At 41.1% G+C, this 121,896-nt stretch overlaps 3 protein-coding genes across 4 annotated transcripts; 1 reads left to right on the forward strand and 2 right to left on the reverse strand.

Annotated features, from left to right (window-relative positions):
• Positions 1 to 9,426: 9,426 nt before the first annotated feature.
• On the reverse strand, positions 9,427 to 27,504 carry BHMT (betaine--homocysteine S-methyltransferase). The gene is made up of 8 exons (XM_059694246.1): positions 27,305 to 27,504; positions 22,492 to 22,624; positions 18,202 to 18,320; positions 17,086 to 17,277; positions 16,541 to 16,688; positions 13,663 to 13,845; positions 11,928 to 12,156; positions 9,427 to 10,130 (listed from the first exon to the last, which is right to left on the reverse strand). The coding sequence occupies exons 1-8, from the start codon at positions 27,335 to 27,337 to the stop codon at positions 9,947 to 9,949; spliced, it is 1,221 nt and encodes a 406-aa protein (XP_059550229.1). The 5' UTR covers positions 27,338 to 27,504; the 3' UTR covers positions 9,427 to 9,946.
• A 15,808-nt stretch (positions 27,505 to 43,312) lies between these two features.
• BHMT2 (betaine--homocysteine S-methyltransferase 2) lies at positions 43,313 to 58,519 on the reverse strand. The gene is made up of 8 exons (XM_059694247.1): positions 58,387 to 58,519; positions 53,560 to 53,692; positions 52,585 to 52,676; positions 51,448 to 51,639; positions 49,751 to 49,898; positions 49,114 to 49,296; positions 48,616 to 48,844; positions 43,313 to 44,623 (listed from the first exon to the last, which is right to left on the reverse strand). The coding sequence occupies exons 1-8, from the start codon at positions 58,408 to 58,410 to the stop codon at positions 44,542 to 44,544; spliced, it is 1,083 nt and encodes a 360-aa protein (XP_059550230.1). The 5' UTR covers positions 58,411 to 58,519; the 3' UTR covers positions 43,313 to 44,541.
• Positions 58,450 to 113,199, forward strand: DMGDH (dimethylglycine dehydrogenase). Of its 2 annotated transcripts, XM_059694244.1 has the most exons (16): positions 58,450 to 58,642; positions 59,937 to 60,111; positions 66,698 to 66,796; positions 68,249 to 68,413; positions 71,034 to 71,238; positions 74,328 to 74,576; positions 76,585 to 76,783; positions 81,281 to 81,450; positions 81,839 to 81,992; positions 83,606 to 83,771; positions 84,245 to 84,375; positions 85,598 to 85,815; positions 87,112 to 87,269; positions 92,241 to 92,300; positions 106,185 to 106,319; positions 112,591 to 113,199. In XM_059694244.1, exons 1-16 carry the CDS (start codon positions 58,542 to 58,544, stop codon positions 112,804 to 112,806), a joined length of 2,601 nt encoding a protein of 866 aa, XP_059550227.1. In that variant the 5' UTR covers positions 58,450 to 58,541; the 3' UTR covers positions 112,807 to 113,199. The 2 variants fall into 2 exon arrangements, with proteins under 2 accessions (XP_059550227.1, XP_059550228.1); XM_059694245.1 differs by lacking the exons at positions 58,450 to 58,642; positions 59,937 to 60,111; positions 66,698 to 66,796 and adding an exon at positions 67,364 to 67,816.
• The last annotated feature ends 8,697 nt before the right edge of the window (positions 113,200 to 121,896 follow it).

Consider the following 121,896-nt stretch of genomic DNA (forward strand, 5'->3'; position numbering starts at 1 on the left):
GTCCCCAGCACAGGTGCTTCTGTGCCCATGGAGTTGAGGTGCATCACCCTCCCAGTGTGGATGTGTTCCCTAACCTGGAAGTTCTCTGAACCCCATACTAATGGGATTTTATGGAGGCTTCCTTATGTAGGCACAAATAGTTATTAACTTCATTTTTAGCCCCTCTCCCCTCTCTGGAGGATGACAAATGGGAATGAAAATTCTAAGCTTCTAATCATGCCTTAGTTTTTCTGGTGACTAGCCCGGACTTGATAGCCATACAGGAGCCCACCTAGGATAGCCTCAACAGAACAAAAGATGCTCCTGGTGCTCTTATCACTTAGGAATTCACAAGGGTTTCAGGAGCTCTGTGCCGGGAACTGTTACCTCACAGTAGGGAAATGAGCCATCAGTGTGAGACGGAGCTGTAGCAGAGTTAGGGCCCAGAGAAGAGCTTGATTCTTCAATATTATTGAGGCTTGGTCTCCAGATGGTTGAGTAAAATTTTTCAGAATTGAGTGAATAGTTTGTTTAGGTTCCATGGCTTAGCCTATGCTGAGCAGGGTCACAAATTAGCTAAACTCAGGCTGATTTTGTTTATATGACACCAGAGTTTGGGGGGAAGAGTTGAATTTGAATGTTTTTGTGCAGAGTATGCTGTCTCCAGTTTACCCTAGGTCCCACCTTTGGACTTAAAACAGAGATGCTTTATACATTTTTAAAGTATTTATTTATTTTTAAAATGTTCAGTTAAAGTTGACATTCAACAAATTCGTGCACCATTGGGGTCCCTTGGCCTGGCCTGCACCCTCTCACAATCTGGGACCCTTTGGGGGATGTCAGACTGCCAGTTTTGGCCCAATCCCCGCAGGCCAGGCCGAGGGACCCCAGTGCACGAATCCATGCACCAGGCCTCTAGTATGCATATGAGATTTTTGGTTAATCTCTTCCTGCCCTCCCCCTTCCCCTCTTCCCTCTGAGATTCATCAGTCTGTTCCATGTCTGTTTCAATGCTTTTGCATTGAGCGTCTGCCCCCTGGTGGTCAGTGTGCATCCTATGTACCAGTTGAACAGTCCAATGGTCCAATGGTCAGCTGGTTGCTTAGACTAGTGGCCCGGTGCATGAAATTCGTGCATGGGAGGGAGGGTGTCCCTCAGCCCGACCTGCACCCTCTCCAATCTGGGACCCCTCGGGGGATGTCCGACTGCTGGTTTAGGCCAGATCCCTATGGCATCGGGCCTAAACCGTCAGTCAGACATCCCTCTTGCAATCTGGGACTGCTGGCTCCTAACCGCTCACCTGCCTGCCTGCCTAATCGCCCCTAACCACTCTGCCTGCTGGCCCGATCGCCCCCAACTACACCCTGCCCACCGGCCTGATTGCTCCCAGCGGCCTCTCCCTGCTGGCCTGATAGCCCCCAACTTCCCCCCCTGCCGGCCTGCTTGCCCCCAACTGCCCCCCCCCCCCGCCAGCCAGCTTGCCCCCTATTGCCCCAACCTGCTGGCCTGCTCACCCCCAACTACCCCCCTAGCCGGCCTGCTTGCCCCCAGTCCCCCCCCCCCCGCCAGCCAGCTTGCCCCCTATTGCCCCAACCTGCTGGCCTGATCGCCCCTAACTGCCCCTCCTACGGCCTTCTTGTCCCCAACTGCCCCCTTCCCCTGCCAGCCTGCTCTCCCCCAACTTCCCCCCCAGCCAGCCTGCTTGCCCCCAAGTGCCCCCCCTGCTGGCCTGATTGTCCCCAACAGCCCCGCCACCAGCTAGTTCGCCTCCAATGTCCCCCCCTGTCAGCCTGATTGCCCCCAACTGCCCCCCCGCCCCCGCTGGCCTGATTGCCCCCCCTGCTCTCCCCTGCCAGCCTGCTTGCCTCCAACTGCCCCCCCGCCAGCCTACTCACCCCCAACTGCCCCCCCCCATGCTGGCCTGCTTATCCCCAACTGCCCCCCACCCCGGCATGGTTGCCCCCGGAGGGTCTCCCGGTCTAATTATCATATTACCCTTTTATTAATATAGATCCGTGATGGCAAACCTAGGACACCTTTGAACCTATGAACTCATTTTTTTTGGTTGATTTTTCTTTGTTAAATGGCATTTAAATATATAAAATAAATATCAAAAATATAAATCTTTGTTTTACTATGGTTGCAAATATCAAAAAATTTCTATATGTGACACGGCACCAGAGTTAAGTTAGAGTTTTTCAAAATGCTGACATGCCAGTGGTTCGCCATCACTGGTATAGATTATTAGTATAGATTAGTTTCAGGTGTACATCATAGTGGTTAGAAATTTATATAATTTATGAAGTGATGCCCCTTCATAAGTCTAGGACCCATCTGACACCATACGTAGTTATTACAATATTTTTTACTATATTCCCTATGCTGTACTTTATATCTCCATGGCTATTTTGTAACTACTAATTTGTATTTCTTAATTCCTTCACCCTTTCACCCAGTTCTCACCTCCCCCTCTCATCTGGCAACCATCAGTTTGTTCTTTATACCCATGAGTCTGTTTCTGTTTTGTTTGTTCATTTATTTTGTCCTTTAGATGCAAGTATAAGTGAAATCATATGGCATTTGTCTTTTTCTGTCTGACTTATTTCAATTAGCATAATACCCTCTAGGTCCATCCATGATGCTTCATACATTTATATTACTTGCTTGGCCTCAAGACTTGTTTCCTTAATTTTTTTACTATGAAAAATTCCAGAATACAAAAGTAAGGAGAATGGTATAATGAATGTCTATATCCCCATATAACATCACCCAGATCTGAAGATTTCTGATCTTGGTATCCTTGGGGAGATAAAAAAGACAGCACAATCCATTCCTTTACAAAAGTGTTTTCCCTAGAGTGGCACACTCCACTCTCACCCCGACCCTGACTTGCTAGTTGTTCTCTGTGTCTCTATAGAAGCATTGTCTTTTTATACACTTTTCCTCATAATCATTCAATGCGTGTTTGTTAAGCCCTTTAAGTGTGCCAGGCCCCCTGTAGGCACGGGAGCTAGAGCAGAGATCCAAACAAACAAGGCCCCTGTCCTCAGAGGACTTACAGCACAGGATGGAGGAGTCAGACAGGATACAATACATAGATAAATAAACAGGTCACGTGGAGTGCTATGAAACACAAAAGCAAAGCTGTCTGGCAGTGTCTGGTCGAAGTGTAGGGGATGGGAAGATTGGGTGGGTGGGGCACTTTAGGAATTCAGAAGGGCCTCCCTGAAAGGGTGACATTTGATCTGAGACATGAATGACAAGAAGGTACCACATGTGAAAATCTAGAGGGTACCATACTCCAGGCAGAGGGAATCGCCGGGGCAAAGACCCTGAGGTAGGAATGAGCTTAGGGGCTATGTGAAGAACAGAAAGAGGTGAGCAGGATGGAGATATTTCTCAGGGAATCGTTAGGGCACCTTTGCCCTCCCTAACAAGGCTTTTCTCTGTGTCTTCACAGCACTATCTGTAACATCTGTTGTAGCACTTAACTCCTTTAGTGAGGACTTGTTTGTCTCCCTCATGGTCCAGGGGCTGACCAAAGGCTGGGGGTTGTCATTGTTATCTTCATACCTCCCAGCCCTTGGCCCATAGAAGATGCTCAATAAATATTTGAGGCATAAATGTGTACATATAGAAAAAAAGAAGACGATGGGAATCCGGGAACATGGGTATTAGACTCAAATATGAAGGTAACAGGGAAATCACAAAAATTTTCAGCTCCTAAAGTTTTCTTTACATGTCTGAGAGAAGAAGACAGTGATGTATTTTTGTAGCACTTTATGACACATTTCTGATAAAGTTACTATTGGGAGTTTTACAGTGTAAATGTGGAGGAGTACGTCTTCTAACCATGTTGGTAGACCATAAACAGTGCTTTCCTAAGTGTGGTCTTTCAGTGTTGATTGTGCTCCTGCCTTCCACGTGCCTCCCTCAGGAGGCAGTGCTGGGCACTAGATTCCATTCACTCTAGGAATGTCCATCCATTGTCTGGCACGACTTGATACCAACCTGGGAGACCAGATAGCACCAGGTCCATAAAAGGCCAGAGGACATTGACAGGAATAGTCTGCCGATATTGTGGGGCAACGTCTGGAAAACCCTTAGCGGATCAGGCACGGCCACCCCTGGAGGAGGCCTGATTGTGTGGCAGAGCCTGTGGAGGGGTGCGGTGACCATCAGGTGGTGGTGGTGGTGGTGGGGGGGAGGTAGGGAGTGGTGGTGTCTGGACAGGGACCCACAGGGTAAAGAACATTGCTACCCCTGCTGTCCTCAAGTGCTGTGGACCATGGGCAGCACTGAGGTGAGAGCCCCCACAAGTGAGAGCAAATGCAGGGCCCCTATTGGCCACTCAAGGGAAGGGCTGGCAGTGGGCCTTCAGTGGCCCAGAGACCTGAAGGTGTCTTGTGTCTGGCATGAGCCATACAAAAGCAGAGTGTCAGCTCCACCGTGGGCAGCCAGTCTCACCTGATTCTGGGACAGAAACAATGCACCTGCCAGTGGGAGCCATCCTGTCACCAGGTGGCCCTTCTGGAATTGGGGCTGACAAGAATGCCAAGGCTTTGGGGGGCATTTGGTCAACACCAGGAGCAAGGTGGAAGTGGGGACATGGTAAGGGGATCTAGAGGGTCATTGAGCACCCAGAAGGGAAGAAACCAGGACCAGGTCTCATACTGACCTGTCCAGGCTAGAGACACCTCTCCCAGATGGTACAGCTGGCCCTGGTGGGTCCTAGCCATTAGAGAGGGACTTAGAAAATGTTGAGGCAGGCTACTTTGTTGAGGCAGAAAATGTTGTGTGGGTTCTGGTGACCAGAACCTTTAGATCAGAGCCCACGCAGGACCAAGACCAGAGTAGGGGCACTCTGCCTGGAGAACCACAGGAAGGGGCTCAGGGCCCTGGGCAGGGACGGCCTTGGGTCTACAGGTCAGGTGCTATCAAGGGCACATTTTTGGGAATGGTCTAGGCTGGAGATGTAAATCTGGGAGTCATCAAGCTTCTGAGAATGGCTTTACAGAGGGGAAAAATTCTGAGATTTCTAGCTTCCAAAACTCCACCACCTTATTATCAAATGGGAGAAGACAGTTCTCTCCCTTCCTCGCTGAAGAACTCTAAATAAGAATTACTCATGTGATGTTTCTAGAACTTCCATAGCTTGTGCAAACCTACAAAGAACTCTGAGTCCTGAAAATAGAAACAGTTCATAATATGAAAAACCACAGACCCAAACGTCCTTAGAAAGCAGCCCCTGTGGGGAGAATGACATTTTCATTCCTGATGCCAGGCCGAGTGGAGGCTAATAACATTTCCCTTGCCCTCTGCACAGTGCTATTTGTTTTAGTGTGCCATCTATTTAACCGAGGGAACAATTAATTAACAATTAAGTCTGCTGGAAACATATCACCACGTGGCACTCAGTAAATATTTGTTGACAATGATGAGGCTATTGCTTATTATACCATTAAATTAGAAACTTAAACTGGAGGTTTCTGCAAGGTGTTAGAGGTCGCAGTGTGAGAGAGGGGCAAAGCTAGAATTTACACCCTGAATTCCTGATTCTAAAGGTGTTCATTGCAAAAAATAATAAATTTATTCATTACCTTTTCTACTACATTGCACTAGTGTTTTGGGGAAATGGCTGAATTCCACTAAGCCAAATCATATGGTGAGACATTAACCTTTCCAAAGAACAGTAAGATCTCATTAAGTCAAAATAATTGGAAGAATGGCCAGACTGAACTGGGAGGGTGGGGGGTGGGTAGTTTGAAATATTTCTAAGATATTCAACTTTTTCCTTTCAAGGCTATGTAGTAAATTGGAACAAATAACCACAACATGGGGCCAAGCAGAGGTCTCGCTGAACCTGCTTGAAGGAACAAACAGGAGTAATTTATAAATGGTACATTAATGATTTGCATATAAGTGAGGACCGCAAAAATATTTTAGGTATTTGGGGAAATACACTTTTTATTCATGCCAAAACATTTTATTAAGCTAAATGTTCCCCTTGAAAACTGACTTTATGTAGGAATTTACATAGGGAACTTTCACAAATATGTCAGTCAAACCATGTGTTAAAATTATTGTGCATTTGGTTTAGTGGCATATAAATGAACCTGTTTTGCTGTACTCAAATTGTTTGGCATTATTTCTATGCTCACAGCAGCACAAATACTGACATCCATCTCTCTCACTTTTCATTCCTTCAGTTTTCATCTATCCCAGGCTAACAGAATGCCTCCAGCTGCTTGGGAACTAGAAGCATTTTCTAGCTCTTCCTTTTCCCTCACCACACTCCCACCAATTTTCGCTAAATGACCCTGTTCTTCCTACCACCATCTGTGAGAAGTCTTTGCAGCATTTGGCTGCCTTTCATTCGTTTTCTGTTCAAATACTAAACATTCATTTGTTCCTGGAGATGTTTAGAAACATTGGGTCTTGTTATCTCTTACCCATGTTCTTTAACACACTCACTTTCAGACATTCTACTCCTGAAGCAGTTTATGGGGCTCCTCTGTTTTTCTCTCTTTGAATTAACTTCTCCACCCTTTATTGTGTAAGAATCAGAGTTGTCTACCTGTTAGGTAACACATGGAAGGTTCCAGACTGGCCAAAGTTATGTTATTGACTAACAGAGAAGCAATTTGGGAAAATAGTCTGTTTAATGCTCACAGCTAACCAATGTGGTCAAAGCTGGGAAGAATGAAGCAAGCTGGGGAAAATGGGAATCTGGTTGGAGACATACAAGGTTTTTCTTGAGGGGTGAATTGCCAAGGGTATGATTCAAAGGTCCACATGTCGTAGGAAAAAGACTGACCAGAACAAAAAGAGAGGACTACAGATATTTTTGCCATTTTATGTTACAGTTCATTCTGATGAAATAGCTTAGGTTCAAAGCAAAATAAATCTCCACAGGAATTCCCTGCTGGTGACTTGCTGCCCCCCTCTGGAGAAGTTGGGAACTGAAGCTTTTAATCCCTTCCTGTGTGGATCTGTCTCACTGTAGGTCGGCATTGGCATTATTCTCTTACCAGAAGGCGCTTTGCTACAATGTAATGAAGTGTCAGGTCATAAATTGCAAACAGTTTATTCAGTGAGCTTGCACTGAGGCTGAGTAATGCAAGGATCTTTATTTCCTGGCTGGAGGATGAACTCAGTGTTTTGATCCATCTGTCCTTGGTTCCACTCCTCTTCTACCTAGAATCCAAGCTAAAGCAGCCTTGGACTAGGAGTTCTTCCTGACTTGGTACCCTGCCTCACTTAGTAATCTTACCCTTAAAAGAGAGAGTTTAGACTCATGATCTCTAAGGTACCTTTGGCTCTGATTCCATAAAAATATATTTACCAGTGAGAAATGTTTATTTAACATAAGTAAACTATGAGTTATTAAATGAACCTTCCCTTTTAATGAACAATATTTTTGGAAATAAAATTAATGCAGTTGGTGGATAGGCTGAATTTCAAAAAATTTTCAAAATATGAAATAGGCCACTAGGAGGCAGTGTTGACATATAGTTTATTCAAGCACCTCTTGAATAGAATTAATTCCTTTTGAGGGAATGTTTTTCAAATCAAAGGATATAAGAATGATTAGAGCCCTAACTGGTTTGGCTCAGTGGATGGAGCGTCAGCCTGAGGACTGAAGGGTCCCGGGTTCGATTCCGGTCAAGGGCATGTACCTTGGTTGCAGGCACATCCCCATTGGGGGGTGTGCAGGAGGCAGCTGATTGATGTTTCTCTCTCATCGATGTTTCTAACTGTCTATCCCTCTCCCTTCCTCTCTTTTAAAGAATCAATAAAATATATATTTTTTTAAAAAGAATGATTAGAGGTTACAATGTTTTGTGTGGCAATAAAGTTTTGAAAAGCATATCAAAGGGGCAAGCATCTTACACAGTACTAGTACAATAAATCAAAGTTTCTGTCATCTGTGAATTAAAGCATTACATATTGAACCTGATTTGAGAGTAAGAAATGGTAGATAGCAACTTTGTAAAAAAAAAAAAAAAAGTGACATTTTGCCCTAGTTGGTTTAGCTCAGTGGGCAGAGCATCAGCCCGTGGACTGAAGAGTCCTGGGTTCGATTCTGGTCAAGGGCATGTACCTCGATTGCAGGCTCAGTCCCTGGCTCCAGTCAGGGCTGTGCAGGAGGCAACCAATTGATGTGTCTCTCTCACATCTATGTTTCTCTCTCTGTGTCTCTTCCCTACCCTTCCATTGTCTCTAAAAACCAAGGGAAAGCCTGGCTGGTGTGGCTCAGTGGTTAAACATCGACCTATGAACCAGGAGGTCATGATTTGATTCCCGGTCAAGGCACATAACTGAGTTGTGGGCTCAGTCCCAAGTAGAGGGTGTATGGGAGGCAGCCGATCAATGATTCTCACTCATCATTGGTGTTTCTACCTCTCTCCCTCTCCTTCTCTGAAATCAATCATAATATATATTTTAAAAATCAATGAAAAAAATATCCTCTGGTATTAACAAAAAAAAAGTGGCATTTTATATTCTAATTTTACCTCAGTCATATGCAGCCTCTGAGAGTTATACTGCTTTGGTTCCATTTCTGTGCATTTGGGGGTGAGGGATGAATTGCTAATTATCTTTGTAAGAACATTCTAGAAACTTTTTTTCTTTTTAATACTGCTGCCTTCTCTTTTAAAGCTCCAGCACACGTGTGAAGAAGGGAAGTATTATTTCTTTTTAAATTGATGGATAAATTGAGGTATAGAGATTTCACATAGGACTTAGCAAATTATAAAATGAAAATAAGAACCTAATGTCACCAAGATAGTCTCATTGCATTTATATTTTTAATAGTTGAAGAAATTATAATTTTTAAACAGCTATCCAATCCAAGGATGTTTATAAAGCAGCATGGACTCTTTCCTAATACATGAAGGGTAGCCCTGGTTATTCTAATGGTCTTGCATCTCCCGGCTTGGGCTCTCATAAGAGCATAGATATTATCAGGTAAACACATATTTATCCATCTAGGAAACCTGGATAGAGTTTGGAGAATTTCTTTTTTGTTTTTCTCTAAATTACCCCTTTTTTAAGCTACCAAAGTAACACATGCTTGTTGCTCTTCAGGCTTGACTATTGGAGGCATCCAGGTGGATTCAGTTTGGGGTAGAATGGAGAGGGCCTAGACACCAATCCCTTCTCACCCCCTCCCTTTTGGCTGGTACGTTTCTTAGCGGTACAAATGGATCAGCAAAAAGAAAACAACTCTGGAGCTCTGAGAGCAGGACTCTGGGCTTTGGGTACTTATTGACCAGTGATCTAAGAGTAAACTTAAATAGCAAAGTCCCCATAGCTGAAGTGTCCCATAGCAGTGGTTTTCAAACTATGGGCCAAAACCTGTAAATGGATCATGAAATCAATTTGAAGGATCTTGACCAGCATGTTTTATTAATAAAATAAGATGGAAAGAAATAGGACACAAAATACCAGAATAGACCACACATTTTATTTCAGTGGTTGTATGGTATGTGCCTTACTGGGTCATTATATGAAACTGTATTTCTTGCTAAGGGTCATGTTCGCAGGAGCTTGGAAGTCACTTCCCTATATCACTTTATCTGTCCCAATCTGGTCACGGAGCCATTTATGACAGTTCATGTCTAATCCTCCTCACTAGCCTGCAAGCTTCTTGAAGTGGGGACTGAGGTCAGAATTACTCTTCCTTGGCCACAGCGATTTCCTTAATGCCTACTACACAGTGGGTTCTTAGTAAACCTGCTTAAGATTTGCTTCGTTCGTACTTATTTTGCTTCTAAGGAAACTTCTAAAACATACTTTTAAAATTGTCAAGTGCTGTCTGTAATTCTATTTTGTTCAGCTCATACCAATTTTATGTATAGGCTGGCGTTAATAGGAGCATTGTATTTTAACCATCTTTTCCTTATTTCTAAGAACTGTGGCCCAAACATAGAAGAATTCACAAAATTGGGTTCCACTGAGGCGACTACGCAGATTTGTATTTCTGTTTTTCAAAGAGCTCTCTCAGCTGCTGCTCAGTCGTGGCTTCTTTCTGCTGCATCAGCATGGAGGTTCCTTTGGTTACTCCCCAGGCATCCGGCTTTGACATGGAAGGGTTGTACGGCCTGCCTGAGGCTATCCGAAGGTTCTCCCAGTATTCCTTCCTGGCCCTGGGTGAACAAAACACATATTAGACTCCTCCCTGAAGTAGAATACCTCCACGGCACCCTCTTTGCACTCTTGAGACTCTATATCCATTAAAACACACATATTAATTTGCACTCAAACTTTTCTCCCCTCAGAATCTATATGCCTAAAATTATTTTGAATTTCCTTTTTTAACATATGCACAGGGATCAAAAGCTAAGAATCAAAATAGGGACATTTTCTCTCCGACTTACCCTACCTCCCCAATCATTTCCTCATGACCAGCTGAGCCCACATTTGCTGCTCTTCTCACACCGGCATCGCTTCTACATTCTCACTCCGTGGACCTGCCTCCTTCTTCTTTCTCCATTGTCTCCTCTAGCTCAGACCTCATCACGTCTGGTATTCTAGCAAAGGCTTCCTCACAGGTTTCCGTTTTAAGGCTATTAAAACTTGCTAACTTGCAAATCTTGTCCTGGACCACTTGCCACCCTCCAGGCTCCTCACTGCCATTGGGATGAGGTCATACTTACCTTATGAGCATGAGTAAAAGGCTGCCCCCTCTTCCTGCCTTGTATCTCCTACCAAATTCTGTCTCTGATACTCTCAAACTTATAGTTTTTCAATATGCCATTCTTTTTCCACCTGAGTGCATTTCTGTAGGCTGTTTCCCTAACCCAGTGGTCCGGCAAACTGCGGCTCGTGAGCCACATGCGGTTCTTTGGCCCCTTGAGTGTGGCTCTTCCTAAGCCTTAGGAGTACCCTAATTAAGTTAATAACAATGTACCTACCTATATAGTTTAAGTTTAAAAAATTTGGCTCTCAAAAGAAATTTCAATCGTTGTACTGTTGATATTTGGCTCTGTTGACTAATGAGTTTGCCGACCACGGCCCTAACCCTTCAAAATTTAGCTTGGGCAGCAGCTCTCTTAAAAATCCTTCATTAGCCCTTCTCTGCCTTTTGCCCCCAAGGGCCTTTAGTGCATAGCTGTGCTCAATTAATGTCAGCTGAACAGAGCAGACCTGCTCCCTCTGCTTGGGGTGCTCACCCTCCACCCCCTTCTCTAGCTCATCCCTTCTGCTAAAATATCTTTCTTTTAAGGCAAACATAGTACTTCTCTTCATTGTTATTTTTTTCCATGCTTCTATTATTAAAGCGGTTACCACAGTATAATATATTGGTTTTCTTATCCATTCCACAGTCTTTCATTCTCCCTTCCCCTTCCCCTTCCCTTCCTTCCCTTCCCTTCCCTTCCCTTCCCTTCCCTTCCCTTCCCTTCCCTTCCCTTCCCTTCCCTTCCCTTCCTTTCCCTTCTCTTCCCTTCCCTTTCTACCACAGCTGTTCATTTCTCTACTCCTAGTGCTCTGCACACTGCCTGACATAAAATCTGTTTATTATTCATCTTCTCCACTGGACTGTAAGCTTTGAGGGCAAATACTTTTTCTACCTTATTCATCACTCAACTCCAAGCTCTGAGAATTGTGCTTGGCATAGAGCAGGCACTTAATAAGTATTTGTTATACTTAAGTCTTAAAGAATCCATGTTAGGGCCCACCACATGGATGGTGCTTTCCTAGAGCATGAAATCATACTTCACTGCAACTGACACTACTCACATTCTGTATTCCTAAAGCCTTCTCTAGAAATTGCTCCATCAAGATGTTTTATAGACATCTCTGTGAGGTAATTTACAGAGAATAACTGACTCTCTATCATTACACATCAAATTAGTTATACTCTTTATGATGACCTCACTTGGACATATTCATAATTAATCTACATGAGTTTGGTTTGGCAGATATAGTTTAAAGGTTCTTACCTGGCTCTAATCCAGGGTTTGGTGTGCATGTCCAAACCACTTCCCCAGCTGCCATGTTTTTCTGAAGCTGGTGGCAAAAAGCCCCTTTCTGGGGCCAGCTCCTCTGCAATCGCCCTGATGTGGTAGGGCTCGAATCCACAGCACCCGCCGATGAACCTGACCCCCAGGTTGTAGGCCTCTCTGGCGTATTTTTGAATGTCCCACCTGGTTGCGACTCTGGGCTCCAGTCCTGCAATAAATGACATTATGACCAAATTCTTTCTTAAAAAATAGTTTAAATGAACAACGATAATAAGTATGTAATCTTCAATAAATGAGTTAAATAAATGGTCAATATTTAATTCTTAACTTTTCAAAACTGTTAGCTACTTTGTGTCTATATATATATATATCCAGTTTTAAATGCTGTGGTAGTCAGCTTTCAAGATGAACCCTGTCCTCTGATATTCTCATCCTTGCATAGTCTCTGCCTTGTGCTCTTGGAACCCTTACCCTAGGGAAAGCCAGATGCCATGTTGTGAGAACACGCAAACATCACCGTGGAAAGACCCAGGCGCTGAGGAACTCAGGCCTCCAGTAAAGACAGTAAGAAACTGACACAGGCTCCTAAGAGTCAACTAGAGTGCTTAGAAGTAGATCCCCCAGCTCCCATCAGGCCTTTAGATGACTATAGCTCTGGCCACTGTCTGGACCCCAAACTCTTAAAAGACTCTGAGCAAAAACCACCCAACTAAGCTGTTCCTGAATTCATAATGCACAGGAACTATGAGATTGTAGATACAAAGTTTTACAGTAATTTGTTATACAGCAATAAGTAACACAAATGTCTTGCCATTCTTCTTCCATGGTTGTCCTAGAGTGATTATTTTATAATATCTTACTTCTCTGAGGGTCCCTATAGGATACAGAATATGGTATAAAGACCTTAGAATGGAACAGGAGGTTGGCCATGCTCAGGCCCTGCTGATATCTCTGGGGTTGATTTTCAAGGTAGACTCACCCCCACTCCCAAAACACACTAAAAGACTTTATCCTTCTGCCTGGACTGCAAGAGTGCCCTCAATTCACTGCTGGGTCTCTTCATTCAAATTTTTCATAGAGTAACCCAGTGATATCTTTCCTCCATCCCCAAACCCTGGAGTAGGAGTATCTGAGCAACATTCAAAATAGGAGGAAAGGATCTTGGAGGTTACCTGGTTCTAACCGTCTTATTTTTCTGATGAGAAAATTAAGAGCTAGAGCAGTGGTTCTCAACCTTCCAGTTCCTCATGTTGTGGTGACCCCCCATTTCACTGTTACAAATTGAACATAATTAAAGCATAGTGATTAATCACAAAACAATATGTAATTATATATGTGTTTTCCGATGGTCTTAGGCGACCCCTGTGAAAGGGTCGCTTGACCCCCAAAGGGGTCTCAACCCACAGGTTGAGAACCGCTGATCTAGCGGAACTAAGGAATTTTGCTAAGGTTACACAACTTAGCAACAGAGCTGGAACCAGAATGAAAATCTTTGCTGATCCCACCTATCATCTTTGTCTGCTGATACCTTCTTTTTCTTTTATGACTATCTAATATCAAGGGATTTGTGGCTGCAGGAAGAAAAGCTGGGAGCTAGAGTTGAGGAGATAGGCATACATTCCTTTACTATGATACAGCTCTATGAGCTATAGATTTATTTGGAATGTGTTAAACATAAAGACATCAGAAACAGTGTATAGAATGTCTGTCTTACCAAAGGGGAATTCTGGAAGATCAATAAATCCCTGTTTGCCACAGTCAGGAGTGTGGTAGGCCAAGGGCTGACTCATCAGGTGGGCTTTCAACCCGGCAGCCTGCAGGCCTTCTTTCATGAGCTTCACTGTTTGCAAACTAATTGTGGGGTCAAAATGGCAGTTCACACCAACGATGGAAGCTCCTGCAAGTGGGAAGAACATTTTAGCTTTAGGGATTCACCAGAATACCAGGAGGCCCAACTCTCCTCTCTTAATCAGGTGAATTTGGAAGTATAGCATTTGATCCCTGCTCTCTGCAAATCTATCTTACCTTTGTGCAAGAATGATTGCTAACAGGCAGCAAGCTCTTTCTGTGAAAAGTGCTTTGAAGAGTCTGGTATAATTGAAGTGTCATTTATGCACACTTGGCTGTCCATCTTTTTTTTTTTTAATCATTATTAGAGTTTTTCTTAACTTTAAATTTTAGTAGTCAAGTTTTCAATTTTTGACATTAATATTGCAAGCACAATAATTTTTTTAGCACTCCCAGCTGCTAGATTGCACCCGTGGTTACCATACCACTATCTGAGGAATAAATCAATGTTCCCTTTCATCAGGCCAATGTAGTGATATCACTAATCCAGAGTCCAGGAGCAGCAGAGCTGATGCCACAAGCTGTGGGATCCAGTGTTCAGTGGCAGGTACCTCAGGGGTCCCCACTGGCCTGGGTCTGCAGTTTGCTCTTTATTCTTATTCTATCGGCCGCCCTCATGGCCATTCCTTTGAATCAGCTTTTGAAGGGGCACCTTTGGCCTCAATCTTACCAAATCCAGTAATCACTTCTCTGTTCTCATTCACTCTACCTCTCAGCAGCATTCAGTCTATTGGATCCCCGCCTCTTTCATCAACACTCCCCTTCTCTTAACATAATGTTCAATAATAGTTCTCCCCTTCTGAGAACTTCCCACACTCCCTAAGTGTTGCACCTATTGCCCTGGCTGCTTTTTGGGGGTGTTTCGTGCCCACTCCTCCCCAAGGCTGGACTGTTCAACCCTGAGTGACCCATGATGCCATCTTCTGCTCTTCACCTACACCTTCTTTTCAGCACCAGGGCCTTCGATACCATCTATATCTAGAACTCCCCTAAATTTCTCTCTCTAACCTGACCTTTCCATCAGGTTCTAGATTTGTATATTCAAAATCTTACTTAATATCTTCACTTGGATCTTGACTACCTATCTTCCTCTCTTTTTTTTTCCTTTTGGATGATGTGCTGCCAGAATTTTTCTTTCCTTGCCTGACTTTATTATGCTAATTAATTAATCATATGTTGGCTATTTATTGTATGTCTATTAGGTAAAAGGGTCCTTGTAAGGGATTCTAGAGAAATATAAACATAGGACATAGTCCCTGACACCAAGAATTTTATAACTTAGCACAGGGCTTTCAGGTTTGCTCCATGAAAATAAGTTCTGTGATCCATTAAGTTAGATAGTAGCTGTTCACTATATCCCCTTCTTGGACATTGCCAATATGCCTGAACATATAAAAGGCTCTGAGAAGTTCTGTAGTAAAGAGACCTGCTTAACTTGGTTTAACACAGCATTTTCTAAATGTATTTGACTACATGACCCTATAACACCCCATAGATTAGAAAATGTTGACTGAGGATATTCCAAATGAGGGGTATAAATAGAAATGTTATAGTTCCCAAGAAGACGGAGTGATACATGGGGTAGGGATGATTATTTTAGGGTACATGGAGGTAGAATTTGAACTAACATTGGAAGATAGACTTATTAGGTGGATATCAGATAGATTTATTAGGCAGATATTTATTCAGGACCTATTGTGTAATAGGCACTATGCTAGGCAGAGAGACAATGCTGAGACAAGAGAGTGTCTGCCCTCTTAAATTTTGCAGTCTAGTGAGAGAGTCAGACATTAAAGCAATAAACAAATGAGACAAGTGGGAAGTGCTACAAAGGATATAAATAGGGTACAGTGATTTCAAACACTGTGACCACCTACTCTGAACAGAATGATGAGACTCAAGCCAGGAATCCTTGCTAGTTAACAAGGGTGATGATTAAGGCCTCCTCTGATCTTTCTGAAATAAGTTAATTCCCCCCACCCCATTTTTATACCTATAAAAAATTAGTATTATAAAACTTTATTCCTAAATAATTGTTATTGTCAATGACAAGTATGAAGTGACTTCCATGAAATATCAGGAGCTGGATAAAAATCAGAAATTAAAGAAATAGCCAAAGTCTTTTTGCAGAGTGAGTTGGCTCTTCCACTGACACTGAGCTATTCCTTGGGTTTAAAATGAGGCAGATTTTAAAACAATCGGCATTTTCCTGAATTGAAATGAAATCTGATATTAGGAATGAAAATTATGTAAGATAAATGAGGTGGTCAATATTTCATATCAAAGGATTTTTAAAATTTATTATGTCAGTTACAAAAAAAAAAGCAAAGCATAATTTACAAGAGTGGAAAAACTGGCAAAGAGGGCAGCTGCTCTAACAGTTATTAATGTTTAAAGACCTCAACTGGAGATAAGTTTAAAATAAAACACAAATTTTCTGAATGCTCCTTTTGAGTTGCCTAAATTCTTTCCCGTTCCTAGTTGTTAAACCTTCAGCATAGGCCTACTTGCTCCTTCTTTCAAAAGACTGGTGTGTGTGTGTGTGTGTGTGTGTGTGTGTATCTTTTTTTTTTTTTTTACATTTTTCTCTTTAAGACTCAACAATATATCAATAGTCCTAAAAAAAGTAAATTAATGGTTTTTCCTGTTAATACTTTAGTATATAGTGATCCATAGATGGCCCTGCATTTGTATGTTATTTTAAAAGTCTCACTAATTACAAACTGATCACAATCCATCCTCACCTGCTTTGACCAGGCGCACTGCACACTCGCCGGGGGTCACGCCGTGCAGGTCTCCCTCGGGGCCGATGCACATGGTCGCTGCCACTGGCTTTCCAGAGGCCTTCAAGGCTTCAACCGCCCACACGGCCTCTTCAACGTGTTCGAAATACTGAAACACAACAAGTACTTGTCATCTTGTTTCTCCAGAACAATTTGAAAATGCATTCTATTGCTCAATAACTAAATTAGATGAGTGATTTTCAAACTCCGAGTTTGAAATGTTTTGAATACTGAGAATTTGAAATTGAGAACTATTAGCATTTTTAAAAACAGAATAGAATGGTGATTTCTCACTGTGAATTGCAGGGAAAAGGTTTGAAAAACACTACATGAGATTAACTGAATCAAATTTAGTAAAAGCCCTAAATTGGAAAAAGATTTCAAAACTAAATATTACTATTACTAGTCATGATTAGCACCTAATCTCACCTGGTCCTCATGAAAGCAGAAGGCAGAGAAAATGGACTAAGTGCACTTGTCTCATCTTTGATCATGTCTTTCTTTACCTCTGCAATCAAGAAGTCCACATTCTTCTTCATGAAGACCTCTAACTGCTGCTGAAATACTTTTTTAACTTCGGTTTCACTCTTGCAGCTGAGGTACGAAGGTGTCTGACTCACGCCTCCTGCCACCAAAGCGTCTCCCTCATCAGCCACTTGCCGGGCGATGTCACAAGCTGCTTCATTGACTTTCTGCCCCTAAAATGGTGAGTATATGATACATCTACATTTTTATGTGAAACTGAAACAAAATTATTATTCAGATGTCCCCATCTCAGTTGTATGTTATAACAGTGATTTGATTCCGGAGAATGACAGTGATGGAATGGTTCAATGCATTACCAAGCTGAGCAATTTGCAATGACAATAACATCAAAAATAGTGTTGAAAACAAAATAAATCTAATGGTGGTATCTAGGACATCACATTATCTATGAGAGGGTAAAAGTCTTTACATAAAAAGATCTGGTATCTTCCAGTGCCAAAGTTGCACTTAGAAGAATAGTGGTGATAATGATGATCGTTTGCCTTTAAGAAAAATAAAAATAAAATTCAATTAAAGTGACTACAGAATTCATGTCTTTTTTTATGTTTTCAATTAACAGATAAATGTAACACAAGTAAGGTCTTTTCTAATTACTTAGACATTAAAAATGAACACATCCTCAAGAAACCCCAGTGCTGTAGGTCACAGAGACCCATGGAAGTTTGAAAATGTCTTTTCATTGTAGAGATGAAGAAATTGCCCCCTTGATAGGGTAGGTAGAGGCCTTACCCAGCATCACACAGTTCACTGTAGCTGAGTCAGGAAGATTCTAGGTTCACTGACCTCTTGTACCTATGACTTTCCCCCTACTATACCACATTAAAAAAACCCGACAGTGAAAGAATTTATAAGGATACCCACATAGGAGCCTGAAAGAATCATTAATCATTAAATATCTTTCTGCCACTTTGGGAGACTCCAGATCAAACCCAAGTATTATTCACATATATCTCATTATTGTATTATTTAAAATAAGACAACACTCTGCAGAGGCTCAGCGTTTTTCTCTGTCAGAACTTTGCTGATGACGTGTGTCGTCTGCACTCTTTTGAGAATGCCGTGTATGGTTTACTCACGGATATTTTCTCTGCCACATAGTTCCCCCTGTTCTCCAGCTTGTCTTCACTCGCATAAAAGGTGAAGGTCTGCATGACATTGGATCCAGCTCTGAGGAATTCTCGGTGAAGCTGGCGAACTGGGAGATTCAATAAGAAAGGCACCAATTGCTATCAGTTTATTAACCCAAGTTCTAGGATAAATATGAAAACATCCCCTGAAATTCCTGGTTGCTTGGCATTCATGCCTCCCGTGGGATAATTGAGAGGTGGATCTGGGGTCTCTTGCCAGGAAGAAGAGATTTCTACCATGGAGTGGGGAGAAGAAAAGAGGGAGGTCCCAGAGAGGGGGAATCATTTCAGCATTTTTGCCAGGTGAGGAGGTAGGGAAGGGCATGCTCTACAGAGGGTACAGCCTGAGCAAAGACAAGGATATGGAAACAAGCGTGGCCTGTGGGGGAACAGCAGGTATTCTGAGCCGCTGGAGTTGAGGATGTGTTGGAGAAGTGGCGGTAGATGCAGTTGGAAAGGTAGCCTGGCAGACAGTATGAATGGCATAGCACATCATCCCAAGGAGTCTAGGCTCCAGACCACAAGTGTTGCCCACAGTTTGTAAGCAATGGAGTGATGTGATTACCTCAGCGTTTCTGAAAAATGAGTGGGATAAGAATTGGAGCAAGGTTCAAACATGTCCGTAATGAATGCCAGAAAGCAAAGCTTTCCCAGGTTAGAGGAAACATGATAGAAATTGTTTCCATGTAACAAAGTGTATTCAAGTTAAGGGATTATATATCCTTTGCTCTAAAATAGTGATCCTAACCCCTGGTAGCCCACTAGATACCCTGTAAGCTTTTAAAAAGTTATGAATATGAGGGTAATCCCACAGATACTCTGATTTAATTGGTTTGGGACCAGGCACAGACTTTTTTTTTTTTTTAAAGGTTTCCCAACTAATTCTTATTTTTAGCCTTGTTGAGAACCACCATTCCTAGAGAGTGGGGAAAATGCTCATTTTATAAAATGGTAGACTTAGCTGGTATTTGCATTGTCAGGGGACTTAACTGGGCAAAGTAAGAAATCAGCAATCCAGTACCAGCCCCTGACATTTATTTTGAAATTCCAGAGGCCTATAAAATCCAAAGGTCTGGAAGCGACTATCCTGGAAGCCAGGAAGTTAGTAGGACACTGGAGTTCTTAGCCCTCAGGGGCTAAGACCAGAGATGAGTCTGGCATCTTTGCATCCCAGGTGCCTACTAGACCAGAGAACATAGGAAGCTCAGTGTTTTTTTTTAAAAAAATGAACAAATAAGTGAGGCAAAAAAAAGCTTTTGAATTTCAGAAAATGGGTTTCTAAGCTTGAAGCCAAATCTTTGTTTTTAAATCATGGAAACTTTAGTTCTCAGTGGGAATTTAAAAGGATGCCTAAATTAAGGGGTTTGTACTTATTTTAATTAGCAACAGAACCAAGTCCCCATGTATGAATCAGATGAGCTGTTGCGGCTGGAGCAGGGGCACAGAGCCTGTGGACCAGGTGCCTATACACTAGAGCCACACGGCTTATAAGCAGGAAGCCCACCCAGCTTGTCCTTGGGTGTATTCCAGAGGCTCTGCAAAAAAATCCTGGGATGGTATGCAAATTGTTTGTGTAGCTGTACATTCACAGTGCAGAGGGTCCACACACTTTTATCAGATTTTTCCAGAGGGCAGTGACCCAACTCCTTATTCTTAGTTGATCTGATTGTCCCACCATGCTTCTTAAAATTGAAGTGCTTTTCAAAACGTACCCACACAGAGACTCACTGGGGGTCAATTTTTATGAATCGAGATGCCCCAAGCCCCTCCAGACCCAGCAAACCCCAATTCCTTGCTGAATCCAATGCTGATTCCACTGGGTACAAGAACTACAACTTCTGACATGAACTTCAATAGGAGAATTAGTCTGGTAATTTTGGGGTATCCTTTCAATTTCTATTTTCTATTTTCTGTTTTCTTTCATCATAAGACTCCCGAGTCTTCCTTCTCTAACAAATAATAGGGTGTGACTGGTCTCTAGGACAAGCACACAGCCTGTACTAATTAATTATATTCATGCTATGGTTTTAAACTCTTTGTTACATTAGTTTTATCTTAGCATCATAGAAGCTAAATGTTACCCAGTCTCTTGACTAAGTTGCTGAGTGGGTATCCTTACAAATTCTTACATCCTCACTATTTTTTAATGTGGCACTGTGTGTAGGGGGAAAGAGCATAGGCACAAGAGGTCAGTGAACCTGGAATCTTCCTGACACAGCTACAGTGAACTGTGTGATGTTGGGCAAGCTCTTTACCTACCCCATCAAGGCAGTAATTTCTTTATCTCTGCAAGGCAAAGGGAGTTTCAAAATTCCATGAGTCTGTGTGCCCTACAGGACTGGGGTTTCCTGAGGACAAATGTCCATTTTTAATGTCTAAATAATTAGAAAAGACCTTTCTTGTGATACATTTATCTGTTAATTGAGAAAATACAGAAAGACATGAATTCTGTAGTCACTTTAATTAAATTGTATTCTTTTTAACCATAAAGGCAAATCATCATCACTATTTGCTAGGTAGTCTTCTATGCGCCTCACAGGACATCAGATGTATTTAGCGTTTGGGGGAAATTAAAGGTGTTTAAAGAATTCATGCTCTGAAAGAGAGCGGTGGTCAGTTTTCATGCTATTTTATGTAAATGAATGTGTGTACCTGCAGGTGCTTTTCTAAATTAAGCTGGGTGAAAGCTAGAATTGAGGTAGATCCTGGAAAACTTCCCAGAAAATTGGACTACACCGGAAATATTTTTGTAGGACTGGTACCTGGGCTTCACTTTTTAGTGCTGGAAACGGCAAGGAAGGGAAAGTTATGCTATAGGCCTATAATCCCTTATCCAAGGCATTCTGGGACTAAATACACCTTGGAATTCAGAATTTGGGGCAATTTAGAAAGCCATTACAGTATATATGCTATATATTATCTAACACTCTCATTAGCTCCCCCCCATCAAACACATTAATACTTATTTTACACCAAAATATATGAGTAACCACACTAAAGGTAATACTGTTATAAATATCCTCACATTAGTTTAGGTCACATTTTGCCCCCAAATGATTTTGCTGCAAATTTATTATCCCACTGAAGAAATACTGCAAAATTTTATTTGACCTTTTAGAGTTTGCTGTGGAATCCCAAAGACTTGCATTCCTCAAGTAAATTTACAAGGGTAATATCTAACTATGCTCTATGCATATATAACTGGGAGATATTACCTATGTACATATAAACTCCCTCAGGTTCCATCCCACCTCCCTCCTAGCCATAAAAGAATTGTGGTCAAAAAAGTAAGTGAGAATAGGTGTATAGGTACAGGTGCAGGATAGATAGATAGTCAAATTTAAATAGGGTGAGCTAGTATAAAATGCAGTTAACTAGCTGGCATCAATACAGTGGAGGAGGGCCTATCTGCAAGGCCATGATTGATATTGTACCATGTACCATTTAACTTAAAGTGGTTAAGGAGAGAAGGTGGACATATGCAGGAGAATGGGTAAGAAGCACTAAAGTGGGAGGGAAGAAAGACTGAGGGTTTTGATGAGATTGGGGAGTGGCAGTGTTAGAGTGAGCAGAAAAGATAGGAGGTGGTGGTCAAAGAGTGAGTGCTGGTAATTGAGATTTCAGAGATGAACGGACAGCTATTGATGATGGCAAGGTCTAGGAGTGGGCTGCTGTGGGGGTGGGTGGAGGAAGAGTTCAGTTGGAGATGAGGAGGAGACCAAGTCACTAGCGGAAAGAGTGCTGCACTGAAGTCACCTAGAGAGGTGAGGCAGAGAGGGGCAGAGGAAGGAAGAGAGCCAGGTACTAGACTTATCTACAGTGAGGGTCAGGACCAAGTGGTAAACACAGGTGACAGTAACAAAGAGGACTGTTTTGCTTATCCAACACGTGGATCCATACTTACATATGTAGCACAGTGCCCAGCAGGCATTAATAAATATTTGGAAAATGTGGCATGAGTGTATCTGTTTGATGGTATGCACCTAGACTTGAGTCAATATAGTGCTCTTTTATGAAAAGTTCGAATAGAGCAAGGGTGGGAACCTTTTTTTCTGACAAGGGCCATTTGGATATTTATAGCATACAAAATTATCAACTTAAAAATTAGCCTGCTATATTTGGTCAAACACTTAATTAACTCACCCCTAATGCCTTGGAAGGGCCAGACCAAATGATTTTGCAGGCCTTATATGGCCCGCGGGCTGCACGTTCCCACCCGAAATAGAGCAAGGCACCAACCTGCTTCTGGGTGCTCCACAGCAGCTTCCGGGGTCCAGGGGCCTGCCTTCACATAGCCCCTCTTCTCCAGTGCAAAGACAAACCCTCCATCTCCAATCACAACCTCTCCAGAGTTTAAACGTTCGAGGATGCCCTGAAATTGCAGATGAGGGGGGAGAAAGGAGCTACTTGAGCTTTTTAGACAATTTTCTGTCTTTAACTTATAGACAATTTATCTTTAACTTTTGCTATCATATTCTTGAGAAATGTTATTTCTATAGAATTCTAAGAAAGTACAATGTATAGTTTACAAATTCATGGTACTATCTATAAGGCAAACAGCCAACATGCTCATATAATGAACATTTGTGTATGCATGTGTCGGGGGTGGTGGTCTTTCAGGACACGTTAAAGAGTTTTGAAGAATGTGGGAAGATGTTATGTTTGAAGAAATACCTGAAGAAGGATTAAATGAACAGGTTTTGTTCTAAATCCTCAAATGAAAACTTAAGCACACATTCTTAAAATGGTGAAGGCTAGTCTTTCTTCTTCTATAGATAAACTAAGGAGATGATTAAAATTGACAAAGTTGAAGTGGCATATAATACTAGTAAGGCATTTTGAAGACTGAAAAGTCAGAAGACACTTGATAAAGACAGAAGGAAAGGATACAACCTCAAAGGAGGTCAAATCCCTTAAAGCCTTCTATCTTTGGTGTTAATACTCAGTTTCTGCAACAGCAGCTATGTTATGCTGGCCAAGAGGTTATGAGTATGCATGCTGAACTCTACAAGTGTGACATGACAAGGACAGGAGAAAGACAAGTAAATAAAGTATTTGTAAACTGATTTCCAGCCCAATCTCCATACTATTCCAATCATTTACAGTACTGTGCAATAATTACCCAGACATTATTGTTTAATAGATATATTTTGAACTGAATACTTTTTAAAATATATTTTTATTCATTTCAGAAAAGGGAGGAGGAGAAAGTGATAGAAACATCAATGATGAGAGAGAATCATCTATCGGCTGCCTCCTGAACACCTTCTATTGAGGATTGAGCCCACAACCTGGGCATGTGCTCTGACCGAAATTGAACTGTGCCCTCTTGGTTCATAGGTCAACACTCAACCACTGAGCTACACCAGCTGGGCTGACCTGAATATTTTTAAAGGGCTTTGTAAATTAGAAAGTAATTTTCTAGTGTAACCATTTCTTTTTAATTTAAAGGAATCATAGACTTTAACAATAAAAAATACCTGCATTCAATTTGGTCATTTTCCCTGATTTTATAAATGAAGCATTAAGGCCCAGAATCTAAAAATTTACACAAAGTCTGCCAGGTGGGGAGTATAGGGCCTCCTGATTCTTATTCATAGGTGGTATCTAGATTCGATTTTAAAAGGGAGTGACAGCCTGAAAAGACTATGAAAGGAATAACTTGGAATGTACCTACCTATTGTGTTCCATTTATTACCAATAACAGTGGGTAAAATAAATGCTGATGTAATAACAAGGGTTACATAAATTTGGTGGAGCCGTTCATAAGATTTTGCATCCAACTTCTTGGAGTCTCCCTCATTTTAATCCTCTTTCCCTCCACTGCCCTTTCCAGTGCCATCTGGTCAGCTAGTGCTCAGAGAGAAGACACAACTAACATTTTCACTTTAAAGCAATAAAATAGAAGGGTCATGCTATATGTTCCCTAATATCCCTTCCAGCTAGAAAAATTTTCAAGCATAAAAATCCATGAGATAACAAAACCACTACAACAATACAGAATTGATCACATGTAATTTTGAAATCCAAATAAGTCATGAGTTCAATGTACCTAAATGCCACATCTTAACACAATTAACAAGAAATACACACACACACACACACACACACACACACACACATTGCTAGTCAGTGCAGTTATATAAAAACACAAACAAAAATCAAATAAATGAGATATGACTTGCTACTAACTTTCATTTGATTGAAATAACTCATGATATTTCTGTTCAGTCACGTAGCAACTCTCATTGAACATGCGTGTGTTTTCAAACTCTAGTACCACAAACATTTAAATACAAAGCATAGCTAAGAATTTAATATTTGCTGGTGGAGTGGTTAGTGGTGATTCCATTACCATATTGTTCATAAATTGGTTGAACAATTACATCTGGAAAAACAATGTCTTAGATTCTAATGCATTTGTAAATTACCTGAACTTCAGATATTTATTCCAAAGCTAAACAGCTTTTTAAAAAAAGTGGAATGTGCTATGAAAAAAATTCTCAAGATATGGACATTTTAATGACATTGATTCTACCAATCCATGAACATAGTATATTCTTCTATATAGTTTATATCTTCTTTTATCTCTTTTTTCAACATCCTGGAGTTTTTCAAGTACAGGTCTTTTACCTCCTTGGTTAAGTTTATTCCTAAGTATCTTAAATTTTTTGTTGCAATGGTAAATGGGATTGTTCTTTTCATTTCTCTTTCTGAGAGTTCATTATTGGTGTATAAAAATGCCATCAATTTCTGGGTGTTAATTTTGTATGCTGCTACATTGCCGAATTCATTTATTAAATTGAGTAGTTTTTTGGTGGAGTGTTCAGGGTTTTCTATGTACAATATCATGTCATTTGTGAAATATGACAGTTTTATTTCCTCCTTTCCAATTTGGATGCCTTTTATTTCTTCTTCTTGTCTGACCGCTGTGGCTAGGACTTCCAGTACTATGTTGAATAGGAGTGGTGAAAGTGGACAACTCTGTCTTGTTCTTATTCTTAGGGGAAATGTTTTTAGTTTTTGCCCATTGAGTATGATGTTGGCTGTAGGTTTGTCATATATGATTCTTACCATTTGCAACAGCATGGATGGACCTAGAGAGTATTATGCTAAGCAAAATAAGCCAATCAGAGAAGATAAGTGTTACATGATCTCACTCCTATGTGGAATCTAATGAACAAAATAAAGTGATGAACAAAATAGATCCAGAGACATAGAAGCATAGAACAGACTGAGGAACTTCAGAGGGAAGGTAGGGGTGGGGGAGGAGAGATTAACCAGGGAAATTATATGCATAGTCATGGACACAGACAAAAGAGTGGTGAAGGCCTGGGAGGGGCGGGTGCAGGGAGGAGGGGGTCAATGGGAAATAAAACAAAGGGAACATTTGTAATACTTTCAACAATAAAGATACATTTTAAAAATTTATAAAAATTCTCAAGATACTGTTTTGTGAAAAAGTCTTACAAAACAGTATCTGTAATATCAGACCATTTTTGTATAAAAGTATATATTTGCCTAGACAACAAACTAGCAGAATATACACTAAAATGTAGCAGATGGTGTTCATAAGTCTTTTCCAAGCTGTGTACAATGAACATATGTTAGCTTTGTAACTTATATTATAATTTTAAACTCAAAAGTATAGACATATTATTGTCTATGTTTTAACACTGGCATATGCATGGAAATAAGGTCACCAAAGAAACTTTTTTTCCATTTTATGTCTATCTTTTGCTTATGTAATCCTTTAAAATGTTTCATTTTCTGAGTTTGTAGTTGGTCAGAATCTATGGCTATGAGAATGGAGCCAAACCAAAAAAACATTTTTTAAATCTCGGTAGGAATCATTCTTTCCAGTGTACATCAACTATTCATTTAGTAGATTTATGGATTGGCAAAGATTCTCAACCCAATTGAACTGGTGATAGCCTCTAATCATTTGCCTCTCAACATCTTCTTCAGCATCTATTAATGCTGCATGGCATTTAAAAATTTTAAGTGAGTTAGCCTTTTTCTTTTGTGGAGGTCTTTTTAATTTGGGGGGATAGCTGGCAATGAGAGGATAAGAGGTAGACCTGCCCTCATGGTCCTCACAGCTAAGCAGGTACAGTTGGCCTGGCGGGGTCTGCCTACTCACCGTCCCCTGGGGCCCTCTGCCACCCCCCCCCCCCCCCCCGCCCTCTCCCCAAGCCTCCAGCCTCTGGCTGAGTGCTTTGACAACTAAAGGTCAAATATATTCCCTCTCCCTGTATCCTTTTCTTCCCATACACCCAGCCATAGTCTTGAGGTCAGTCTCCATCCATCTTCCACCAAACTAGAGGACGGCCGACAGCCTGAACCAGAACACTGGTCCAACAAGGGAAGATATGTGCTTGTTATTAATCAGGTGCTGGAGATGCTGTTTTAAAAATCTTAATAACAGCCCTTCTACAGTATCTTACGGCCTCTGTGCCCATTTTTGAGGCCCCCTCGTGGTGCACTTTGTCTTCATCGCTGAAACCAAACTGTGAGAGAAAACGTACCATGGTCCAACCAAGCTGCAAATACGACCCTGAAGGAGGGAGGTACCAGGAGACCCCACAGTGGGGAGGCGCGTGCTGGAAACTGTCAGAGCCCGAGCCCGCGCCAGCCTGTGGGGCTGGTCCAGGGTGCAGAGGGGCGCACGTGCAGCGTTGGTGGCAGCGGCTGTGGCTGCGGCTGCGGGAGCGCAGACACATTGGAACCCCGGGAGAGAAGTCCCGCCTGTGAGTCTGGAGCTGCCCTTCTGGGAGAGTGCATGCAGGACTCGGGAAATGTTGGGAGTCTCAGAGCTCTGGGGGCGCCCTCGAGTGGGGAGTCAAGAGATCTAGGGAGTGCCGTGGACGTGGGCAGGAATGAGGGGCTCAGAGGCTCCTTGGGTCTTGCAGGAGACGTTCTGGGAGCGCCTTCTCACAGCCGGGCTCGAGGACGCCTCTGCACTCCCCAGGGCTGGTGATTCGGCTTTGGGTGGAGCGCCACCCGGACTCTTGGCTGGGACGGAGAGCGCCCTGGGTCCCCCAAGACTCACCTTTTTGGCCTTTTTGCCCCCAATGGGTGCCATCTTCGTGGTGTCCGGACTGAAACTCGGCTTGGATGTGGACCTACGAGGCCTGTGTGTCCCCCTGCGAAGCCAGAGCTGCCCCGAGGCTGCAGCCAGGCTCTTTATACTCGCTGCTCCAGTGTGGGATGGTTTCCCCAGCCTCCTCGCGGTCCAACTACCGGCCTCGGGCGGGGAACACGCCCACCAGCCTTTTATTGAGGCCTGCCTGCTGCTTGGGAAGCTGCCTTTTGCTGAGATGACGGGAGGAGGTGATCGAGGTGGTTCTCCCAAATGGGTGAAAACAACGAGAAGTAAAATAAGAAAAAATAAACAATAATAATGAGGTCACCACTCAGGCTTCAAATGACCTGCTCACAGTCAGTCCCTCTTTGCCCTTCGTGGGTCCCTGATTCTGATTCACTTCTCCCTTGCCTGGGATCATGCACCATTATTTACGTAAGCCACCTGTCAAGGACCCTACAAATTCCATTGATGCCCAAATATTTGTCCAAGGCCAGGGTACAAGATTACTGGGTGAGGAGGCTTTGCCCTGGAAGTCAGCCTGTGTCATGTGTGATATACGTCCAGCGGTTACGTAACGGAACACAGATACAGCATTTGCCGAAAGTACCCATACAACCCTGAATTAGTGGGTATGTTTAAAACTTCCTTCTCCCCTTATATCCAAAACATGCCTTGCAGTTTCTAATACAGGCGTTTTTAATAAAAATACCTTTTCAATGTTTAGCCACGGCAGACTTTTAACATTTACCCATGATAGTGGAAATGTACTTTAGAGACTTCAAAATTCAGAGAAAATACTATGTATAAAAACGTATAGATTGGTAACAGTAGTTATCTGCTCATGTGGAATTAAGGCTTGCTTTTATTTTATTCATTATGTTTTACTGTACTTTCCAAAATGTCTTTATAATAAGAACACATTGTTTTAAAAGTAATTAGAACATTACTTTTTAAAATGTACTACAGGACAGTAAATAGCCTAGAGAACAACTAAAAAGCCTGAAGCCAAGTTCACACTCTTACCCAAAATAAAAGCACAGGAGTAAGTTTTGTATCTGGGACAATAGTCTCCATTTCAACATATGCAAAGAAGAACATTACTGTAGCAAATGATGAATCAATACACATTTAATTGTTTAAATAATGTGTACTTGATATATAACTGAGAAAGTAGAAAAGGCCTTTTGTTTCTGATAATGGTCAAGTTTAAAATGGAAAAAAAAAGGAAGGATGATGGACAAGTATATGTAATATAAATAATCTAATATTTCACCTGCCCAGCAAGAGTGAGGAATGAGGTAATGGCATCCTTCATAGTAACTAGATTTTTGACCATTAAAGCATTGGAGTATCCCAGTAGTTACTAGTTTAGTTGGTTAATGCATTAATTACATATAGAAGTAACCTGGTGAATATGGGTGAGATGAACAGTGAGCCCAGCTCAGGCTGCAGGAAGCAGCTACAGTGGTGGGTATCAGGTGCTAGGGGGCAGTATCAGGGCTCTGACAAGGAAAGCTGAAAGCAGACATTCTCGATTTCACAATTCATCCAAACTCAGCAAAACTTAGAAGAGATTTCAGATGAACAGCATTTAATTTAAAAATAAATTGTGAATTTTTAATAGATAATGTAGACCAGGGGCCTTCAAACTTTTTAAACAGGGGCCAGTTCACTGTCCCTCAGACCGTTGGAGGGCTGGACTATAGTTGGAAAAAAAAACTATGAACAAATTCCTATGCACACTGCACATATCTTATTTTGAAGTAAAAAACCAAATACAATATTTGTATTTGCATGTGGCCCACGGGCTGTAGTTTGAGGACCCCTGATGTAGACACACATGGCAAAATTTTTAAGTCTTTCCCTGGCTGCTGTTCCCAGTAGAAGTCTTCCTTGAAGGTAACCACTCTTGCCTGCGAACTATTCCTCCAGGGGAACTCTATGCATATATAAGTGTGTACATGCATAAATAAGGATTTATATGTAAATGAAAGGAATTTTAGTTATTTAAGCACTTATCTACCCCTAACTTTTCCAAAATGATTTTATAGACAGCTATTGAAATATTTTTGTTTTTTTCTCAGCCTATCAGTTTATCCTAATTCCCCATACCCACCCTAGTGAGAGCCATTTAAAAAAATTTCACCTACTATTTCAATAATAAATAATAATAATATCTACAGCTCACTGAGTTCACAGTTTCACTTACTGTGTGCCTGGCACTACATTAAGCCTTTTACATACACAGTATTACTTACTCCTAACAAATCTGTGAGGTGGGCACCCCCTCTTTGTACTCCAAACCATGAACTCAGAGAGTTGGAATAGTTATCAGTGTGAGCTCTCAAGTTCCTTTGCCTCATTCCCAAAGGACCAAGTCCGCTTGGATACCTGCTGGGAGCGAGTTCTGTCATAACTGTTCTTGGGAGGCTGCCCATGTTCTTTGTGCTCTTTGAGAGCAATGAGATGAGGAAGGTCATAACACTAAAATCTTTGGCCTCCTACACAGATGTTTGAGGTGGGAGATAAATCCTGAATGGAAAGGGGAGGGCTAGAGCTGGAGATCAACCCCCTCTGTTTTATAACCTCCAGAGTAAGGTCTTTCACTAGTGCTTTGCTTTACTTATAACCCCATTTATTCACTCAACAAACATTTAAGTAGCATTTCTACAATGTTTCAAACACCATGTATTATTGGAGGTAAAGGATATCTCCTCCTTTTTTCCAAGGGGTGGGGGCGGGGGATACACACCATCTCATACAAGTTAAAATGTCCCTTGTCACATTGGTAATTCCTTAACTAATAAAGAATTTAAAGATTAATAAAATAAAATAAAATAAAATAAAATAAAATAAAATGTCCCCTGTTTCAATATGCAGATGGGGAAAATATCAGGACTTTTTGTTTTTCATTTAAAAGTTGGAATCATCTTTTAAACTGAAAGTGGCTTTTCATAGGTCTCTTCAGATTAAAAAATATTTCTTTTAGCCTTTAAAATCTCTGAAGAGGGTTTATGTTTTAACACCATGTAAAACAGTGTTTGCAAACTGTTGACATGGAAATGGGCCCACCTCTGTGTTTCCTTTGGCAAGGCCAGTGATTTTTAAAAATTGCATGTGAATTCTTTTATGTGGAGCCTTCCCTTTGCCAGTCTGACCAGACCCAGTTGTCCTACACTCTCATTCACATAGTCACCTTAACTTAAAGGCATTTGATTTTTCAACTGCTGTAAATGTATTTGGGGTTATCAAACACATGTGAGATGTCCTTTGGTCTGAATTCTACCAAATAGCCCCCAAATTGAAGGTTTTACTTTCCTTATATTTTCCTCTTGCTCTACCCCTGGTTGCTATTGCCCAGGGTCATAATAAAGAGGTGGTGAACATGGGCTTTTCATCTAAAATCCTCTTCCTGGGTGCACAGCCTTTGCTCACTTTTTCTTTTCTGATGGTACTTTATTCCCCCTGTCCATTGCAATGGCCACACTCACCAGTTATCCCACCCAGCACAGCAGGTGTATCAAACCACCTTACACAATTACTCCCTTTTTAGGGCCTTGGTTTCTTCATATGTAAAATTCAAGTTGAAGCTAAGTGACTTTCCAGATTTGTTTGGTAAGTGGCTTCACATGAAGTTGGCTTGACATAGACTAGAGCATAAGATAAATAGCCTTTTTCCTGGGCTCTCTCTTTGCTTTCCCCTGGCAGTTAACAAGTCTTCCTTAGGCTGGCTCCCAGGGTGCCTCAGTTTGTGCCTCCAACTTCTGCTCATTCCTAGTTCCTAGAGAAAGAACAGAGTTTTTCTGTTTGTTTAGTTTGTTTTGTTTGCTGAACTGTTCAGGACTTCCTTCCACTGTAGGTAAAAGTGCTTCTCTCAGCCCTGGCTGGTTTGGCTCAGTGGATAGAGTGTCGGCCTGCAGACTGAAGGGTCCCTGGTTCAATTCTGGTCAAGGACACATGCCCGAGTTGCTGGCGTGCAGGGGGCAGCCAATCAATGATTCTCTCTCATCATTGATGTTTCTATCTCTCTCTCTCCCTCTCCTTTCCTCTCTGAAATCAATAAAAATATATATATTTTTAAAAGTGCTTCTCTCAGAGCCGGCAGATCTGGCAGCTTGTACAGTCTCCTGGGTTCCACAGGAGAGTCCTTAAGTCATTTTCCAGTGAGTTCTGGTCACCCCCAAGTTCTTAAACTGTCCTCCCAGCATGGCAGTTGCATCCCACATTTGCCTTCTAGCTCTGGAAATGTTTCTCGTCTCTTCCTCCTTTCCTTTCATGTTTTCTAACAGCTAATTGGCCTGTTTTCTGTGGTCATGTGTCGTTTTGCTTCTTTTATAAAACAAGACAAAACAACCGGGGTCATACAATTCGTTACCAAAAGGAAATAGTCTGCCCTGTCAAGGCCATCACCCACAAATGCACCAGGACTTTGGGACAGTGTGTAACCCCTTGGTTGTCCAGTCATTCTGAAACTTTGTTGTTGTTTAAAATGGATATGAGAAAAGAAAAGCCATAATTTCCTGGGATAAGCAATCAATCCTTGGTTTCCTTAATCTTTGTGAGCTGTTGAGAGATAAACTAAGGCATCTATTGCCTCTTTGAGTGGAAAAATATGGAGTAGAAGCTATAGACCCCCGCTTTCCCATGGGGCTGCCACGTGATGTCTATGTGGTCTATTGGCTCCAGCACGTAGCTCCTGATCTGAGGAGTTACACCCCATGCCCTGGTCTAGAACCTTCAGGGGAAAACACACCAGGTTGGTGGGCATGTGGTGTGAGAAGGAAAAAGGGAGAGGTGGATGCATAAAGAAAAGATCAAGGAAAATCTGGTTCTGGTGGGGTGAGATGTGGTGTCCAGTCGGAGCAAGGTTAGACATGAGCACTGCGCTGAGGAGCTTATATTTGACTAGAGGCACCAGTGGGATCCCTCAGCCTGGCCTGCTCCCTCTCACAATCCAGGACCCCTCAGGGGATGTTGGGCTGCCGGTTTTGGCCCGGTCCCTGCAGGCTGGCCAAAACTGGCAGTCCGACATCTTCGAGGGATGTAGTAGTGTGCGAAGCAGCAGGCTGCCAGGGAGGAGCCTGAGCCCAGGCCCACCGCCATTGCACCTGCCATTGCTCCGTAGCACTGCTGCAGAGGCGGGAGAGGCTCACACCACCACAGCTGCACTTGCTAGCTGTGAGCCCGGCTTCTGGTACCCATCAGCTGAGCGGCACTCCTGCTGTGGGAATGCACTGAGCACCAGGGGGCAGCTCCTGGATTGAGCATCTACCCACTGGTGGCCAGTGTGTGTCATAGCGACCGGTCAACTGGTCATTCGGCCGTTTGGTCGCTTAGGCTTTTATATAGAGAGATGGGAAAATCACTACTAGGTTGGAACCAAAGATTCCTCCTCCCCTTCTTTTCTCATAAAAAACTTGATATTTTCTCATTTGTTGTTTCCTTATCAGTCTGTACATAACTGTTTTAATACCTGGGTGGAAGCTTGTGTAAATGTTCCTCCAAAGACATGTACAAAAATGTTTATAGCAGCCCACTCATAAATAGCCCAAAGTGGAAGCTATCCAAACATCCGTCAATAATAGAATATATTAATGAATTGTGCCATATTTACACAATGCAATGCTATGTAAATGATTCACTTATAACTACATTCAACAATATGGATGAGTCTTACAGATAGTATTGAGTAAAAGAAGCCAGACACAAAAGACAATACTATAAGATTAGTTTATTTAGTGAAAAAAAACCACAAAAAACAGACAAAACTAAGTTACGCTCTTAGAAGTCACACTGATTACTCTAGGAGGAAGGGGTGTGAAAGGAAGGGATGGGGTGATTCTGAAGTGCTGGCACTGTTCTCTTTCTTGATTTAATGCTGTGTACATGAGGGTGTTCAGTTTATGAACATTCACCAAGCTATACATTTACAACATATGTGTTTTTGGGGGGTATGTATCTTATACTCCAATAGAAAATGAAAAATAAAAATAAAAACAACACAAAACAGCAACTTGGCCTTTTGTAGATCCCACAAAAGGCCCATTAAACTAAAAAAACTAGAACAAGCCAGTCTAGATTTTGAATACAATCATTTCACTGGTGGTAGGGAATGATTTAGGCACATGGTATTAACTCTAATAGTTTCCTTGTTATAAAAGTAATCCATTTTGAAAAATAAAAGTAAACTTAGTATTTAATATATGCATAAAGTACCCAAAATTCAAAAGGTTATTAATTGTTAATGAGATTAACTATACAATCATGATCTAGAATAAACAATAAAAAGGAAAAATTAAAACACTATTTCAGGGTGTCAGTTTCATTTTATTTTTAAATGACTATTAGGTTAGCATTGCATAATGTGTAGAAGATGTATTTTTTAAAGTTAATTACTTTAATTTTAATTAATTAGTTAATTAAAATAGGTAAGACATTCACTTGGTTCAAAATTTTAAATTTTAAAAAGGGTATCCCGTCCCTTGCGTACTCAGTTCCCCCCACCCAATCAACCAATGTTCCAGTTACTTTGTGTCCATTCAGAAATACTTTACGCACATGCAACAAACATGCTTAAACATTTGTGCCCCCCATTTAACCAGGCACTGGTGCACCACAGACACTGTCGCCACCTGGCTTTTTATACTTAACAGTATGTCTCCACAATTATTTCATATTAATAGACGAAGTGCTGCCTCTTTTTAATAGCATAATATTTTATTATGTAATATATCATGACTTATTTACTAGTAGCCTGTCCCTACTGATGGACAGTGACATTCTACCATGTTTTGCCACTTCAAATAAAGCTGAAATAAATAGCTTCCCACATACATCATTTCATACATTTGAATAAATGTCTGTCTGGCAAATATGGAAGACTAGTTAACTTTGTATTATCAGGCATTCATTTGCTTTCTCCTGTTTTACTCTTGGTTCTTTAAGATTCAGGTCAAAGTTTTCTTTGGGAAATCCTTCCCTGCCCACCCTTTCCCAATTTTACCCCAGAGCAGGAACTTTGTGTGGACTAGGGAACCCAATCTCCGTCCCAAGTAGGAAAATGTATTTCAAGTCTCAAGATATCTATAAATGTGTAAACATACTTAAGAACACAGCTAAGAAATGCTTATACCTACAAAGTTTTAGCTATAAAATATTAAAGAAATCAATATAAAATTAAAGAGCAGAATGTTTTAAATTGGGATTCCTGAGATACGTGCTTGGTTTCATGTAGTTTTTCTGGGACTCGACTCTGGGAAGCCAGAGTGAAAAGGTGGGAAAAGTAAGACAGGAAAGATGGGTAGAGTCTGTATGTGCTGCCTGTGGCAGTTGCTAGCTGTAGGCCATTTTGAAAAATAAAAATAAGTTTAATGTATTCAATTGTCTACTTGGAAGGTCAGGGTGCTGGAGCACTAACCCACTGAATCCTTGCCCCAGTGATTGGAGGTTGTCCTGAGGACATTAGCTCCCTCACACTTTTGGTCGTTTGCCAGTGGGAAGAGGGGTCTGCAGCCACACAGGAGAGCGCCCTGGGTCAGTAGGTGGGATGACCCTAGGACAGCGGTTCTCAACCTGTGGGTCGCAACCCCTTTGGCGGTCCAACGACCCTTTCACAGGGGTCGCCTAAGACCATCCTGCATGTCAGACATTTACATTACGATTCATAACAGTAGCAACATTACAGTTATGAAGTAGCAACGAAAATAATTTTATGGTTGGGTCACAACATGAGGAACTGTATTTAAAGGGCCAGAAGTTGAGAACCACTGCTCTAGGAAGACACTGTAGGTGCCAGGTGAGTCTGAGCCACAGGGGAACTGGCCTCCACAGCTGCAGTTGAGTTTCAGTCAGAGTTGTGGAGGGAATGGGACAGGGCACTGGTCCTGTCTGCTCTAGTTATGTGATGAATTGAGTGTACAAAATGGCAGGCATGCCCAGCCAGCATGACTCAGTGGTTGAACGTCGACCTATGAACCAGGAGGTCACAGTTCAATTCTCGGTCAAGGCACACGCCCAGATTTCGGGCCTAATCCCCATGGTGGGGCATGCAGGAGACAGTCAGTCAATGAGTCTCTCTCATCATTGATGTTTCTGTCTCTCTTTCCCTCTCCCTTCCTCTCTGAAATGAGTAAAAATCTTTTTTTTTTTTTTTTTAAATGACAGGCACTGCTGTGGCTTGAAATTCTGGTCTGGAGTTCCCTACAGTGTCAAATAGGGAACTCATTCTGGGTGCTTAGAACTAGTAACTTATTTGTACAAGGCCCCAAATTGTATTGCATAACAAGTCTGTGAGATATCTTTCTCCTGACTCTTTTTTTTTCTTTATGATAAGATATACATGACTCACAATTTGATTTTAACCATTTTCATATGTGCAGTTCAGTGCCATTAAAGACACTCACACTTTTGTGTAACCATCACCACCATTCATTTTTTAGAACTTTTTTTTATCTTCCCAAACTGACACTTAGTGCCCATTAAACAATAACTTGCCATGTACTTATTTGCTGACAACCACCATTCTATTTTTTGCCCCTGAATTTGACTACTCTAGGTACTCGATACAAGTGGAATCATACAGTATTTGTCCTTTTATGACTGGCTTATTTTACTTAGCATGGTGTCTTCAAGGTTCATAACATGTGTCAAAACTTCCTTCCTTCTAAAAGCTGCATAATATTCCATTGTATGCATCTACCACATTTTCTTTTGTTTATCCATCCACTTGTTGATTTAAGCTTGGGTTACTTCTATTTTTTGATTACTGTGAATAATGCTGCTATAGACATGGGTTTAAAGAAATCCTTTTGAATCCCTGCTTTCAATCCTTTTGTGTATACACCCAGAGTGGAATCATATAGTAATTCTATTTTAATATTGTAAGGAACCGCCTTACCATTTTCTATAGTGGCTATGCTATTTTACATTCCCACTAAGAGTGCACCAGGGTTCCAATTTCACCATCTTCCCACTGACACTGTTTACCTCTAATTGATGTCCTTGATATTTCATTGTGGTTTTGATTTGTATGTCCCTAATGATTAGTAATGCTGAACATTTTTTCTTATGCTTGTTGGCAATTTGCATGACTATTGAAGTCCTTTGATCATTTTTTAAATCAGGTGTGTTTTTGTTGTTTTTGAGTTGTAGAAGTTCTTTAGGGGCATTAACCATAATCACATATATGATTTGCAATTATTTTCTCCCTTTTCATGGTTTGCCTTTTTTCCTCACTCTTTTTTTTTTTTTTTGGTCTGTTTTTAAGATGTTGGGGCTTAAGCTGATTTAGTGACTTGTCAAGATCACAGATATCTTTATTGGAGCCACTGGGACTTGATCATGGGCCTTGATGCTTCACCTACTTTCCTTTTTGACTATTTTATCCCAACCCCTAGCATTTGGTTACACTGACATAAAATGTAGTTTGAGCTGTGGCAATTGTTACTGTATAAACAAAGTACCAACAAGAGTTTTGCTTGTTCTTTGGATGACCCGGCTCTTGCTGCTATCCTCTTAGTCCTCCTCTCCCATCAGTCAGTGGTGATGCTTATATAGATACAGAATGCACCTGGCTGACTTTAGTTACATTAATTAGCTAATTAATTAATTTATTTTATTTTCTCCATTATGTCCTCCTTAAAATGTTCTATTCTGTTCCTTAAGGTGTTTTTAAGAATCAGAACATATTTTCCAAAGGCTATTTATTCATTCTAATAACGTCTTTAAAATGTGGCAGAAAAACCTAGCCATGGTTGTCTCCATAGGAGCAAGCTTCCATGCTCTGAAAATTAATCCTAAAGCACTGATGATAGCACTGCCGGCCACTGCCTGCATTTCTGCCTGACACAAGGCAGGCCTCCAGTGAATATTTGTCAAATGGATGCTGCAATGCCACAACAAAGGGAGAGAATTTGTCAGGAAAGTGGGCTCAATTGTTTAATGTACCAGGAAAAAGGAGCAGTATTTTCTACATTATGGCCTCTGGAAATTGGTTTTATTTGTCTCATTCTCCATGCCTGAGGCTTCAGGGTACCACATACCCAGGAGGAGGCAGGAATAAATCTCTCCAGAAGAACACAGCAAGCCTAAGTAGGCTATCTGGCTGGATGTTGACGGGAACCAGGCCCTGGGCCCTTTTGATGAAAGGGTCCTGCTTCCCCACTGTATTATGGGAGGTTGTGAAGAGGATTCGTGAAAAAGCAATGAAATTTTCGGACCTTTCAACATGATTTCTTTTCAACAATGACCCCTTGAGTAAACCACTGCACCTCCTGGGCCTCCACTTTCTCTCATCAACGATAATAGAGTTGAACCAGAGAGAGATTCTCCTGGGGCCCTGAAATGCTAAATTGCTATTTTAATATTCAATTAGAAAGATGTATGGAAAAATAAATTGAGCAGGTCTAAGAGTTAAATATAAATAAATACTCTATTTTAAATCACGGCCTCATGGTCATTAAAGATTCTGGAAAGCTCAAATAGACTTTCCCCCCTCTTTTTAGTTTGTATTTCAATTATTATCTCTAACATAATCTCAGCTTATGACCTTAATCTATATAATAAAAGCCCAGCAGCTGTTATGGCGAAATGACCAGCATGACCGGTTGCTAAGATGCGCACTGACCACCAGGGGGCAGATGCTCAATGCAGGAGCTGCCCCCTGGTGATCAGTGCGCTCCCACAGTTGGAACACCGCTCAGCCAGAAGCTGGGCTCACAGCTGGCAAGTGCAGCGAGGTGGTGGCAGGAACCTCTTCCCGCCTCTGTGGCAGCGCTAAGGAGTGGCAAGCCAAGCATTAAAGAGTGAGCAGGTGGGCGGTTAGGAGCGAGGGGACCCGTATTGCGAGAGGGCCAGGCCGGGCTGAGGGACTCCCCCCCCCCCCCCCCCGCGAGAATTTCATGCATCAGGCCTCTGATTATGTAATAAAAATGATATATATTCACACATATAATTAAATTCTAATGTGATAGTATCATAGGGGTAATTGTAGTCAACTGAATATTTGATTTCTGTTTGTTAATGTGACCATGTTGTCTGCCTGCCTGCCAGCCTTTGAATATTTTTCTATGTATTGGTATACTTTCCTATTTTAGGAGTCCTGCCTTCCCAAGGGAGAAGTCCCAAAACTCAGTTTCCTGACAGATAGGTTGTAGCAGGCCTGTGACTTTGGCCCTATTGGTCAGACACATGAACTTGAGAGCCTGACTGAGAAGCAAGCTGGTGATGAAGTAGACATCAGGAGGAATCCCTTTTCTGGCCTGGGTTGTGGCCCAGGCAGCAAGTGATGGATGTGGGTCCTCACAGCTACTGTCAATAGTAGGTTCACACACAGACTGCTGTGCCTGTTGTGACTCTGGCCCTCCTGGAGGTTCTGTGAACTTCCAGGTAGCCTTCCCTAAATCATTTTCCTGCTTAAACTCAACAGAGTGGATCCTGTTGCTGGCAAACAAGAGCATTGACTGGAGGAATTCATTTCCCAAAGTCTCTTACGTACCCAGGATTGAAGTATTTACTTTCCAAGGCCAAAAAATAATCTTTGCGGTATCTGTCCTTAAACTCAATTATTTAGTCCGTAAAATAATATGACTGTTGCTTTAGTAACAATTATTTATTCATTCAACAAATCTTGTGCTCAGAGCTGAAAGGCTATGGTGATTTGTAAGACACAAGCCTTGTCTCTGAAAGCTCACATCTGTTGTAAAGCTGAGCATCTATTCTTGGGTGACTTAATTATTATAATAATGCTTAACATTAATGAGTACGTACTGTGCTTGCACACGTGTTAACTCGTTGAACCATCCCAACAATTGGAAGAGTAGGTACATCTATTATTCCTACACATGAGGAAAGCCAAGTCTCTTGCTGGAGGCCATGGAGCCAGTAAGCAGCAGAGCTGAGATTCAAAGCCAGGTGGCCTGGCCCCAGACCCACATCCTTAACACCCCTCTATGCTTGTGTCGCTGACAGCAGTTCGATTAAGACACTACCATTTATATTCTTCACCTTTGAAACTGCTTCCCTCTCATTATAAAACTGAGAATCTATCAGCAGTCACTATTGAACCAGGAAAGAGTAAACATTCCTCCCTTCTTTTTACAGATAAAACCAATCACCCCAAATGGACCATAACCTTTCCCTCAGTGCCCTTGGGCACAGCTGAGCAAGACTAGGACTTAAAAAAAACCCACACCAGAAACTAAATGCTTCACCTCCCTTCCCTTGCTCTTTCCTCTCTGTGACTTATTCTTAACACAATAGCAGAGTGATCCTGTCCCTTCCCTGTTCAAAACCCTGCAGTGTCCTTTCCTCTTACTCAGAGTAAAAACCAAAATCCTTGTTAAGACATAAATTCTCACATAATTTGACTCTGCTTACTTCTCAGATTGCATCTCCTGTGATGCTTTCCCCTCCCACAGTGCCTGGCTCCTAAAAGTCTTAATAAATTTGTTGAATAGAGTGAATGAATGAATGAATGAGCAAGTAGGTAAGAAAAAGAACTACTTTCCAAAGGGAGTTAGTGAGGTATCTATTACTTCTAAAATCAGAATATACAGTGTATCTGTTCATTATAGCAACTTGTAAGTCTTCTTCAGCATGGAGAGAAGCCCATGGGAACTAATATTTCTGAATCTCCTAACTGGAAAAGTATGATTTACCAATTTTGTTGTTACTGAAAGTGGTTTAGAATAGTGCTAGTATATCCCACATTCATCTCTTAGAGAAACAGTTAAAATGGCTGTGTTGGCTTTACTTTTTCTAAAACTTTAAAATGGCATATTTTAAATGGCAATGATACATTTTAAAAATTTGTTTAGTATTTTTAAATGTTTTATTTGTTTGTTTAGATTCCACATATGAATGAAATCATACGGTATGTGTCTTTCTCTGTCTGAGCTATTTCATTTAGCATTATAGCCTCAAGGTCCACTCATGTTGTCACAATTGGTAAGATTTCTTTTTTATGGGTGAATATATATATGCCACAATTTCTAAATCCATTTATCTGTTGATGGACACTTAGTTGTTTCCATATCTTGTCTATTATGAATAATGTTGCAATGAACTAAGGGGTACAGGTATTTTTTGAATTGGTGTTTTCATATTTTTTTTTGATAAATATCCAGAAGTGTGCATAGTTAGATCATATGGGAGTTCTATTCTTAATTATTTGAGGACTCTTCATAGTGGCTGCCCATCAACAGTATATGAGTGTTTCCTTTTATCCGCATCCTCTCCAAACACACCTTTGTTGAGTTCTACATTCTGCCAGGTACTGGGAATACAACAATTAATAAGATATTTTCTCTGCCCCCTCAAGTCAGTGGCAGGTAAGTAAATAGGAATGATCAAGCGAGTATTAAAACTACATAGTATTCGTACAGCCAGCATGGCTCAGTGGTTGAGTGTTGACCTATAAACCAGGAGGAGGTAACAGTTCCATTCCCGGTCAGGGCACGTGCTCAGGTTGCAGCTTGATCCCTAGTGTGGGGCATGCAGGAGGCAGCCGATCAATGATTCTCTCTCATCATTGATGTTTCTCTCTCTCTCTCCCTCTCCCTTCCTCTCTGAAGTCAATAAAAGTGTATTAAAACAAAAAACCGACATGGTATTCATGATACACCTAGGGCACTATGGAAGTCCATAGGAGAAGTACAATGACTATCAGGCCAATCAATAAGTAAATGTTATTTGAATAATGAATGGATGAGTGAGTGATTGAGTGAGTGAATAAATGAATGAATGAGGGAATATAATTGGTATGAGAGTACAGAACCTGCAAGGCATGTAGTCATCATCAAAGGAGAGATGCTTCTCCAATTTCACTATTTTGAATGAGATGAAACATGACTGCGGGAGTGCCAGCAATGCTGCAGTCAGCATGTCCAATCCACTTGGCTGAAGACATCATAAAATGGCTCTGATGGGCAAAATTGCACCCTTCTGAAGCTCTTTCCAGCTTTTTCATAATTAATTAAATAAAATATGTGCTTGTCTTCAAGGCAGCTGACTGTACAGCCAAAATGGATTGCTTAATGTTGCCTATGATTTTGCATCAGGTATCAGGTCACAGCTGTGATCATGGTGAAGCAGGAATTGTTTTTCCAGCTGAACTTTGCTCCTTAGTTTCAGCACACCTCTTGGATCCCTTACATGGTCTCTGTGCCAGTTATTTGCTAGTCTGTATTGCTGATTCTACACACGGCACAGCACGGTTTATCAGAGGGACATTTACTCTTGATAACTCTGTGGTACGGTAAACATCTGCTGTGGAACTGGAAAGAGCTAGTTCAAGCCAGTTCTTAGTTTCCCTGGTCATTCTTACATTTTTATAAACAATTACCTTTTTTTTTTTTTCATTTCTTCCTACTGAAAGTCATAGAAATCTTGCCTTTAAAAACAACCCTCATTTTAATACACTAAATTGCTTAAAGTAATTATAAATAAGATTTTAATGTTTTAGTATGAATTTTTAAAAGTTGGAGTTATAATTGCATGATTTGAAATACTTTTCCCTGATATGTTTTTATTATTATCTGAAGAATGATCCAAACACTATATAATTGTGGGGTCTTTCAATGTAGGAAATCTTTCTCTTAAAGAGTTTCCTTTACTGGATACCTGCTTGACTCTTGTAAGTTTTTATCAACTTCCATCTCATCAACATTCTATTCCAGGCTTTACATGCACTTTACCCCAAATGAAACCAGCATGTTTAACAGATCTAGGATGACTTTTGTCTTATCAATAATGCCCAGACAACAAGTTATCAAAGCAAAGCAGCACACAATAAAGTTATTAAATTTTCTTCTTGAACACAATTTCCAGTGGCTACTCACTGTTTCATCAAATGGGTGTAAACTACATTATTGCTCAGGCCAATCTTTATGTCATATCTCATCTTCTTTTATTACTCTCTGTCTGCATATCTTCTTTTTTTTTTTTAAAAAAATACATTTTTATTTATTTCAGAGAGGAAGGGAGAGAGGGAGAGAGAGATAGAAACATCAATGATGAGAGAGAATCGTTGATTGGCTGCCTCCTGCATGCCCCACACTGGGGATCAAGCCGCAAGCCAAGCAGATGCCCTGACCGGGAATGGAACCGTGACCTCCTGGTTCATAGGTCGACACTCCACCACTGAATCACACCGGCTGGACAGTCTGTGTATCTTCTTCAAATTCCTTTTCCTTATTAATTTCCTTATTTGCATCTTTCAATTCATGTCACTTCTATGACTAACAAACTCTAAAGAATATATTTAAAAAATTTTTTGGTATCCATCATAGTTGTCAATCGGAAAACCTGAATGGCTTGACTCTTTCTAAAAATTGAAATGAGTTGCTCTTAACTAATATGGACCTCAAATGATTTTTATTTCTTGTGAGCCAAGGGACCTAGATTTTAAAACATTTACTTATCAACCACCATATATAATTCCTGTTTATTTACTACACTATTTCTAAACTCTATGGTATGAAACTGGATGAAAGTTTTCATTCGTACTAGTGCAGACACAGGGAAGGGAGATCGGAGGATGGCCCCTTCTCCCTAGGTAGCCTCTTAGCTCTTGCTCTTGCCCTTTTACACGATCTTTATCTACTAGACAAGCTGTTACTTTATCTACTAGACAATTGTGAGCATTCACTCTCACACTGAGAAAGAAAAGCAAGAGTCTAGAGCAGGGGTGGGCAAACTTTTTGACTCGAGGGCCACAATGGGTTCTTAAACTGGACCGGAGGGCCGGAACAAAAGCATGGATGGAGTGTTTGTGTGAACTAATATAAATTCAAAGTAAACATCGTTACATAAAAGGGTACGGTCTTTTTTTTTTTTTTTAGTTTTATTCATTTCAAACGGGCCGGATCCGGCCCGCGGGCCGTAGTTTGCCCACGGCTGGTCTAGAATATAAGTAATAAATATTTGTTATTATTTTCAAAGAAAGAGCCATAAAATTTTTAACACTGTAAGAGGTATATTATTTTTACTTTTATTAATTTTCAAAAGTTGATACATTATTTTGAAAAACAGAGAGAAATCGGTACATAGAAAATAAGTCAAGAAAATATTAGACCAAGATAGATTTGAACTCTGACTTTTTAAGTCTTCTAAAACTGTTTGTTTTTACTTATTTTAAACAGTAAGTATTTATTTACTGTTTATTATTAAGCATCTATTATTATGCCTAGCACAATGCTAAATACTATAAGGAAAAATATAAGAAGTATACCATATGGTCCTTGTCCCTAAATATTTTGTAATCTAGCTATTTATGATTATAAAGACATTAAAAAAACTCTAGACCCTGTCACCTGTAAGTAAAATCATCTTCAAAAGTAATCACTTTGGAAGGTTATACAATTATTTCAACAATCCTTCCATTGCTCAAATTGGTTTTTGCTTCTTTTCCTTCAGGACTGCCTTTGGAATCATTATACAAATCATATAAGAAAAGCAGACTCGGTGTGTTAGTTCAGAATGCCACTTTATCTTCCTCAAGCACCTAGCTTAGTCACCTGAATTAATCACTAGATTCGTGCACAGTGACTTCTGATTGTTTTTAAATCTCTAATTCATCCCAAAGACAAGTTTCACTATTCTTTTTTTTTTTTTTGGAAAAAATAAAATTATTTTTTATTTATACCTTACAAGTTGAAACTCCTAGGTTAGAACTATTACACATGATTGGAATAAACTCATGCAGTAGAACAGTCTATTATAACAAATGTCTATTACCACATTCTGTTGTTGGAACCTTTTATCACTTTAATAAACATGACAACCATATATGCTAGGCACTATCATTACAGCAAACAGGGGCAGACCTGGGACTTAAATTCAGGTCTGTCTGGTTTTCAAGATTATGATATTAATTGCTATTCAATAAGCTGCTCTTAAGCTTCTAAGGTATTTATTTATTTATTTATTTTGCTATTCTTGATAATCTGAAAAACAATGTACTGCAGAATTCCTGGACAGTAAATACTGAGAACAAGGAGCGCTTCTCATCACCATTGTGTCCTCTGCAGCATCCGTCAGGAGTGGGATGCTCGCATGTAGAATTCACTGAAGGGGCTGCCTCACATGAGCTGTTCAGCGGCTGGAAACATCACAGTGGGCTGATGATAAAGATGAGGAGGGATCCAGATGAGGTTCGAGGGGGGTTTCTTTCTGTTTTATTATTCCAGGGTTGTCACTGCTCCTTAGCTGTCTGGCTTTGACAACGAAGGACAGAAAGGTCTGCCAGAAGCTGGCAGCAGGTTTTCCCAATACTCCTTTCTAGCCCTGTGTTTTAAAAAATATATAGTTAATTAATTTAAAGATTTGTATCATATATATATATCTAATACATATAAGTTAGGTGAATCATCAGGATAAACTAGAGATTCAGTTTCAACGTAAAGACAGAACAACTGTGTTCATATCCATTCATGCCAGGGGTCTTTCTCAAATTTCTATCCTCAGTAACAATCATAAGGCTTCATACCACCTGTCAGAAAAAGACAATGTGTTTGAGTTTTATAGACTTACTAGAGGCCTGGTGCATGAATTCGTGCACCAGTGGGGTCCCTTGGCCTGGCCTGTGGGATTGGGCCAAAACTGGCTCTGTGACATCCCCTGAGGGGTTCCAGATTGCGAGAGGGTGCAGGCCAGGCCAAGGGACTTAAATTCAGGTTTGTCTGGTTTTCAAGATTATGATATTAATTGCTATTCAATTAGCTGCTCTTAAGCTTCTAAGGTATTAGAAGCTTAAGGGATCCCACCAGTGCATGATAGATCCGGGCCAGGGAGGGATGTGGGAGGTTGGCCAGTTGGGGGGGTTGGGAGGGGGACCGCAGTAGGGCTCCAGGGCATGTTCAGCTCATCTTGCTCAGTCCTAATCAGCTGGATCCCAGCAGCAAGCTAACCTACCGGTCAGAGTGTCTGCCCCCTGGTGGTCAGTGCATGTCATAGTGAGCAGTTGAGCGGCCTTAGCATATCATCATACTAGAAGCCCAATGCACGAAATTCGTGCAAGAGTAGGCCTTCTTTCCCCTTCTTCCAGCACAGGCTTCCCTCTGGCACCTAGGACCCAGGCTTCCCTCGCAGCCCTGGCTTCATCCAGGAGGATGTCCGGAAGGACGTCTGGTCTAATTAGCATATTATGCTTTTATTATTATAGACTAGGGGCCCGGTGCACGAAATTTGTGCACTGGGTGTGTGTGGGGGGGGAGTGTCCCTCAGCCCAGCCTGCCCCTTCTCACATACTGGGAGCCCTCAGGCGTTGACCCCCATCACCCTCCAATCGCAGGATCGGCCCCTTGCCCAGGCCTGACGCCTCTGGCCTAGGCATCCGGCCTGGGCAGCAGGGACCCGCAGCTGCAGCGGCCCCGCGATCGTGGGCTTCGCTTTAGGCCCAGGCAAGGGACCCCTAGCTCCTGGGACTGCCAGCTTCGACCGTGCCCAGCTCCCATTGCTGGCTCCACCCCTACTTCCTGCTATCACTGGCCAGGGCGGAAAAGGCACCTGATTCTCCGATCATGGCAGGGGGGTAGGGCAAAGGCGGCCCCAGGGCCGCCTTTGCCCTGCCCCCCAGCTCTTAGCTCCCCCCTGGGTTTCTGATCACTGTCAGTGGCAGGGGGCTTCTTCCTGCTTTCCCTTTCGCCTCCCTGCATTGTGCCTACATATGCAAATTAACCGCCATCTTGTTGGCAGTTAACTGCCAATCTTAGTTGGCAGTTAATTTGCATATAGCCCTGATTAGCCAATGAAAAGGGTAGCTCGTACGCCAATTACCATTTTTCTCTTTTATTAGTGTTGATTATGCTTTGATTGGTTGAATGGATGACTGAACACTTAGCATATTAGGCTTTTATTATATAGGATATTCATTCTGAAATTTGTAGCAGGGTTCTACTCAATATTTTAATGCAATAACAAGTCTATGAAGATGGGCTTTTTTGTCTGTCTGTTTTAAGAAATATTTTTTAAATATATTTTTATTGATTTTAGAGAGGGAGAGGGAGAGAGAGATAGAAACAGCAATGATGAGAGAGAATCATTGATCGGCTGCCTCCTGCATGTCCCCTACTGGGGATCGAGCCCGTAACCCAGGCATGTGCCCATGGCGGGAATTGAACCTGGGACTCTTCAGTCTGCAGGCCAACTTTCTGTCCACTGGGCCAAATCAGCTAGGGCTATGAAGATGGTTTTTAATGCGATGAGCCAAAATATAATTCTTAAAAAAGTAACTAAAAGCAGAATTCAAATAACTTTGTCAGTATTTATTCCCTGCTTTTAGAAAGAGTACAAAGGTTCCTGGTCACAGGCCTTTGTGTTAAATATAATTTTAGTTATTTTCCCCCTTTACTTATGAAACAATGAATAAATTAATATGTTGGGTTGATAAAAATGTCAGAAATCTGGGTGCATACAGGTTTCTGTGTAATCACAAATATCTGTAAACATCAGTATGTTTGGGAGTTCAGGGTTCAAGGAGTGTGTGGCTTTACTCTAGAGCAGCCGTGGGCAAACTACGGCCCACCGGCCGGATCCGGCCCGTTTGAAATGAATAAAACTAAAAAAAAAAAAAGACCGTACCCTTTTATGTAATGATGTTTACTTTGAACTTATATTAGTTCACACAAACACTCCATCCATGCTTTTGTTCCGGCCCTCCGGTCCAGTTTAAGAACCCATTGTGGCCCTCGAGTCAAAAAGTTTGCCCACCCCTGCTCTAGAGAATAATGTTTTCTCTTTAGTGGCTAATGCATTTTAAAGTCACCTGGACAATGATAATTTTTTTTTTGGACAATGATAATTAAAATAAATTGTTTCTCACTTATCTGAAGGATATCAATCATCACTAAAGTATGCTTTCTTCCTCGTTTAATTATACTTATACTAGAGGCCCAGTGCATGGATTCATGTACCGGTGGGGTCCCTCGGCCTGGCATGTGCCCTCTTGCAATCCAGGACCCCTTGGGGGATGTTGGAGAGCCGATTTCAGCCTGATCCCTGCAGGCCCAATCCAGACAGGAGGGAGCCTGATCATGTGCATTGAGCATCTGTCCCCTGGTGGTCAGTGCATATCATAGTGACCGGTCGCTTAGGTTTTTATGTATATAGATTGAGTACTTTTTTTCTAAGTATGATATCTACAGTATTAAAACCATCTTCTGTAATAAATGTCTATATCTCCCCCAAAAAATGTTTGGATAAATGATTTCTTGTCTACTTTTACAATCTAAATAAATTTACATTAGGAAAGTCATTCCAGTTCAAAAATGAAGAGTATTCTAAATCCCAGTGAAATGGATAAAGAAGTATAAAATGGATTAAATATATACTAGCACTGAATAGAAAAGAGGAGACAGCAGATATTGTGACTATTTTTGGAAGATGGGAAAGGAATGACATTCTATTGAAGAGAGAGACAGAGAGAATCAGAGATGCAAATAGAACAGTAATGTCCTCCCCCTCTCCCCCCTCCCCAATGTCTTCAATGATGAAATGGATTGATTGTAACAAATAGTGTAATTTAGGAATAAGAAGATATTAGAGAAGGCAAAGACCTGTTATTCTTCTTTCAACAATTTTGAAAAAGGAAGTTAATTAGAAATTTATATATAGACAGATGAAGACAAAAATAAAGTTGTGTTCTGATTTGTATTTTATGAGTCCTGCTTGTTTAATATGACAATTATAGTAATATTGTAAATGTTATTTACATTTTTAGAATAAACTTACAGACAAATCTTGGAGGACTTAACTATAATTACAGAGCAAAATACAATGGTTATGAATCTTGATAATATAAAAGTAATGGTATAACTTAAAGAAACCAAGAAAAAGGTAAGTGAGAAAAAGTAGGGGGCAGCAGGAGTGGAATAAGCAGATACTGCCTCATGTTGATGGATTAAGGAATAAGTGGTTAAATATGAAATTCAAACTTATAAAGACAATCAACAGAAAAAATAAAAATGTAATAAGTCAAATTAGGAAAAGGAGAACCAGAAAAGGGGATGATCATGTGATTTAAATTCCTCAGCTTTCACAAAAGGCAATTACCACTTACAATTGATAAAACAAGAAATGGAGGTACAAGACTTCAAAACATAAATGCCAAGCAGGATATCTCTGGGACTGGGACTGGTGTCAGGAGGGAAGCAACTTGTACTTTTCATTTTATACAATTCACTTCCTGACTTTTTATTATCATAGGCATGCATAGTATGTGCATTAATAAATAAAATAAGATTTGAGGAAAATAGTGTTGTTAATGTAAAAATTCCTACCTGGCTCTAATCCAGGGTTTGGTATGCATATTGAGGCCACTTCCCCAAATACCATGCTTATCAGAAGCGGGGGGCCAAAAGCCCCTTTCTGGGGCCAGCTCCTCTGCAATCGCCCTGATGTGGTAGGGCTCGAATCCACAGCACCCGCCGATGTACCTGACCCCCAGGTTGTAGGCCTCTCTGGCGTATTTTTGAATGTCCCACCTGGTTGCAGTTCTGGGCTCCAGTCCTAGAATGTAATAGTTACGGCATTTCTGTTACCATCTCCATTTTCAGATTATAGATGCTCTGATGAATGTTGGTTGTTATTTTTTCAAATTAAAAACCTGTAAATTTTAGATTATGCATTCTTCAGATAGCTCATTTTTGGTTAACATTGCATGTTTTTGGCTTAGGCAGTCTTGAATTGTAAGACTGAACCATAGTTGTTCATTATCGCTGTTTCCATTTTGTCACAACAGGAAATCTCAGGGACCTCTAATATGCGCCTGAGCTTACCAAAGGGATATTCTGGGAGATCCACAAACCCTCCTTTGCCACAGTCAGGTGTGTGGAACCCCAGAGACTGCACCATCAGATGTGCTTTCAATCCTGCAGCTTGGAGGCCTTCCTTCATGAGCTTCATTGTCTTCAAGCTGATCCCGGGCCCAAATCGGCAATTCACGCCAACGATTGAAGCCCCTATGCAAAGACATAAAAAATGTTTACATTTTAAAATATATATATATTTTTATTGATTTTAGAGAGGAAGGAAGAGGGAGAGAGAGAGAGAACCATCAATGATGAGAGAGAATCATTGATCGGCTGACTCCTGCATGCCTCCAACTGGGGATTGAGACACAACCTGGGCATGTGCCCTGACTGGGAATCTAACTGTGACCTCCTGATGCACAGGTCGATGCTCAACCACTGAGACACACTGGCCAGGCACATTTTATTTTTACTTTTTTATTTTTTGACAGTTAGAAGGTGCCTTAGAGGTTTCCATCTCTCTCTGCCTCCCAAGTGTTACAGATGAGGAAAACAATTCCAGTTCATTTTTTTAGTTCTGAACTGCCCTGACAATGTTAGGCAAAGTTTGCTGAATTTCATAAACAACAACTGAGCAGCTTATCACACTATGAGTCCACATTACCTGCTTTCACCAGCTTCACAGCACATTCTCCAGGTGTTACGTCATTCTTGTCTCCCTCTGGGCCTATGCACATGGTAGCTGCCACAGGTTTCCCGGATTCCTTTAAGACTTCCACAGCCCACACAGCTTCCTCAGCATGCTCAAAATACTAAGAGAAATTGCATTGCTTTCTATTGGTCCAAATATAAAGCAGATTTTGAGTGGTAGAATGTAAATGTTGCAAAACTGTTGTTATAAAAATAACCGAGTATATAATATGTAATAAACTTGCTAAGGAATGTGTCTCTCTCAGACTGACTAAAGAATACCTTTCTGAGTAAATATTTTAATTCCTTTAACAATACAGGGTGGGGCAAAAATAGTTTTATAGTTGTTTGTATGGAAAATAATGCAATACTTAATAAATAATACAATAGTAAACTCTGTGTTTCACCTACTCACAACTATAAGGCTACTTTTGCCACACCTGTATATAGATTTCTGCTCATATGTCATCTAAAAAACACAAAGGTTTTTAAATAATTGAGTATTAAAAAATCATAATTTTGAAGGAGCAAAAGTTAATAAATTTTGAACTCATCTTTTATGGGATTGGGGTAATAATGAGTAGTTTGTTACTACCTCAGAGTGCTTTTATATTCCCTTCTAGTTAGATATTCATAAGTGTTCCATAAAGGAGGATTGGAAATATGATTATTTCCGTAGATGAGAACACAGAGGCACAGAGTGGGGAGGGATAGCTACCGAGTTTCTTTGTGAATGGTGGACAGGACACCCTGTTTGATAAATTTATGACATTTGCAGGGTGCCTCTCAGGAACTCCCTTAAGTGCCACAGTCGAAAAGCTGAACTTAGGTGAAGAAAAGCTAGCAGAAATCTCCCCGCTTCTTCCTTCTTGATTTAGAAACAGATTCTGCAGAAGCAGTGTGTGAGGATGACAGAGTCAAAAGATATGGGTGTGTCCGTGCTCTGCTGTAGGTGGCCCTGAGCCTTCAGAAGGCTGAGGAAGCAAGGTTTTCAATAGGCTCAATAGAGTGATTGGGGAAATAGCAGTTGGTAGGCTGTTGTCCTTGTTGAGGTGAAGGCTTGGATTGAGGACTTGACTCTAGCAATTGTAATGGTAAATGGTGAATGAGGGCTTTTTAATTTTGGAAGAGGCAGGAAGAGAATGTTTTGGGCCTACAATCAATAACTGATTCTTACTGTTTCTTTCTTTAAAATATTGCTCACATGTTATAATTTAAGTGGAAACAGAGAGGCAAGAGGGAGCAAGGATGGAGGAGAGCAAGGGAACTACTGGTACTGAGGATTATTGGTGGGTTCTGGAGGAGCCTGAGCATCCACCTACCCCCAGGGCTTTAATCCCTTCTGTAGCCTGTCCCTCCTTCAGGGGAAGATACTCCCTGAATCCCTGTCCCCTCTCTCTGACCCCATATTACAGTGTCTCCTGAGAGTCAGCTGCTGCAACCACCCTGCCCTACAAAAGCAAAGGCTAGGCCTCTCCTGGGTCTGTCCGTTGGCTTCACAGAGAACAGAGCGTCCGAGTGAGAGGATGTTGACTATAGTGCATTTAAATAAACCTTTGACCATCGTAGGGAATGAGGGCATAAGGCAATCCAATACTCTCATGGAAGTTGAAGACTGTTCAGTTATACTTGTCAATAAGTTTAACACTCTCCCTATAACACTAGACTTACCTCTGCAATCAAGAAGTCCACATTTTTCCTGGCAAAAACCTCTACTTGTAGTCGAAAAAGTCTTTTAACTCTTGCTTCATCCGCATCCTGTTTATATATTGCTGTCTGGCAGATACCCCCTGCTACCAAAGCATCACCTTTGTCAGCCACTTCTCTGGCGAGGTCACAGGCAGCGGCATTTACATCTTCCCACTGAGGTTAGAGAGCAAGAAGTAAGATGGTGAGCCTGGCATTTTAAAGGTGTATTATAATCTATAACAAAGGGGGAAAGGAGCAAGTAAGATGAGGAAAGTTGCTGGTTTTAACTGCAATTCGAGAAGATCAGCAGAGTTAGGTACCATCTCCTCTACTACCAGTGAGGTTTAATTCCATTATTGTACTTACCACATTGGATTTTAGCATATTTGTTTGCCTCCCACACTTGACCGCAAGCCACGACAGAAAAGGCTCTATGCCTTTGTACCCTCTTTGTATCTGGCATAGGGATTGCACTATAACAGGCACTCAATAAGTGTTGGTTGGTTGGGCATTAACATTTATAAGTATTAACATTTTACATTTGCAGAATATCTCACAATACTTCCACATTCTTCACCATATTCACCTTTCTCAACAACCCTAGGCAGTTAAGCATGTTATCTCCATTTTTCAGGAAAAAACAGTACTCCATGTAGTTAAGTGTCTTACACAAAGTCACACAGCCAATAGGTGGCAAAGTCGGGTATTCAATTCTTCTCATTCCAAGGCCACTGCCGTGAGCCCTAGGACCACCCTGTCTCCAGATGGACAAGTCAGAAAAGAAGAATGTGAAATAGGGAGGTAAAAAGAGCATCTATAAAATGTTCTTTCTTTATAAAAAATAATAGCACAGAAAAATGGCTGTGTCCTTCCAATGGCCTGTTGTTTCCCAGTCCTATGCCCTCCCTTCCCCTAGATAAAGAGAAAGAAAAAGCTCATTTATTTTCTATATATGCACCTACATAATAATTAATTACTTAATGGATATTTTATGTGGAGTTTGTAGTAACACATCAGGTCAATTCCACAGCTTCCCATTGAGAGGTTATTTTTATTATACATGGTCCCTACCCATCCACCCCCCACTCTGTCCCCCAACCAACTAGCACCACTACTTACCTTGCTTTCCAACTTTTCTTCACTGGCAGAAAAGGTGAAAGTCTGCATGACATTTGCTCCTGCTCTCAAGAATTCCATGTGAAGCTGAACAACTACAGAGTAGTTTTTTAAATTAGAATTAAGACATTAAAAATCACATAAGCTATAATTTTCAGCAGCAGCAGCTCGCCCACTTCTCTTCCAATCATACACAATTTCAAATCTAGTACTTATAAAAAGAATTGCAGATTAAGGTCAGTAAAATTCAAGGACAGACATAGCAAAGACCATACCAAATCAGGGCTGTTTAGAGTAGCCTCATAGTATCTTGCTGCTGGGCCTCACGGCTTGGTGAAGACTCATGCAGAGATTAAAGCTTAGTTGGCCAATTGTTCTTGGTCTCTTGGTCTAGAGAGAGCTTATTCAGTTTCCAGTATCATGAAGAATCTAGCTGGTCTGCTTACAGTCCTCAAAGTAGAATGAGGAAAACTGTGTTTATTTCTTCACCGCCCCCCCCCGCCCCTGCCCCCCGCAACAGAACCTGGCTGTCTATTGTCTATGCTCTGTTAAGCTGGTGGATACCATTAATCATCCTTACCAAACACACTGTTATAATACAATATGCAAATTAACTAGAAGGATGAATATGAAGCAATAACAGTTTTACTATATTAAGGAAACTCTTAAATATCCAAAAGCTATATATTTATGAGACACATAGTAGGATTTATATTTTAGTAGTCCCTATATGTAAAGATGCAAATATGTGTGCATGGTGGTGGGAGGAGAGAGAGAGAGAGAGAGAGAGAGAGAGAGAGAGAGAGAATTTCCTTCTATTTGTTCAGACCATGTACTGTCACTGTCTCCACATCTTGGCTATTTTGACAAGTGAAACAGTCCTTAGAAAATATGTGCTATTATTTTTTTTATCTTCTCTCAGTCAGATGTACTCAAAATGTCACCCAGATAAGCACTCCCAGAGATGCTGGCACTGACCTGCATCTGGATGTTCTACCACGACCTCCGGAGTCCAGAGCCCAGCCTTCACATAGCCCCTCTTCTCCAGAGTTACGAGGAAACCGCCATCTCCAACCACAACCTCCCCACTCTCCAGACGTTCCAAAATTCCCTGAAGGAGAAAAAGAAAAATCACCAAAGGCCCCTCTTTTCCCCCAAATAAGCAGTATCTGATTTTCAGAAAGATAGTATGTTGTTCTCACAGCTCCTCTTCTGTTACAGTCACCAATGTTTAATAATATTTCAGAAAGATTGGATACACTGTTGTTTCTTGGACAATCCAGGGACTTGTTTAGTGCAGAGTGCTGTTACTGTTGTTTCTCATAACATTTAATCTGAGTCAAAATGTAGTGAAAATGATGATTCCATAATAGTTCTTTTGGTTGTCGATATGTTTGTGGCAGACATTGCTGGTTGCTTAACTAATTTGCATTTTCTCTCCTCTTCTTTGCTAATGTATTTTGTTTGGGGAGACAATGCTTCCAACTTTTTAAAACTTCCCAGGGATCCCTTGCTGCTGGGATGGCTATTTGACAAGTGCTGCCCAGGGAGACATGGGTGGAAGTCCGCTGAAGATTTCTGGAAAAGTATTGCTTTCCTGACACAGATGTCCACTCCCTTCCATCCTGACACTTTTTCCTTCCTGACTGGAATGTCATCATAAGCCCTGGAAATACAGCAGTCACCTTGCCACCGTGCCATTGAAATCCGCGTGCTGACGCTGGTGGAGCAGAGGGTAACAGCAGCCTGGTATCTTAACGACATCTCTGAGTAGCTGCAGCAGCCATGGATTGCTAGTCCTCTTATTGGGTGAGAAAAACTCGTTTTTGTGTGTAAACCACAGAACATAATGCTCTCAACATTTGATAAGTATGCCCTATGCTTTCCAGCATGTTTATACACATGCTCTCATTTGGTGCTCCCAACAGTTCTGTGAGTGAGGCGGGGCATTTTGCAAATGAGGAAACAGGTTCACAGAGGCTATGTGAGACTTGCCCAAGATCACAGAGCTAAGCAAGTAACAAAGCCTAGTTCAGATCTTCTAAATTCCTATCCTATTCTTTTCCTGTGTTGCCACCTTTCTCATCAGCCCACTCAGAAATTAAATAAAAGTCTGTATCCAGAGCACTTATCTAAGGGTTATGGTTTCCAAGGTCTAAATTTTGCCTCCCTCAGATACTTGCATGGCTCACCCTCTCACCTCCTTCAGGTCTTTGGTCAAGTGTCATCTTTTCAGAGAGGCCTTCCCTGAACACCTGTGACAACTGCAAACACCCCATGGTGATCCCTATTCTTCGTGGATAGACTGCATTAATTGAAGATATACCGTTTTAGTGAAAATGCAAGGCCAGTTCATGCCAGCCTTGCCTACAGCTGGACACAGAGCAATGCATAAATGGGGGAGAAAAGCCTCCAGTTCCCCATGAAATGTACACCAGAGGCGACGTACCAGGCTACCATATCCACACCATCTCCGTTTTCCTATGGAGAGAAGCAGAATGGAGCCCTGCTGTGTTAACCATAAGTGCTGTTTGTCAGAGGGAGAGTCCCTAATTCTGGTGAGCCTTCCATATTTCATATCTAAAGATGAATTTTAGCGGAAGGTGGAAGACATGTTAACATTTACCAGGATTCTCACCTATCTCTCTACTCCGTCCATAAAGTACAGTTTGCTCTTTTCGTTTTGTACTTTGAAACATAAAAAAGGACTGAAGCTTTCAACTTTCAGTGAGACCTTCCCACATGCCAGGTGCAGTGCTAGGCAAGCAGGATAAGCATTGGAATAACTCAAGGTCTGTGCCCTCAAGAAGCTCAAAGTCTGGCTTCCCTGGGGAAGGCCAGTGGGTCAGCAAATCATCCCAAGACAGTGTAATAGATAAATGCTGCAGAGGGGTATAGAAGAGAGAATTAGAGGTATAAGTCACCTGTATAAAATCTCATCTTGAATATCTAACATACTTCAATGAACTATGTTAAGAATCAAATTTAATAGTACACATCAAACACTTTTAGAAGGAAAAACATTGGTATACAATTTAAGTGTTATTAGTTATTATCTCACCACCCATATCCAAACCAAGTGGATCTATTTAACATTTTTTATTTTTGTCCCCCCACTCTCACTGTGCCTGGATTATTGAAATGACCTCCAATTCCCTCCAGCCCCCTGTTCTATGTCCCATTGCTGCCAGAGCAAAGCCTTGCCTGTCCCACTCTGATTTGCAATAACCTCTCCTTTGTGTCCTGCTGAAATCCAAACACCCTCCATTCCTGCATCCATTGCCTGCACTGCAGTATTTGCTTACTTACCTGTCTCCTCTGTGTGGCTGTAAGATATTTGAGGCTCAGGTACCTTGTCTCTATTCCTACTACCTCCTACAGCACCTAACAAAGAGTAAGCCCTTAATAAACTATGCAGGGTTCACAGACAGACAAGACCATTTTGAAAATGTCATATGTCTCACATACGCTTCAAATTTGGTCCTGAGAAGGGAAATATATATATATATATATATATATATATATATATATATATATATATATATATATATTCTAACAGAAAATTTGCTAGGTTTTTAAAAAATTATAGTACATATTTTGATGGTATCTTCATAATACCAAATAAACATTTTCATCTGTTGTCTAGATATTTGTCCAATATTTTAAGTTTGCCAATTTTCTAAACTGCCATTAGCAAAATAAATTAGTTGTTAAGATTTGAATTCAGAGCATCTTTTAGCCTCTCCTTCACTGCTGTACTCACCACCCCAGTTACTGTACCCATATGATCTAAAGATAGTTTGAAAATGACAGGACCGTGTAAAATAGAGAACACCGTAAACTTACAGCACATTTATATTTTCATTACATCCTCCCTTTCAGTTTGGAGTGATCCCACTTGGGACCTGACGATGACTCTAAGACAGTTACACCCCCTTTCTGCAGGTATCAGTATGTGGACATCAGGACTTAGGATCTGGCTTCAGGGCACCTCTATTCATACCCAAAGGAGTCCTCCCTGTGGCAGGAGGCAGCCAGAGACCCAATCTGCCTAAAATATCACCCCTTATGCCTGAAAAATGCCACTGCATTTTTGGATTGCTCCTTTGGATTAAAGATAGAGTTGGAGGTGCCCTCTGTGGCAATTGAATAAACTCTTAAAATGCACCTGTTAGCTGAGAAGAGACGTGGGATAATTCCTTCCCACTAACATTTTAATTTTCACTCCCAGAGACCCATTAACATGGATTAGTATATCATAAGCTTGGTGTTGCAAGAGTAGATGCCAGGAAGAAACTGAACAGAGACGGCGTGTTTTCAAAACGTTAAAAAAAAAAAAAGAACTGTAAAAGTGAACACAGTAGTAGAGAAAGTTTAGAGAAAGAAATCAGCACAATGTTCTTTGCTTCTTTAAGTTTTTATTACACCCATTTTCTTCAATGCCCATATTTTACTTTTATAATCAGGAAAACATGTCCAAAATGATTTTAAGTTTTTGAACCCGTATTCCTCATCTTATGAAACGACTACTATTATTGTGTCCTGCCTTACGGTGTGTATAAGTATATATACACTGAGTGGCCAGATTATTATGACCACCCCATCAGTACTTCGTTGACACTTTCAAAAATACTGAATATTGAAAACTTCCTAAGCAAATACTCTCAAGGTTTTATTATTATTATTTGCATAACTAATTCACTTTATTGTAATGATGGGGTGGTCATAATAATCTGGCCGGTCATAATGAGCTGGCCACTCAGTGTGTGTGTGTATATATATAGTTGCAATCAGTGTGATATATCTCCTTTTGTAAATTAACACATTGCCAAAGCACTTTGCCTGCTTCCATACTTAGCTCCTTAGGGGGCTAACACTTATTAAGTGGATGAACCTTAATTTACTTAGGGAGCCCGCTACGGTAGGGAGTCCTGTTTGTTCCTAACTTTTTAGTATAAATCAGTCGGTAGCACACATTTCTTTTCCATGCCCAAATCACCCCATTGTTCTCTTCCGTCTCATGAATTTCAGGGCTCAGGTGGGCTGCTTTGAGAGGTTCTGGACAAGTCCTGCGTCCAAGTTCATGGCCTTCCTAATTTTATTTTGTCACCCCTTCTTCCCACCACTCACACACCAGGTGTCGAAATGGGTGAACAAAGCCAAGAGCTGGCGACCAGACCTGGAAAGGGGCTGAGAGAAAGAGCCTGGAGGCCGGGGCTGCCAGGTGGGATGCGACAAAGGGGCCCCCAAGCCCCCTCCCTCCACACCCCACTAAGGGTCTGGCTGCCCGGGCCAGGCCTGGTTTCAGGCCAGCCGGCAACTGGGACAGCCAGACTGCGGCCCTTCTGAAACCCGAGGGCAAGGAGCTCTGGGGCAGGAGAGCGAGTGCTGTGGGTGCGGCGCTGTGGGTGCGGCCGGTGGGGGGAGAGGATGAGTGTGGCCCCTGAGTCTGAGGGCGCGCGTCCCCGCTCCACTCTGCGTTCGTCCTCTGACTCTGGGCCTCAGTTTCCTCAAGCGTGTAAGGGGAACAGTTGTGAAGATGAAGGGATAATGTGCTCAAAGCACTGGGCGCAGGGCCGCTCAGAGTCAGGGCTCAACAAAAGGTACCCAGGTTTGCTATCTTGTCCTCACACCAAGGCCTGTGGCCGCCCGGCCTCGCGATCCCATAAACCGAGGCCTTAGCCGCCCAGGTGCCTTGCCCCGGCCGCAGAGCCGGCGGGGCTCCAGCGGGCTGCACCCCCCCTCCCCCGCCCCGGGAGCCCCGCAGCCTGAGGGCTGAGTAGTCGCGGACTTGGGGAAACTCACCTTCTTGGCTCCGGCGGGCGCCATAGCGCAGAGGCTTTGCAGGCGCGAGCGCGCAAGTCCAGGAGCCCGCCCCTCGCCCGGGGGAGGATCTCCCGCGGCCAGGGCGGCCCGCCAGCCTCCGCCTCGGAGCCGGAGTCCGTGCTCTCAGCTTCGCCATGCTCCGCCCGGGAGTGCAGTGGCTGCGGGGCCTCCCGCTGCGGAGCTTAGGGCTGCCTGGCTCCCCCCGCCGTCCGCGCTCTGTCGGCGGCCACGAAGGGTGAGTGGGAACCCGGCGGCTGCCGGGCGGGAGCAGGGGCTAAGGCGGACTCTGGCCTTAGGGGTGCTTCGGCTTCTGAAAAACGGGCATTCGGATTTCTTCTTGATTTATGTTTTCGTTTCCATGCACAAAGTACAAAGTGATACAGAATCAAAGGGTTCCCAGTGCAAAGTCTCTTCAACTCCAAACCCCTTCCCCAGTCACCTGCTATAGTGCCTTTGTATCTGCCAGAGAGGATCTATGCGTCTGCAAACACAGGTGTATATATATATATATATATGTTCTTCTGTGGCTCCCTTACACATCGCTTTTTACAATATGCCTTGGAGAAGCTCCTGCAAATAAATGGTAAACCACAGAGCAGTGATTTTAATTAGAGAAGCCTATATACGGTGAGAGGAAGTTAAATGAGGAAGAAAGTTTTACTCCATCTGGGTCTCTTCAACCTGGAAAACAGTGGAGGGAGGTGACCCAAGAATTATGGGTACTAAAATTCATGATGATCATGGTTTTTCATGGGATAAAATGATCATAAGTATGTCCTTGAAATAGAATGAGAAAAATTATTCTCTAGATCCTCTGAAAAAAAGAATTCACCTGTTCAGTTCTTTAACTATATTAATTATCTACAATGAACCAGAATTACATGGAATGGGGCTCAAATGCCTCCTCCTCCCTCCCACAACCAGGTTGCCTAAGTTAGATTTTTTTTAAAAAATACATATCTTTTTTATTTCAGAGAGGAAGGGAGAGGGGGAGAGAGAGAGAAACATCAATGATGAGAGAGAATCATTGATTGACTGCGTCCTGCATGTCCCCCATTGGGGATCAAGCCCACAAACCAGGCATGTGCCCTTGACCAGAATCGAACCTGGGACCTTTCAGTCCGCAGGCTGATGCTCTATCCACTGAGCCAAACCAGCTAGGGCCTAAGTTAGATTTTAGATGCCTTAAAAAAAAACAAAAAAAAAAAACCAACAACAAAAAACTGTTGCTACCGTAGCCTAGTACAGTAATGGCAAACCTTTTGAGCTCGGTGTGTCAGCATTTTGAAAAACCCTAACTTAACTCTGGTGCCGTGTCACATATAGAAATTTTTTGATATTTGCAACCATAGTAAAACAAAGATTTATATTTTTGATATTTATTTTATATATTTAAATGCCATTTAACAAAGAAAAATCAACCAAAAAAATGAGTTCACGTGTCACCTCTGACACGCGTGTCAGAGGTTCGCCATCACTGGCCTAGTAGATCTACCTTCTTTTTTTTTTTTTTTTAAATTTTCTTCCAGAAAGGACAACCCGCCATTACCCGCAGAAACAAGATGGAAAGACAGAGCAGAGACAGTGATCATTGGAGGTGGCTGTGTTGGTGTGAGTCTGGCTTATCACCTAGCCAAAGCAGGGATGAAGGACGTGGTCCTCCTGGAGAAATCGGAGCTCACTGCTGGATCTACCTGGCACGCAGTAAGGAAAGCGCCTCACAACTGTCATGTTCACTGAGTTGTGCACTAGGCAATTGGTTTCCTTCCCATTCACAACACCAGGCTGCTGCCTCGTTAGAGTGAGTTCCCTTTCAACGGCGTTGCATTTGGATTGGCACACTTCCAGATGGTGGTCAGCATTGATGCTGTCTTTATCTGGAACATATGGCTTCTGGATTCACATCCTAGCTCTGCCATTTTCTACCCAAGTGACTTATGGCAAATTACTTAAGTTTCCATTTCCTGGGATGAGTAAGGCACTTGGATGTGTAAAATGGGATTATTAATAGTACCTACCTGCTAGGATTGTGATGAAGATTGCGTTAATATGTGTAAAGTTATTCAACAAATGTAAAGTGTTTAGTAAATGGTATCCTTTGTATCAAAGAACAGCAGCTGGGTGATCCTGAATATGGCAGAGACCTTCACCTACATTCCCTTCACCTGGCTGTAGTGGTCCTTTTCATTGACTTATTTGTTATTTTAATTTTGTGTTGTGAGAGAATAGGTTGACTACATGAAGACTTAACTAGGAGGACTGAAAACAGCTTTTGTATTAAATAATGCATGCAGCCAAGTCAGTCTCACATATTTGATGGTATATGCATAATTGTTCCAGTGCTATACAATAACTGGGCTAAAATAGAAAGCTGCTCAGGTAAATGAGGTGATTGACACTGCTTTCATGCTGTCAAACCAGTTATTTCTGAAGTCAGCTAAGGATGGGAGAGAGAGGACGTTTTTATGACTGTCAGTACAGCTTTCTTTTGAAAGAAGAGTTAAGCAGTGTTAGCTCAACTTTCAATCCTTAGCTTTCCTTTCTGTCATTTGCTTTCTTCTGTTGAGACAAGAGAAAACCCTGCTTTTAGGGTTTTCATCCAGACCTGCTCAAGGTGTGGGCTGGAGGTTGAGCACTGAAATGGCTGCCTGCCTCTAGTTGACTGTGGAGGAGAGTGCAGCCAGATTTCAACCCAGTTGGCCCCAGAGTCTAGTGGCCATAGAGTCTGACCACGTGGTTGGATGGAGGCCCCTAGAAAAATCCTAGCAAACCCATCTTCTCTTTCCTCTCCTTCTCTCCCCTCAGTCTGGGAGAGAGACCAAGGCGCCTAGTCCTCCTGAGTGTAATTTCAGAACCTTCACAGGTACACTGTATTTTGTTTTACCAGTTCCCCCTCAGCATGCTTCTTCCTACCTGGAGACGGGTCCAGGAAGCCACCAACACTCCTGGCTCTTCCCCCCTCCCTGCACTAGACTTTCTATGTGGGCTTTTTACTATCATGGAAAAGAAAGCCTGTGTTTCTCCTATAGCCCTCCTATAACTTCTCCTTGCTAGACATTCAGTCACTCTTTGAACAAATATTTTCTAAGAGCCTATGTGTCGAGCCAGTGCTTTTAGGGGAGGACACAGCAGTGAACAAAACAAAGTCCCTGCCCCCGTGAGCCACACTTGCGCAGGGCGGACAGAAAACACACAAGCAGCGCTTGGGAGTAATCAGTGTCATGAAGAAGAGGGTAAAAGGATAAAGAATGATGGAGGAGGAAGAGTCAGGAGGCTATTTTAAAGAGTAGGGACAAGGTAGAAGTGAGTGAGTGAGGAGGTTGAGAGGCTGTCCAGGCAAGAGCATGTAGGCAGAGGGAAATTTAGGCACGTGGAAATATCCTAAGTGAGAGGCTTACACCCTTTAACACTTTCAGCTTGTTAAATATTATTAATATTTTAATTACTTATTTGCTCATTTATATTTGACTAGAGGCCCGGTGCACAAAAATTTGTGCACTTGGTGGGGCGGGGGTCCCTCAGCCCAGCCTGTGCCCTCTCGAAGTCTGGGACCCTTTGGGAGATAACGACCTGCTGGCTTAGGCCTGCTCCCGGGTGGCATAGGGCAGGCCCAATCCCTAGGTGCAGCCCCTGGTTGGGCTCAGAGCAGGGCCGATTGGGGAGTTGGGGTGCCGCCCCCTGTCATGCACAGAGCAGGGCAGATTGGGGGTTGGGGCACCGCCACTCTCACACTCAGGGCAGGGCCAATGGGGAGGTTATGGCTCTACCCCGTCACACACAGAGCAGGGCCCGTGGGGTGAGGGGGTTGGGGCACTGCACCCTGTCACACACAGAGCTGATTGACCCTGCTCTGGGGTGCCTGGCCAGCCTGGATGAGGGGATGATGGCTGTTTGCAGCTGGTCACACACCCTTCAGGGTCGGGGTCCCCACTTGGGTGCCTGGCCAGTCTAGGTGAGGGGCTGAGGGCTGTTTTCAGGCTGGGACTGAAGCTCCCAACTGCTTCTTTTTTTCTTTCTTTCTTTTTTTTTTATTTTTATTCTGAGCCAGCTTTAGCTCTGAAGCTCCAGCTCTTAGGCCTCTGCTCCTGAAAGCAGGTATCTGGTTTGTTTCGGTTCTACAATCGAAACTCTGTATCAACTCCAGGTCTGAGATCCCGGCTAGCTGAAAGCTGGTTTCTGGGGTTTTGTTTAGCGTCTACATTTGTTACAATGTTTGAAACTGCAGGCTCAGAGGCCTGCAGCGGCAGGCGGGGAACGTTGGAGTCCTCCGTCACTGAAGCAAGCAAGCCTAATGTTAGTTTCAAGCTGCCTGGCTGCTGGCTGCCATCTTGGCTGACAGTTAATTTGCATATCTCGCTGATTAGCCAATGGGAAGGGTAGCGGTCGTACGCCAATTACCATGTTTCTCTTTTATTAGATAGGATTGATTTGATGTGGCCTGCAGTAGAGAATAGATAACTGAATTCCCTGCAATTTTACTTCTTAGACATCCCAAGAATTAAAAAAAGAGAAGGCAACATACCCTTAACCTAAGTTCTTTTAAGAAAAGTGGGCCAAGTTTTTAATATGCTAGTTTCTAGTTAAATGTTAACTGTGCAAAACAATTTCCCTTAAGCAAGGAGATACCAGAGTGGGTGGGAAAGGCATTGTCCTGGTTGTGAACAAAGTATTATGCAATGGTTTACAGCATTGGATTCATGCAGTGTGGGCTCAGGATAGAGTCAGGCAGCAGAAGCCAGGCTACTTGGCCCCCAGAGAAATGAAGGAAAAGAAAAGAGGGTTGCCCTGGGAACCCGAGTCTATGCAGTTTTGCAAGTCAAGGAGGCCTCCCTCTGAGGAGTAACATGAAAGAAACCCCATGTATTAGGAATTTTTAACACAGAAATACTTGCAGCAGATATGAGAATGTGGAAGGTTAGGGAGCCAGTTAAAGGGGTAGAATACAAAAAATAAAGGCAGGCTCACTGAGGTATAACATGTGCTCAGGTTAAACTTGTCTGGGAGTGTAGGAATCGGTGCTTAGGCAGGAAGGCACAGCTTGCCATGTGAGTATTCAAAATGAAGCCACAAATCCCCAAATCCTGAGGGTTTGCTGAATTTCAATGAGATTGCTTTGTCAGCACCTGACTCTCCTACTAATGTGGAGCAGTTCTTGTAGGGTGGGGGTAGGGGAGAGGATTAAATGAGAAGCAGTTTTGGAGCTTGGGGTTCCCAGGAGAGGCTGCCCCTGGGGATGGTAAGAAAGTGGGTGGTTTGGAGGGCTGAGGACTAAAGATGAAAGCTGATCCATGTGGTGTGTAGAAAGACAGTATTAGAACTTCCTATTTATTTTCAACTAAAAATGTAAGAAAGAAATTAAGCTTTCCTAGTGTTCCTAACTAGCCCTTACCTTTGATGTGGGTGATGTGTTGGGTATTATTCCAAGGGACTGAGTCAGAGAGAGGTGGGAACTTTACAACGGGAGTGTCCTCACTTGTTCTTGGGTCTTCAGTCTGTCATGACACATTGCAGATGAGGTGTTGTAGGACATCACCTTAGTGATTCATTTTATAGAACCAGGGCTTTAAGTAAAATAATGGGTGATGAAAAAGGGAGGGATTAACCTTGAGAGTGTTGTACTATATGTAGATTTGTTGGTATCATTGTAATAATTAAAAGGACTGTGAAACTTAAAGTTTTTCTTTTACAAAAAGACAGTGTCCTAAAAAATAGACACAGGACACAAGACATAGTCTATCTTTTCTGCCTTTTTTCCCCCAAAACAGTCCTGTTGGGAAGAGAAAATGTTGAAATGGGATGTTTAGAAATGTTGACATTATTATTATATTTTTCTGGCCAAAATGATATGTACCACCTACAAAAACTTTCATATATGCAAAAGTTACGTTTTTTAACCCATCTAAAATGTTTTCAAATGAAGAGTTTCAGTGGTATTTGTACCCATTTATTTAAAAATATAAAAATGCAATTCCTTCCAATTAGCTTATAACAACAACTGATGAACAAGAGAACATGAAACATTAATAGTCACGCTTCAATGGAAACCTTATGTTGGTGTGATAGGGATGGAGGAAGTGGTGTCAAGATGCAGAGAGCTCAGACAAGAGAGTGCACTTCTCCCATGAAGATCTCGTTATCAGTGGCAGGTAGCTTCCCAGCTATCACAGCCATTCAAACCATTCTCAAAATACAACAAACCTAGATGTAGGTCTTCACAGTGCTGTGTTACCAAGGTTAACCCAATATATATTTTTAGTAATAAAGTATATTAATCACATAGCCCTTGCCAATATATAAACTTAATATTCCAAAGCTTTTCTACACAACGAACAAAATAATTATTTAAATATTTAATTCATTTCTAGTTGTTTTTCTGTGTTTTATGATCTCTGTTAATTTAATGACACATATTTATACCATCACATGAAAATCAGGAAATGAACACATTTTATAGGGTATGCTCAAACTTTTAATTGGGTGTGAGTACATGGATAAAAGATTTGGAGCCTCTGGGATATAGGATGGCTTGAGATAGGTCAGTGGGCTTTTTGAGGCTGTTAAGGCTCATGAAAGGGGGTTAAAGAGATGGATAGGATTGCATCTCTAGCTCAATTGATGATTTTTCTAACTCCATCATTCTTTTCATTAATTCATTATTGTTAGTCTACTATAAAGAAGAGGTTTTCTATTTATTTATTTATATCATAAGAATTCATAAATTCTTATTTTCTTCTAAGGCAGTAGTTCTCAACCTGTGGGTCGCGACCCCTTTGGCAGTTGAACGACCCTTTCACAGGGGTCGCCTAAGACCATCCTGCATATCAGATATTTACATGACGATTCATAACAGTAGCAACATTACAGTTATGAAGTAGCAATGAAAATAATTTTATGGTTGGGTCACAACATGAGGAACTGTATTTAAAGGGCCAGAAGGTTGAGAACCACTGTAAAAGGAAAGTAGAGTGTTTGACTGAAAGTTAAGGAGCCCAACTTTTAGTTCCATCATAATGGGGCTATACTATGAGAGAACTTATAAGCTGGGCCAGGATTTTCCCAAAAAAAGTAACTGTGTATGACCTGGCTAGTTTGGCTCAGTAGTTAGAGCATCACCCCGTGAGCCAAAGGGTCACAGGTCCAATTCTCAGTCAAGAGGTACGTTTGATCTGTTGTGAGTTTGATCCCCAGCCCTGGTTGAGAGGCCCAGTTGATGTGTCTCTCTCATATTAATGTTTCTCTCTCTCTCTCTCCCTACTCCCCCCCCTTCCATTATCTCTAAAAATCAATGGGAAAAAAATATCCTCAGGTGAGGATTAACAACAAACAAACAAAAAGTAGCTGTGCATATGTCCAAATGCTTGAACAAGTACTTGATAGAAGCCCAAGGATTCTGGTCCATAAGAAAGGATTGACGAACCTTTAAATGGGGTGTTTTTGAGTTCCGGAGAACCAATTGTCCACCGCTACCATAGAAGAACCTTATAAATACTCCTAAACAGATTTTATTTGATGAACTTTCTAGGTAACATTAGCTGCAATTTGGGGCCCTAGACACTTAACCAAAAGAACTTGCTTCATATAATTGCTTGGGATTCTTTATCTGGATACTACATTGCATCTGAGTTGATAAAAGGGTTTTTGGCATGCTAACATTTAGATATTTTTTTCCTGAGAGTTATTACTTAGTATTTATTCAACAAATATTTGTGGGATACAATCTATGTGCTCATCAGACAAGTAAAGCTATGACAAAAGTCTGTTCACCAAATCACTAGGCTATGATTTCCAGGAACATTCCAATTCTTGAACTATGGAAATTTCAAAGGAAACAGGAGGGCTGCTGCATTCAAGGGAATGGTGGGGATTGGGTCAAGGAAAACTCTGTTAGTCTATAGTCCTTCCCCTTAAGGGAACACCCATGATTTGCTGGTTTGAGTTCACGTTGTATACCATCCCCCCACATTCTGCCTCATGGCATATGTTCCTGAACTTCCTACCAAATCATCCCATTTCTGAATCTTCAAACAACCCTTTTCCTGATAACTTTTAGGGACTTAATATATATGTTTATCGGCTGGCTCTGACATTACTGTTCAAACTGTTCTTACAGCTGTGTAACAAGCCTTATGCTCTGGACTTGCTCAACTGCGGCTGATGTGTTCTCAGTCCAAGGGGCTGGCTGGTGCTGCTCCGTTTCTTGCCAGCAATAAGTTCCTGCTTAACAGATAAGCTATCAACGTTTTCAGAATGTTAATTTTTTTCAGTATGTCCTTTCCTCTTCACTTTTAAGGCAGGTTTAACAACTTACTTTCATCCTGGAATAAACTTGAAGAAAATACACTATGATAGCATCAAACTTTATGAGAAACTGGAAGAAGAAACCGGACAGGTAAATGCGTTTAACTTGAAATTGACTTTTAGGTGAGTGTCTTAGAAATATGTAAGCTCTCTGAAGGATTTTGACATCATCGTGTACCGCTGTGTGTAGTGGCATCAAGGGTATGTGAAATGTTCAATGTGGTAGAGAAATCTGATAAGAGTTTAAGGTAAGAGCCTCTGAAGTTTGCTCTCCAATCAGTTTGAATTCTTGAAGTATATTACCCATGTAATTACCCACTCTTCTCGCTTTTTTTAATGAAGAATACAAAGCAGCAGCTTTCAGAAATATCTTTAGTCAGTTACTATATCCAGAAACTAAGAAATTATAGCCTTTCAGCCACTGGATGACAAAGGACCTGACAACGGTGCATGGCATACTGTGACACGGCTTTGAAAAGTACTTCACTAAAAGCCCCTCACTTTTATTTTTATTTCTTCTCATAGTTATTAGGATTCTCAAAATAAACTGGCAGGCTTAGAATATCCATAGGCTAAGACTGAAGTCTACTTAAAATCCTCATGCCATTTCCCTTGCCCAAAGCCATCAAATGGCTCCACGTGGTCCACAGGACAGAGGACAAAGGAGGAGGACTTGCACAGCTGAGCCCTGCCTGCCTTTCCAGCATTTGCTCTGGCTGCTCTTTGCTATGCTCAGATGCTTCAGCTCTTCTTAATTACTTACAGTTCTGGAATGTGCTGGGCTCTCTGCCTGAAACAACATTCCTCTGGCTCCCATTTCAGCACTTACCCTCCATCTTTTCTGGGGGTCATCCCCTTTGAGAAGCTGGCCTTGACTTTGCCCACCCACCAGTCAGGCCGAGCTGAGCACACGGCACTTGGTTCTAAGAATATCGGTGTATACCTCTCTTATAACACTCATCTCTCTATGGTGGTTGTTGCTTTACTGTTTGGTCTTCCCTACAGAGTATGAGCAACCTGAGGGCAAAGATTGCATCATTTATCTCTGTAACCCCGGGGCCAAGCTGAGTGCTTGGCCAGCTGAAGGACTTCGATTAAATGTCAAATGAAGGTTTGTTTCAAGCCACAATCTCATCACTGCAGCATTCTGATTCTTCATATTCCTGCCTCAAATCCTTTGTTTTTCTCTTTTCCACATAATTTTCTTTCACTCTGTACATTAACACTATCTTATGTTATTGTATTATGCAATTAGCTCTCTGCTTCACCTGTAAGCTCTATACAAGCAGGGTCTTTGCCTCTCTTGTTCATAACAGCATCTCTGGGACTTACTATAGTGCCTGGCGCAGAGTAGGCATTTAGTAAATAGTTGATGAATGAATGTCTCTTTGTAAGATCCAAATACGTTTATGTAGTTATCTCTTTCACTGGATAGTAAATCTCTTTTGTTGTATATTTGCATTTTCATTGTACTGAAGAAGAATCATGTTTCAGTGCCAAATAAGGATTTATTGATGTGTGTTTATTGGGATTATTATAACAGGTGGTGGGATTCCATCAGCCAGGTAGTATCAGAATTGCTACAACTCCTGTAAGGGTAGATGAATTTAAATATCAAATGACGCGGACTGGCTGGCATGCAACAGAACAGTATATTATTGAACCTGAGAAAATTCAAGAGATGTTCCCTTTACTCAACATGAACAAGGTATTTATCCTAAGGGCATTTTCACTATTTATTGACTGGAATTAAGATTAGAAAAAGTTATTTGAAGTTGTTAATTAAAAATAGAAAAACTTTGTACATACATTTTAAATGACAGAATCAAATGATTAATACTGGAATTTGGGTAAGTTACAAGCTGAGCTACTGTGTATGCCAAATGAAAGATGAAAAGGTAACGAAAAATGGTTTTAGTTTTCCACCTATGACAACTGAGGAAACATATTCGATACCTTTCTATTCCTGTGTCCCGCAGATCTGGGGATTTCCTTACATAAACATTCTGTTTGAGAACTATAAATAAAACAATAACCTGGGATGTTAAGTATATCATCCCAGGAAAGATTGTGTTATTAAAATTTTTTACAAAATCAAGTGTAGAAGTACTACTATGTTGCTACACAAATATCCCCTAGCTCAGCCGTGGGCAAACTACGGCCCGCGGGCTGGATCCGGCCCGTTTGAAATGAATAAAACTAAAAAAAAAAAAAAAGACCGTACCCTTTTATGTAATGATGTTTACTTTGAATTTATATTAGTTCACACAAACACTCCATCCATGCTTTTGTTCCGGCCCTCCGGTCCAGTTTAAGAACCCATTGTGGCCCTCGAGTCAAAAAGTTTGCCCACCCCTGGTAAGCTCATCCAGCTGGAAACAGCTGAGCAGAGATTTGAACCCAACTCTCTGACTCCTTTGTACATACTACCTAAAGGTACCGGGTAGGACTGTTGAGGGAAGCAGAGGGTTATGTTTCTCTCTGGTGACTCCTGCAGCATCTCTGATACCAGAGGGTTTGTATCATTGATCTGGGTGCTGGGGTTGTTTGCCCTTGTGAGTCTTTACAGGCTGTTGGCACTCCCTTGTCTATAGTGTTGTGTGATGCCACTGTGATGGCAGACTGGTGTGGCATTGCATTGTCTACATTGAAATTCCATCACTGCTCCTAGAGAGGATGTGCTTATATCTATGTATATGTTAATCTTGGAATACTTTGCTGGAAGTTCTCACCATCAGATTTTTCTCAAGGGCATTAAGTATGGAGACATGTCAGAAGAGTATTCTCCATCTCTGGGGCAGGATGCCAAATTAAATAGATATAGGATCACTGTGATGATATACCCATTATAAAACACCAATGTGACATTTGAAAGGTTACAGTAATTTGAATTCCATTAAAATTGAAAGTCTCTTGCTCTAAACTTATAACAAGAGATTGGATTAATCATCAAAAACTTCCCACAGAGAAATACCTAGGCCCAAATGGCTTCACTGGTGAATTCTACCGGACATTTAAAGAAGAATTAATACCAAGTCTTCACAAACTCTTCCCAAAATAAAAGAGAATTGAACCCTTCCCAACTCATCTATGAGGCCAGTATTGCTGTGACATGAAAACTAGACAAAGATATCACAAGGGAAGAAATATCAATATCCCTTACGAATATTGATGCAAAAGTTCTCAACAAAATACTAGCAAACTTAATTCAGCAACATATAAAAAGGATTATGCAGCATGACCAAGTGGAATTTATTCCAAGAATACAGGGTTGGTTTAACATCTGAAAATCAATCAATGTAGCACTGCATTAATAAAATAAAAGGCAAAAACAGATGCTTATCTCAACAGACACAGACAAAAAAGTTGACATCTCGTGGCTCATATTTGGTACACAATAGATTTTTGTTGAATGGCTAAGACCTAAATACACCACTTCAGCGTATTCACTCCTGTTTCACCTGAGTTTTGTTCTTTGTTTCTCCCATAGTACTAGCCTCAAACCCTACCACAAAGTAGTATTCAAGAAATAGTTGTTGAATGACTGAATTAAGTTTATATTTTTCTGACACCAGGTATATATTTAGCATGTGAATTTACTAACAGTATTAAATAATTAAATATAAATATTTGATCTGTTAGTATTAGATTTTACTACAAATGACAGAAGCCAATAATATTTAAACAAGATAGAAGTTTATTTCTCTTCTACTTAGTCTGAATTTGAATGCTAGCTGTTTTCCATGAAGACTTCAGGGACCCAGTCATCTTCCAAATCATTGCTCTGTCATTCCTAGGGTGTGATTCTTCTGTTCTTATTCTAAGTGGCAGCTAGAACTCCAGCCATCCTGTCTGCATTCCAGACTGGGAGATGAAGGAAGGGGCAAAGAAGAAGGGAGAGACAAAGGACATATGCCAGTTGTCTTTTTATAATGGTTTATGGGAGTTGCCACATGACACTTTCATTTGCATTTCATTGACCAGAACTTAGCAATAGTTTTATCTATCAACTGGAGCTTATAGCTGCCAACTATTGGAAACTGTTCTTAGCAACCATGTATCTTAATAAACATACCATTTTTATTTCTATGAGGGGGGAGGAGAGGATGGGTATTGAAGACAATTGCAAGGCTCTCTCAGCCTGTCTACTTAACTCTCAGTGTACGTCCTGCCTAAGTCTGAGCTTTGATACAGGAAAATGACTGATGAATCTGATGCCTCAATGCATTTTTCAAATCCAATTTTTTAAACATTTGCTGGCAGATATAGTTACACCAAATAATGAGTACATACTCATTTGAATATTGATTTTTTTATGATTGATTTAGATTTTAGCTGGATTGTATAATCCTGGCGATGGTCATATTGATCCTTACTCTCTCACTATGGCCCTGGCTGCTGGGGCTAGGAAATATGGTGCCCTTTTAAAATATCCTGCACCAGTGACTTCTCTGAAACCCAGGTCAGATGGAACATGGGATGTTGAAACACCACAGGGATCTGTGAGAGCAAACAGAATTGTGAATGCTGCAGGTAAGTGTCATATCATTTTTTAAAATTAGTGAGGTTCTTTAAGTGGCAAATAAATAAGGTATTATACCATAAAGTAATGGTTTGTACTATGAACGTTGTTTTAAAACACTGTGATGCTCCCAAGGTAAACATTTTGTTTGTTTCTAAGCTACAAAGCCCTCCCTTCATCACTGTGCTCTCGGTGGAGCTACCACTCTGTCCTTGGTTACCTATCGAAACTTGATATTCTTCTCCATGCTCCATTGTTTTGCTCCAGGTCATGTTTTGCCAAATTATGCTCCTTTTTCCTTTCTTATGTCCACTCTTTCTTCACACTTATAATCAAATTCTAGTATTCACATTCATGAGCCTGACATAACCTTTTAAACTTTACTTAAGAATTTTCCTGACATGATGATTCAGAAATGTGATTGGATCATGCCAACTAAAGCCCAGTGTTCAGCCAAAAAGAATTGCCTAATTTTGCCTGATACTCTGCGTCAGTGAATGTCACTGTATAAACCATCAGTGCCAGTATAGACACTAGAACCAGGAAACTTGTCCACAACCTGTACCCTTCATTTTAGTTCCATTTATATCAGTCACTGAATTTTTTAAAATGGAAGCTATTTCCAAAGTTCATTTTTTATTAACTCTTCAGTGGTTTTCAGTTGATAATGGCATATTTTTTAGGTGATCCCTCCGCATTTGTCTCTCTTCCCTTTGCACTTGTTGGATGGGTGATCTAGCAGGGGTTGAAGTGTAATCCTGGCTAGATTTTGGTTAAATTGATTGACATGTAGAGGGGACAATGCCAACAAACACCACCCCATAGGATAAAAAGCATAGACTTTTCCATGGGGTTTCAAGTAATATATGATATTTAAGCATATGTTTCCACTTTATTTTAATGATGAAGTGCATTAATAAGCAAGCAACAACTAGACTCAGAAATTATAAATATGTTTGAATAGGACAGAATTTATTTTATTCAATTTATGTTTTTAATTGAACAAATATATTGAGGAAATTGCTGTGCTTTGGATTACTAACTAAATATTTGGACTTTTTATATTTTAAAACTTCTCTAATGCATGTAACTAGAATATGTGACTTTATTGTATTTTCCTACTAAATCCTGACATTGATTATTTACATATTCCTGTCAGCACAAATAAATTAAGTTTCTAAATTATTTAAAGACTATAAACAGCTTTAATGCCCACAAGTAAGATTTCTGGTTTACATATGGATACCCCTTTCTGGGGCTATTATTCAAGTGTAACCAACTTAGCGTTAGCCCAAAATATAACAACAGAACACAAGAGTGATATTTAGATGGTTAAATAGAAATAAATATTTGCATGTAAAAGTGCATAATCTGGGTTCCTAGACTGACTCATAACTGATGATTCTGTGTTTAGCTCTGGACTTGATAATGACTTCAGAAATCCTTATTAGATTCTGAAAAAAGCAGAAATAAAAGTGGTTACAAATTTAGAAAGTGAAACCCCTAGATAAATAACTTAAATAAAATCCCCTAATCATTTGAATGAGTACTCAAAATTATGAAACAAACAAGAGCATAGAGCCCTTTTCCCCGCCCCCCCAAATGATTCATTGGTGAGTAAGGCAGCACCAGATCCCTGAGGAATAATCATTATTAGCATTTTAGATTCTAAAATACCTTTCTACACGTGAAGGAGTCTTGGATTTTTTAAATAAAGTCTTTCTGTAGCAAGAAAAACAGTAAGATGGGATCATTCCAGGGTGTGGGGGTGTCCCCTTGTGACCTTGGGCAGGTCTGTTTTCTTCTCTGCACTTTAGGTCCACATCTGTAAACTGAGGAGTCACCCTGAGGGTTGAGAGGGGGGATAATCAAGGCTCCTTTCATCCATAAATTATCTGGTTCCATGTTTTGCAAAGGAAAAAAAATATCGCATTTGTTCCCACTAATAGGACAGCCCCCATGTGCACTGTAAGTGAGAAACATTGCTTGTGGGAATCTCCACTGTTTATAAGCCCACTCCCCTTGGCTGTGGTACCTCTTCCCTCCTGCTCTGGATTCCTGGTGCCTTCCTGCCCTTTCTTTGAAAAGGAAAGATCTTACAAACATATTCAAATTAGACTTTTAAAATAACAGAGAAAACTTAATTTTACCTCTCCCTAAGTATATACTCTTTCAAATTTTAAAGTAACAGAACAATTCTGTATTTGTGGAATTTTAGGCATCCACAGTTTGGGGAAAGGAGGACCCGGGGAACAGAGGGAACTGACCTGCAGGGCTTTATTCATGGTTATGATGTTTTATGTTGGTCACATCCACACGGGGCCTCTTCCATGCCTGATCATCCCTGTTCTGCAGAATCAGTCAGCTCATTACTGTCTTTCTTACCAACATTGGTACTTTTTATATATTCGGATTATTTATTTTTTTCCCTTCAAATATATTTTTTGTGCATTTTTTCTGCCCACCTTTGCTTGTGGGCAAAATACTTTTTCAGGAATAGAGTTTTCTTAGATTTCAGAATTATCTTCAAAACCCTGGGCAATGTACAATATTGTCTTGTCTTCTCTTTCCCCATTCAATTTTTCAATGACAAATAAAAGATCATTATGACATTCTTTAGACTTTGCCATGAGTACTGAATTCTTCTAACTATTTTATGCTGGCAGCCTCTCTTCCAAATAAATGTTGAACAAATGTTTAAATAATTGCAATTGAAGGGAGAGCCAGACTGTTCACTGGCCCTGAGCACCCACAGGATTTGGTCGAATCCTGCTGATCTGTAGGTCTCCAGGCCACTGACCCAACATGCAGTCCATGGGAGGAACAGGAAGAAGCTGGCTGGCTGCTGTGTGGGAAAATCATCAGTATTGGTAGACACATTTTTTTTAGAAGGTCATCTGTGGCCCTGCCTTCAGTCACAGTGCCTTGTAGGACTGGGAAGATGACTGCACTCCAAGCCCTTGGATATGCCTGTGAGCGGGCTCAGGGAGAGAGGCCTCTGTGCCATTCCTTCCTTGCTGAGAGTTAAAAGGGGTCTAAAACCCATCATCTTAGATCAGTGTCAGATGTGGTGACATTTAAAAATGACTTTTTATTTCAGGATTTTGGGCTCGTGAAGTTGGTAAAATGGTTGGACTAGAACATCCTCTCATTCCGGTTCAGCATCAATATGTTGTTACTTCGACTATCCCTGAAGTAAAAGCTTTGAAAAAAGAACTCCCTGTGCTCCGGGACCTGGAAGGCTCTTACTACCTCCGGCAGGAAAGGGATGGGCTCTTGTTTGGTCCATATGAAAGTCAGGAGAAAATGAAAGTCCAGGACTCATGGGTCACCAGTGGAGTCCCTTCAGGTTAGTGTAGCAAATGGAAGTGTGTGCATAGCAGGCATGTATGTTTTATCTTTCCTGTGGCTGGGGGCTGGCCACAGAATAAGATGATGACATAACACTAGACTATTGGATACCTGGGATATTGAGGGTGAGGGGTTTGAGGTAACCTCTGTTCTCTTCTCCATTTGAATAATCACAGCAGGGAGTAAGGAAAGAGAGAAGAGGCAGCTGGTGGTGGAGAAGCTGAAGAAACATGCTCCCCACTGCTTTGGAAGGCTCTAGGTAATTTTTACCTGCCCACACCTACCTCCTGCATCCCTGCTCTTTCCTCACTCCCCCTCCTGCTGTGTCTAGTGTCCAGATTTAGCTGCTACTGTGCTCTGACAGTTGGAAACAGGACAGATATCAGAGTTGGGCTATCCAGCCTGCTAAGAAAGAAAACCTCGGAGTCTATCATAGAGCAGGGCAGGTCAGGACTACACACTGAAGCCTACCTACTGCATAAGGTGATGAGGAAAAGGCTCAGGCCTCTGTGCTAAACAGGAGGCACTATTGTTTCTCTTTCAAGCTTGGAAGGGAAAAGGACCTTTTTCTGGTATTTATGGGACATTTCTGCAGAGCTGGGGTAAAGATTGGGTCAATGAAGGAGGTAGTTCAGGTTTTAATTTATAAAAGGAGTTAAAATGTCACTGAGACACAATAATTATAATGTGAAATGGAGGAATTTATACTTTCTAGAATTACACGTTGATAAGCTACTTGAGATAGGGGCTGAATCCCTCCCTACTGTTCCTAAAAGAATGCCTCTGTCCATGTCACAAGTGATCACTAAACCACCTTCAACAGAAGTTGGGCCAGTTACCTGAGGGCTTTAGTTTTACTGAATGTGCTGTGCACATTTGAGCCTGAGCAGAGTAGCTCCTGACCCCTGAGGGAGGGCTGATCTGACATCTGGGAGCCTCCCTCTTGGCTCTGCCCCATGCTGGCAGCCTCTCCTCCAAATAAATGTTGACCAAATGTTTAAATAATTGCAGTTGGAGGGAGAGCCAGACTGTTCACTGGCCCTGAGCACCCACAGGATTTGGTCGAATCCTGCTGATCTGTAGGTCTCCAGGCCGCTGACCCAACATGCAGTCCATGGGAGGAACAGGAAGAAGCTGGCTGGCTGCTGTGTGGGAAAATCATCAGTATTGGTGGGCACATTTTTTTTAGAAGGTCATCTGTGGCCCTGCCTTCAGTCACAGTGCCTTGTAGGACTGGGAAGATGACTGTACTCCAAGCCCTTGGATATGCCTGTGAGTGGGCTCAGGGAGAGAGGCCTCTGTGCCATTGCTTCCCTGCTGAGAGTTAAAAGGGATCTAAAATCCATCATCTTAGATCCCAGAGTAGTTTTCCACTTAGCCCAGTGTCCTGGTATGACTTACTAAACTCCCACTTGCCCTCACCTGGGCAGATGAAGCAGATTTTATGGTTAGCTGAAGGATAAAAGATCTCTCTTAATAAACCAAATAATTGCTGCTTATTTTTAAAAATTGTGATTGGATTAAATACTGAAAACTGTTACCATGTATAAATTTAAATTTTCTATTAATTAAAAAGGTTAACTTTCATGATCTTATTGTTTCAAGAAATAACATTATTGTTCTTAATAATATAGTATTTACCCATCTGTTGACAGTGAATGTCAAGATTAGACTTACAAAAGAAAAGAGGAGCCTGGCCAGCATGGCTCACTGGTTGAGCATCAACCCATGAACCAAAAGCTCTCCAATCCCTGGTCGGGGCACATGCCGGGGTTGCAGGCTCAATCCTTGGTAGGAGGCGGCCGATCGATGTCTCTTTCTCATCAATGTTTCTAGCTCTTTTTCCCTCTAAAATCAATAAGACCATATTAAAATATATATTAAAACAAGAGGGAAAAGCTTCCTAACAGGCCATCCTGAAGTGTATCCCAATTCAGAGATTTAAATCACATTAGAGTACTTGTCCATGAAGCTGTGCCATCCTGATCAATGGTGTGTCCTTTCAGGGTTTGGAAAGGAACTCTTTGAGTCAGATCTGGACCGGATCATGGAACATGTTGAAGCTGCCATGGAAATGGTTCCGGTCTTGAAAAAGGCTGACATCATCAATATTGTCAATGGTCCTATCACCTATTCTCCTGACATTCTGCCTATGGTGGGGCCCCATCAGGGACTCAGAAACTACTGGGTGGCTATAGGCTTTGGGTGAGTATCTCCATGTAATTCAATATATAGTATAGAGTTGTGTCTTTTAGATAAGTCTTGTCCCATAATCTCAGGTCAAAAGTGGAATGGGGGAAAGGGACAGAACCTTTTCCCTTTCATGACCAATGAAATGGGAGTAATAAAAAATTTTAGTCTTAAAACTCTGACTATATAATGGTTTCATCAATTGTATAGGTTTTAAGGATTTGCATACAGAAAGGCAATGATTTCCTGGAACTTTCTCTTTGCATATTTTCTGCCATTTCCATTATTATTTGTGTCTCTTTAGGGCAGTTTGCCCCAACTTACAAGTATGTTTTTATAATACAATGTGACACAGATAATTCAAAAAATCAAATGTATAACATATCTGATGCTGTTTTCACCATAATTCGTTTGTCCAACATGATTTGCTTTTTCATGACTCCTCAGGTTGCTTACTATTTATGATTCCGTCACCCACTTCAGATTTCATCTCTAATATTTGTTCCATTAATTTGTTAAATATTAATGTTAAACCCCATTTACTATCATGTCACAACTTCTAATATTCTATTTTCCTTTCCCATTTTATTTGGATATTTATTCAACTAACATTTAATAACTGCCAGCAAGTGCTAGATCTTGGGCTGCAGCTGAGCACAAGGCAATGGGGTCTGACCAGAGGTGCAAGCCTGGTTAGGCTGCCGTCTGCCAACAGTAGAGAGGCTGTGGTTTGAACTAAGGGAGCAGTAGTGAGGACTGAGAGACAGGAGGTACAATTATTTAGATTTGGTGATTAATTGCATTAGGTTTGACAGAGAGATAAAAATAGCAAATAATGGCAACCTTTCTAACTTGACCCCTGGTTGGATGCTGAGGACCATGGGGAGAGAAAAACAAAAAAATGAGTGTCATTTTTTAATAGGTTGGCTTTGAAGTGTTAAGTTTAGGTCTCTGGGACATCTGGAGGGAGAAAACCAGATGGAGATATGGGCCTGGAAGGTGTAATGTCACTGAGGGCTCAGGTAATCACCTATGGAGTCTTATAGGCATGTGCATGTGGAAGTGTCTCTCTGGCACGTCACTTATATATCTTCTTTGGAGAAATGTCTATTTGTATCTTTTGTCCATTTTAAAAAGTTGTATTATTTCTTTGTCTTTTTATCATTAAATTGTAGGGTTCTTTATATTTTCTAGATATACAACCCTTATCAGATACATGATTTGCAAAATTTCTCTTCCATTCTGTGGGTTCTTTCACTTTCTTGATAGTGTCCACTGAAGCACAAAGTTTTTAATTGTGTATTAAAATTACAATCAGAATGTGTAATTTTTCTTGTTTTTAATTAAATTAATTGGAGTAACATTGGTTAATAATATTGTATAAATTTCAAATGTACAACTTTTTACTATGACATCGTATACTTTGCTGTGTGCTCACCACCAAAGTTGAATCTCTTTCCATCACCATATATTTGACCCCCTGTATCCTTTTAATACTCCTCACCCCCTCTTGTAACCTCCATAATGTTATCAGTATCTATGAGTTTGTTTTGTTTGTCTGTTTGTTGTCATTTGTTTTATATCTCATATCTGAGTGAAATCATGTGGTTTTTATTTGGAGGTTCCGCAGAAAATTATGAATAGAGCTACACCCAGTAATCTTTCTTTTGGGTACCTACCTGAAAAATTTGGAGACACGTATTTGTAAAGAATATATGTACACCTATGTTCACTGAGGCATCATTCACAATAGCTAAGATATTTCTCATGTAATATGACGGGATGCTCACATTAGCTGCCCCTCCCTGCATATCTCAGTGATCCATTCCATGCTTATGAAGGCCAGTGGTGCCCACATCTGGCTGAGCACCAGAAATGCCTCATAGGAGTGTTTAAAAACAAAACCTCAACTTTATGGTTGGTCACTTGCATGTGTTTCTCCTTTTTATGTTATCTATGAAATTCCTATTATTTATCTCTAGAATCCGTGAAAGATGTGCTGAACTGGAAAACTAACAAGCAAACAAGATTCCTGGAGACCAGTCTTATAGATTCTGATTCAGTAGTCTGGAGAGGGGTCCAGGAATCTTTATTTTTATGTTGTTTGTTATTCTAGTGCAACCAGACCATAGGACAGGTATTTGTCAACTGTCCACATATATGCCAGTGATCATTTACCTTACAGATTACCCTCAGATAAAGGTGTTTTACTTTTGTTTCATCACAATCTAGTAAGTTTTTCTGCTTCTTGGTGACTAACACAGTGCCTCCCCCCCAAAAAAAGTTTAATTAATTATATTGAGTTGAATCTTGTTTTCTTGGCTTAGAACTGATTATAAACAGAAAATTTAAAGAGGGGAGAATGCTATAAAAATGTAACATGTGACAGTTTAACAGACACAGACACTCAAAAACCTAGCAGCTGGGCCTTTGAGAAGAAACAGGTTCTGCAGATTAATGCTAGAGATGGAAAAAGAATCTAACTCTCCTCATCATGTTCCCTTTCACTTCATACATTATTTCCTTATGAACATTTTATCAACCGGGCATCCTCTGTTGTTACAACAGCCACCAGGTATTGCTTGCCTACTATGTGCTTTTAAATGTCACGTCAATTCATTCTTCATCAACACTATAAAGAAAATGAGCACATAAAGAAAATGAGAAGATTAAAGCTCAGGGTGGTTACACAACTTGCCCAAGGTCCTGCAGCTAGTAGTGGAAGAACAAAAATCATACCCAGATCTCCTTATTCTATGAGTTTAGCTACTAAAATAGGGGCTCTGAATAGAGGTTTCATAACACTTAGTTATGTGGCATTTTACATATAAATTGGTGATGGTTAGAGAGTGGACATTATTAAAAGATTTATTTTTTTAAAAGAAATTAGATTTGATTCAGGATTATCCCCTAACACTAGCACCCTGCCCCACTTGTTTGCTCATGGGCATTGTTGAGAGGGAAAGAATATGATGGTGTAGCAATGAGACCAAAGGAAACCAAAGTATAAGCCTGGCTATGCTCAAGGACACTGCCAGGGATGTGAATTCTGTCACGTGTGTCTTGGCTGAAAAAAAGATATAGAACCATCAAAGTCAAGTCCAATAAGAGGGAGTATACACTGGGGTCAGATGACTGACTTTTTATGCTGAATCTGCCCTTTATTGTTGTGTGACCTTATTTAACACCTATGTGCGGATTGGTTTTCTCACTGGCAAAATAGAGTTGCTGAAGAATTAATCAGTTGGTACATGTTAGATGGAAACAATGCCTAGAAAATAGTAAGCACTTTCAATAAATGTCAGTAAAAGTTTATGCAGTTTCAAGTCTTGTATACAGTACCTCTAGCTCTCAAAGATGGCAACTGTTGTATTTCATACCTTGGGCCTGGGTAAGTGAATAAACATTTTAAGCATGTCTTTCATAATTATTTTAAGCACATATTTAATCATTTTTCTTGCATTCTTAAAGCTTAGTGAGGTTGTTTGTGGATAATTTGGATGACCTGCCTTTCTTCTTTAAGCTATCAAGAGAACTACCCATTGCTGAGTTTTTATTCTGCTGGAGAAATAGCCCTCTAACACATTTAGGCACTTGCTTTTATCAAATAGCAAACCTGGTAAAAGTTAGTTGACATTTCCAATCTTTGCTAAGCTCCTCCCAAGCACTTAGAACCTGGCTGTTAAGGTGCTGTGATTTGAGTCCTGTAATTTCTTGCATTTAGAGGTCTGCTCATGAAGCTCCTTTTCATGGTCATCTCTCCATAAGCCCCTGCTCAGCCAGTTCCCCAGAAGCCTCTCTTAAACCACAGATGAACCCACGGTAAAGTCCTTCACTAGACGAGAGTGAGTGGGCGGAACAGCACACAGCCAACATTAAATTATGATCCCTCCATCTATATCACATTATTTGCCACAATCATGTTCTTGGTTTTAAAGCATCTTCATATGGAAATAAAAAACAAGCCCATCTTCTACACCAAATGACCCGTTAGTTACAAAATACAGGAGCCAGTGTTCCTTTCTGCCTCCTCCCCACAAGTCCCAGGGTGAGTGCCTCTTGTCTGACTGCTTCTAAGATAATGGCCCAAGATCCTGGCACAGGACTAAATTGGTCCAAGAAGAGATGAGCATCCTACTCCACAGTGTACATGTTTCTGCAAATTCCCAATCAGGATAATCACAGCTCAAGAGGGCTGATCAGGTGTCAACTACATCTGCCTGTTGCTTCCTTCACCCCATTTTCCTAAAGTGAGCATCCTTACTAGCTAAGAGTTGTAGGCTTCTTTGTATGTATGCATCTCTTAAAACTGGAAACAAACTAGCTACAAAGTCAGGTGCATTTAATTTAATTTAAATATGTTTTCTTTTTTGAGGAAAAAATATGATAGCATAAAGATTATGAATAGCACAGAACACCCCAATTTTAAGGCCCTATAAAATATTTGGACATGTTTTGTTGTTTGAAAATAACACGTGTCAGTAACAGTATATGTATCTCTATTTTTGAAAGATATGGCATAATCCACGCCGGCGGGGTAGGGAAATATCTCAGTGACTGGATTCTGCATGGAGAGCCTCCTTTTGACCTAATAGAATTGGATCCCAATCGATATGGCAAATGGACAACCACTCAGTACACGGAGGCCAAAGCAAGAGAGTCATATGGATTCAACAATATTGGTAAAGTGCAAATTTACTGTGTCTACAGAGTGTGTGCAAAATGGACTTGCGGCGCCTATGACTCTAGATGCTTTTTGTTCTGTGCATTTTGGTGGGAGTGGTTAGGGAGTCTGAAAAGCCTTGTGCCTCTAAGATGCAACAGGAAATCTATATTAATGTATATATTTCATGTGCAGAGTGCATCAGTGATTTTCGGTTTTAAATTCATTTTGACTTTCCCCTTGGATGATCAATATAAAAATGACAGCATTGAGGGTTTTGTTTTACATCAATTTAATACAGGTATATGCTTCTGGGTTTTAGATACTGCTCTCCATTTTGTGAATCCCTTCAAAGCATTTGCTAGCTTTGGTTATATGCTGTTACAGTCCTGGGTTTTCTTTTTCAGTTGGGTACCCTAAAGAAGAACGGTTTGCTGGGAGGCCGACTCAGCGAGTCAGTGGGCTTTATAAAACCCTGGAGTCTAAATGTTCCATGGGATTCCATGCAGGCTGGGAACAGCCACACTGGTTCTACAAACTGGGCCAGGACACTGGGTACAGGTAAGTAAATGACTTGACCTGCCTGGGGCTCTGACTGCAGAATGCAATTTCAGAGGTGGGATGGAGGGACATCAGTGCCAATTCCCCTCCCACCCTATCGCTCCATCTCATTCCTACAACATTTACTTTCTGGCAGTGGAGCCATTAGTCTATCCCACATGACACTGGCCCACATCTAGGACCCATCTGGCCCCACGAGCCCTACACCAGCCCCGATGAAACCTCGGCTTGGCATTTCCCAGGAGCTCAGAGGAACCTTCTCACCCCCTCCAAATCCTCACATGCCTTCGGTTGGCTCCTAAACGTTTGTCCCAGCTTAGGAGGCCTGGTTGAATCACATAGTATGGAAATAGTATGGAAATATAGGTCTTCTAGTTATCAAGGAATAGCTCAAAGCAACTATCTCTCAGTGTGTGTATATCAAGTCACGCAAATTGTATGCACTGTTGATAAAGGAGGGGAAAGGATCATTTACGTAGCATTTGAGGTTAAGCTAAAACATAAAGACTGTCACTAAAACAATTCTCCGAACTCCTCTAGAGTGGTTGCCTTTGTTTTACTTGGATTACCTGTCATCATTGGACTTGGGATTTATAGTGATTACATATTTTTTTTCTCATGAGAATTCATAACCCAAGAGAAGACAAATAGCAAATCTAGGAATTAAGTTACCTTTTTTTATTGCTTATTTAAAAACGGTTTTGATGTCTACTTTAACACCAGACCTAAATGGTGCAAAATATAGTAGAGGGCCAGTTGTTGATTACTTTATTTGGGCTCCCCAGGCAGCCAGTCTAGATGATCTGGGGGCAAAATATTGGTTTGGTTTTCCCTAAATGACTCAGATAAATACCAGATCTATTCTTAACCTTGTGCTGTTTGGATCTGGCTTGTTTCTTCTACTAGTTTAATAATTAAACTACTGAAAACTCATTTTGCAGACTTAGCATCCTGCTCTGAAGTTAAAATACCACATTAGGAGTCCACTTCATCAAGTAGAAGGGACCCTGCATAATGAATCGGAGACCTTTGTTCCAGGGCCAGCTCTGTCAGGAAATAATGCAAAGCCTTGGAATTCACCTTGTGTCTTTTCTCTAAAAAATGAAGATGTTGGGTCAGATCCTTGCCTAGTCCCGGTGTGGAGCCTGTGAATGCAGAATACGGGCCTCACCCAGACCTGCTGCATCAGAAGCTGTCTTTTAATAAGGGCAATGATTTTATTTGCATTAATATTTCAGGAGTGCTGGACAAGATAGCTCCACCCCCATATATTCTGAATTAGGTCCAAAAGGTCAGCATTTTTAAAATGCTCCTTAGGCGACCACAGGACTGGTTGACTTCTAAGCTCTCTTCCAGATTTGAAAGCCCACATGTCCTATCTTATTTTCTAGTTAATAGGTAATTTATTCACTATGAAATGGGTTAAAAAAGACATATGAGTAACTTTAAAAAATCAGATTCCAACATAGATGTATGATTTGCAGAGTAGAATTTTAGGTTGCATTTTTTTCCCCAAATAGAATTTACTAGGTGAATAGGGTTAATTAAAATATCCTTATTCTGTAATTTTCTGAAAATGAATGACAGTTGTTTTATGACAAACTGTGTTTCAGGCCAAGTTTTCGCCGCACAAACTGGTTTGAGCCAGTGGGCTCTGAGTATAAACAAGTTATGCAAAGAGTAGGGGTGATTGACCTGTCACCATTTGGCAAGTTTAACATCAAAGGCCAAGATTCTACTAGATTGTTGGACCATCTCTTTGCAAATGTCATTCCAAAGGTAAATAACCTTATAATGGTACAAGGTTCAAGATTGTGGCCTGTTTAACTCTGTCCTCTCATTTAAAACAAAAAAATAGAAACCCTGAATATGTTATTTTAATCCACTTAATGATTTTGGTGTGAACACTAGAACCCTTCAACTGACCAAGAATATTCTAGCTAATTTTTTAATTTAAATTTTTATTGAATGAGTTATCATCCAAGGATCTTATGAACTTTGCTTAATTCTGTCAATAGGAACTACAACTTTGACTGAAGTATAATTTTTATGACAAATAATTGTAATTTAAACTGAGAACTTCAAAATTAATCTTGGACTTAGGTTTGTAAGTAATTCAATCAAGTGATATAAATTAAAAGATTCAGATGTTTTTCATTGTTGACACCCACATTTTTATTTCCATGTTGGTTTAAAAGGGATACATAAAATTTTTGTTTCATCCTGAGATAATTTTAAATTCTTTTGTGCAGGTGGGTTTTACAAACATAAGTCACATGTTAACACCAAAAGGTCGAGTGTATGCTGAGCTGACTGTTTCTCACCAGTCTCCTGGGGAGTTTTTATTAATAACTGGTTCTGGATCAGAACTTCATGATCTTAGGTAAGTGTGCACCTAGTAAGACAATTGTATACGGATTAAACATTGACTCTGTCTTAAGATGAGTTTTTCTTTCACCAGTAGTTGAAAGTACAACTTTAATTCTTAAACCTTGTTGATTCGAATAAACTTCATGTCTATACGGAAATTATTGAAAGTGAGGGACCCTGTCTCCACCCCCTTCCAAAAGGGAATTCCTATTTATGGGCATCATCATTGTGTCAGAACTCTTTTTACATATTGTATTAATTACCTCTCTTAATAGATATATATTTGCATGGTATACACTATTCCCATTTTCAGATGAAACTGAAGTTTGTATTAAAGTAACTTGCAGAAGCCAGGCCTTTCTATTCTGATGCCCACATTTAGTAAGCTGCCTCCCTGGGGTATCTTCTCCCTTTTTCATGCTTTATGCTCTCTGGTCCACAGTTGGATCTAAATTGTTGACCGTCAGGTTGATCCTTCACAAGAATCTTTAGAATTTGGAATATTATTGTTTACTAAATGTCAGACTAGGAATGAATAGGTGTAAAAGTTGGGCAAGAGAAATCTTGACGCTGACAGATTCTCACTCTAGTTATAAAATGATGCAAATTAGATCTTCCAATCCAGGATGTATTGGGAGCCATTTTGGTAGTAGCTTAGCTTTGTGTAAATCCAGGTGATCCTCTTACAATAGACGTGTGTAGTTCTAGGGACTGCTCAATAAATCATAAACAAGCTCTATAACCGGGTTCCAATAACTCATCAGGACAGAAATGGAAACTAGTCTTTAGAGTTTTTATATTTTCCTTGTGATTGTCAGAGTAATTCTGTGTCTGATGGCAGGCCCATTATTAACTTTTGGCAGCATGAGTGTGCCTCCTGTGTACAGGTATCAGAGAAAATTTGGGTTTAATTAATTTTTGAAGATTGAGTCATTAGTTTAAATACAATAGGGCTATCACTATTTAATTGTATGCCAGAGCTCATTTCAATTGAAGGATCCTTCTGTACTGTGAAAAATTACCCCCAGTTTATATAAGCAGGTGGTTTACAGAGAATCACTTAACATGTCTGGGACCCAGTTTCCTCAACTTTAAAAATTAGGTGATTATATGAAACGACGCCCTGGGGACTTTCTGGTAATTCTAGACACCAAGTATGTCTTCAGAGAAATAATATGTTACCAACATGCATTATTCAAGCAAGATTTAACACAATGTTTATGACTCAAATGCAGATGGATTGAAGAAGAGGCAGTCAAAGGTGGATATGATGTTGAAATTAAAAACGTAACTGATGAGCTTGGAGTCCTTGGAGTTGCAGGGCCACATGCAAGAAAGGTCCTTCAGAAACTGACCTCTGAAGATCTTAGTGATGATGTCTTCAAGTTTCTTCAAACCAAGTCTTTAAAAGTTTCCAACATTCCTGTCACTGCTATTAGGATATCTTATACTGGTAAGAATCAGAAAATAATTTAGAGTAAAATTTAAAAGAAGCTACCAAAAATGCGCTCTCTCTCTCTCTCTCTCTCTCTCTCTCTCTCTCTCTCTCTCTCTCTCGTATAATTTTGGAGAAAGAGTTCTCCTGCCCAACTTTTATGACAATTCTCTCTCTGCACTTTTAGCCTGAGAGATCATTCCACAAATTTCCAATTATAAGGGTAGATAAAAGAATGGGAAGATGACGGCTGCTGGAATAGTTGGAAGGGTTGACAGAATATTTAGGCCAGTGAACTCTATCTGGGAACAATCAAGGTCGTCTCCCATAGAGACCATCTTGAATGTATCAGGCACCTCTCTTGCAGCATTCCTGTTTTCCATCTTCCTTTCTAGGCTCTAAGTGTATTGAGGAAGTCTTCATATAGTACCTAACCTTGTACATAGTAGGTATTCAGAACAAGAGTTGAATGAATTTTCTTCACCTCCCCATTGGTGCTCTGGGCTCCCGTCTAACTTCCTCTAGACCTCCTTGTCTTTTCACAGAAGGAGTACTTGGTGCCCAGGCATGTGTTCAAGTACATGTTGCTCTTGCTTTGGTGGTGTCCTGGAAAAACACACCACCACCAGCCCTCAACATTGGGGAACAAGGAGAACACACAGTACAAAGGCTGTAGCCCTTCCCTGGCATCTGTGTACCTTTTCCCCACCCTCTCCCACCTAACCTTGGCAAAGTGGGGACAGAGTAAAGCACGAGCAGAACAAAAAATAAGCAGACTGGGTTGGGTTTCATTTCCTTTGGTTTTTGCCTATAGCTCTAATGGTGAGAGGAATGACCAGGTGGGGAAGAAAGGGGGAGTAGGAGGGATTAGAGACTGTGACTGTCCCTCAATGAAGACCGTTTGAATAAGTGTCAGTTGCCTGTTTTTCTAAGCCTTGTGATTTTGGGGCAAGGGATTGGGAGTAGAGTTTTCTAAACCTTGAACCCCTTATCTAGATAAACTATGCCATGCTAATTACTCAACATCATGAAGCCAGTCAGGGGTCAAGATGAACTCCTCCTGCACTACAGTCTTTCTACGTCATGTGAAGAGGTGTCCTAGATACCGCCCTCTGTGTGAGAGACAGGATTGGGCATGAATTTTGCAGTAGGTTTTTGTTGCATTTTTTCCTTATGAACTGTTCTTTTAAAACTCAGCAATGTCTATGTTGCATAAATGGCATCTCTCCATTTATTTATGTGTTTTAGCTAATGCATACTATTCCTTGTGACCATTGTTCTTACTCTGATGTGGCACTTGTGGGTTTCTTTTAGGTGAGCTGGGTTGGGAGCTGTATCACCGACGAGAAGATTCTGTGGCACTGTATAGCGCCATCATGGATGCAGGCCAGGAGGAGGGAATCGACAATTTTGGCACATATGCCATGAATGCACTAAGACTGGAGAAAGCTTTCAGAGCCTGGGGGTCCGAGGTTTGAAATGCCAACATCTTCATTAAAATGTTGTTTATCGTATCTGATTTTTATATAAGGGCTAGTTTTATTTTTTTCATTCTTTATTTTTACAAGGGCTAGTTTTAACTGCGTTAACATTGGCTCTGACTGTAAGAGAAGTTATGTATTATTAGGTAACTTTATTTAATTAGAGGAATAGGTTTTTCTTCTCATTTTCCTAGTTGAAAGTTTAGTATAATTATGATGTAATGTTTATTCTGCCTAATGCCTCCTCTTGGCAAAGAGCCCTGGACACTGTCTCTGACTGTGTGTGGCGCTGTAGCTGTTCTGAGGGAGCCTGCCTACCCCCCACAATAGGAGGACCACCTTTTAAATTCTTCCTCCTCCTCCTCCTTTTTCTCCTCCTCCTCCTCTGCCATGCTGCCCATTATCATTTTCTTCTTAGCCTATTCCCTTTGGGGAAATAACAACAAACGGGTTTTTTTCTGAGGAGCACAGTTGATGGTCTAGGACCGTGGTCGGCAAACTGCGGCTCGCGAGTCAAATGCGGCTCTTTGGCCCCTTGAGTGTGGCTCTTCCTAAGCCTTAGGAGTACCCTAATTAAGTTAATAACAGTGTACCTACCTATATAGTTTAAGTTTAAAAAATTTGGCTCTCAAAAGAAATTTCAATCATTGTTCTGTTGATATTTGGCTCTGTTGACTAATGAGTTTGCCAACCACTGCTCTAGGATATGTTGTCTAGCCTACTTCTACCATTAATAATGGGAACTAAGGATTTTTATTTGTATTGTTACACACCATTTTCATATGCATCTTGTCATGTACCTTCTCAATTCTGATTATTGATGATTCTTGGACAAGGAGTTGAGACTTTATCCCCATTCTGCACCCAATCACACTAAGAAACAGTAAGCAATGTTGATCAGGTTACATGAAGTGGCCAAACTATGGTTCAAACTCTTTTCTCCTATTTATCTCCAGCATGACAGACTATCTCTGAACCCCTCAATTTTTTCAGATTCCTAGTTGTTTCCTTAGAAGACATTGAGGTTTTAGGCTTGAAAAGTGAGATGAGGAATAGCTGTAAACGGTGTACATTAGAGAGGGGTCTCTTGGGTCTGAATTTATCCTCCAGCACACATGTGGCCTTGACTCTCCAGGGCCTCTGTTTTCTTTCCTATAAAATAGAGATAATCTTTCTCCTACAGAGTTACAGATATCTACACTAATAAAAGAGAAAAATGGTAATTGGTGTACGACGATACCCTTTTCATTGGCTAATCAGGGCTATATGCAAATTAACTGCCAACTAAGATTGGCAGTTAACTGCCAACAAGATGGCGGTTAATTTGCATATGTAGGCACAATGCAGGGAGGCAAAAGGGAAAGCAGGAAGAAGCCCCCTGCCACGGACAGTGATCGGAAACCCAGGGGGGAGCTAAGAGCCATGATCGGAGAATCAGGCGCCTTTGCCGCCCTGGCCAGTGATAGCAGGAAGTAGGGGTGGAGCCAGCGATGGGAGCTGGGCACGGTCGAAGCTGGCAGTCCCGGGAGCTAGGGGTCCCTTGCCTGGGCCTAAAGCGGAGCCCACGATCGCGGGGCCGCTGCAGCTGCGGGTCCCTGCTGCCCGGGCCGGACGCCTAGTCCAGAGGCATTAGGCCTGGGCAGGGGCAGAGCCTGCAACCGCGGGGAGCTGGGGGTCCCTGCCCAGGCCTGACACCTCTGCTGGAGGCCTCAGGCCTGGTCAAGGGGTCGATCCAGTGATTGGTGATCGGAGGGTGATGAGGGTCAACTCCTCTGGCCGAGGCATCAGGCCTGGGCGGGGGCCAGAGCCAGTGATCTGGGGGAGATGGGGGTCCCCTGTCCAAGCCTGACACCTCTGGCGGAGGTGTCAGGCCTGGGCAAGGGGCCGATCCTGCGATGGAGGGTGATGGGGGTCAACGCCTGAGGGCTCCCAGTATGTGAGAGGGGGCAGGCTGGGCTGAGGGACACTCCCCCCCCCCCACACACCCAGTGCACGAATTTCGTGCACCGGGCCCCTAGTTAGTCTATAAAGTGCCTAGCATATAATAGAATGAATTCAACTGGAGAGCAAAGGGGGTTGGGAAGCCCAGGCAGGGCCCCCTGGGCAGTTAAACTATGGGCAGAAGCAAGTGGGCTTTGAGGTGGGGAGGGCAGCCTCCTGGAGCCACTGTAAGAAGGGCCCTGAGGCCGGTGGGCATTTTGCAGGAGAGATATTCTATCAAGGGGTTCCCAGCCTACTACCAGGGCCTTAGATGAGGATGCAGCAGGGAGAGTCCCCGCACTGCTCCCCAAGGAATGAAGCTACAGAAGCAGTCCTTGGAGGCCGGCATTTCTCTACCCTCCTGCCTTTTATATCTCCTGCCTTCTCTGGAAGCCATCCTCTTAACAACTTTTCTCCATCCCAGGTCCCTGATTTCCCAGCAGTACCAGTAGGCCCTCTAGTGGTATCAAGCAGTAAATACTATTCTGGGCTTTGTTTTAATCACCACCACCACCACCCTCCCTCCCCCCCCCCACCCCCTCCGCCAAAGGAGAAATTCTAAAACTTTGAGCAGATAGAAAAATAATTAAAATTAATTAGAAAATATGAGACCACATCATTTTATATAATGTGAAACAAGCTTATATTACTCATTTGATTTATGTTAGTGCTGATGTCATTTTTCTTAAACGTTTGCCTACTTTTTATGAGGTTTAGACAAGTTCTCTTGGAGCAAAAGGGACAAATACCAACAAAATAAACAAACAGACAAGAACATTAACTTCAGGTTTAATCGCAAGTAGCTGTGTTAGCTTTGACTGGAGGTATATTGTAATAACGCAACTGCATTAGAAAAGATTGAGGCCCATCTCCATCCAGCCTGCAGGCTCCGGACCCAGCAGCCAGCCCTGGCGGCTCATCCTAGCAAGCAGTCACCACTTAGAGGAGACAGCGTAAGGAATTCCTCTTATTACCTGTGGCATTTAAATATTTATGAGATTTAAAAATTGTAACTGCAGTTCTGATTCACGGATCTTCAAAGAAAGCAGAGAACATAAGATCTACACCACGGGCAGGTTGGGCAGATTTGAAGACAGCCTAAAACAGTAGCTGGAAAGATAATGGTGAAGAAAACAGTTGGTTCCTGTTCTCACAGAACTTGAAGTTTAGTGAGGAAGAGAAAACCAAAGAAGCAAGGAACTGCTAAGTGTTAAGACCTGTTTGAGACGCGGTGGTGTCAGTAAGGCCTCAGTTTCCTGCCTTCAGCCCGCGCAATTTGGACAGCTGCTGCTTTCATACTCCCCTACATGACTGCTGTCACTCTCCATAATGCTGCCCCTGTTCGCCTCCTATCAGTGACACTGGCACAGTAGCTCCAGAACAATGCTTGTCTGTTAAATTTCACCACGCTTTTATGCGTTGCTACCATTTATGTTTATTATAAGCAAGTTCATGCTCTGAATTCCTAAGGGAAGTGTATCAACAAATTAAACAAGGCTGGCCTTGGACTGGGATTGCTGAGTTGTTAAGGACTTTCTGTTGTGGCAAACGTCCAGAAAACCACCTTTTTTTTTTTTTTGCTGTACGTGTGTGGAGCAGTGCTCCCTTTTGGTCTGGGTTCTCTGTATATGTTTGTTCAGACCATCCTTTCCTACCAAATGCAGCTGCAAATTCATGGCAAACAAGTCTTCTGACTCAGACTACTGCTGGTCATCTGGAGCAAGTGCGCGTAGCATGTTGACTTGCTCGTCACTTTTGTAGTGGCAGTTTGGGCTCAGATGTAGCACAGAAACTCCACTGGAACCTTGAGAACAAAGGTGATGTGCTTCATATGACCACTACTGCAGCAGAATGGTCTATGTCATTTTCCTTCTTTGGTTTTCTTCCTGACTATATCCCTGATTTTCAGAAAATTTACTTACTGGTGGAAGCCAATTTACATGGATTAGCCCTCTATTACAGGGGTGGGGAACCTTTTTTTTTCCAGGGGCCATTTGGATATTTATAATGTCATTCACAGGCCATACAAAATTATCAGCTTAAAAATTAGCCTGCTACCAGACACTTAATTAACTCACTCCTAGTGCCTTGGCAGGGCCAGACCAAATGATTGCGCAGGCCGCATACAGCCCCTGGGCCAGACGTTCCCCAGTCCTGCTCTGTGTATACATTGCTCTGTGTCCTGTTAACCATGAATGAACACATCTACTTTCCGGAAGTGTATGATGAAAGGATAAAATAGTCCTGTGATGATTATGATTCTCAGGGATTGGGAAAATATTCATAAGTTATTTCTTCTGCTCTGAAATTTTCAACCAATTAGTCAAGGCTGACAGTGACATTGATGGGTCCTGATAACCAAGAAACCTAAATGAAGCCATTTTATGAATTATTTTAAAGGATATCTTTAAGAGGATCAGGTGAAACATTTATGCCTATACTCCTTTTTAATCCCAGAAAATAAAACCAAAGGACTATAAAAAAAAAAAAGATTGAGAGTCCACATATGCTTTTTCCTTTCCTCTTTTCCTGAATTCCATAGAAATCATTTCCCTACCATCTGCTTTCCCCTCTACTTATCCTAAATCCTCACTAATTGTAAGATAAGCAATTTACTTCATAACTTTTCAAAACCTAAATATGCAAAATTATTACATAAAAGTATATGAAAGTCTTGTTTTTGGAAGGAACATCATGTTGTGGTATCTCTCAGCTATTTATTATAATAAAAGTCATGGAAACAAACTGTGAATTTTAGTTTCTACTTTGCTATTGAAATATCTGAAAGGCTACATTTGAATTTTAGATTTTAAAGATCACTTTAAGGACCAGTAAATAATTATCATTTTTCAGAATTTATATTTAAAATAAAAAAGTATTCTCTTTTAAAAAAAATGACACGAAAATAAACAAACAAAACCATGAAAGTTACTGAAATTATTTGCACTCGTCTAAGGTTTAAAATGTGTGTTTCCCTTTTAGATGAACTGCGATACAAATCCCTTGGAAGCTGGATTGGAATATTTTGTAAAGCTAAATAAGGTATGTTTGCATTCCAAAGTGCACTTGAGGTAAATCTTAAAATTATGCTGTTTCATGGCAGAACCTTGCTTTAAAATTTAACCAAGTGTGATTATAGGACAAATGAGTTGAACAGAAAAGCTAAGCATTGCTCAAGTGCGTCATATGAAGCTTTCTCAAAATGTGATGTCAGGCCAAACTATTGCAGTGTGCTTGTAGAGGTAAGATAGCTGAATCGAGAACTTCAAAGACCAGATCTACATTCTAAGATGAAATTAGTCAGGACCAGATGTCAGCAGACATCCTTGAAAAACCTGGAGCCGTGCACAGCCACACATCAGCACCCAAACATGCTGATGAATGGGCTCTGCCTGGTGCTCACAGCACCAAGCAACCTCGCCTCAGCACATCTGTCCATCTGCTTTTCAGCATCTTTGTATGTAACTGCAACATCTGAGCATAAGCCAATGACACATTTCAAATGTGTTCAGCATAAAATAGGTATTTACTGAGCAGCCAATGCAGGCCCAAAGAAGCATAACTGATACTGACATTCTAAAGGGAACTCCTGTATCAGTGGTTTTCAAAGTGCAGTTAGCAGACAGAACACATCAGCAGCATTTGGGAGCTTGTGAGAAAGGCAATCACTTGGGTTCCATACCAGACCTACTAAATCAGAATCTCTGCGGCTCAGGCCAAGAAATCTGTTTTACCAAACTGCAGGGGGTTCTGGTGCACCTACAGTTTGAGAAGCATCACCCTATTTAATTATTGTGGAAAAACATATTGAGGCCAATTTATTACAGCTTAGCTTAGCTATATAAGCCCCATAAGTATTTGTATGAGGTTATCCCTTTGTTTGGATGGAATGTTGTGTCTCTCCATAATTTGTGTGTTAAAGCCCTTAATCTCCATAATGTTATTTGGAGGTGGGGCCCTTGTGAGGTCATTAGGTTTAGGAGATCCTGAGGTGGGGCCTCCATGTTGGAATTCATGTTCTTATAAGAGAAAGAGAAACCGGAAGCTCCCTCTCTGTACATCTAAGGACACAGTGAGAAGGTCAGGGAGAGGACACTACAGGGGGACTGGATTGACCAGCACCTGGATCTTCCCAGCCTCCAGAACTGTGAAAGAAATTCCTGTTGCTGAAGCCACCCAGTCTGTGGGACTTTGTTGTAGCAGCTTAAGCTGACTCACACAGCCACTGAGCAGTGTTTTGGTCACTCTGAGAACTCGATAGAGTTGCAGTTAGTCTGTAGGTTGGAACAGCAGCTGCTGCTGTTTGGGATACTTGTGAGAATTCCAATTACAAGCTGTTCTGCCTTAGGTGCTAATAAGCTAAAGTAAAGGCTATTCCCCAGCCTATGGAAATATGTGAGCACATGCATATGAATCAGACTAAGGAACTTTTTTAAAAAAATATTTATTGTTGAGATTATTATAGATGTTCCTCTTTTTCCTCCTCTTTGCCCCACCCCACCCCAGGCCTTTGCCACCCTATTGTCTGTGTCCATAGGTAATGCATATATACATATAAGATCTTGTTTAATCTCTTCCTGCCCCTTCACCCCGCTTCCGAGAATCATCAGTCTGTTCCATTTCCATGCCTCTGATTCTATTTTATTCACCAGTTTATTCTGTTCATTAGATTTCTTATTTGTTTATTTTGATTTTTAGATTCAGTTGTTGATAGGTATGTATTTGTTGCCATTTTGTTGTTCATATTTTTCTTCTTCTTCTTCTTCTTCTTCTTCTTCTTCTTCTTCTTCTTCTTCTTCTTCTTCTTCTTCTTCTTCTCCTCCTCCTCCTCCTCCTCCTCCTCCTCCTCCTCCTCCTCCTCCTCCTTCTCCTTCTTCTCCCCCTTCTTAAAGAATACCCTTCAGCTCTAACCGGTTTGGCTCAGTGGATAGAGCGTCGGCCTGCGGACTGAAAGGTCCCAGGTTTGATTCCGGTCACAGGCATGTACCTTGGTTGCAGGCACTTCCCCAGTGGGAGGTGTGCAGGAGGCAGCTGATCAATGTTTCTCTCCCATCGATGTTTCTAACTCTCTATCCCTCTCCCTTCCTCTCTGTAAAAAATCAATAAAAAATATACTAAAAAAAAAAAAAAGAATACCCTTCAACATTTCATATAATACTGGTTTGGTGGTGATGAACTCCTTTAGCTTTTTCTTGTTTGTTAAGCTCTTTATCTGACCTTCAGTTCTGAATGATAGCTTTGCTGGGTAAAGTAATCTTGGTTGTAGGTTCTTGCTATTCATCACTTTGAATATTTCTTGCCACTCCCTTCTGCTCTGCATAGTTTCTGTTGAGAAATCAGCTGACAGTCATATGGGCATTCCCTTGTAGGTAACTAACTGTTTTTCTCTTGCTGCTTTTAAGATTCTCTCTTTGTCTTTAGCCCTTAGCATTTTAATTATGATGTGTCTTGGTGTGGTCCTCTTTGAGTTCCTTTTGTGTGGGACTCTCTGTACTTGTAAGTTTATTTCTTTTACCAGGTAAGGGAAGTTTTCTGTCATCATTTCTTCAAACAGGTCCTTAATCTCTCTCTCTCTCTCTCTCTCTTCCTCTGGCACCCCCACAATGCAAATGTTGGTATGCTTGAAGTTGTCCCAGAGGCTCCTTATAACATCCTCACATTTTTGGATTTTTTCTTTTTGCTCTTCTGGTTGGGTGTTTTTTGCTTCCTCATATTTCAAATCGTTGATTTGATTCTCAGAATCCTCCACTCCACTGTTGAATCCCTGTATATTATTCTTTATTTCAGTCAGTGTATGCTTAATTCATAACTGGTCCTTTTACATTTTTTTTGGAGGTCTCTAGAACAGCGGTTCTCAACCTGTGGATCGTGACCCCTTTGGGGGTCGAACGACCCTTCACAGGGGTTGCCTAAATATATCCTTCATATCAGATATTTACATTATGATTCATAACAGTAGCAAAATTACAGTTATGAAGTAGCAATGAAAATAATTTTATGGTTGGGGGTCACCACAACATGAGGAACTATATTAAAGGGTCGTGGCATTAGAAAGGCTGAGAACCACTGCTCTAGAAGATCCCTGAGTAACCTCATAACCATGGTTTTGAACTCTATATCCAGTAGTCTTCTCTCTCCCATTTCTTTCATTTGCAACATGCCTCCCTATCTCTGCATTTTGGCTGCTTCCCTGTGTTTGTTTCTAGTATTGAATAGAGCTGCTATGTCTCCTTGAGTTGATAGAGTGGCCTTGTGTAGTAGGTGTTCTGTAGGGCCCAGTGGCTCAGCCTCCCCAGTCACCTGAGCTGGGAGCTCTAGGTGCACCCCTTTGTGGGCTGTGGTCACAGTCTTGTTGTAGTTGAGACTTGATTGATGTTGGTGTCACTGGGAGGAATCGACCTCTAGGCCAATTGGCTTTGGGGACCAGCTGCCACTACAAGTGGGAGAGCTGTTTCTCCCCTTTGCCCCCCTCCACCCTATGGACTTGCTTCAGTGGGGCTTTGGTGCTCACTGAGTCTGCCCCTTGAGTATGTTGTTTATGGATGTCAAGAGTTGTAATCCGGTATGGTCTGACACTGACCACTGAGTACACTGGCTCTTGGGTCTCCAGGGAGGTGCAAAGTCAGCCACTCCCTGGGACCATCCAGCAGGAGCTACAGAGAGATCTTCAGATTCCTCCTCTTTGTATCAGGTTTGGAAGTATCCAGATGAGGCCCAGATATAAAGCAAGGCAGGCTGGTGCTGGTGCCAGGTCTTGGGCCTTTTATTGATAAGTTTGGGGCTCCCTGACCCAGTTGCAGCTTGTTTGAGAGATTTTATCCGAGTAAGGAAAGGCCATTCATATGTAAAAGCTGCTGCACACAGCTTAGATGAGGTTGTAAATTGGATGAGGCTGGGTCTTAGGAAATCACCAGGGCGAAGCAAACAGAAATGGCTGCCAATCAATCCTGCAGCGGGGGAGGTCCCAGCATAGAAACAATGATCCCTGCATCTGGGAGAAAGCCCCCCCTCCTTCCCCCGAGTTCCTGCCCCAGTGCCAGACAATCCAGTTCCTCCTCATATGCATCTGTGTTCCCCAGAGCCTTGCCCTGGTGCTAGAGCTCAGAGGAAGCAGGACCTGGTAAGTTCAGTTCATAGTGCAGGCCTTTTAAGAGGAACAGCTGGGTCTCTAGCAGCCTCTGTGTCACTGAGCCCCAATCTGCACTAGTTTTTCAGCCTGTAGTTCTTACTGCCTGTAGGGACTTCTTTTCCCAGCTCTTGGACCCTGGGCTGGGGGTCTGGTGTGGGGCTGGGACCCCTTGCTCCTCTGGGTGGCCTCCACAGAGATAATCTCCCTCCTGATTAAAAAAGCAGCACACATGGGTGCTGGATCAGTTTGTTCAAGCCTCTGCACCTCCTACCAGCCTCAGTGTGCTTCCTTCTTTACTTCTCTAGTTGTAGGAATTCCATTCAGCCAGCTTTCCAGCAGTTATGGATGATGGTTGTTCTGCATTTTAGTTGTAATTTTGATGTGGTTGTGGGAGGCGGCAAGTACAAATGTGTACTTATGCCGCCATCTTCCAAGATCCGAGCCTAAGGAACTTTTTAATGCCCTGCATCAGTTCCCCAATCCTGAGCTAAGATATTAACATAAACATGTATATTTACAGTATTAGATTTTAGGAAAAAGAGCCTCCTCCTAACGGGTTTTAAAGGGACTCTCTTTCTGTGCATATTCCCCTTGACTTTTATTTTTATGACGTACCATCTGCCTCCAGACCAGAGAAAGCAGGTGCTTGGAATTTCAGCAGACCTTAGCAGCAGATTGCTCCTCTGCTCACAGAATTTAAAATAATAATAAAAATGGCCTGGCTCTTGAAAGCACTAAAGTTCTGTTGTTGGTCACCATTAGATAAACAGATCACTCTCTCTTTTACTTCAGTGTTTGGGTATTATTGTTTGAGAATAAGGCACAGATAAATTATCTCTTCGTATTGAAAATGGGTTTTAGAAATCCCTTTATGGTTATAAGCAGGTGTGGATTACATATTTATTAGTTCCTCTAAAATTATTTCAATAACCAAAGCCCAGCTCAGAACTAAGTTAGTTTAACAGTTAGTGATTTTGATGTACGGTGTGTTTTTATGATTTCTGAATTGTTGCTGCTATTCTGGTGTCACAAAGGTCATTTCTAATGCTTTCACTGGGTGACGGTCCATGCAGCACAAGGACCTGGACCTCCCGGAGCCCATCTTCTTCAATTATGTTGACTCAGGTGGTCAGTGGGTATCACCCTGGCCATATGGATGTTTGCTCATTTCTAAACAGATGAATAGGTTGAATCAACTTTGTTTAGATCCTACATACTTGATTTTATTGCTGTTTACTTTATTGCATTTCACAGATGTTGTGGTTTTGGGGTTTTGTTTGTTTGTTTTTACACATGGAAGGCAATGTCTCGATACTTGAGTATTGCAGTAGAGCAAGTTGTAATCTTTCCGCTGGTACAGAGTCTTGCCTTCCATGTGTAAAAACACAATATCAATGAAGCACAATATAGCAAACAGCAATAAAGCCAGGTATGCCTCCCTGGAGAATTCCCTGCTTGACCCTTAAGCATTTACACAAGGACCGTATAAGCCATAATAATGAGAAAAATGTAGAGATGTCCCAGTGGGAGGTCCTCTGAAGATCCCTCAGTCCCACTTCCTTATTTGAGGACGAGGACACTAAAGGCAGAGAGGCAAAGAGAACTACGTGCTGTCAGTAGGGTCAGCCCAGGTTGAGCTCTGACCTCACTGTTGTGCTTTCTCACCCATCACTTTTCCCAGCAAGGTCCTTTCCCATAAAGACTGTATCAGCCTTGCATAACTGCCCAGGATTTCCTTTTTCTGGGAACATATATCATAGAATTTACATGAACTACACTTCATTAATTAAAGCCCCCATAGTCATGGTTTTGTTATAACAAATTCTGTGTTTTATGGTAGGATCAGAATAGCTGCTTTGCCCATTTTAAGAAGGAAAATAGGTGACTGAGGAGATGGATCATTAGGCTTCATTAGAGTGAACTGAATTCTTGTCAAATTAGTACAAAGGTAGGGAAAGAAAAATGGAATATGGAAGAAATCTTGGATGGCCAAGGAAGATGGTGTGATGGTACTTGCCTTCCTTACTTCTTAGAGTTGTTTGAGCTTCAGTTCCCCCATGGCATTGGCTTAACTGAAGTAGATAAACATGTGCACACAATTCATTCATCTGGCCAACATTTACTATTAAGTTTCATTTATTAAACCCCTTGCTAGGCCACAGGTCTAAAAGTTACAGCTATAACTCCTGGGTGCTCTCAGATCTCATGAAGCTTGAACCATATGGTGTTTCAGGAACTAATGCTGTAGGAAACATTCTTAACATTAATTGTGAAAATATGGTATGGCCCGCAGGAGGAGTTCAGCTGAGCACAGGGCCTGGGAAGGAAGCGTTAACCAGAACTGTGATGCAGGTGAAAATAATGCTTGTATATACTTTTAAATCTCCTCAGCTAAACCCCCTGTAGCTGAAACAACTCATACTATTGTTCTTACTGGTATTAGAATTTGTTCCAAAGGAAGTTACTTTTGGGGGAAAGATGTGTGTGTGTGTTTTTTAACTTGGAAATGAAAAAATGCATTCATCAAGAGCAAAAGGAAAATCAGCCACCTTAAAGTGGAGTCATATGTATTCTTGGAATTTTCCTTTTGGAATTACTAAATCTTTGTCCATTTCCAGAGAGCCTCAGCCAAGAGTCACAGAGAATCAAGTACTAAGTGTAACGTGTTTAAGCAGATCAGAATATTTTTTCTATAAAATCCCCCACCCCCTTCTTTCTCTCCCTGTCTTTTCCTGTCTTGGGTTTCTAACCAGAGAAATGGAATGAAATGTAATATATATATTAATCACAAGTTAGAAGACAATGTTGATTCTAGAAAATGCAAGGTCTCTCTTTGTAGAAAAATTATTTAAAGCATAACTATTCATGAAGCAAAATAAAACAAAAACCGATATAGTAGCAAAGAGCTTATCACCAGCCCTACTACATTCCTAAGTATTCAATAAATATTAGCATTTTAGAAAACATCAAAGTGGAAATAAATCATGTTGACAGACAACAGGTTAGAAAGAAATTTTTAATATGCTATAGTGGTAAAAGTACCCAACTCTGTTGGGGATATTTTAGGTAAGTAGTAGTAGGAATTGAGGAGGCAGAAAATTTTCAGTGCCTCTCAGTCTTGACTGTGTATTAGAATCATTGGGAGTATGATTCTTTTAAATCATATGATGATTTTTTTCCTACTTGCAAACTATATTTGCCACCGTGCTCCCCCAGTAAATGGAATTATATTGTAATGATATTGCAAAGAGGCTACCAGCATTCTGCACACTATGTTCATCAGAGCATTCTTTTATTTTTGTTTTTATTTTTAAAATTAATTTGCTTAAACCCTTCACCTTTTTCACCTAGTCCCCCAGGTCCCCACCCCTCTGACAGCTGTCAGTCTGTTCTCTGTATCTATGCGTCTGTTTCTATTTTGTTTGTTAGCTTATTTTGTTCATTAGATTCTACATATAAATGACATCATATGGTACTTGTGTTTCTCTGACTGGCTTATTTCACTTAGCATTATACTTTCCAGGTCCACCTATGTTTCGCAAAGGGTAAGATTTCCTTCTTTTTTATGGATGAGTGGTATTCCAGCTTTTTTATCCACTCATCTATTGATGGCACTAGGTCTGCTTCCAAATCTTGGCTATTGTAAATAGTGGTACAGTGAACATAGGGGTGCATATATTCTTTCTAATTAGTGTTTTGGGTTTCTTCTGGTACATTGCCAGAAGTGGAATTGCTGCGTCATAAGGCAGTTCCATTTTTAATTTTTTGAGGAAACTCCATACTGCTTCCCACAGTGGCTGCACCAGGCTGCATTCCCACCAACAGTGCACGAGGGTTTCCTTTTCTCCACATCCTTGCCAACATTTGTTGTTTGTTGATTTATTGATGATAGCCATCTGACAGGTATGAGGTGATATTTCATTGTGATTTTAATTTGCATTTCTCTGATGATTAGTGACATTAAGCATCTTTACATATGTCTATTGGCCATTGGTATGTCCTCTTTGGAGAAGTGCCTATTCAAGTCCTTTCCCCATTTTTTAATTGGATTGTCTGTTTGTTTGTTTTTTTGGTGTTGAGTTTTATAAGTTCTTTATAAATTTTGGATATTAACCCCTTATCAGATGTATCATTGGTGAGCATGTTCTTCCATTCAGTGGGCTGTCTTTTCATTTTGTTAATGGTTTCCTTTGCTGTGCAAAAACTTTTTAGTTAGGTGTAGTCTCATTTGTTTATTTTGTTTGTTTCCCTTGCCCTAGGCGATAAATCAGAAAAAATATTGCTAGGAGAAAGGTCAGAGATTTACTGCTGTTTTCTTCTAGAATTTTTATGGTTTTGAGTCTAACATTTAAGTCTTTAATCCATTTTGAGTTTATTCTTGTATATGGTGTAAGAAGGTGGTCTAGCTTTTTTTTTTTTTTGCATGTATCTAATTTTTTTCTAACACATTTTGTTTAATAGATTATCTTTTTCCCATTATATGTTCTTGCCTCCTTTGTCAAATTCAAAAAAAAACACAACTTTGAAAAACAAAGTTTCAGGACTATCACTAAACCTGATTTAAGCTACAGTAATGAAGACAGTATGGTATTCGTATCAAGAAAGACAAATACAGCCCTGGCCGGTTTGGCTCACTGGATAGAGCATCGGCCTGGGGACTGAAGAGTCCCAGGTTCGATTCAGATCAAGGGCATGTACCTTGGTTGCAGGCACATCCCCAGTAGCGGGTGTTCAGGAGGCAGCTTATCGATGCTTCTCTCTCATCGATATTTCTAACTCTCTGTCCCTCTCCCTTCCTCTCTGTAAAAAATCAATAAAATAGATTTTTTTAAAAAAAGAAAGACAAATACAGGTCTGGCTGGTGTGGCTCAGTGGTGAGCCTCAACTTATCTACTAGGAGGTCATGGTTCGATTCCTGGTGAGAGCACATGCCCTGATTTTGGGCTCCATCCCCAATAGGGGACGTGCAGGAGGCACCTGATCACTGATTCTCTCTCATCAATGATGTTTCTAGCTCTTTCTCCCTTTCCCTTCTTCTCTGAAATCAATAAAATATATATATTTTTTAAATTAATAAATTAAAAAGATAAGCCAAAGCTATTTTTAAGCCATAGTCTCAGTGCCCTAGAAATTTATGTTTCGCAAAGACTTGAATAGCTATTTATATGATTAATTTGGCAGTGACTCATTAAAGAAATGTATTTCTGTTCTCAGGTCATCTTGAAAGCACCAGTTTCAATCACAGCACTTACTTTCAGGCATATTTTCCTCTCTCACTCATAATTAATAATTTCCTTGGGAGGAAAGCCCCGTAAAATGAGAATGAAATGCCATTGCCCTACTTTAAATCTTCCCGTCGGGCACCAGGTTAGCTTGGGAGGGAGACTTGTCTCAAGAGGCAGGTGTCCCTTCTCTGTGTTATAAGTGTGTGTTCCTTATATTTAATTAGATTTCTCTTGTTTATTACAGTATTGTTTTCATCCATGTCTGAGAATAATATTGCTGACAAGATCACTTCCTAATTCAGGGATATGTAGATGTAGATGTCAAATTTCATTAGTATTAACCTTCAGGGTATTTTCAAATCCTTTTATGTAGTACAAAAATATTATTGTGTAGTGAATATATTTCAAAATAGGTTTGGGCTACCTAGGAGTAATTTAACAGAAATATTCTTTTGAGTATTTATATCAGCTGGGTCTGCCTATGATAGTCTCCAGGTGCGGTCATTAATAAAATATCTATCTATCTATCTATATAAAAGCCTAAGCAACCGTCACAACCGAATGGATGACTGAATAGGCCAGCAGGGGGGTTAGTGAGGGGCGACCAAATGACTGAACAGCAGGCTATGTGGGGCAACCAGGCTGGCAGGGGGGGCAGTTAGGGGTGACCAGGCTGGCAGGGGGAGGCAGTTAGGGGTGACTGGGGGGGGCAGTGAGGGGTGATCAGGCAGGCAGGCAGGTGAGCAGTTAGGAGCCAGTGGTCCCAGATTGTGAGAGGGATATTCCCGAGGGATTGGGCCTAAACCAGCAGTCAGAACTCCCCCGAGGGGTCCCAGATTGGAGAGGGTGCAGGCTGGGCTGAGGGGACCCCTTTCCCTCCTCCCCCTGTGCACGAATTTCATGCATCGGGCCTCTAGTGTATGGATGAATAAAGGTGTGAGTTATGTTGCCATGTAACTGAGCGTTAACTTTGCTGGGCCTTTCTCTTCCATAAACTGGGGTAAAGCTGTCTCTCTCATAGGAACATCATGAGGATTAAATGAGCTCGTAAATGTACAACCCTCAGAATGTACAACTAGCACAGTGTCTAGCACATAGCAAGTGCCTAATAAATTGTAACTATTATTATTTCTTTTTTACTGCTTATTACTTCAATTTTTCTCTTCTAAAATGAGTATTCTGGGGTTGTTTCCCCTTTTCCGATTTTTTTTGATTAGTTGATACCTTATGTCCCTGCTTAGACTTGGGTAAAATTATGAATTTGGCAAAAATTGAGTTACACGCCCCTTCCAGTGCATCTCATTCCCTTCCACCCCTTAGCACCTGCCCCAACAGCTCTCATCCAGCACCCCCAAAAGGACCATTTCTGAAAGCTCTGCTTGTGGCCAACTTTCTCACAGCCCCCCCAAAGGTGTAGCAGATATTGGCTTAAGGGGCAGCGTGGAGGCCCTCATAGTCGATGAAAATAATAGAGCTGGGACTTTTGACAGCTTCATTCTTAAGCAGTTTGTTGATTTCTTTGGCCAAGTTCATTTACTTAGACCCCAGATCCACCATCTATGGGTTCTTGTGAAGATCAAATTATAATGTAAATGCAAGGACTTTTAGGAAAGGCTATGCAGATAACAGCCATTATGAAATCTCATTTTTAACAATTCAGTTCAAACTACTTCTTCTACAAAATTGTTACTGATAGAATGCTACCCCAGCCCCACTCTCCCACCCCAGAACTGATCATACTCTTTAAAAAAATTAAAAAAAGAATATATATATATATATATATATATATATATATATAATTTTAATTGATTTCAGAGAGGAAGGGTGAGAGAGATAGAAACATCAATGATGAGAGAGAATCACTGATTGGCTGCCTCCTGCACACCCCACACTGGGGATTAAGTCACAACCTGAGCATGTGCCCCGACTGGGAATCTAACGGTGACCTCCTGGTTCACAGGTCAATGCTCAACCACTGAGCCACGCCGGCCGGGCGATCACACTTTGCCGAGCCCCCATTGCACAGACCCCTATCATAGAATCTGCTTGTTTGCATTTCTGCCTTCACACATTAGACATTCTTGTCTTAAATTTATAAAATGCTGTGATTTTTACACTCCCACTGAACAAACAGAACCAGCATTGAGTCTTGTTTCAAACTGGTGTAGCTGATTTGTATGCTATAATGTATACTGTTCTATCATGTTTCCCATAATCTCAAACTGTTCTCCTTTCCTCTGATGTATTGAAACAAAAAAGGGGGGGAGGGGGATCAGTAACTGTCAACAATAAAGATAAATTTTTCAAAAACTGAGGAGACACAGATCATTTCAAGACCTGGCCTGTTATGATGTGGAGGGAAGAGGTCACATCTTAGCAGGGCCTCCCAGAAACTATGAGACCATGTTCTACTTAGCTCCAAATACCCCGTGCCTGACACAGTGTATGAAACATAGCAGGGCAATAATAACAGTTGAATAAATAATTAAAAGAAAATTATTTACTAGGGACTCAGGAAAACCCCAAACTTTTAAGATCTAAGTGAATCTCTAACAGTAAAGATTCAGATTTCATAACAGGAGACAAAGAAACAACAACTCTCCTCCTCCTCCTCTTCCCCTTCCTCCTCTTTTTCCTCCTCCTCCTCCATCTCCTGGCACTCCATAAATCATATTATGTAGTGTGCGTTAGCCTCTCTTATTATTGTAAGAGCTTTTCCGCACAAAGTGTGAGGCCATACAGGAACTCTAAAAAGCACACTTTGTCATGTAAGTCTTCTTTTAAAAAGATAGAAAAAACGTGTTGCTGTTATTATTGAGTTCTTTCTGTGTTTAGATATCCAAGTTTGAACTATAATGAACATTGGTTTGTTATGACTTTAATCATAAATTTTTCCTACACATGAATTCAAACGAATCAAGCTCTTCCTATGGGTTTGTTTTGTTTTCCCCTAGCAGTCCTGTCTTAAATAACATGGGGTCTAGTCTTCTTTGAAATTTTCTCTGGTTTCATAATGCAGCTTTAAGATTGGTTCTCACCATCTGGATCACACTGGGAAAGGGGAAAGAACTGGGCTTTCATTTTGCATTTATTTTAACCTTGGCCAATGTAAACTTTCTCCAGCTTCCAGTGCAGGTCAGCAATTTAAAGTTGCAATATCCATAGAAATCATATCGTGTTGTCCTGTCCTAGAAGTTCTGAGTTAGTGCAGGGCAGAACTGGAGTCTCAGGCAGAGTGTGTGCGGACCCTGCCGCTGCTTAACCGAGAGGTTAAGGGGACTTATTGCACCCAACCCAAAATGGTTGGTGTGCAGAAAGAGCTGCATAAATCCTAAATGTTGGATTTAGGATTTATACAGCTCTCTTAAAATCTTAAATTTAAGAGTGCAGGGGACATTTTTAGCATGAAATGTTGTTTCCTCTCTTCTTTGGCCAATGAAAAAATTTAAGTTGTTGTTCCCTGTCTTTTCTTTTGAGAGTAGTTAGTCTGTATATGAGAATTGTTTTTGAGAATTTCATTTTCCACACTGTAACTCTAATTAAATCTCATCCATAGAGATGTGATTTGTATGTCACAAATTCCCCTTTTCCCCATAAGATAGGAGATGCTTGTTTGAGCACATTTAATGTGGACTCTTCACCCCAGCATTCCATCCTTTGCACTCTTCCTGCTCTTAGCCCCTGACTGGTGTCTCACACTTACCTGGCATTCTGATTGGATAGAATTGTATCTCCTTTATTTGCTAAGTGTCTCCACTGAGGAGTCATTGCTCACCTGTTTGTTGTAAGGTGTTATTAATAGATGTAAAAGTCCTGAAGTTTGCATGATTCCTACTCTCTTTTTTTTTTCACATATAAGATTGGATTCAAGGTTATCCCTGGAACAATGTCACTCTCACTCACTCGCCTTGCATTGGGCACCAAAGGGATGTGTCAGGAATAGGAATGTCACCTGTCATGTGTTGCATGGAAGGAGAAACAGAAGGTGGGAACGCTCAGTGTTAGAGAATAAGCTCTTTGATCAAAATGTCTTTGTCTAATTTTGTGTCTGACAAATTTCCAAGATGAGTTAATGAGTACAACCCAATAGGTTAATACGTCCCCCAGACCATTATTCCAAAGAAGGAGAAGACGTGAGGCATTTTGCGGTTGTTTTTGGCATCACATTTCAAAAAGTGAATTTCCTTCTTGTAAAAGGCTTACTGCACGTAGAAACTGAGGAGGGCTTTGCTCGCTGCCGGCCAGGACCACCATCCAGAGCCATTAGGTATAAGGGTCACTTTCATAACCCACCATCGCAATATCTCACCTTATGTTTTTCTGCCTAGTGGTTCCGGTAAAATTGTTATCACAAGTTAGTACCCTTAAGTCTAACTTATTCAGAAGGAATAGGTGGCTGATATTGTCATTTGAGGACTAAGAAATATTTGTCTAGACATCTGATCCAATCTGTATTTTTATTGAATGTGTAATTGGTGAGAAAATAGCAAAGACAAATTTAAATGCTTGCATCTCTAACCTTGTCACAGCGCCTGAGCATTCATTCATCATCATTATCTTGGGTTTCTGCAGCCAGCAGACTTCATAGGAAAGCAAGCACTGAAACAGATTAAAGCCGAGGGGCTGAAACGGAGACTGGTCTGCCTCACCTTGGCCACGGACGATGTGGATCCGGAGGGAAATGAAAGCATCTGGCACAAGGGCAAGGTGAGTGCTGAGGCCCTCTGTGCAGGGCCATGTGGCTTTTCTACAAGGGAAACTCTCCTTGTCTGTTTCCTTTTAGAGCTTTTGCAATTTATTTATCTCTCTGAGAGACTACACACTTGATTTCTCAGCTGACATTCGAGAAATCAATTAACTAAAAGAAAAACAAAATGCTACGCATTTTTGAAAACATAAAATTCATATGCTTTGATTAAAGAATATAAACCCAAGAACGTGAAATACATTACACAAAGAGGAAGGTATGATTTAGAGGGTGAAGTCATCTACTTGTTTGCCACATCCCTATTTGTGAATGCAAGAGATAAATCCTACATAATAAAAGCCTAATACGCTAAGTGTCCAGTCGTCCGGTTGGCGGTTCAACCAATCAAAGCATAATATGCTAATGATATGCTAAGGCCGCTCAACCAGTTGCTATGACGTGCACTGACCACCAGGGGGCAGACGCTCCAGCTGGTAGGTTAGCTTGCTGCTGGGGTCCGGCTGATCGGGACTGAGCGAGATGGGCCAGACACAACCTGGAGCCCTCCCACGGTCCCTCCCCAGCTGGCCAACCTCCCGCATCCCTCCCCAGCCCCGATTGTGCACCAGCAGGGTCCCTCGGCCTGGCCTGCACCCTCTCACAACCCAGGAACCCTCAGGGGATATCAGAGAGCTCGTTTCAGCCTGATCCCACAGGCCAGGCTGAGGGACCCCACTGGTGCATGAATTCATGCACCGGGCCTCTAGTTTTATATAAAGAATTTGGCATTCTCGACTTAGCTTCTTTCAGAAGATGGCGATTCTAACCTTATCACATTAGCAGAAAAAAATTTCCAAATGAAAGCTTCTATGACAATAAAGGGTAGAACCTTATACAGTAAAGTGGACAGTAGAAACCACTTGGCTCTTCAGGAAGGGTAAATTACCTTCTTCTCACTTTAGAATGTTACATCTCATCCTTTCTTTAGTAAAATCAGGTAACTCACTGAGAGACTTCATTTCCACCACTTTGATGACTATTGTAAAACCCAATTTGGCTCAAGATTTTGCTGGTGTTACCAGGCAGATGGAGGTAACTCAGCTTAGACCAAGGGGCAGGCAGGCACAGGGCCTTCACTTAAACAACTGGTCCATATTGAACAGTGTCTGCTTGGCCAATACCCAACATCTAAGAGCCCATGCCTGGGTTTTTTCCCATGCACTGCAGCCTACTTAATATTTGTTTCCATTTCCCCCATCTTTTCAGGGAAAAAAGAGCACTGGAGGTGGGGAAGGCAGTGGGATCAAATATCGGCCTTTGGATTACTAAAGAAATGGGCATGGACTGGGGTGTGGGTCAGCTGGACATAGAACTCACATCTATAGAGTTCTACTATGTACTGGATGTCTTTTATGTCCTCTCCAATCTGATTTTACCACACCCTTCCCAGATACTTATGATCATCTTCATTTTAATGAGGCTGATCATTTTGATGAGGCTTTGGGGCTCAGAGAGGTGAAGTAAGTGGCCTGAGGTTATACAGCTCATGATTGATGGAGCTGATTTCTGACCCAGGTATAGTTGGTCCTTGAATTGCTAATCCTTTATTCTAAGCCATGCTGAATACCCCAATTTACTCTCTTCTCTGCCTCTGCTGATGTCCCACTGTATACTCTGCAGCACTAATTATATACCCACAGCTCTTGTAATCCAAGTAGCAGGTGGATGTTATTAAACACTATGAAGCCAACAGACTTGTCTCAGATCTCAAGCTGAGAATTATGCTGAGTTTGTTCTTCTGTTTGAACCATTCCTACTCTTTCCTCACTGCTTCCCCTTCCTCTTTCTGTTCTAAACGTCTTTGCCAGCCCTCTTTTCCTAATAGGCTCTTCCTCCAGTTTCAACCAGACTGTTAGCCATCTTAAATATGATACCCAAGTTAAAGTAAAAAAAAAAACCTGGACACCTGTACCCTAAATTTACACAATGTCACATGTTAATTATATCTCAAAGCGGGGGTGGAGGGGTGTGGAGGAAACCTTGGGGAGCCCAAGTTCGGTTTTGAATCTTCCTTTGCCATATCTGTGCACTGAGTTTACATGCTCTACTGTTCATCTTTCCTACTGTATGCCCTCTGCTTAATCTACTTATAGGGTCCTTTATTGATAACATATCTCTTAAATTTCCTGATATCACTTGTCTGCTCTTTGGTGCTTAATAGGGTCACTAACCACCCTCTTTGATCCTCTTTATACTCTAGAACAGTGGTTCTCAACCTTCCTAATGCCGCGACCCTTTAATACAGTTCCTCATGTTGTGGTGACCCCCAACCATAAAATTGTTTTCGTTGCTACTTCATAACTGTAATTTAGCTACTGTTATGAATCGTAATGTAAATATCTGATATGCAGGATGTATTTTCATTGTTACAAATTGAACATAATTAAAGCATAGTGATTAATCACAAAAACAATATGTAATTATATATTCCATATGTGTTTTCCCATGGTCTTAGGCAACCCCTGTGAAAGGGCCATTCGACCCCCAAAAGGGTTGAGAACCGCTGCTCTAGAATGATATGAAATCGTTTTTGCTTTTTATTTCCCAACTTTGTCTGGACTTTTACAGCCTTTGGTATTGGCCATTCCATTCTTGCAAATATTTCCACTTAGAGAGATAGGGTAGAGATAAAGTCATGTTCTTAGCAAGTTTTTTTGTTTTGTTTTTTTAAATTACTGACTAATGACTTCAGTCCTCACAACCCAATAAGGTTGTGAGGTATAATTTTCCTCATATTGTAAATAAGGAAAGAGAATTAGAGAGATTTGGAGGCCTTTCCTAAGGCTACACAAAGATTCAAAGTCTAATATCTGTCCTGAATTCTATATTACCTCTCATAACTTTTTTTTTATTATTATTAGTTAAGGTATTACAAATGTGTCCTCATCCCCCCCATTAACCCCCAACCTTCCCCCACCCCCGCCCCGCACACTCATGCTCCCATCCCCCTGTTGTCCATTCTTAGCAAGTTTTAATCAAGTATTTACTATGTGCCAGCAATATTCTAGGGATGCTGCAGTGAACAAAATAGGCAAGAGTGATATGGAATTTAGATTCCAGGGGAAGGAGAGAGACAATGAACATAATAAATAAGTGTCATGTCAGAGAGTGATTAGTACCCTGAGGGAAAGTAAAGCCCAACTGGGAGCAGGGCACTGCTGGACAAAGGGATTATAATTTTAAATAAGGTTTATTTTTTAAAAAATTAAGGCCCAAAGTTGGGAATGGAAGGGGTTTCATTAGTTCAGCGGTTCTCAACCTGTGGGTCGCGACCCCTTTGGTGGTCGAACGACCCTTTCACAGGGGTCTCCTAAGACCGTCCTGCATATCAGATATTTACATGACGATTCATAACAGTAGCAACATGACAGTTATAAAGTAGAAATGAAAATAATTTTATGGTTGGGTCACAACATAAGGAATTGTATTTAAAGGGCCAGAAGGTCGAGAACCACTGCATTAGTTATAAAAGCAGCTTTGCTGGCAAGTTTTGAAGAAGTTTATGGAGAAGTAAGTTTGAGAATTTAGAAAGTCATATTTTTCGTTATTCATAAACTAAAATGCAGCAAAAACACTACAATATAGCATCCAGTTTAACTTATGTGACGGCTTTCAAAGGCCATTTACCATGTTGTCTTCTCTACGTCAGCTAGCGGTGTCTTCAAGTCTCATAAGAGAAGAATGAGAAAAGGGTAGAAATAAACAAGGCTTGTTCACATTGGTAAAAAGGAGGCCAGTGTTTGATTTCAAAAGAATATGAGAGTGAGTGTGTCCTAGGCAGAGGGTGGGGGCGGGTTGTTCTTGGGAATTGCTGATAAAAACCAAGCAATGAGTTTAATTGAATCTGGAGGATTTTAAGGTAGAAACAACATAAGATGTATGCTAGAAAAAAAATATTTTCCTGGCTGTTTAGTAATAGGATAAAAGGAAAGGCCAGACTTCTAAAATACTCTGGGTTACTAACTCCTCGGTTAGAGAGAAATTAAAGTAGCAGAAAGCAAAGCATTTGATAAATGTCTTCAAAATAGCATTCACAAAATAAATATACTACTATTTCTTTAACTTACTAACGCAGAAATCACTGCTGGGCTTTTAAGAGATAGGAAGTCCTGAGGAAATGGTGTACACAGTCTCAGAGTGATTGTGGGGTTTTGACCCCGTGAGTTAGGGGATTTGGTCAAGAGACTTGCCCAGGCCTCTTCCTGTTTTCTTAAGACGCCCAAGCAAGTCAGGGTAACTTTCCCAAGAATCCAGACACAGATCTCTGTTTTACAGACTGGGAAGTGAAACCGAAGTTACCAAGAAGGACTTTCAAAAAGCAATGCTTAAAACTCCAACCTCCCTGACCCAGATCGCTGTCTTAGATCACTTATCTATGATCTAAAGGAGAAAATGTGTGTTCTCTAGGCAATACTTGGGCAGTTAATAATCTTCAAGAGAAGCCTTTACTAATGAATACATTGATGTTTGTTTGTTTGTTTTTAACCAACCAGTTCTCACCATAACAAGTTGGGAAATGATATGGAGAGCTTCTGATTTGGGATTTCAACGAGATAGTTAACAACTAGGGCTGCAGAGATAGGAGTCTATATTTAATGTCATCAAAGTGTAGCTTCTAAAAGACTAGCTACACTATCATAAGACGGTTGACTAGTGGGTTCCTTGCGGAGGCAGCTGAACGACCACCAGGCTGATGCACGTCCATGAATGTTTGGGGTCACCAGCCCTCTGGGCTAGGCTGGGTGGCTGGAGGATTCGTGCATGTGTGCAGCCAGGAGAAGCCGTGTGGAGCAGGGCTGTAAACCAGGTTTTGCTTTTGTTGCCTTCCTTTTACATTTTTAAATGTGGCATTTTAACCTGACATATGTACTTACATTGTAATCTGCTTTTCCTTCCCTTTCAACCTTTCCTTTAGATCTGGTTTCCACTAATCTTATCTTCTAATCAGGATTGTTTTATAGATTTATTTCTTTATTTTGTAGCTTAAAGCTTTGTTTTCCTCTCCTGAGTTTGATTCCTTGTTGAGTATTGTTCTGTTTTGCCTTCCCAAGTTATCCTGTTTCATCCTCCTTAATTTGGATTGTTCCTGCCTAACACTATGTCTCCACTCATCCTGAAAAGTTGTCATCCTCCATCTCAACCTATCTAGTTTCACCGCCTTGAAAGTGTAGAACAAATCCTGGCTTCATTATGTTGACAGTCTTGATTTCGTGTTATATTTTCTTGTATCTCTGTTAATTCCTTGACGAGGCTGGAACTAGGCCTCTGCTAGTTCTCTAGAATGTACAGAGTAGAGCTAGAGAGGGTAAAAGTTAACATTTATTTAAGTGCCTAGCAATTGCCTGGAATTGTTAAATGCTAGTTGTAAGTCATAAGGAATATTCACTTCCCATTGACTATATATATATATATATATATATATATAGAGAGAGAGAGAGAGAGAGAGAGAGAGAGAGAGAGAATTGTTTGGTTTTTGTTTTTTTATTAATCCTCACCCGAGGATATTTTTTCCATTGATTTTTAGAGAGAGGGGAAGGAGAGGGAGAGACAGAGAAACATTGATGTAAGAGAGACACATTGATTGGTTGCCTCCCGAATGTGCCCTGACTTGGGCTGGAGATCGAGCCTGCAAACAAGGTATGTACCCTTGACTGGACTCGAACCCAAAACTCTTCAATCCATGGGCCAATGCTCTAATCACCGAGCAACCGACTAGAGCCCATTGACTATATATGAATAAGTAGTTTAATTGAGCACCATTTTGAGCACGTTTTCTGATCCCCCTCAGGGATAGTTAACTAAGTTTGCATTTGGGTTTTTAGATTTTTCCCCCCATTTATTTATTATTGCCATACTGTTTGATAATAGAAGAGAATTTTCATTTAAACTTTAAAAAACATCTCTTCTATTATCAAACAGTACGGCAATAATTTAAATTCTTCTTCCTATTAGATTTCTTGGCATGAAACGAGCAAAATACTGCCAGGCATTAAAACACTAGATGTTATTATTTAAAAATGAAAAATGTCAAAGTAATATAGACATATACTTTGAGAATTATTTTTCAGAATTTATACATTTTCATTAATTTTTCTCAAAAAAGTGAAGTTCTCCTCCTGGTGTTATACCCACAGACTTATTTGTGAGTTGAGTCTATAATGTGTTTCCATCGGGAGGGGGAGCACAGAGCTGTGACCTGGCTGCTGAAGATCGCTGGGTCTTGTTTTTCAGGTGGTTGGCAACACGACCTCTGGAAGCTACAGTTACAGCATCCAGAAGAGCCTGGCTTTTGCATACGTCCCCGTAGAGCTGAGTAAGGTGGGACAACAAGTGGAAGTTGAATTACTAGGCAAACATTACCCAGCTATCATCATTCAAGAACCCTTGGTATTGACGGAACCAACCAGAAACCGACTTCAGAAAAAAGGTGGAAAGGACAAAATTTGAAAAAGACCTTCAGCAGTCAGCTGAATTATGGTTGCTACATGATTGTACTCAAAATTATAATTGATTTGTGGGAACAGGAAACCAAGGATTCATTTCAAAATCATCAAAATCCAGATTTAGAATCTTAAAATCTTTTTCCTGTTTCCTCAGCAAGATAGAATAATCCATTAACGCTTGCCATTGTTGTTTCAAATGAAGAAATTGGAAATGACCATTTTTATTATCCTATATTGTTTCTTATAAAATTCAATCAGTAAAATATCTTGGCATTTGCTAATTAATATACAATCATTGTTACAACAGAATTAAAAGAATTAGAAGAATTTTAGGAACATATACATATGGTTTTTATTAGATGAAAACAAATTAATAAATTATGTTTTACATAAAAACGTGCAATACTGTTAATGGATTTACTGCATTGAGAAATATTTTCTAAGTTGATAAGGAATAATTTTAATTTTTCATAATATATATTTGTTGAAAATAGTATAATTTAACATTAATATATAACATTTTATTCACTTCTCTGAAATATTTATTTTCTTAATAAATTCCCTGAAAGCAGCTTTATGGGACATTATTATTGTCCTTTCAAAGGTTGTTTTAGAAGAGAAATTGCAAAAAAAGAACAGTCTTTCAAATGAAGCGATACTTGTAAACCTTCTGAAATGAAGCTGAAATATAAATAGGTTGTGCCAGTACAAACACAGTTTGAATATTGAACACCTCTCTTTGGGAAAGAATTAATGTAAGTTGACATCACTCTGTGCTGTTCTGAATATCATTTCACAAAGTATTTGACAAATCAGGTCAAACAAGAGCTTAAAAGTTGTGTACAGCAAGAAAACAAATTCATTTAAAAATGCATCTTTGATATACTTCTTGAAATTATTTGGCTTTAGTTCACTGAGTAAGTCACATTTTTTATAAAAGGTAGTTGATCATTTATAATTTATTATATACTTGTTACACATTTATTGAACTTTTCTTAGGTATTCAAAAAAGCTGAATATGAAGCGTGATAAGATTCTGTAATTATTACACATTTTCAAATAATTCCTTGCAAGTTTTGAAAAGGTGTCAAGTTTGCATTTTAAGTGTTTCATAACAGTAATTATATATTAGAACACCTCAATATGCCATTTATTTCTCTTTGGAATGTCCTCTTAAATAAGAAAAGGAGGAAATCCTCTTGGTAACAAACATTTCCTAATTATCAAGCATTATCCAGACCTTATATCTTAGTTCTGGTATTAGGTGCTGGTTAATGATGTTGGGAATCAAGAGATCCCTATTCTCATTTCCTGCCTTTCTGTAGCCCTGTAACCTTGGAATATTCACTTACTATCTCTGGATTCCTCTTCTGCAAGATAGACTCTTCTAGGTTCTTTTTTTTTTTTTTTTTACACTATAATAACAAGAGGCAATAATGAAAGTACAGCATTGAATTCATGTCATAGAGTTAATATAGCACTAAAACAGATCAATAGAAGAATGGAATGTTGAGATGAATATTAAACATTTAAAGAAACCCTATCCACAGTATATAAAAGAAATTTACATCCTGATTTCCTTCAGAAGCTGCCCCATTCCTTCTTTGTTATGTGTTAGGTACTATTTGGTTTTGCAGGTCACCCCAGCACCCCACTTCCACCCAGCCAGTGGTCTGGCCTAGGTTTGACCTATGACCGACAAACCACTTGGCAATGGAGAGATGAGCCAAGTTAACCAGATTTTTCCCCGCATAAATTTGAACTGTGAACCCCCAGAGAGTAAGCTGATCAGCACTAAAAGCTGGAGATGAAAAGACATGTGGAAAGAGAAGCCTTGGAGCCTTGGGCAAGGCGAGCTCCTGACAAGCAGAGGGGCCCTGAGTGGGACGGAGAGAGTGAAAGACCCGCTCTTCCAGCCCTCACTCCCAACGGCTAGCAGCCAGTTCTTAGGTGAGAACCCTGACTCAAAAGAGCCTCTAAAACCCGCAGCTTCTGGGAAGTGAACCATGAACTCGGGCCTCAAAGGCGTGGGCCCAGGACTAGTGTCGGCTGTGAACAGCAAACGCCTGGCATGCCTGAGAGCACCCGAGTCGGCGGGAGCCGTGTCTACAGCTTAGGAAAAGGTTCTCAAGGATATGATGGCGAATGACCGACACTTGCTTCTCTTGAGCTTGGAAAGCTTCTTGGAACTGTCAAAGCATTTCCAGTCCACACATTCTCAAAATGTTTATGGATGTTACGTGACTAATGGTCACATCCTAACTAACCTGTCTTTATCCTTTACTACAGATAGGAAAGGTGACAGAAAAAAATATTTTAAAGTAAGCTGTGTGGGACATTGAATAGGAGACAGATTAGATTTGGGAATTTCAGTGCGAGGACTTTGTGCGCATATTTGAATTGAGCAAAAAGAAAGGTTGACATTAGGGAACACAGCGGCTGTGAAAAGAAGAAAGTTTCAATTGGTAAATAGCATCCTTTAGCCAAGGTCTCAGAAAAGCAGGGAACCAAAAATTCAGTTAATTATACTTTTGTCTGATGATCTTCATGTAAAAATTAAAATGATCATCCTGTCTTCTCTCTGCCATCAGTGAATCTTTAGAATAGGGCAGTAGTTTATAGATACTACATTATCTATACTAATAAAAGGGTAATATGCTAATTAGATTGGATATCTTCGGGACATTCTTCCAGACATCCTTCCGGACAAAGCCACGGTGGCGGGGGCCGAGGCAGAGGCGGTTAGGGGCGATCAGGCCGGCAGGGGAGAGAATTCGGGGACAAGATCAGGCCGGCAGGGGAGGGCAGTTAGGAGCGATGAAGCAGGCAGAGGCAGTTAGGGGCAATCAGGCCGGCAGGGGAGAGAATTCGGGGACGAGATCAGGCCGGCAGGGGAGGGCAGTTAGGAGCGATGAAGCAGGCAGAGGCAGTTAGGGGTGATCAGGCAGGCAGGCAGGTGAGTGGTTAGGAGCCAGCGGTCCCAGATTGCAAGTGGCAGTCGGACATCCCCAAGGGATCCCTGATTGGAGAGGGTGCAGGCTGGGCTGTGGGAACGTCCTCCCATGCACGAATTTCTTGCACCGGGCCATTAGTGGAATATAAAAGGGAAACATATTACTTAATTATATTGTATCCAGGTATGATTATTTATTTTACTAAATCATACAAGATATCTAGAGGTAGGCTCAATGATATCATTAAGTATCTCAGTTCCTTTTTTTCCTCCTCCCCCAAAAACAGTTTAGTATAAATCTTTTGTTGTTGCAATTGTTGATGTTTTGGTCATCTATCTATCTACCTATCTCTTTCAAATTAGCATATTTTTATTACCTACCTTCATAAATATTGTATTCTACATGGAAATTAATTTAAAGAACCCCAATAATATTGTGATAGGTTTGCATGGTGACAGATGATTACATTTTAAGGTATATAAATGTCAAATCATTATACTGTACACCTGAAACTAAAAAAATATTGTATACCAATTATACTTCAATAAAAAGAAAGAACTCTTAGTTATACCATAGGCCCATAACACTCACAAACTCAGCTGCATGCATTCATTTCCAAGTAAGTGCTTTAGTGCTGGAATCATTCATGTTTCTTCAGGCATAGTTTGGGCCTTCAGTGCTCATAGAACCAGTTATCCTTTAAACAATAGGTTGGAAATAAGGACAGCAGAGTGATCATAAATACAAAGAAGCAGGTTCAGTTTCTTCAGTTCTGTCATTCTGTGTGATCACTTAGAGTTTCTATTTATGTTTATTATTTGCATTATGAAATAGAGGGAAAACTTGTGAGGCATAATATTGTGTTCAGTAAGTAAAAAAATTTTAATTCATACATGAAATATCTTACTGACTTTGAATATCTTTAAAATTCAAACTTCTTTTTTTAAATTGTTAATTGGGTTAAAGTTAAAGGAAGAACTAAGAAAATATAATGCCACATCAGTAATACAATTTAATAGTTACCTAAGTTGTAACTTTTCAGTAAATTATTAGTGACTGGACAAATTATTTACATAAAATATTATATCAGATTCTAATCAAAGGAACAGTATGTAGGAATTGTGGAGAAGGCAAGTAACTAGAAAAAAACTAAGGAAATGGTCATTTATTCAGAAAAAGCAATCAAATTTCAAAAAATCCCAGGAAAAACAACAAAAGATGCTGGCCTTAAACAGCTAGAAGAAGTTAAGAAGCAGTATTTGAATGCCTTGATCTTTTTCATCAAATAATGTCAATGTTTGTTATCATTCAGCCATCTTCTCTGATTTTAGAAGATAAAGAGCAACTTTAGAAGTATTTATCAGCCTATATAATAAAAGCCTAATATGCAAATTGACCAAACAGCAGAACAACCAGCGGAACAACTGGTTGCTCTGAAGCACACTGACCATCAGGGGGCAGATGCTCAATGCAGGAGCTGCCCCCAGCCACTGTCCCCAGGCCAGCCAAGGCAGATGCCAGCGGCGGCCCCCTGATTGTCCCGCCAGTTGCCCTGCAGAGGGAGGCGACCAGTGGCAGTGGTCGGGGGCTTGGCCATCCAGTGGGCGGCACCAGGCCAGCCAATGTGGGTGCCAGCAGGGGCTCCCCAGTTACCCCACCGGTTGCCCTACAGATCGGCTCTGATCACCGGCCAGGCTTAGGGACCCTACCCGTGCATGAATTTTGTGCACCAGGCTTCTAGTATATAGAAATGTATGATAGATTTTCTGATAAGGATATTTCAGTGGAAAAATTTTAACTAAGAGATATTTGAAAGTTACTATGATTGTTCCTAAGGGAACAGAGATGTAGACAGTACTGCAATTTCTGGAGTTTGTTGTTAAAGGACATTTTTATGAATCTCTGCCAAACATCATTATGTTAAAGTCTTTTTCTAATTACTGGTACATCTGTTGGTCATGTAAAAGAAGCTTTAGAAATTAAAAGCTTAAAATGTTCTGCAATCAACTATGTGCAAAGATAACTGGACAAATCTGGCTCTGCCATCTATTAAACATTAATATATGAAGAAGATTCATTTCAGTGAAGTCACGGCAAAGCTTAAGGCTTAAAAACAGAAAAGGTGACTTTATTGCTTACAGCCAGTAGACCAATTTATCACAACAGCTCAATATGTAGATATATTTCCCTCTTTAAAAAAAACATTAATTTTGCCCATCCAGCATGTCTCAGTGGTTGAGTGTTGACCTATGAACCAGGAGGAAATGGTATAATTCCTGGTCAGGGCATATGCCCAGGTTGTGGTCCCAGTCCCCAGTGTGGGGCATATAGGAAGCAAGTGATCAATGATTCTCTCTCATCATTGATGTTTCTATCTCTCCTTTTCCCTTTCTCTCTGAAATCAATTAAAATATATTTTAAAAAACATTAATTTAAAAATATTAACCTCTTGCTTTTTTGTACTATAGTATTTATTTTATGTCTATTTTTTCTTATTCATTTGTTGTTTCTTACTATTATAGGAGAATATTTTCACCCTTTAAATTTCTCTTCTGGTCATTATTATTCATTTTATTTCATAATTATTACTAAAAAATAGTTGTGTCATATGAAAAAGGTAGGGTTTTAAAAAAAGTGATCCTCAATCTGGTCATCTCACTAGCTAAGATGGCTTCTTCATTCACATGTCGGGCTTTTCACCAAGGGTGACTGTAACAGCTGGGGCTGGCAGAGTTTGTCTCTCCATGGGCTTCTCCATGTGACTAACTTCTAACAGGTAGGTCAAAGGAGGGAACTTAACCTGGAGAACCAGGAAGGAATGCCCTGAGGGGCTGCCAAGGTGATACTCGGACCATAGACAGAGGAGCTGCCAGTGGGAGCTGGAACCACAGAAGAGATACAGCTATGCTGCTGAAGATGCTACCCAGAGCAAAATGAATGGAAGTAACACCCTGACTTCTCTCTTCCTCCCATTCTCCCGGCTCTTACCAGCACCTTCCATTTGCTGAACCTAACTGGAGCTAAGGAGGTAAAGGAGCCTGGGACATGTAGTTTATAGGATTTGACCTCTCCTGTGATACAGACCAGAGCAGAGGAAGATCATGAAATGGATTATATAGCAATAGACAATGACCATCATACAACACAAACATAATCCGTTCAGCCCTGGCCAAAGGGGTCAGGTCAAGAGATGCAAACATGTCTACTTAGGATGGAGGGAAGTTGTGGCATGGCCTAATGCACTAGTATTTCTAGGAGGTGTTGAGACTTACTTTTCACTGTATGCCTCTTTAACTTAACATTTTAAAAAACTATGTACACGTTTCACTTTTTAAAAGCTATGTATATATAAAACTTTCTTATCTAGCAAGAGTAGATTCTTACCTTCTTGGTCATACAATATGACTATTTTAAATACAGTGGTCACATTGGTTGAGATATTTAAGCATGATTGAAAAGAGTTAGCTTAGAACTGCTTAAGAAATTGGTGTATGATGTAAAAAGTTCAGTACAGAAAACATGAATGCAATTCAGTTGTATATAATAAATATTGTGTGAACATGAAGGCTTAGGTTGTGCGAAAAGCAAGGAGAAGGAATGAAGAAGTGAGACAAAGTGCAACAGCAACATCCTGTTTCTTGATCTGTCAGTTAACTTGGTGGTTACATGGGTGCGTTCACTTTCTGAGAATCCATTGACTGATGTGCACTTTTGTGCGATCTCATACACAAAAAATGCTATGCCAAAATCTCTTTTTAAAAAATTAAATCTTTATTATTCAGATTATTACAATTGTTCCTCTTTTTTCCCCCCATAGCTCCCCTCCATCCGGTTCCTACCCCACCCTCTTCCCTTGCCTGCCCCCCCCCCCCCACTGTCCTCATCCATAGGTGTACGATTTTTGTCCAGTCTCTTCCTGCACCCCCACACCCCTTCCCCTCCGAGAATTGTCAGTCCACTTCCTTTCTATGCCTGATTCTATTATATTCAACAGTTTATTCTGTTCATCAGATTTTTTATTCACTTGATTTTTAGATTCACTTGTTGATAGATATGTACTTGTTCATAATTTGTATCTTTACCTTTTTCTTCTTTCTCTTCTTAAAGGATACCTTTCAGCATTTCATATAATACTGGTTTGGTGGTGATGAACTCCTTTAGCTTTTTCTTATCTGTGAAGCTCTTTATTGACCTTCAATTCTGAATGATAGCTTTGCTGGGTAAAGTAATCTTGGTTGTAGGTTCTGCTATTCATCACTTTGAATATTTCTTGCCACTCCCTTCTGCCCTGCATAGTTTCTGTTGAGAAATCAGCTGACAATCTTATGGGTACTCCCTTGTAGGTAACTAACTGGTTTTCTCTTGCTGCTTTTAAGATTCTCTCTTTGTCTTTTGCTCTTGGCATTTTAATTATGATGTGTCTTGGTGTGGTCCTCTTTGGATTCCTTTTGTTTGGGGTTCTCTGTGCTTCCTGGACTTGTAAGTCTATTTCTTTCACCAGGTAGGGGAAGTTTTCTGTCATTATTTCTTCAAATAGGTTTTCAATATCTTTCCCTCTCTCTTCTTCTGGCACCCCTATAATTCGGATGTTGGTATGCTTGAAGTTGTCCCAGAGGCTCCTTACACTATCTTCATATTTTTGGATTCTTTTTACTTTTTGCTTTTCTGGTTTGGGTGTTTTTTGCTTCTTTGTATTTCAAATCTTTGACTTGCTTCTTGCGATCCTCTAGTCTGCTGTTGGAACTCTGTATAATATTCTTTATTTCAGTCAATGTATGCTTAATTTCTATTTGGTCCTTTTTCATATCCTCGAAGGTCTCACTAGATTTATTGAGGGTCTCACTAAATTTATCGGCAGTTTCTAAAAAATTCTTGAAAAACCTTATAACTGTGGTTTTGAACTCTATATCCAGTAGTTTGATATAGAACTCTATATCCTCCATTTCTGTCATTTGTGACTTGTTTCTTTGTCTCCGCATTTTGGCTGCTTCCCTGTGTTGATAAGGTGGCTTTGTGTGCTAGGTGTCCTATAGGGCCCAGTGGCTCAGCCTCCCCAATTACTTGAGGTGGACACTCTTGGTGCACCCCTTTGTGGGCTTTGTGCACATTCTTGTTGTAGTTAAGCCTTGATTGTAGTTGGAATTGACCTCCAGGCCAATTGGCTGTGAGAATCAGCTGTGTTTATGGTGGGAGAACTTCTGTGCTGGAGACACCCTTCTGGGGCAAGACTTGCTTCAGTGGGGCTTTGGTCCTCACTGAGTCTGCCCCCTGAGTGTGTCCCTTATGGATCTTAGGAGTTGTAATTTGGATGGTCCCACTCTGACCACTGGGTACACTGGCTCTTGGATCTCTAAGGAGGTGCTAATTTAGCCTCTGCCTGAGGCTACCCAGCAGGAGCTATGGAGAGATCTGCAGATTTCTCTTCTTTGTTTGGGATTTGGAGGTGCCCAGATGAGGCCCAGCTGAGAAGCAATGCAAGCTGCTGTGGGGCCTTGGGCCTTATTTTGGCTGTTCTGGGTCTCTTGACCCAGCTGCAGTTTGTTAGGTAATTTTAGATTGCAAAGGGACAGGTCATTCATATGCAAAAGCCTCTGTGCACGGCTTGGGTGGGGCGGGGTCTCAGGGAATCAACAGGGCGGAGCAAACAGCTATGGCTGATCCTCAGTCCTGCCCTAAGTGGCCCCGGGTCTCAGTGTCCTGCGGTAATCGCTGCAAGCACCTCTGAGAGAAAGCCTCCCTCGAGTTTTGCCTGCTGCCAGATAGTCCAGTTTCTGCCAGTATGAGTCTGGGTCCCCAGAGACTCGCCCGGAACTGGAGTTCAGAGCAGTCGGGAGCTTGTGTCTCCCTCCTGATTGAAAAAGACAACTGCGTCCTCAGTTGTCAGCCCTTTCCGCGTGCGCCTCCATACCTCTGCACTTTACTTCTGCACCTCCTCTGAGTCTCAGTGATTTTCTCTTTCCTTCTAGTTGTAGAATTTCCACTCAGCCAGCCTTCCTGTGGTTCTGGATGATGCTCATTTTGTCTTTTAGTTGTATTTTTGAAGTGGTTGTGCGAGGCAGCAATTTCAGGTGTCTACCTATGCTGCCATCTTGGTTTCTCTCTCCAAAATCTCTTTATATGGTACTATTTCTACTCTCTAC

Source organism: Myotis daubentonii, chromosome 4, assembly GCF_963259705.1.
Source record: "Myotis daubentonii chromosome 4, mMyoDau2.1, whole genome shotgun sequence".
NCBI classification, from domain to species: domain Eukaryota; kingdom Metazoa; phylum Chordata; class Mammalia; order Chiroptera; family Vespertilionidae; genus Myotis; species Myotis daubentonii.

What these genes read in the sequence shown, in the direction of transcription:
- BHMT (XM_059694246.1), bottom strand. Translation starts at nt 27,337, where the DNA reads ATGGCACCCATTGGGGGCAAAAAGGCCAAAAAG. An exon ending in TGGACTTCTTGATTGCAGAG is followed by an intron (nt 16,689 to 17,085) that starts GTAAAGAAAGAC and finishes GTTGTGTTTCAG; the next exon opens with TATTTCGAACACGTTGAAGA. An exon ending in AAACCCTGGATTAGAGCCAG is followed by an intron (nt 10,131 to 11,927) that starts GTAAGAACCTTT and finishes TTGTTCACCCAG; the next exon opens with GGCCAGGAAGGAATACTGGG.
- BHMT2 (XM_059694247.1), bottom strand. Translation starts at nt 58,410, where the DNA reads ATGGCGCCCGCCGGAGCCAAGAAG. An exon ending in AAGAAAAGTTGGAAAGCAAG is followed by an intron (nt 51,640 to 52,584) that starts GTAAGTAGTGGT and finishes CTCTAACCTCAG; the next exon opens with TGGGAAGATGTAAATGCCGC. An exon ending in TGTGAAGCTGGTGAAAGCAG is followed by an intron (nt 49,297 to 49,750) that starts GTAATGTGGACT and finishes GTCTTTGCATAG; the next exon opens with GGGCTTCAATCGTTGGCGTG.
- DMGDH (XM_059694244.1), top strand. Translation starts at nt 58,542, where the DNA reads ATGCTCCGCCCGGGAGTGCAGTGGCTGCGGGGCCTCCCGCTGCGGAGC. An exon ending in GGCCAGGACACTGGGTACAG is followed by an intron (nt 81,993 to 83,605) that starts GTAAGTAAATGA and finishes ACTGTGTTTCAG; the next exon opens with GCCAAGTTTTCGCCGCACAA. An exon ending in GCATCTGGCACAAGGGCAAG is followed by an intron (nt 106,320 to 112,590) that starts GTGAGTGCTGAG and finishes CTTGTTTTTCAG; the next exon opens with GTGGTTGGCAACACGACCTC.